At 43.6% G+C, this 129,947-nt stretch overlaps 1 protein-coding gene and 1 non-coding gene across 2 annotated transcripts; both read right to left on the reverse strand.

The window, feature by feature from the left end:
* Positions 1 to 63,849: 63,849 nt before the first annotated feature.
* Positions 63,850 to 115,419, reverse strand: ABHD5 (abhydrolase domain containing 5, lysophosphatidic acid acyltransferase). Its single transcript, XM_040246146.1, has 7 exons — positions 115,305 to 115,419; positions 86,814 to 86,899; positions 83,927 to 84,299; positions 77,055 to 77,209; positions 72,566 to 72,677; positions 69,453 to 69,639; positions 63,850 to 68,884 (listed from the first exon to the last, which is right to left on the reverse strand). Exons 1-7 carry the CDS (start codon positions 115,349 to 115,351, stop codon positions 68,795 to 68,797), a joined length of 1,050 nt encoding a protein of 349 aa, XP_040102080.1. The 5' UTR covers positions 115,352 to 115,419; the 3' UTR covers positions 63,850 to 68,794.
* LOC120868489 lies at positions 108,192 to 108,299 on the reverse strand. The gene has a single exon (XR_005722233.1). It is a non-coding gene; the product is annotated as a U6 spliceosomal RNA (small nuclear RNA).
* Positions 115,420 to 129,947: the final 14,528 nt, after the last annotated feature.

Genomic DNA, 129,947 nt, shown 5'->3' on the forward strand with positions numbered 1-129,947 from the left:
ATCAATTGACCATAAATGCAAGGACTTATTTCTCAATTCTCAATTCGATTCTGTCGATCTGCACGTCTATCCTTATGTCAGTGTTACGTTGTCTGGATTACTGCAACAATGCAGGATGTTTTGAAACTGAGAATTTTGTTCTTTTTCAAGGTTGCGTTGGCCATTTTGAGTCCTATGCATTTCCATGTGAATTTTAAGACCAGCTTGTCAATTTCTGCAAATAAAACACCATGAATTTTGATGAGGACTGTATTGAGTCTACATATCCACTAGGGCATTATTACCAGCCTTATTAAGTCTTCTGATCCATAACACGAGATCTTATCATTCATAGCATTTTTCTTTCATTATTTGCAACAGTGTCTTGCAGTTTTTTTTAGTGTACAAGTCTTGTACTTCTGTTGTTAAATTTATTCCCAAGTATTTATTCTTGTTAATACTCATGTAAATTTATTAAATTAATTTTATTTTTCGATTGTTCATTGCCAGTCCATTAGAAGCACAATTGTTATATATTGTTTTTGTATCTTGAAACCTTGAGGAACTCATGTTCTAGTACTTTTTTTTTTATTCTCTAGGATTTTCTACATATAAGATCATAACATCTGCATATAGAGACAACTTTACTTCTTCCTTTCAATCTGCACGCCTTTTAATTATTTTGCTTGCCTAACTGCCTTGGCTAGAATCTCCAGTATAGTGTCAAATAGAAGTGGTGAGAACAGACGTCTTGTCTTGTTCCTGATCTTAGGGAGAAAGCTTTCCATCTTTCACCTTTAAACATGATACTATCTGTGGGTGCCAGACAAACTTAACCAAAAGGGTTTAGTTTCTCGCCTTTCTGTCTAGTTAGAAGAGACTCCTGGGATTTCCCTGGTAGTCCAGTGGTTAAGAATCCACCTTGCAATGCAGGGGACACAGGTTAGATCCCTGGTTAGGGCACTAGATCCTACATGCTGCAGGGAGAACTAAGCCGAACTGAAAGATCCTACATGAAGCAGTGAAGATCCCGCATGCCACAGTTAGGACCTGATGCAGCCAAAATAAGGAAATTAATATATTAAAAAAAAAAAAAACAGACTCCTCACAGTTAAAGATATAGTCACCTAAATTTTTCTCTAGGATTTTTGTAATTTTATTTTTATTTCACTTAGTAGTTTTCACTTCTATAATCCCCTTTTAGCTCTTCTTCAATAACTTTTTCCTTTCCTGAGATTTTCTACTTTTTAAATTTGCTTCACGAGAATGTTTCAATACTTGTTGATGTGTTTTCATGATGGCTGCTTTAACCTCTTTATCAGATAATTTCAACATCTGAACATCTGATTTATCTCAGTGTCTGGACTGCAAGGAGATCCAACCAGTCCATCCTAAAGGAAATCAGTCCTGAATATTCATTGGAAGGACTGATGTTGAAGCTGAAACTCCAATACTTTGGCCATCTGATGCGAAGAGCTGACTCATTTGAAAAGGCCCTGATGGAAAGATTGAAGGGGGGAGGAGAAGGGGATGACAGAGGATGAGATGGTTGGATGGCATCACCAACTTAATGGGTATGAGTCTGAGTAAACTCTGGGAGTTGGTGATGTGTCCGTCAGGGAGGCCTGGCGTGCTGCAGTCTTTGGGATCGCAAAGAGTTGGACACGACTGAGTGACTGAACTGAAATGTTGTCATTTCTCATTCAAGCTGTCAATTTCCTGGTTCTTGATGTGATGAGTGACAGTTCTATTGTGTTCTGGACATTCTGGATATTATATTATGAGGCTCTGGACTGTATTTGATCTTGTTTTTCAGCAGGCAGACCTGATGTGGAGGTGTGGCACACACCTATATCTCCCCTCTGGGCTCCAGGGACACGACCCCAGCCAAACACTGATTCTTACTGCCTCATTGCAGACAGATGCGGTAAAGGTTCAGCTGCCTCCTGGCCCCATGGAGGGCTTCCTAGTTAGAAATGGGGGACTGACCTGCACCACCTCTTTGCCAATGAATGTGCAAGTTCAGCTCCCCGCTGAGCCCTGCGAGGGCAGGGGTGGGGTTTGGCAGGCAGAGTGTCAATAATTCCCACCTCCCACTCTGTTCACTCCGTTTCATAATGCCGGGTGGGTGTGGTGGTCCAGCCCTCCTTTGGGCCTGCAGACACCCAGAGCAGAGGGTGAAGGTGGAGGGACAAGCCTGGCACCACCTCGTGAAGCCTTGTACTGTGGGGTGGGGCTAGAGGATCAGGCACCACAGGCACCCCGGACGGACGGCCCTGATATTGCCAAGGCAGAGGACTGGAGCACTGCCTCCCTCTACTGGTGGGGGATGGTAGATCAGCTCCCTACCGGCTCCCAGCAGTGCTATCCCCGCAAGGGAAACGAAACACGTTAACTCCTGCTTCCACACAGTATGGGAAGAAAAATTACTTCCCTGTTGGCCCCAGTCTCCGACACCACCAGAGCACGTGAAGGTGGAATCAGAGCTCAGAGGTTCTTAGGTAGCCTTTCTTTTTTCCACCTTTCAGAGTCTTCCTACACAAATGTGTTGTGATTTTTAGTTGTAAAAGGAAATGGGAGAAACTGGGTTATGCCATCTTGGTGGGAAATGGAAGGTTCACAATTTTATTTTTTATGCTGAAGTCTTTAATACATCTGGAATTTATATTTGTGTGAAGTGTAACATAAGAATCCAACTTTATTTCCTACTGATGGATAATCAGTGATGTCACTCTAATTTATCAAATAAAATATCATGATCTCGCTTCATGTAAATACCAGCTATTCTGGGTGTTGTTGTTTTTACTTTTTTCTTTGTTTGTTTTGGCCTCACCTCATGGCATGTGGGATGCTGAAACTTAGTTCCCTGACCAGGGATCAAACCCATGCCCCCTGCAGTGGAAACGCAGAGCCCTAACCACTAGACTACTAGGGAATTCCAGGGTAACAATTGTTTTATACATTAAAATACAAAAGTACTAGGATGTGGGCTTCCCAGGGGGTGGTAGTGGTAAAGAACCTGGTTGTCAATGCAGGAGACTTGAGACACAGGTTTGGTCCCTGAGATGGGAAGATCCCTTGGAGGAGGGCATGGCATCCCACTCCAGTACTCTTGCATGGAGAATCCCATGGACGGAGGAGCCTGGCGGGCTACAGTCCACGGGGTCACAAGAGTCAGACATGACTGAGGTGACCTAGCACACACGCACGCACACAGGATAGGTTTTTCACTTCTTGATTCTGTTCCACCGACTTCCTTGCTATTACCATACAGTTCAGACAACAGGAGTCATATTTTATCATCAAGGGAGGCAAGTACATACACCGTTACCGTCCTTCATTTCCAAGTGATTCCTGGTTATCCTTGGGTATATATCCTCCTGTACACACTTTAAGGCCATTGTGTTATGAAGGTTGACTTCAGCTGGAGACGGCTTGAGCTGTTTTACTGAAATAAGAGTAGAGTCTTCACAGCACTGACATGAGTAAAGGTGTGAGATGTCCTGATTAATAATGTTCTATAACCGTGGCTCACAGATGTTCCTCCTGCTCCTGCTTCACAGATCAAACCTCTGGTCATGTCTAAGGTCAGAAGGGCTATGGGATACTGGTGAAGATTAATACATCTGTTGTCTGCTTGGACTGCCATAACAAGATGCTACAGACTGGGTAGCTTAAACAACAGACATTTTTTCTCATATTTCTGAAGGTTAGATGTCTAAGACTGATTTGCTAGGCTTGGTTTCTGGTGAGACTTCCCGTCCTGGCTGGCAGTCAGCTACCTTCTCTCTGGGTCCTCAAAACATGGCCTTTCCTCTGTGCTCTTGTGGAGACAGAAAGGCATGGGTGTGGCTGTGAGGTTTGCTACATCCACAAACTAATGAGGCCTTGAAGCTAAAGCAAAACAGAGGAAAAAGAAAAGAAAAACAAAAAATACCAGGGGCCTGAGAAGCAGAACATTACACCCCTAACATAGACTGTCATTCCCTATTTTTGCTTCAGATGATTCCACTTTATTTCTGGGCTTCCCTGGTGGCTCAGACAGTAAAGAATCCGCCTGCAATACAGGAGACCTGGGTTCAGTTCCCAGGTTGGGAAGATCCCCTTGAGGAGGGCCTGGCAATCCACACCAGTAATCTTGCCTGGAGAATCCGCATGGACAGAGGAGCCTGGTGGGCTACAGTCCATTGGGTTGCAAAGACCAGGACACGGCTGAGCGACTAAACATAGCATAGCACAGGCACCCAGAATGTGTCCTGTGTCTCTGACTCTAGAGGCAGAATCATGCTCTGCTCATCTGATAAATATCCCCGCTTAGACCTGACCTTTCTTTCTTTTAGTTTACAGAGGATTTGGGTCTTTCTTGTGTCAAAGGAAAGAAAAAACAGAAAAAACCCACAAATAAATGGAATACTTATTCCAGCATTAGAGGTTACTGTTGTGAGATATTACACCATATCTTTTTATTCTGGTGAATTATTAATAAAGCCTGCTTTTGTTTAATGCCTGCTAATAATTTCTAAAAACAGATCTACAACTTCAGCTGTAAATTCAGTTCCATGAATCACTCTGCAGAAAACCCAATTGTATGGTTAGCAAAAACCTCTGACAAACAACTTCATCTTTTCAGCCTCCCTCTCAGGAATCTCTGCAGAATGGAAGACAAACCAAAGCAAGATCGAGGAAGGCAAGAGGGCAAAGTCGAAATAAAGCTTCCTGAGTGGGTCTTCAGCAACCTTGTTCAAGGAATAACAAACAGGATGAAAAGGCATTGAAACAAGTGACTTTCTGACTGTGAGTCAGGAAGGGAAGGGCAGTCAGTCTCACATGGCTTCTGTCCACCATCAGACACTAGCATTTCCCCAGATCTCCCTAAGATATAGATCTTCTGATCCTTAATTAACAAAGTAGAAAACTGAGACTCAAAGAGGCCTGTTCATCCACGACCCTAGAGACTATTATACAGACCGAAGGAAGTCAGAAAAACAAATATATTAACGCATATCTACAGAATCTAGAAAGATAGTACTGATGAACCTATTTGCAGGGAAACAATGGAGACCCAGACCTAGAGGACAGACTTAGGGACATGGGAGCGGGGTGGGGAGGATGTAGAGGGCGGGATGAATGGAGGGAGTAGCATGGAAACATACACACTAACATGTGTAAAACAGGTAACTAATGGGAATTTGCTGTATGACTCAAGGAACTCAAAGCGGGGCTCTGTAACAATCTAGAGGGGTGGGAAGGGGTGGAAGCTTCAAGAGGGAGGGGACATATATGTACCTATGACTGATTCATGTTAATGTATGGCAGAAACCAATGCAATATTGTAAAGCAATTATCCTTCAATTAAAAACAAAAAACAGGCCTGTGCAATGGCAAAGCTAAAATTTGAACCCAGGGTGGTATGATGCCAGACCCTCTGTCATCTAAGGACTCTTTACTGCCAACCAAATAGCCATAAAATTCATATAACTCATCTTCTTGTGAGAGAAAGGAATAAAATATTCACACATCACCCTTTTCCCCTGGAGAAGGAATCTTAAGGATGGAGATAAAACCATTGACAAGGTTCGCTTTGGAAATCCTCTCAAGGAGATTCTGTTCCCATCAAGAATCACTGCTTTTGTGCTTAGTGAACTGACCCAATCCCAATGCTACTGGGTTAGATATTCAATGGATATTGATTTAGTGTCCACAGTGGGCCAAACACTGAGCTGGGCATGGGGGAGACCCAGTGGGGATCCAAATCAGACACAGCCTCTGCTCCCAGTCTAAGTCCCAGGAGTAAGCAGAAATCAGATAGAAAATCACCTCTAGAGACTTCCCTGGTGGTTCAGTGGCTGACTCCACACTCCCAAAGCAGGGGCCCCATGTTCAATCCTTGGTCGGGGAACCAGATCGCACATGCCACAACTAAAGATCCCATATGCTGCACCTAAGACCTCACACAGTCAAATAAATAAGTATTTTAGAAAGAAAGAAAGAAAATTACTTCCACAAGACCAGGAGAGTTCACCTCAGGGAAACAGGATCCTGCAAGCCACACGGCACAGCTAATAGTTAATAAAGAAAATTAAAGAACAAATGTGGGATGGAATCAGTCTGCCCTGTGGGGGAAGTTTCTGTGGTAGCTCTCAGCTTGCAGCAAGGAAAGAGGAAGTGGGTAGCTGGGCTTACCCAGAGAGGACCACAGAATGGGGATAATGGCAGAAAGAAGCATCAACACTGTGAACCTGGCCTGGATTAGGAGGCGAGAGAAGAAAGAAGAGAAATGTGGGATTAAGACATTAGGATAGATCAAGTCCTTCCTGTAAAGGGCCACATAGTGAATATTTCAGGCTTTGTGTGCCATATAGTCTCTGTTATAACTACTGAACTCCACCATGGTAGCCTGAAAGCACCCACAGTAAGTACATGAATGGGGAGGGCTGTGTTCCAATAAAACTTTATTCACAAAAACAATCAGTGGGCCACAGTGTGTTCCATACCCTCAATTAAGACAGGTTTGATTTGGTAGCTTTGGAAGCCATGCAGTCACAGTGAGGATGAGGTCCAGGGTGCAGCTGGGAGGGTGCTGAGAAAAATGAAGGAGACAGTTGCTGAGGAGGTTGAGAGGCTGAGTGGACTGGGAGCCAGAAGCTGACATCTCCTAGGACATAGGCCAGAGGAAGAGAGCAATCCTGCTTGCCCAAGTCTTGGATGAATGAGGGGAAGGTCTGAAAGTTCAGCAGATGGTGGTGGAATGGGGTGACTGAGTGCCATGAGCTCCTCAAAGAAGCAGAGCGGGTAACCAGGGAAAGCTGGAACTGTCTGGAAGTTTCCAGAAGGGTGGAGAAACAGACACAGTGGAGGACATGTTGGCAGCAGGTAAGGTGACTGAGGGACTTGTCCCATTGGCCATCAAAACTGTGTGTTCTATTGTTTGGGATACATTTCCCCCTCAGGGACTCAGGAATGCTGATAATTATCACAAAGGCATTTACCTTCTCTCCGCATTCCCAACCAGATTAGTCTTCGAGAGACAAGTGAACGTGTGAGTGACTGAGTCGCGTCCGACTCTACGCCAACCATGCACTGTAGCCTGCCGGGCTCCTCTGACCGTGGAGTTCTCCAGGTGAGTGTAAACGGAGTGGATAGCCATCCCTTCTCCAGGGCATCTTCTGAGCCAGGGATCAAACCTGGGTCTCCCACATTGCAGGCAGATTCTTTGCCGTCAGAGCCGCTAGTGAAGTCTTTGAGAAGCCTCTTTCTAACTCCGTCTCTCCCCTCCCTCGGGCCACCTATGGCTCACCACTGTCAAGCAACTAGATCCTAAACTTCTGAGCACGACACTGAAATTCACCACGGCTGTCTCTACTCTTCTTTCCACAATGCTTCAGCAAACCAAATATTTGCTACTTCCCATACCCACACCACAAATTCTCACTTCTTCCTGTGCACCGTTAGCAGAAAGGCCCTTTCTCTGCACCTCCAACTGTCAATGCCTGGCCCATTCTTCCTGGTCTGGCTGGAATGAAATGTCCAGGGTGAATCTCTCTCCAGTGACCTTGTTCTCTTTCTGGTGCTGGTAAACAGGAATGGGGAGAGTTTCCAGGCTGCGCAGGCTGAGTGTCCCTTTAAACCTCACATTTTCAAACAATGTGTTCAACACAGGGGGATGTCTTGGAGGGAGCAGAGAAGTGGAGGACAGAGGAAGGGTCAGCCCCTGTTCCCGACTCCACACACCACTTGCCAAGTAGATGCCCTTCAGCGCTGCTCTCTGCGACCTGGGCCACCCTTGGGCATTCTCCAACCCACATGCTCGCCATCTCAGACACTTCCTGTCAACCTTGCAAAATTTCCTAAAAGACATTCTGGTAAATACCATTTTCTCCAGCCCCAAGCTCCCTAGGCTTGGTCCTGGTCAAACCTGACACCCATAGGATGTTCACCGGAAGTTCCGTAGCTGGCAGCCCTCAGAACAATCTGTGGCCCCGTGGCCCCGGCTCCCTCCCAGAGGCCTCCCCTAAAGAGCTGAAAACCACAGGACCCCAGAAGGGGCAGCAGCTCCACTGGAAAGGCAGCCCCTCCCACCAAGCCTCCCAGGCTGCTGGCTGCAGATTTTACCCTGGAGACCCACGACTTTGGTGGGCGTGGTCACAGCTCCGGGCAGGGTCCCCACTCCCTTCCCTGGACCTGGAACAATCCGAGGCACCCACAGGGGCCAGCTCCCCTCATCAATTCTGCATCTTCCTGAAAATGTACTTTTAAGCCCCTTAATTGCATTTCAGAGATAACCCTGCAAGCAAAGTGGCAGGAAGAGAAACCGTAGAGAGAGGTTGGTGGTCAGGCTCTTTGTTTTAAATCAATCAAACATCTGCGACTAATGCAGCTTTGGGCTGCTCCTCAGGAAGCATTATCCCTATTAGTGGGGGCTGGCAGGAACACAAAATAAGATATTTATGGGCTGGGCATGTGTGCATGGCTGCGGGGATCGAGGGGCTGGGGAGAACAGCACAGGTCAGCAAATCTGCTGCCTCACTTCGCGTTGCTTGGGGGTCCATGCCAAAGCTGGGGACGGCAAGCCCAGGACCTCTGCCCTGGTGCCACCCCACCCCCACCCCCCGCCCCGACATGCATACACACACACACACACACACACACACACATTTACACAATGTGAAGAGGATTCTGCCTTCCAGGCCCTGATCTGATCACAGCTGGGGTCTCGGCAAGTCACCCCTTCTCCTTGAGCCCTGGGCCTTGGTTGTACAATGACAGATGTGGGGAGGATGTCCTCCAAAGTCCCTTCTCTGCAGATGTGTGTGGTGGGAGAGGGTGTGCTGCCTAGAGCCACAACTGTCTTCTAAGGAGGGAAGCTCCTGGTTAAACCAAAGACCCCTGGGTATTTGGGGAGCTGCCTTTGGGAGTCAGGAGTGAAGGAACAGCAAGAGAGAGAGAGAGGACTCTGGTGCTCTCCGGAGGAGGAAGACGGGGAGGAGGCAGAGGAGAGCCAAAGCTGACACATGCCTGGTGCCAAGTGGGACCAGGTAGCTGGTGAGCAGCCAAGGGTTAAGGACAGGGCACCTGATCCCTCGATTCTAACTTGTCTGGGAGCATGTTTGACAAGACTCTTCACAATCCACAGATCGTTAATAAAGATTCTGTTAAAAGCGACTGTTTTGTGCTTGTGGTTGCTTAGGGAGTAGAACCAAGAAAGAAGTGTGCTCGGTGATGGATAAAAATAAAAGTGAAGGTTATCAGAAGAGTCACAGAGACAGAGCAGAGAAGACGGAGAAGAAATCCCCAGAATCTTGAACCAGGCCCCAGGGGGCAGCTGTGATCAGAGCAGACTGGGCAGCCCCAGCCGACATTGGGATTTATCTAAGCAAGGTCAGGAAAGGCAGGCCTTGGGCTCTGAGTATCTGCTGGGCCCACAGCAGTGAGGCCAGGCTGGGATACTGTCACACCCCACCCAACACTCCCATACTGCTCCAGCTGGTCCCAGCTCCACCCACACCTGCCTCTCAGGGTTTCTCCCGCCTCCTGGGCTTGGGATTTCATTTTGGGGCTTTCACACCTAATCCTCCCTCTCCCCTCAAAGCCTCTGCCTTCCCTTGGCCAACGGCCAATGTTTCTTCCTCTAGGTCTGAGCACAAAGGTCCCATCCTCAGAGAGCTCTCCCCTGTCGCCCACCCCTTGGAGCTGAAACTGATGGCCTGGAATCCTCTCCTGAAGTATTTGGGCTTTTCCTCTGTGGTGCAGAGAGATCTTAGCCTGCCGTGGAGGTGGATGGGCGTGTGGGTGTGTGTGTGCGCGCATGTGTGTGCTAAGGTTGTTTCCACATCTTGCTCCCAGTTCCCTCAGGGAGAGTGGGCATTGCCTCTACGAAGTTCCTTCCTCTACCCAAGCATTTAGAGGGTGCTGGAAATCCAGCTGGCACTTCATACATGTTTGACCAGTCAGTTAACAGATATACATGGAGCTGGAGTACTAATCATCTTGCCATTCATACCCTTGATGACAGCCCAGAAGCGGTAAGGAGAGAACAGGATAAGATGAGGGGCAGGGTGGGACTTCCCTGGTGGTCCAGTGGCTAAGACTCCACACTCCCAATGCAGGGCTCAGGTTCAATCCCTGGTCAGGGAACGAGATCCCACATGCTGTAACTTAAGATCCCACATGCCACAATTAAGACCCAGCACAGCCAAACAAACAAATAAATAAAAGATGGGGGTCACGGGGACTGCAGTGGGGGCAGAGGCTGAGAATGCCCAGCACGGTGGTCTCGGCCGCCAGCCTCTAGCTACAGCCTCGAGGTATTTGACATGTTCCATTCCAGGTGGAAAGACTAGATGCATGTCCGGGTGTGGGGTGGATCTTATTCTTCAGCAAGACTTGAAGTCTACTGTGAAGTCTTACTGGTCTAGAGGATCTGAGGGGCCAAATCCCCCCACAAGCAGCGAGGAAGGAGGTTGCTGCCATTCCCATCTGCTCAGACTGTAGGCTGCGGGCTCCTGTGGAGTTCATGCATAAAGAAAAGCATCATGTTCCATGGCAATATCGTGTGATGCTTATGGCGCTCACCTTTCTGGAGGACCTGCCGGGACCCATCTACCCCAGTGAACTGAGACTGTTGCTGTTCAATGTCATCTCAGATTTGCTGGGCAACAGGAGGCAAGGTCCTTGGCCCCTCTGGGCCACAGTTCCATCTGAGTACAAGAAGAAATAAAAGGTTGTTGTGAAATGTTGGCTGCATTTGAACTAAGAGAATATTTCTCTCAGAGGGATTTCTTTTCTCCTGGAAGGAGAGAACCATAAAAGGACCACCCCCCACCTCCCCACTCCCGCCCCGGTCTGGCCAACTATCTGAGCAAAAGAAACAACTAGTAATCCATCTACAACACGAAATTAATCACCCTAGAGCAAATTTCAACACTGTCATTTTGCTGCTCAAATAATTTCTGGGACTTCCAAGACCTGTTGTATTCATCCCAGATTCCCCACCAGGGGTCCTGTTCACATCTGCCACATGCTCTCTCCAAACCCTTGGCCAGGTCTGATTCTCTTGCCAGGGACCAAGCTTGACTTGCACTTCTGAGTATGTGTTCCTGGAGTCCTCAAATCTCACCTCCTACCCTTCCTCCTCCTTCAGGAAGCCTCCTCAGATTATCTCCATCATTCCAACCAGACCAGAGCTCTCTTTCCTCTGATGCCTCTGTTTGCACTCCCATTTAGCCTAGGAAGGCAGCTGCTCCTCTGCGGGGCGCCCCCAGGTCAGTCGAGTTCTTGACTCCTGCTCCTCTTGCAGAGCCCAGCACAGCACACAGCCTCCTCCACTTGACAGTGTGTCCCACACTTTCCAGTAAAACATCTCTAACAGCAGAGGACAATGTTGAAGTCCCCGAGTCCTCTCAGGAAGCAGCGCCATGCAGCCTCGACTTCCCATCTCTCCACAAGGACATTTCTTTGCTCTTTTTTTAACATGAAAATTCATGAACATCTACATTCCACACGATCATGTGTATTTGTTTTAACAGAAAAGTAATGATCTCCGCCATCCCAGTCTTCTAGCCCACTTGATACTCTGAGAAGGTGTGCCACTTCCTGTTAACCCAAAAGAGAAGGCTAAGGCTGAGATGCCAATTGTTGAGGAAATGAAATAGGGCTGGACAGACAGTGCCCAGAGAAGGCCAGCACCCCACACAGCCAGCTGAGCTTCGGATGGTTGTGATGAAGGATTTGGGTTTTAATCATGTACTTCATTTTTGGCAAAGCCCTAGACAGCTTGTAAAATACCTTCACAACATGAACACCATCATATTGAGGTCACAGTGAAATGGAAGGGCAGGGAGGGCAGGAGGTAACCCCCCCATGTGACAGAGAGGTTTTGGGCTACCTGAAGCTCAGCAGCTAGAAAAGGGTACAGGCAGAGCAAAAACAAAACAAATCCTTTCTTATTTTTCCAATACATGAAGCGTCCTGTTCTCATGATAACTGGTCAACCAGCACTACCCAAAGCATCTACCTCTCACTGAGGACACATGAGGTCACCTGGAGCCCTCACGAGGGGGACCTATCTGACCCCCACACACAGCACACGCACCGTACGCAACCCTCAGGCTTGCCAACTTGCACTTGACGACCACAGTCTTCAGTGCTAGGTGTATATCTAAAACCCACAAAACACTATTTCAAAAAGAGATGTGCTCCCCAATGCTCATAGCAGCATTATTCACAACTGCCAAGATATAGAAGCTGTAAGGAGAATGCAGAGAAAAAGAAAGTGAGCCGGGCAGTCAGGCAAGAAAAGGGAATTGTATTAGAGGGAAAAGAGAGGGTGACTGGCCCTTAAGGAGAACCAGCATTCTCCTTTTCTGACAGAGTTCTTCTCATACCCCCCCAATGAAAAATTCTCTGAGGGGGTGGTCACATAGCCAGAGGTCTGGAATCTGGTGGTCTCGAAGTTTGAGAAGATAGGCAAGATAGGTGAGATAGGTGAGATAACAGGATGAGATAATACGTGAGATAACAAGATAGGTGGGAAAACAGGACGCCATTTGGGCAATTTGGTCAGTGTCAAGGATCACGGTGATTTACTGTTTGTGAGGTCGACATAACGCGCCATCTTATTAATGAGACCCCATGTGGGCCCCATCAGAAGCAACCCAAGTGCCCATCAACGGATGAATGGATAAAAAAAGATGTGATACACATACACAATGCCGTGCTACTCAACCATATAAAAAGAATGAAATCTTTCCATTTGCAGCAACATGGATGGAACCAGAGGGTATTATGCTAAATGAAATAAGTCAGACAGAGGAAGACAAATACTGTCTGATATCACTTATATGTGGAATCTAAAAAATAGGACCAACTAATGAATATAACAGAAAAGAAGCTGACTCAGAGCTGACTCAGACTAGGGCTGAAGAGAGGGAAGGAGGGAGGGGCAGTAAAAGATGAAGAGGTGCAAACAATTAGGTAGAAAACAAGGTTCAGGGATGATAAATGGAGTATAAGCTTAACTGACTGTGAATCACTATAGTGTATACCTGAAACTTTCATAAAACTGTACATCAACTATATTGCAACAAAAATAATAAAAATTTTAAAAATTAAAAAAGAAAGATCACAGTCTTCGGGAGTTCTTCCGAGACACCCTTTCAAAGCTGTCATCCATGTCAGCCCAGAGCCTCCACACACACCCAGAGCTGCAGGGCCTCCTTCTGGCCATGGGACACCGAGGATGGCCCTGAATAAACTGGAAAGGGAGCTGGAGAAAGAAAGCAGCTTTTTCTCACAGTCCTTCACTCTCGTCTACCTACTCTGTCTTCCTGGCCCCCTTCCCAATCCTGTAGAGGGAGCAGCTCCTGGATGGTGGCCTTGAGATGGAAATGAGGGTGAGTGTAACTGACTCCCTCTCTGGCTGAGTCCCTATCCAGCGCTCTGAACCTGGAGTGCTGAGGGATCTGAATGTGGAGGCTGAGCCGGGCATGGGCTGACTGAGCTGCTGGCCCCCAGGTTTCGGGGGCAGCCACCTGCACGGGAACCCTCTGGAAGGGCGCTCTGGGGGCCAGGTGTGCCTGTGCTGTGGCAGCTCCCTGGTCACTGCCCCTCCACCGCCCGATTCCCTGCCGGCAGGAGCTGCGGGGGGCCATTCCCATGGGGGATGGTGCTCCAGAAGGTGGCTGTGCCTGAAGGATCTTCCTGTGTGTCTGTGGGCTGTGTCACCCTGGGAGACCATTCTGAGACCTGGTTTCTTCATCTCCAAAACAAGATAAATCACTGGATCCACTCAGCCTTCCTTGAGTCACAGAAGAGGGGAATCATGTCTCAGTTTGTGTCTCCAAAGAAGATCAAATCCTCTGAGCTCATGCAGGAGGGAGATTTAAATCAATGCCCATAAATGATTGCAATCCTTGTGGTGTAAACAGATCACTTCAACACAGGGTGGGAAGGGCCATGATGGCCTCAGGCTGGGACGCTGGAGGCAGAGGAGGCACCCCTCCCTGGGGAGGTGGTCCAGGAGGCAGAAAGCCACCCACTTGCCATCCACCTCTGCAAGTGCGAGCTGAGTGCTCGTGAACTCAGTGGCCCTGGACAGCCAGATATATACATGGTGTGTGGAAAATGGGAGAAGTAGGGACCGCGGTCCCTGGAGATGACACACTCTCTCCAAGACCGTGCAGGGACTTGGCGCAGAGGGCCAGAGCTTCTCGCTTTCAAGACAAGCAGGAAGACTGGTCTTATATGTGAAATTTCCTAATTTTTAGAGGTTTGCAACTAGCTTCATTAAAACAGTGAAATCTATCCAGCCATCGCTTCATGGACCCAACCAAATGCATCCTCTCTAAGTGCTTGTGCCTGCAGGAGAGTGAACCCTCTGGGTGGGAACAGAACGTCTGTGCGTCTGTGCGTGTGATGGAGAAAGTCAGCCTGTGGTTCAGACTGCACTGAAACCTTGCAGGGAGTTCTACGTGGAAACAAAAACGGATGAGATGCTCCCCTCCTCCCGCCCCCCGCAGCCCTGCAATTGCGCAGGATGACTTGCAGGTTTTGCTGGCAAAGCACTCTCCCTCCTGCCTGGGGCACAGAGCAGCTCCTCCAGCCGCTGTCCGTCTGCCTGAGGCTGCTGGACCTGAAGGCAGGACTGTGAAGCAGGGGTGACATCTGCCGCTTGCTCATCCCGGCCCTCCATGCCCCCATCTGCAAAGCCCAGTGTGGCCCAGCCGGTCCAGATCTCCCGGTTTGGATTCATCTTCCCTTCCCTGCCAGATGGATCTCCTTTCAGGCTGTGCTTCCCCAGCCATTCCCACACCGAGATGCGGTCCTCCTCAGTCGATGGATACTGGCTAATTGACTGGGGTTTTGTTGCTTCTGCTCCAAAGGCATGTGGGAAAGTCCCCAGCCATCTCTTTGGAGAGAAAAGATGACTCAAGTGTTATAGTTTCTAGTTCTCCCAGATCATGCTCTCATGAAACCAGAAGGAGCTTTCTAATGCACCCTTCACCCCTGCTTTCACCCAGGGGTCCCATGAAAACATAGACAAGTGGGAATTAACCAGATTCCCCCAGTCTCGGGAGAAGGACCCTCTCCCTGTTCCCCTCCTCTAAGGGGAGGGGCCAGATCATCCTCACGGGCGGTCTCTGCCCTTGTACACCATGAAGATAGCTCCCCTCTTCTTTCACTTAACAGAAATGTTTTCCTCCCTCTGAAAAGCAGGATTAAAAAAGCCATTTCGCAGCTAGAAAACAGACTTGCAAGCACAGGATCAGTCCGCTCTTAAGAAGGCTTTGTTGATTCTCCAAAATACTCCAAAGTGTTGATGTAAATAATGGCTGCTAAATTAGATGCTGCAAAAATAAACGATTCAAGGACACGTTCCTTCCTGGAGCCATTCTGATTTTGCAAACTTTAGACTTCACCCTGAAGTTTACCCTGCAAGTTTTTAACAAATTCTCCTTAAGACACTTCAACAGAACTCTCATCCCCCACATAAAGAGTTTTAATCCAGAAGAGTGCATGATTTACAGCGTTTAACTTCCTTCTCATGTAACCACTTGTGGTAATGAAGTTAGTAAGATAAAAGCATTGCTGTTTTCCATTAAATTGCATCGCTCTCCAAAGAAATCAAAATCAAAACTTTAAATATAAAAATCCATTCCAAGACAAACAAAACTATGCCATCTGTAGAGACGTGGATGGACCCGGAGCCTGTAATACAGAGTGAAGTAAGTTAGAAAGAGAAAAACAAATATCGTATATTAATGCATATATGTGGGATCTAGAAAAATGGTATAGATGAACCTATTTGCAAAGCAGAAATAGACACACGCATAGAGAACAAATGTATGGACACCAAGGGTAGAAGCGGGAGGTGGGGGATGGAATGAATTGGGATTGACATACAGCAATCCTACGGACGGTAGCCTGGTAGGCTCCTCTGTCCATGGAATTCTCCAGGCAGGAATACTGGAGTGGGTAGCCATTCCCTTTCATTCCCTTCTTCAGATCTTGGGCTTGAACCTGGGTCTCTTGCATTGCAGGCAGATTCTTTACCGTCTGAGGCCCCAGGGAAGCCTATATATATTACTATGTATAAAATAAAGAACTAATGAGAACCTACTATACAGCACAGGGAACTCTATTCAATGCTCTGTGGTGACGAAGAGGATATATGTATTCATATAGCTGATTCACTTTGCTGTGTAGCAGAAACTAATGCAACATTGTAAAGCAACAAGACTCCAATAATCTTTTTTTTTTTTAAGAGAAATGTAGGCTGGAATGCCGCCCCCACTGCTCAGTACCTGAGCAGACTTGGGGATGTGACCTAACTTCCCTAAACTCCAGTTTTCTTTGGGCGAAATGAGGTTAAAATTGTAGCCCTTATGACTATTCAATGGGCTTGTACACTTACAATATGCACAGCTGTCTGTATGATATGCTTTAATAAGACCTTCCGTGTGTGTGTGTGTGTGTGTGTGTGTGTGTGTGTGTGTGTGTGTCTGTGTGTAGTGGTCCTTGTTCTGGCCTTTCTCCCAGGAGTGGGAGGAGACTCAAAGAAGGTGATGTCTATGGCAATGACCAGTGGCTGCCAGACCACCCTGGAGGACACCCGTCATCACAGAGCAGGCGGGCTTGTGTATGGGACAGGAGGCAGATGGACACAACAGTCTTTGTTTCGCAGGTTAAATGCCAACGGGGGTATTAACTCTGCAAATACCACTGCCCACACCTCTCTTCTCCTCTCCCCACCCTCTCCGACGACCTGTCCACAGAAGTAGATCCCCTCCCCCCCGCCACCCGCCGCCGTGATTTCCTTCCTTGCCTCTCAGTGGCCACCGCAGTCTGCCCAGCCCCCCACCCCTGCCTGCTCATCCTGTGTGAGGCCATCTTGAGGGCCAGATGCCGGAGGAGGTCAGGGACTGACCTAGCAGAGCCTGTTCTGCATCCCGATTCCCGGCCTTCTCAGGCTCTCATCTGCCCTTCCCTCTTCACCAGTCACTCTCCCACCCTTTTCCTGAAGGGGCTTCTTCACCCCTCCCCAGGCCCAGTATCCTTGTGTGAAAAATACACGCAAAAGACCTAGCAGGCTGAAGGCAGCAGATTCTGAGTCAAAGAACGGATGCAGGCCACCAGGCGGAGGTGAAAGCCTTCACTGTTGGGAGCACTTTTTCTGACGCCCAGCAGTGAAGCGATGCGCCGGGGTCACAGAGACAGAAAGTGGCAGCCAGCTGGGACATGAGCAGGACTGCGGCAGCCTGACGCCCAGGCCTCACCCCACTCACAGAGCAGCTGAAGGTGGTCTGCGTGGCAGGGGCTGGACTTCTACATCCCCATCTTCCCCTCAACATTGATCCTCAGATAATCAGAGGGCTTGCATATGACCCAGCTGACAAGCTCTGCATGGGCAAGTGTGCCCAGAGGCCACCAAGACTGCCTCCTTCCCACACTTGGTGCAGAGACAGGACAGGGAGGGTGGAGCTGACACCCGACTATCAGGACCTGCTTCCTGGGTCCCGGTATATAGGTCACCGTCACATCCCTGGTGTGGTGACTCACCGCTCCCCTCTGTCACAGCCTGATAAAGAACTCAAGCCATTAAGACACGGAACAAATGACTAAATGGGAGGCGTAAGAGGAACCCAGGATTAAATTAGTTCATTATTCATGCATCAGAAATGACTCTCCCTCTCACCAGTTTGTCTCTTATCTCCGTCTGTCAGACTACAACAGCTTCTGCCAGGCAGGAGGGCTGGGGCTTGGAGGGCCCCTTCCTCCTGAGTAGGGACCCCACCCAGGGGTAGCAGCCGCCTTCAGGCTGGGGCCCGAGAGCTGAGCTGAGCCAGGCCTCTGCTGCGGGCTGTCTGTCGGCTGCTCTCTGGACTGTGATCTTGGAACGGAGGAGCAGGGCTTGTGGGGCGGGCACTGCGGGGCAGGCTGGGTCGCAGAGGCAGTTCTGACGCCCGAAGTGGCGGGGTGTGCTGAGCCCCACGGGCTGTGTCTCCTCTGTGGGGTGAGAGGCATGTCACCTCTTCAGAGCATATTACATCTTCAGGGTGTGTGTCAGCCCTGGTCTCAGACAGCCCTCAGAGGGCTGTCTCATCTCTGATGGGGCTGTCTCATGACTGAGGGTCCCTTAAGGCCTTTCTGTCCCCGCTGGAGACAGGACCCGCCTGGGTCTCTCCCAGGGCTTGTCCTATGTGGAATGAACTGGGAAGGAGAGAAAGCAGTTAACCCACTGCCAAGAATGCCAGGGCATCTGTTCCCCAGCCTGGGGGGCAGAGGTGGGGTAGATCTCAGCTCAGCTCTCAGCCGCGGCCCCTCCCTGCAGCCTACCAGACACAGGAAGAAGGAGCCAGGGTCCCATCTCAGAGGGCTGGGAGACGGGAAGCTGAGACTGGGAGGGAGTCAGATCTGACTGGGAGGCAGGGAACCCTACCCAGAGGACTGTGCACATGGACACGAGAGAGGTGCCGCCCCCTGCTGGTCACAACTGGGAAAGGCATGGCAATACACTGGGCCCAGGACAGGGTGTCAGGCAGGAGAAACTGCGTCGGTTCTGGGCAGACATCTGCTTGTGGCTTCCAGTATCACCCCACCTGGAACACTATTCTGATAAAGCCTGGCTCCTACGCTCTGGGTCAGGTGTTCTCAAGTAAGCAGCAGTATCTGGAACTATTTGTGAGCATGTTTTCCCCCTCACCAGAGCTCACTGGAATCATTCAGTTAGAACTACTCCCCAAGTCATCCTCACATCTTTTCTGCCATTAAACAGCCGGCTGTGTTTTAATGGTGATCGAGGGCTGGATGGGAGGAGCAGAAAAGTGAAAGGGGGATCAGACACTCATCAGGGTGCTGAGTCCTCCAGCAAGAAGCGAACTCAGGTTCTTGCCTAATGGCAGTGAGTGCCGTTTGCTGCAGGCTGGCCAGGTGCCAGCAGCTCCCAAGCTTCCTAGACCCATAGTGACCCCGTGCTCATTTCAGGGATGGACATACTGGGGACCAGTCAGTGACTTGTTCAAGCAAGGGGCTGAGCCAGGATTCTGACCCATGCTCCCAAGCCCCTGCTGCTTTCACATCACTAAGCACCTTCTGAATCTGGGCCCCTGAGGGAGACCATGGGATTTTCCAGGCAAGAGTACTGGAGTGGGGTGCCATTGCCACTGAGTGACTTCACTTTCACTTTTCACTTTCACGCACTGGAGAAGGAAATGGCAACCCGCTCCAGTGTTCTTGCCTGGAGAATCCCAGGGACGGGGGAGCCTGGTGAGCTGCCATCTATGGGGTCGCACAGAGTCGGACACAACTGAAGCGACTTAGCAGCAGCAGCAGCAGCAGGGAGACCAATGTGGCCTTGTTCCTCTGCATGCAAAGCAGGTATCAGCAGCACCCCTTCGGTCTTGCCACACTGTCCTGGCTGTGCTGATATTTTAACTGGGAGGAAGGTCAGGTTTTTCCACTTTCCCACTATCCCAATTCATCTTGTTCACTTGGATTTGATCACTTCCCATACCGCATCCCTCTTGCTTAACCGTTCTCTGGGTGAAATTCCCGTCTTAGCCAAAAGGGCACTGTTCCTACTGAAGCCAGAAGTCAGAACCTCCTCCTTGCAGTATGCCCCAGATCCTCTGCGGCCAGCTCTCAGGATCCGCCTGCTGCTGACACCCACAGACAGGGCCCAAGCCTGTCACTAAAGCTCACTGGGACCCTGCAAGCCATTGACTTGACACTGATTTTTTACAGCTTTGCAAAGAGTTGCCTTAGTTCCCTTTCTCTGAATGCATTAGAAAGTTAAAGAGAGAAAAAGAAATCTTTTAAAAATTCCCCAGCTATCTTAATTAACATGCAGAATGCTTTTCTGGCAGCACACAGACTGTGATAAAATGGGAAGCTGCTTCACACAACATATATTTAATCTGTGGCATTCGCTTCCACATGAAATTCAATCAGACATTTTAAGGGAGTTAACAAGGGCTCTCATCGAACTGTGAATAAATGCAGGTGTGATAAATACACTCCAGCTCCTGAGACGTTTCATTAAATGATGAAAGTGTACGGGAGGGTGGGGCTGAAGGACAAACCTTAATTCTAATTCTGTACATTGTCAAAGAGGGTAAGAGAATTTATTGGACAATGCTGGTGCAATCTAATGACCCATTGCCTCTGAAAAATCAATTACGCTTGCTCATTTGTTCTGTTTTTCTGAGAACTCTAATTCAGGTCTGCTGAGTGTCAGGCACAGTGGAGGCAGTGACTGGCAAGTGATGCAGTTCTGGCCTCTGCCTGCTTGGAACTCACACTGTGATAGGGAGAGCCAGACAATAAACAGGTAAGCAAGTGAAAGTGGGAATTTCCAATTGGGTTAAACAGCAGAGCAGATGAGCTGGTATTCAGGTAAGACATCTGTGAGCTGTTATTTGACATAAGGTCTAAAGCATGAGGAAAGACCCTTTGTGCAAAAAGGGAGCAGCCCAGGCAAAGAAGGTTCGTTTTGAGAGACTCTCAGCAAGGCAGAACACTGAGATGCCAAGGTTTGCAGCAAAGAGATAGTTTATTCCCAAAGTAGCCAACTGAGGAGCTGGGAAAAAAATCTCAGATCCCCCTCCCTAAAACCAAGCGGTTGGGGGTATTTATGGGATAATGAATGAAGACACAGGGTGGTCTGAGGCGTAGGAAGCCTGGGGAAGGTGGGGAATATAGGGACAGGTGATTGGAGAAAGGTGTGGCCATCCTTCTGCACAGGCATAACTAAGCTATAGGTCACTGCGTGTTCAAAGGGTCATCGAGGACACTCGTGCATGCTCAGTTAGAGGGTCGACGGTCCCATCCAGTCTTAACCAGTTCAAACTACACACAAGAGACTCCAAGGAAAACAACTCCGGCCAACATCTTATTGTTTAGCGTACAGCCACTCAGAGGACATGCAAGTTTTAAAATGATCTTGATTCCTGAAGGTAAGTGAAATGGATTTGACTGATAATTACACACAGTTTCAAAGGAACAGTCCATGCAAAGCTTGTCCAGTGTTTACTGAGGCCAGAGGCCCTGAGTATGAACAGGGGAACAGAAAGAGGCCATTAGGCCTGGACATGGTGAACAGGCTAAGCGCTGAGGACCAGTATTTGGTTGGAGAGGAAGCCTTTCAGCTTCTCCTTTCTTCTTTCCAAGAAAGGTGAGTGAGGAAAGGATGGATGGTTTGGCTATGTGCATGAGGAGAATAGTTCATCACAGAGAGAAAGATAAAGCTACATCCCACATCATACACAAAAGGAAATACCTGAATGTCCAAGGCTACACTCAGTGTGAAAGCTTGCAGAAATAAGGAGTTATTAGGAAAGAAAGGAGCAGAATATCTTTGCGTTGTTGAGATGACAAGGATGGGTCTTTTAACATAATCCCCAAAGCACAACCTTCAGATGAAAACGGGAAGCATTAGACGACATCAAAATTAAGGATTTTGTTCAAAGAAAGAAAGAGAACATTTCAGACAAAGCTAACAGCTGGGTGAAAACTTGGAGATTTTGCATTGTCTAAAATGAAGGGATTAATCACGGAAATGCAAATCAGAACCACAATGATACATTTCTTCACACATGCTACAATGGCTCTTCTCAAAAACACAATAACAAGTGTTGGTGAGGATGCAGAAAAAAGGGAATCCTTGTGCACTGTTTGTAGGAATGTAAATTGGTGCAGCCAGTATGGAAAACAGTATGGAGGTTCCTAAAAATACTTAAAAAGAGCTACCAAGTGTGTACGTGCTCAGTCACGTTTGACTCTGCGAACCTATGGACTGCAGTCTGCCAGGCTCCTCTATCCATGGGATTTTCCCAGAAAGTATACTGGAGTGGGTTGCCATTTTCTCCTCCAGGGAATCTTCCCAGCCCAGGGATCAAACCTACATCTCCTGCATTACAGGTGGATTCTTTACTGCTGAGCTACTGAGAAAGAACTACCCTATGATCCAGCAATTCCATTTCTGGGTATTTATCTAAAGAAAATGAAAACATTAATTCAAAAAAAGTATAGGCACTTCTATGTTCACTGCAGTATTATTTATAATAGCCAAGATATGGAAGCAACTTAAATGTCCATTGAAAATGAATGGATTGAGAAGACGTGTATATATATATATATACACACTCACACACAATGGAATATTACTCAATCATAAAAAATAAAATCTTGCCATTTACAAAACACAGACAGACTTAGAATATATTATGCCAAGTGAATATGTCAGACAGAGAAATAAAAATACTGCACGTTTCATATGCAGAATCTAAAAACCAAAACAAGTGAACAAACAAAACAGAAGCTGACTCACATACAGAAGGACTGGGGCTGTGAGTTGGGTAAAACAGGTGAAGGAGATTAAGTACAAACATTCAAAATGGCTTAAAAACTTTAATACATGACACCATAAAACTCCTAGAGGAAAACACAGGCAAAACATTCTCTGACATAAATCATACCAGTGTTTTCTTAGGTCAGTCTCCCAAGGCAATAGAAATAAACACAAAAATAAACAAATGGGACCTAATCAAACTTAGAAGGTTTTCTACAGCAAAGGAAACCATCAACAAGATGAAAAGACAATCTATAAACTCAGAGAAAATATCTGCAAATGATATGACTGACAAGGGCTTAACTTCCAAAATATACAAAGAGCTGATACAACTTAATAAACAACAAACAAACAGTCAGAAAATGAGAAGTTCTAAATAGACATTTCTCTCCAAAGAAAACATACAGATGGCAGATAGGCACATGAAAAGATGCTCACCATTGCTAATTATTAGAGAAATGCAAATCAAAACTACAATGAGGTACCACCTCATACTGTTCAGAATGTCTATTATCAAAAACTCTACAAATAACAAATGTGGGAGAGGGCCTGGAGAAAAGGGAACCCTCCTGTAATGTTGGTGGGAGTGTAAATTTCTAACAGCCATTATGGAGAACAGTATGGAGGTTCCTTAAAAAACGAAAAAATACAACTACCATATGATCCGGCAATCCCATTCCTGGGAATACATCCCCAGAGAAGCATAATTCAAAAAGACACATGCATCCCAACATTCACTGCATCCCTATTTATGATAGCCAAGACATGGAAGCAACCTAAGTGTCCATCGACAAGTGAATGGATAAAGATGTGGTATACATACCGAATGGAATACTATTCAGCCATAAGAAGAATGAAATAATGCCACTCGCAGCAACATAGATGGAACTGGAGATGATCATACCAAGTGAAGTAAGTCAGACAAAGACAAATATATGATATCCCTTGTATGTGGAATCTAAAATATGATACTCACAGACATAGATAACAAGCTTATGGTCACCAAAGAGGGAAGGGGACAGGAAAGGGATAAATTAGTAGTTTAGCATGAGCGAAATCAAACTATTACATACAAAATAGAGAAACAAGGTCTGGCTGTAGAGCACAGGGAATTATATTCAATATATGTTGCCTGTTTTTGTAAATAAGCTTTTATTGGAACACAGCTATGCCTGTTTTTTCTGTGGCTGCTCTGTGCTCTATCTTCAGAGTTGAGCAGTTGTGACAGACTGTGCAGCCCACAAAATCTGACATATTTCATATCCAGCCCTTTACAGAAAAAGGTTGTTGACCCTGATCTAGGATATGTAGAGAAAGGGCAAGAAATATACCAGGAAAATTGATAAATAGGTGATTTACTGGGGAAGAAATGAACTGTCTGCCCATACATGATAAAATGAGCATTCTCTCCAGAGTTCAAGAGAGTGAAAATTAAAGTAATGAGATTAGAAAGGGAGGTAATACTAAGTATTGGTGAATATGTCAAAAGATGAGAACCCTCCAGCTATTCATTTAGAATGTAAACTTGTATAACCATTCACAGAGCATCTAACTGTTGTATTACATTGAGCAATATAAAATTGCTGATATTGAACCTGAGAAGTTCCCAGGAAAGCCTCCTGAGCCCTGTCCCCATCCCAGCCACTGGATAGTAATATCGTGTGTGAACATTACTGTCTGTCCACCCTGCATGAAGTCCCCACTCCCTCATTTCTCAGGAAGGGGGGAGCACATAATAATTCATGTGTTATTCATGAACTCTCCTTTTATAAACAGCCTGAGTTGGGAGGGAAGCAGATCCCATCCTCAGCTCCAGGGCTGGGTTTGATGGGTTCAGAAAGGGGCACATGGCCAAATTCAGGCCACTGAGATTCCAAGCAAAGTTTGCCAGCAGGTCTGGGGGGAAGTTTCCCTCACTCTGCTGAAAAGCCTTCCTGAATTGGTTCTGTATCACTCTCTTCCCTTGAATGTGAGCCGCAGATGGGCTTCCTGGGCTTCACCTGTCCTTAAACAGAAGATGATGCCAATATCTGGAAGAGAGTGAAGCAAAAAGCAACTCCTAGGCATCAGAGTTGGGACTCAGACTAAGTTAACCCTAAAGCCCACCCATCCCCTGGGCTTCTAGATGAGCCATCCAGAAATCATTTAAGCTGGTTTGTGTTAGGTTTTCTTACTTGTGTCTCAAGGCATCCTAGCCAGTGGAAATGATCTGAGAGTTGTAGGGACTGGAGAGGCAAGGGAATGTGAAGAGCATCTTCGGGATGCTAATGAATGACTGGTGACTAGGGGACTCTAGAAAGCTTCAGAATGGGGGTTAGTGGCCAGAAAGATTAAGCCATCGTTAGAGGGTTGGAATGTTTAACCCCACTCCCTGACCACCAGAGAGGAGAGAAGAGCTTGAAATTAAATTTAAACGGCCAATGACTGACCAACGGCCAGTGACTGACTCCATCGTGCCATGTTACCTCTACAAAGCCCCCTAAGTGATGGGGTGCAGAGCTTCCAGGTGGGTGAACAGTGGTCCTAAGAGGGTGGTGGCCCAGAGAGGGCATGGCAACTGCATTCTCCTTCACTTCCTTCTCCCCCATTCCTTGCCCTTTGCATCTTTTCTATTCAGCTATTCCTGAGTTGTAGCCTTTACAATAAAGCAGGAATAGCACTGTCCTGTGAATGATTTTAACACACTGTCAACCTGAGGGGATCATGGCATCCCCTCTATTTGTAGGAGGCCAGGCAGAAGTGTGGGTGGCCCAGACACCCCATTTGAACCTGGCCTCTGAAGTAAGGGCAATCTTGTAGAATTGAACCTTTAAGCCTGGAGTCTGACTCTGGGGAGTTAGTGTCATTATTGAATGCATTGCTGGACAACCAGTTGTTGATGGTAAATTGCTCAATTGGTGTTGGAGAAAACAGTGTATTTGATGTCAGGAAAAAGAACATTACACCATCTTCAAGCAAGGGAGTGGGCTTTGCACACTCATCAATCAGTCGTGCTTGTGGGCTGCCCTGAAACGGAAAACCTAACTGTCCCCTCCCCAGGTGAGGTGTTTCCCATCAGCCAAGGACAATTCTGGAGGAGGTGACTCTGAAGTCTCAGCTTCCAGTGCTAAGCACCTGGGGATGAATGCACAGCCCCAGAGAAAAGGTTCTGAAGGGGCACTGGAACCGAGCAGGACCCTGTGGGTCTCCTGAGCGCAGAGGCCTCTCCATGTCCCCCATTTCTTGTTTGCAGGGAACAGACCACAGTCTCCGTGATGGTCCTTGAGTTCCAAAGGCCAAAATTCAAACGGCTGCTAATCAGGGAAGAGAGAGGACACGGAGACAAGGAAGGGGCAGCCAAGAAGCAACAGTGCAGGCTTTGGGCAGGGTCCCGGTCCCACCTCAAGGGATACACAATACAGTAGCTTCGAGCTCTTTACGGAACCAAAATCCCCACAAACAGAAGATGTCAGCATCCTTCATTTCAGAGAAGACGACCTGAGGCCAGACTAAAGGAACCAGAGCGGCCCATCAAGGTGTTGCCTGAGGGGATTCCCTGGTCCTGTGGCTGAGACTTCACTCTCCCACTGCAGGGGGCCCGGCTTCAACCCCTGGTTGGGGAGCTGGATCCCACATGCTGCAACTCAAGATCCCGCATGCCGCAATGAAGATCCTCTGTGCTGCCACGAAGACCTGGGGCAGCTAAATAAAGAAATATTTAAAGAGAGAGAGAAAGAGGAGAGAGATTTCCTGAGTCCAGATTAAAGGCCTGCACACACCCTAATCCTTATTAGCAACCCTACCCTTAAACCATTGTATAAAATTTCCTCACTAAATCCTCCCAGGTAGAGACACAGTTTTTGAGGCAGGAGCGTGCTTTGCCCCCTTTCCTGGCAAAGAAATAAAGGTATTCTTTTCTACTTCACCTCAGACTCTGCCTGCAAGATTCGATTCCACATTGGTGCAGAGGCCGAGTTTTCCATCTCAGCACCAGCAGCATCCAGTATAGTCAGTGTTGCCAGTTCCCCCTCTGAAAAGGCACTGAAGGAAGTGACAAGAGAAACTCAGCAAAGCCTGTGGCAGAGGCAAGGAGAACACAGCAGCAGATCAGGGGAGAGGGCTGCCCGCCAAGAGGGACGAGGACGTCTCGGCAGCAGCCAGGATTAAGAGGCACAAACTATTATGTATAAAATAAATAAGCTACAAAAATATATTGTACAACAGGGATTATAGCCAATATTTTATAATAACTGTAAATGGAGTATAAATTTAAAAATTGTGAGGGACTATGCTGTAGAACGTCAGTGTGCGTTGTTGTATCTGGAGTTTGTCATCCAGGGATGCTGGGGTGGACGCATGACAATGGGAACTAGATGGCCCCCTTACCCCCGCCAAGTCACCCTGGGACTCTCCCCCGGGGACAGGGGGAAGGGAAAAAGCCCTGAATTGACTAAAAATGTCTCACCACCTGAATGGGACTGCAGGGTAGAAACCAGAAACAGTTAAAGAAAGCTACACTGGTTTGCCCACTGGCAGATCTGCCATCACCAAATGTGCTCCTGCTAAAACATGAACGAATGTCATTAAGGGGACAATGCTATTAGCTAGTTCGTTAATCATGGTCATTTTCACACTTCCATGGTCAACTACAATCCTGGTGGTTTGAATAGAGGCCTCCCTACTTAATTATAGTGTTTATTAATTAACAGTTCATCCCTTTCCCTGGGCTTATCCTGTCTTTCAGTGAAAGATAAAGTGCTTGTATTTCACAAGTGTTCTTTGTAGGGCTCCTCCTCTGGGCAAAGCGCCACATTCAGTGTTACCAGGGCAATCGTGTGTTGCTGAGTGAAGAAGACCATTTTCAGTGATGCTGCTAATGGCTTGGCCTTGTCTATGAATCCAAAGTGATAATGAACATTGGGGATTTCCATGTCCTTCACAAGGCAGCTGGGTGGCCCTAGAAAACGACTTCCCTTCACCTCAGTTTTCTCATCTGTACAATGGGGATAATAATGAAAACTTCCTCAAAAACTGAAACGACAAAATACACAAAGTGGCTAGGAAAGGGCCTAGCATGTAGCATTCAATTAATACTAGGTATTAAGATAACTTAGTATTATTTTTTTGTTTTTTTTTAGAAATATAGCTGCTATACAATATTATATGTTATAGGTCTACAGCATAGCCCCTCACAATTTTTAAATTTATACTCCATTTACAGTTATTATAAAATATTGGCTATAATCCCTGTTGTACAATATATTTTTGTAGCTTATTTATTTTATACATAATAGTTTGTGCCTCTTAATCCTCTACCCCCTTCTCTGCTCACAGGTAACCACTAGCTTGTTCTTTGTAACTGTTGAGTCTGTTTCATTTTTATTAGATTCATTAGTTTATTCTCTATATCTGTTTGTTTCCTTTTTATTATATTCACTAGTTTGTTGTATTTTTTAGATTCCACTTATAGCTGATACCAAACAGTATCTGCTTTTCTCTGCCTGACTTATTTTACTTAGTGTAATGCCCTCCAAGTTCATTGAACTGTTCAGTTCAGTCGCTCAGTCGTGTCTGACTCTTTGCGACCCCATGGACTGCAGCACGCCAGGCTTCCCTGACCATCACTAGCTCCCAGAGCTTGCTCAAACTCCTGTTCATCAAGGCAGTGATACCATCCAGCCATCTCATCCTCTGTTGTCCCCTTCTCCTCCTTCCTTCAGTCTTTCCCACATCAGGGTCTTTTCCAGTGAGTCAGTTCTTCGCATCAGGTGGCCAAGGTGTTGGAGCTTCAACATCAGTCCTTCCAATGAATATTCAGAACTGATTTCATAAGTTAAATATTTCTGAAACTTTTACTGATGCACCCTTATAGAGAAGCACACATATCATAAATGTATGATTTGATGAATCTCCCCAAACAGGACACACCCATGTAACCAGTACCCAGATGACTGAGGGACCATTTCCAGGTCTGAGAAGCCCCTTCGGGCATCCCTTCTGTTAGCACAGCCAAGCACAAAGGACTTCTCACAATGTAGACTGGGTCTTGCCAGGTTTTTATGTATGTGAATGGACCCGCGCTGTGTGCATCTTGCGTGCCCGGCTTCCTTCACTCCGCGTCATGTGCCGTTCATTCGCGTTCTGTACAGCTAGCTGCACTTCATTCCTGTTTATTGTTCTACGCTGTCCCACTGGGTCAATCTACCTCGGTCTGGTTACCTGCACTTTGGTTTTATGTGCTTTGAGGTGGTTTTAAGTTGAAGGTGATGATGAATAAGGCTGCTCTGGATATTCTTGCCTGAGTTTTGTTTTGTTTTTAACTTTTTGAGATCATTGTATATCCACATGCAGTTGTATGAAATTATACAGAGACCTGAGGTGTGTTTTAGCCAGGGTCCCTCATGGGAACATCTCACAAAACCACACTGCATTGTCACAACCAAGACACTGGTGTTGATATAACCCATGTGGACCTGGTTCAGTCTTCCCCAGTTTTATTTGTACAAGTGTGTGTGTGTGTGTGTGTGTGTGTGCACGTGCACATGTGTGCACGCACATGTGTATTGAGTTCTACTCACTTTTTTTTGGCCGTGCCCCATGACTTTTGGAATCTTAGTTCCCGGACCAGGGATTGAACCCAGGACCACTGCAGTGAGAGTACCAAATCCTAATGATTGTACCACCAGGAAATTCCCAAGTTCTGCACACTTTTATCATGCATGTAGGTGTAGACACTGAACAGTTCCATCACCAATAGCCCATGAGGAACTCATGAGCAAACTTGACCATGAATCACACGTTGACAGCAATTTTGTAAGAGACCCTGAGCCAGAACCACCCAGCAGGCCACCCTGGATTTCCGACCCTCAGAAACTGAGGGAGATAATGTTTTGTTGTTTTCAGCTAAGTATTGAGCTCATTTGTTTTCCAAAAATAGATAACTAATACAAATACCTACATCAGACCCTTGTTAAAAATGCAGATCTCTGAGCCTCACCCCAGGCTTAGAACCTGCCTTTTATAAACTCCTCAGGCAATACTCTTTTTGAATCACTGCTCTGCCACTTAACTCCACGCTGCTTACTTCACCCTTGGCCTTTTAAAAAACGTCTATCATCATGCCTGCTTATGAGAGTTTCTGTTTGGGTTTTGTCTGATGTTTGGGTTGGGGATGCTATGACACAGCAGGGTGGCAGGTCCTCTTGGTGCCCTGTCTATATACCCTCACCATTCAGGGCACACTTGGCAGGAGGTAGGGGATTCCAAGTCCCTGCACTGCTTTGCAGGAGACCTTTCTCTTGCTGCTAGAGCTCATCTGACTGCCTCGGCAGCAAGCCTGAAGTGCTGGGGACTTCACACCCTCCCCCGCCCTCCACAATTAACAACTTACTGGTGTATAAACACCTGGCTCCCTCGCCTCTCCAGGAGGATGGCGCTAAGCCCCTGATGTCTCCTGCAGGATGAAGCCCCCCTCACGTGACATGGTAACTTGCTGGATGACACACTGTTTACTGGCTGCCTCCCCTTTCCCCAGATCACACCCCTAAAGTGCTGTCTTCACAGCCCAAATGAACTACCACCCACCTCTCAGTCTTGAGGTCTGCTCCAAGGAGAGGGAAACTAGGACAAGTGCCTCGCACAGGGTTGGCACATAGTACATGTTCAGTTAACACTCTGACTAAACAGTTGCATGTCTAGTTGGTTAAAGGACAGGAGAGAACATTTCCACACCATGACAAACTGAGAAGGTATCTGCAGTGTCGAAAATCCAAAGACATGTATCCAGACTCACAAATATATCTTCTTCGGTTACAAATCGACAACTCTAATGCCACCAATTTCAGGAGGAAACAAAGCAGTCATCAAGCAACAAACAGGTGGGGAGACCAAATGGCCAATGAATTTGTGAAGAGTGGCTCTAGGGCAGCAGTGATCGGAGGAATTCAAATTCAAGCAAGAGGTCTGCTCACACCCACTCGAAAGGCAAAGCTAGAAATGTGGGGATGTGGAACCCTGCACAGCTGGGAAGGCAAAGTTACGACCACCTCTCTGGACAGCTTTCAGGCAGCGGTGAGCAAAATCTCCATCACCCAGCAAGCCCTCTCCTGTGTACGCAAGTCCTGTGGAAATTCTCACCAAATACCAGGTGGTTTACGATGGTGTGGAGGCAGGTGGTAAACTGTGACCCCAGGAAATGGATAAATGACTAGGGCCCTTACTCCCACTGGGACACTGACCTCAGAGCTCCCAGGGAATGGAGCCAAGTGAGAGCCTTCCCTCTGTGGGATGTTACCTGATGCTGCATATTCCGTCCCTTCCCAGCTCCCTCCTCACAGGGTCCCACTTCCCCAGTCTCTCCTGGGCTTTCCTGGGAGTATTTACCAGTTAAACACTGCATGTAAAGCCTCTGCTTCTGAAGAACCAAACTCGGGACATCCGTTAGTTGTAAGAGACAGAGTCTGAGTTCAAATTCAGGTACAACTATTCACTGTGTAAACTGTCCCAAACAAGGTGCCACCCCAGCAGAAACAATGACAACAACATAACAGCAAACCCCCAGACTGATGGGAGATCTAAACTAGAATTCTCACCAACACTGGCTGCCACAGCCTCTGCCTGGGGGCGACGTGGAGTTTTAACACCGCTCCCAGGGTCCTGCAGACAGACACTGGTGTGTCCTCTGACAGTATTTCTCGCATCATTACAGTGGAGAAAAGTTGCTAGAGTTTTTGGAAGCTGGGGTGGCTTTCCTTAGCCTGGAGATTTTTTTTTCTTTCAAATCTTTTGCAAAGAGTTAACCGATTAGCCTGAAGCTCTGTGCTAGCTTCCATTGCTCTCTCTTTGGCAGCCAAAGGAAAGTGTGCACTTTTGATGTGTGTGAATTAACATCTTCTGCAGCTCCTCCCACTCACAGACAGAAGGAAAATGATATCCGCCAGGCACTTACAGTTCACACCTTCTTATACCAAAGTGGTGTTGAAGCAAAGGCCAGAATGGAGAGAGGGCTTTTTCCCTGTCTCACCATTGTGGGGAAATTATACCAGAATAGGGAAAACAAGATAGCATCCTTGTTAATATGTCCTTATGTAGAAAGAAAAGAAATGTGTCTGGTGACTGTCACCATGGACTTGAAAATCCACCCACCCAGCCTTCCTTAGAAATGCTGGATCTGAAACAACTGACAAAGGATTAATTTCCAAAATATACAAGTAGCTCATACAACTCAATACCAGAAAAGCAAACAACCCAATCAAAAAATGGGCAGAAGACCTAAACAGACACTTCTCCAAAGAAGACATACAGATGGACAACACACATGAAAAGATGCTCAACATCGCTCATTATTAGAGAAATGCAAATCAAAACTACAATGAGGCGTCACCACACACAGGTCAGTATGGCCATCACTAAAAAATCTACAAACCATAAATGCTGGAGAGGATATGGAGAAAATAGAACCATCTTGCATTGTTGGTGGGAATGTAAACTGAAACAGCCACTGCGGAGGACTGTATGGACACTCCTTTAAAAACGAGGAATAGAACGACCATATGACCTAACAATCCCACTTCTGGGCATATACCATGAGAAAACCGTAACTGAAAGAGAACGTGTACCCCAGTGTTCACTGCAGCACTTTTCACAATAGCTAGGACATGGAAGCAACCTCTGTTTGACAGATGAATAATATAGAAACTGTGGCATATATACACACAATTAATGTATATGGAATATTACTCAGCTATAAAAAAGAATGCCATCAAGGCAGTCCTAACGAGATGAATGAACCTAGAGCCTATTAAACAAAGTGAAGTAAGTCAGAAAGAGAAAGACAAATACTGTTTATTAACGTATATGTGTAGAATCTAGAAAGATAGTACTGACGAACCTATTTGCAGGGCAGCAATGGAGATGCAGACATGGAGAATAGGCTTGTGGACCATATGTAAAATAGGTAGTGAGAATTTGCTGTGTAAAAGAGGGAGCTCAGCCCAATGTTCTGTAACAACCTAGAGGGCTGGGGTGGGAGAAAGATGGGAGGGAGGCTCAGGAGAGAGGGGACACATGTATACCTGTGGCTGATTTGTGGTGATGTGTGGCAGAGGCTAACACAATTTTTTGTAAAGCAACTGTCCTCCAATAAATAATCTTATTCTATACTTCTCAAAAAAAAAAAAAGAACAATTCTGTTGAATGAACATTTAAAACAATTAAAAAATGGGAAAAAAAGAAAGAAATCCTGGATCTGTGATTCTCAGAAACAGCCCGCACTTCATGGCGCCCTGCTCCCAGCAACCCAGCCCACACCCCTCCGCACTGCACTCCTCAGGCTCAGCCAGCTAACTCTGTGTGGAGAGTATCTGAAGGTGGTTCCTGAGTGAGATGATGCAGGGATTCTGTGAGGGAAGGGCACCTGAGACACTGGGTGAAGCAAAGAACTCAGAACATTCTTTATTTGTGGGAAATTCTACTGTGCAGTGCTAAAGCCAGGCTCTAGGTTCCTCTTTGCTTGACCCCCTCAGAAGCAAGCATCTCTCAGAGAGACAGGGCCTCCTGCAAGAGCAGGTACTAGCACAGATACTGGCACTGTTTCACGGGTGGAGGCTGCTTCACAAGTGATAAGCGAACTTCGACCAGACACACCCCTGATGTCACCTTGCTGCTCATGTCCACGGAAACCTTCTCTACAGCTGCAGAGACATATTTGCACTTTAATAGAACCAAGGGGCAAGTGCTCAACCTCACGGAGCCAGAAAATCCCACTGACGGATGGACTTGGGAACCATGTTTCCACTGAAGGCCCCCAAGGCCAATCGCTCAGGGGTGACCACCTGGAGAGGAGAGGGGCCTCAGGGCTGCCTCAATCTGATATCAGCAAGACCAAAAATCTGGATTTCAGGCCCACCCACCAGTCCCATTCCTGGAGGTGGAGGTGCAGGTGGCGTTGTGAAGTGTGGAGAAATCATCCCCCTTGCACACAATTCATTTCTCTGAGTCCTAGGGAGGAGGCAATTAGCAGCTGTGATTTCTCACAAACATTGGGCTCCTGCCCTGTGGAGAACCAGGCAATTTATAGATCTCACTGAAGGCTTTGGAAAGATTTAGGCCAGTTACAAACCAGCCATAAACCCTAAGAAATCTAATTCTCTGTATAATAAATATCTAAGTTTCCCTGGAGACCCTCTGTACTGCCTTTTGCTGTAGCCAGGAATTATAAAGTTTCTCTATGAAACCCCCACTTATGTAAGATACACAGATAGATAAAACTGAAAATAAACATGTTGACCACCATTTACAGAATTTGTTTGTGTGTTAAAATATCTACACACATTTCCTCATACATAACTCAAAACTTCTAAGCACTTCTCATAACTTCTCACAATAGGAAGGGCTGGCTCCTCCCACCCACACACCAACACCAATGCTCAGTGTGACCCCTGCCACGTCCAGGTGTACGAGACAGTCACACACACCCATTCATTCTTCCATTTCTTCACTGCACACTGAGTTCTTACTCTGTGATGAGCATTTTCCAGATGTTGGAGGAAACCACTATGAACAAGAACAACAGAAAAACTAGCCCCATGGATCTTCAACCCCTTGCATGAACAGAAAAAAATAAAGAATCTCAGAGTGGATGAGGGTTATAAAGGAAACAAGGAGGGCAGGAGAAGCTGTGGAGGGAGCAGGGGGAAGAGTCTCTTGACCTTGAAGTGTATCTCTTCAAGATGCTGTCTCCTTCCCTCATTCCCTGAAGCAAGAAGACTTCTGGAGCATAAACCCTATGCTGGACATTTGGCCCTGGGGCTACACGATAAATAAAAGAGACCAGAATAACTGACCTTGTGGTACTTGCATTCTGGTAGGAGAGGCAGGAAAATGAGTAAAATAACAACTCTGTGGTGACTGCAACCATGGAATTACAAGATGTTTGCTCTTTGGAAAAAGGAGCTGTCTATGACAAATCTAGACAACATGTTAAAAAGCAGAGACATCACTTTGCCAACAAAGGTCCATTTAGTCAAAGATATAGAAGCAGAAGATATTAAGAAGAGGTGGCAAGAACACACAGAAGAACTATACAAAGAAGATCTTCACAACCCGGATAATTGTGACGGTGTGATCACTCACCTAGAACCAGACATCCTGGAATACTAAGTCAAGTGGGCCTTAGGAAGCATCATTATGAACAAAGCTAGTGGAGGTGATGGAATTCCAGTTGAACTACTTTAAATCCTAAAAGATGATGCTGTGAAAGTCCTGCACTCAATATGCCAGTAAATCGGGAAAACTCAGCAGTAACCACAGGACTGGAAAAGGTCAGTTTTCATTCCAAATCCAAAGAAAGGCAACACCAAAGAAAGCTCAAGCTACCCCACAACTGCATTCATCTCACATACTAGCAAAATAATGCTCAAAATTCTCCAAGCCAGGCTTCAATAGTATATGAATTTCCAGATGTTCAAGCTGGATTTAGAAAAGGCAGAGGAACCAGAGATCAAATTGCCAACATCCGTTGGATCATCAAAAAAGAAAGAGTTCCAGAAAAACATCTAATTCTGTTTTATTGACTATGCCAAAGCCTTTGACTGTGTGGATCACAACAAACTGCGGAAAATTCTTCAAGAGATGGCAATACCAGATCACCTGACCTGCCTCCTGAGAAATCTGTATGCAGGTCAAGAAGCAACAGTTAGAACTGGACATGGAACAACAGACTGGTTCCAAATCGGGAAAGGAGTACATCAAGGCTGTATATTGTCACTCTGTTTATTTAACTTATATGCAGAGTACATCATGAGAAACACTGGACTGGCTGAAGCACAGCTGGAATCAAGACTGCTGGGAGAAATATCAATAACCTCAGATATGCAGATGACACCACCCTTATGACAGAAAGCGAAGAAGAACTATAGAGCCACTTGATGAAAGTGAAAGAGGAGAGTAAAAAGTTGGTTTAAAGCTCAACATTCAGAAAACAAAGATCATGGCATTAGGTCCCATCACTTCGTGGCAAATAGATGGGGAAACAGTGACAGACTTTATTTTCTTGGGCTCCAAAATCACTGCAATGGTGACTGTAGCCATGAAATTAAAAGACACTTTCTCCTTGGAAGAAAAGTTACGGCCAACCTAGACAGCATATTAAAAAGCAGAGACATTAATTTGACAACAAAGGTCCATCTAGTCAAAGCTATGGCTTTCCCAGTAGTCATGTACAGATGTGCAAGTTGAACTATAAAGAAGGTTGAGCGCCAAAGAACTGATGCTTTTGAACTGTGGTGTTGAAGAAGACTCTTGAGAGTCCTTGGACAGCAAGGAGATCCAACCAGTCAATCCTAAAAGAAATCAGTCCTGAATATTCACTGGAAGGACTGATGCTGAAGCTGAAACTCCAAAATTTTAGTCACCTGATGTGAAGAACTGACTCATCTGAAGAGACCCTCATGCTGGGAAAGATTGAAGCAAGGAGGAGAAGGGGATGAGAGAGGATGAGATGGTTGGATGGCATCACTGACTGAATGGACATGAGTTTGAGTAAACTATGGGAGTTGGTGATGGACAGGGAGGCCTGGCGTGCTGCGGTCCATGGGGTCACAAAGAGTCGGACATGACTGAGCGACTGAACTGAACTGAATGGCTTTTCAGTAGTCATATATGGATGTGAGTTTGGATCGTAAAGATGGCTAAGCACCAAACAACTGATGCTGTAGAAGTGTGGTGCTGGCGAAGACTCTTGAGAGGAGATCAAAACAGTCAATCCTAAAGGAAATCAACCCTGAACATCCATTGGAAGGACTGACACTGAAGCTGAAGCTCCAATACTTTGGCCACCTGATGCAAAGAGCCAACTCACTGGAAAAGATCCTGATGCTGGGAAAGATCGAGGGCAGGAGGAGAAGGGGACAACAGCGAATGAGACAGTTGGATGGCATCATTGATTCAACAGACATAAGTCTGGGAAAACTCAGTGAAGGACAGGGAAGTCTGGCATGCTGCAGTCCATGTGGTCACAAAGAGTCACACACAATTCACTGATTGAACAATAACAAATTTGTGGGATAGGATAAGTGTTGTGAAGGACAATGCAGAAGGGAACGGGAGATGTGCTGGGCCTGGCCAGAGACTTCACCAGGTAACAACTGAACAAAGTGTCCACTGGTGGATGAACAGATAAAAGAAAACGTGGTACCTACATACAACAGAATATTAATTATTCAGCCTTATAAGAAAGGAAATCCTGCCACTGGCAACAACATGCTGAATTTAGCAGATAGTGTGCTAATTCTAGTAAGCCAGAAAGAGAAAGGCAAATACTACATGGTACCACTTATATGCTGAATCTAAGAAAAAAAAGGAAGAAAGGAAGGTGAGTCATAGAAACCAAGAGTAGAAAAGTGGTTGCTGGGGGCTGGGGGTGGGGGAATTAGGGACAGGCTGGTAAAAGTTAAAAAGGTATAGAGAATGAATGAGATGAATAAAGTTTGAGGATCTAATGTAAACCATGGTGACTCTAGTTAACAGCACTGTATAGTATAACTGAAATTTGCTAAGAGTAGAGCTCAAATGTTCTCCCACACACACAGAAAACTCAAACATGTGAGGTGATGGATGTGGTAATTAACTCACTGGGGGAATTATTTCACAACATGGATGTATATCAAATCAGTACATTATATGCTTTAAATATGATTTTATTTACCAATTAGACATCAATCAGGGCTAGAGGCAGGGCGGGGGAACAGCAAGGCAGGAAGAAAAGGGGATGACAGAGGATGAGATGGTTGGATGGCATCACTGACTCGATGAAGAACAGCCAAACAGGAAGAGGGAGCACAGGTGAGTGAGAGAGAGGCCTTCCAGACAGAGTCCAAAGGTGCTCTAGGTAGAGGCCTACAGGGTTTTGAGATAAGATCTAAGGGATAAGGAATCAGTCTTGCAAAGAGCTAGGGCAGAGGGAACAAGGTGAGATGTATTCAAGAAACTGAGAGGGTCTGAGCAGGAGAGCAGAGTTGGCAGTTCTTGTGGGACCCTCCTCTATGGCATGCATGGCTGGCAGGCTAAGTACATCATATCTTGGGGCCTTGGCAGATGCTGTTCCATCTGTAGGAAAGCCTTTGCCACCTTCTTCCAAAAAAAAAAGACTGCTCATTTTTAAGGCCCATTCCTGAGACTGTCTGTCCCCTCCCCTTGGGCAGAAAGACAATCTCCCTCTTCAGAGAGTGTCATCACTGAATGAGTTCCAGCCATGTCAGTCTAGTAGGAAAGACGGTATAGACAAACCTATGGTTTTTCCAGTGGTTGTGTATGAATGCAAGAGTTGGACCATAAAGAAGGCTGAGCACTGAAAAATAGATGCTTTCAAACAGTGGTGCTGGATAAGACTCTTGAGAGTCCCCTGGACTGCAAGGAGATTAGACCAGTCAATCCTAAAGGAAATCAACTCTGAATATCCATTGGAAGGATTGATGCTGAAGCTGAAGCTTCAATACTTTGGCCACTTGATGTGAAGAGCTGACTCATTAGAAAACACCCTGATTTCTGGGAAAGGCTGAAGGCAGGAAGAAAAGGGGATGACAGAGGATGAGATGGTTGGATGGCATCACTGACTCGATGGACATGAGTTTGAGCAAGCTCCAGGAAATGGTGAAGGACAAGGAAGCCTGGTGTGCTGTAGTCCATAGGGTCACAAAGAGTCGGACACAACTGAGCAACTGAACAACAAGGAAAGACTGTATTTTAATATCCTCAGCAACCTCCCAGGGTCCACAGCTTAGTAGGTGCTTAGTAAATAAGATGAATGTTTGTTGACTGATTGAGCAGTGGCTGGCAGGCAACTTTCATCTGACTGCAGACGGCATAAGAGGAATGTTTTCCGGTTCTAGCTTCACTCTCTGCTCTAGGTAACTTCCCTTCTGAGACCCTATTTCCACGACAGGGAAGTCCCCTCCTGGCGTGCTGCAGTCCATGGAGTCGCAGAGTCGGACGCGACGTGGTGACGAAACACCAGAGAGCAGCCCAGCACGCTCCTCACTTTGAGCATCCCGCGCAGGGCGAGCTGCCGGAGGAAGGGCAGCAGGCGCACGCATTCCCTGGGCCAAGACTGTTCCAGGGCTCTCTGCCTTCTCTGGTTCTACTGTCCCTCCAACCTCGGGCTCGAGTCCCTTCCCTGCTCTGACCAGTTCCTTACTGCCCGGGGGAGGCAGAGGCCATTGAGGGAAACTCCGCGGCCCCTCCCCAACCCCTCCTCTGCGCTCTGCCTCAGTCCCCGTCCCTCTGGTACTAGAGCGGGACATACTGACTGGGTCCAACTTTCCTCTCTCAGTACTCAACACACCAGTAACTAACTATCCCCTCTCCATTCCTTTCGCCATCATACAAACACCATCTTACTTCTGTCTTTAAAAAACAATAACCCTCTCAGCCCCCTTTCCCTCCCAAGTGTTGTCCAATTTCTCCTTCCCTTAAGCAGACCAGTCCTTGAAAAGTGGCGTGTAATTCTGTCAGGGTACCACTGACGGAAATCCTCCCACCTTGGCCACACAGGAGGATAACCACTTGCCTGCGTTTTCTCACAGCAGGAGGTCCTGGAAAGGAATGTGGGGCTGCCGCCTGGTCCACCTCTCAGTCAAGATGGATTCCAGCGCAAAGGGTTCTGGGAGGTTGGTCGACTCCGCCCTCTTTTGGCCCCTCCCAGAAGTCCTCCGGCTGGAATCCACCTTAGATGAGAGACGCAGGGGCATCCTGGAAGGACCCTGAGTCCAAATGATTGGCCAGAGACAACTCGAAAACTAACCCTACTACTATAAACCGTGAGACCAGAGCCACGTGGCAGAGCAGTTCTCCTGTGTTCCTTTACCCTGCTGCTCCCCGCCCGAGCACCCCTTCCCAAGTCTTTTGCTTTGTCACCGCGTGTCTCCGGGACAATTCATTTCTGCGTGTTAGGAGCCCACTCCAGGGCCCTAAAAGTACACCCTCCTTCTTGCAACAGTTCCTGTCTCCTGCTTGCCTCCCACCTGTCTGCTGTGAGCTGGTGCCAATCAGCCTCTCACTCCACCCACCACAGGTCACCAGAGCACCCCTGCCCTTGCTGGTGTCAGAACAGCTCTGGGCTGAGCCTGACGGATTTGCCTCTCTCTTGCCCGATACACTTGCCTTCCAGGATCACACATTCTCTTGGCTTCCCCCTGCCTCCCCAGGTCCTGCTCCTCCCTCTAACATCTACACACTGGTGAGCCCCCACGGCTCAGTCTTTGGACTTCTTTTCTTTTCTATTCATGCTCATTTCCTTGGCAGCCTTGTCTAATCCCAGATATTTCAGTGCCACCTGCGTGGAGCCCAATAGTATTCCCTTATGCAGTTACCTACCTGGCAGCTCCATCTGGAGGTTTGTCAGTCAGGATAAACTAGATTACAGTGCAGATCAACAGGCTACTCCTGTGGCTCAACGGTAAAGAATCCGCCTGCTATCCCGGAGACCCAGATCTTAGGGTCCTTAGATCTTTGATCCTTAGGTCGGGAAGATCCCCTGGAGGAGGGCATGGCAACCCACTCCAGTATTCTTGCCTGGAGAATCTCACGGACAGAGGAGCCTGGCGGGCTACAGCCCATAGGGTTGCAAAGAGTCAGACACGACTGAAACGACTGAGTACGCGCGCACTCAATGCAGATCAAACACCTCCAATATCTTAGTGGCTTAAAACTACAGAGGTTTATTTCTTGCCTGTGGCATCTGTTTACCACAGATCAGCTGTGGTTTCTATGCTTATCCATCAGGGACCTTGGTGCTGATGGAGCTCCCACTCTCATTAACAGCCATCATAACACAAAGCCTCGGGTATGGCCCGACAGAGAAGAGAGCACGAAAAATCATGCATTTTCTTAGCTGCCAACTTCTGGCATGTCTAACTAATGTCCTCTCTGCTGTTACCTTAAGCAGTTTCAGTATGGATATAGGTACTTAGATGTACAAATAAATGCCCACATCATCTTCAAACACAACAATCCACACTCTCCAGTAATGGAGTTAACATTTCCACCTAAGAGGGGGTTATCATAAGGTATTGTGGGCAGCAAAGATTGGGCCTCCAGCTAAGGAGGGCTTTCCCCAGTGGGGTCTCACCAGTGTTGAACTAGTCAGTATTCAACAACCAGCCCTCTCTGAAACCAAAAAGCGGGGATTTCCTGCTCATCCAGTGACTAAGACTCTGCCTCCCAGTGTAGGGGGCACGGATTCAATCCCTGGTTAAGGAATTAAAACCCACATGCAGCAACTAAGAGTTTGCATGCCGCAACTGAAAAGATCCTGCATGCCTCAACTAAGACACAGGGCAGCTAAATAAATAAATATATATTTTTAAAAGCCCTGATTTGTACATTTCACCAGTTATCATGGTGTAAATGCTCCCACCATGAATGATTTCAGGTTACCAAGATTATAAAATCAAGCTCACATTGGCTCTTGTGAGTTGACATGAGCCAGCTCTATCACATACTGGTTTCACCCCAAACTGCTTCATCATACTCCATGACCTGTTCTCTCTCAAAGAATGAGTAGGGACCATCTTAGTCACTGGGACAATATTTTGTCCACACTATTTAATTTCAAGCTGATATTAGTCGTATTTGGCTCCACTATTTTAACAAAGACCCCAAATAATTTGTACACTAATGTTCATAGCAGCATTATTCAGTATAGCTAAAAGGTGGAAACAATTCAAACGTCTATCAACAGGTGAATAAACAAAATATAGTATATATCTACAATGAAATGCTATTCAGCCTTAGAAAGGAACAAAACTCTGATGTGTGCTGCAATACAAATGAACCTTGAAAACCTTATTCCAAAGTGAAATAAATGAAATAGAAAAGGCCAAGTTTAATATGATTTTACTTACATGAGGCACCTTGAATAGTCAAATTCAAATGGCAGAAAGTAGATTAGGGAATACTTCGGAGTGAAGGAGAGGGAAATTGAGAGTTATTGTTTAAGGGGTCAAGTTTCTGTTTGGGATGATGAAAAAGTTCTGGCAATCAATAGTGGTAATAGTTGTACAACATTGTGAATGTTCTTAATGCCATTGATTCATACACTTAAAATGATATATTTTATGTTATTTATATTTTACCACAATAAAAAAAAGGTTTTAAAGAATATCTCAAAATAATAGAGGCTTAAATGCCATTCCTGTCACTCTTAAAAGGCTAAATAGGTGATCCAAGGCTGGTAAGGTGAACCCACAATTGCCAGGTGATACCAGGCTCCCTCTACCTGAGTACTCTGTCACTCTTAACACAAGGTCTCCCCCTCATGGTCTGGATGGCCGCTTCTGCCCACACCATCACATCAGCATTCCAGCCAGCAAGAAGCTAGAACATGGGAAAGGGAGGTATGCTTCTTCCCTTTAGGAGTACAGCCTGGATATCACACACATCACTTCCACCTTTATCCCACCAATCAGAACATATTCATCTAGGTGCAGTAGACGCTGGGAGATGTAATTTTTCATCCAGACAGGTATATGTCTGGCTAAAAAATCGGTAATTCTGTAAAAGAGGAGAATGGATTATAGTTAGTAACCCCTATCAAAGCCATAATAACCTTGTGAAATAATCACTATGATCCGAATTTTAGAGGAGCAGAGACTGGGGCACAAAGTGTTAACTAGCTCAGCCAAAGTCACACCACAATGAGTGCGGAACTGAACAATCCTGCTGTTTCTGACTCCAAAGCCTGGGCTCTCTCCACTATATGATGCTCTTCCCCTCCAAGAAGTGAAGTTCATCTGTCATCTCCAGATATTGCAAAAGAGAGCACAGGCTGAGGGTGGGGAAAGGGGGGGCACACAGATCATCTGGTGCTGTATTTGAACCCATAGACTTAAGCCTAGTGGCATCTGGGATGAGGGCTCTGGAGTGGCTCTGAGTTGCTAAACGGCCACACATGTGGCACTGTGCTGCAGCCTGCTCTCCCCTGGTCCACGAGAACAGGTTGGTAAATGTTCAGGAATTTTGTGAGCGGGTTGTCAAACACAACCATTATAAAATTAAGTGATGTAACTTTACAATTAAATGATATTAAAAACAAAGGTAATATTCAAAATCAACACTTCCCAATTATTCCGCTGTTTCTCTATTCTCTGTGCTTTGAGGATATTTCTGTTTATTGTGTCTGAGTGGTGGCAATGCTATAAAACAGCGAGCTGCTGCCATTCTCCTGTGTGCAGTCATGTCACCTTGGTAGCTTGACATCAGCCGTGAGTGGAATGTTTACAACATGGAAATCAGCAAAGGTTACAGATCAGAGCTGTGGTTTTTCTAAAATGGGGGAGAAACGGAACATGAGTGTGTTTTGACAGAGGTGGGAGTGTGATACACACTTATCCCTCAGAATCATACATGGGCTTTTTCCCTTTAAGTGGCGACGGATGGTGTGCATTCTGTCTTGCCTGACTCTTTGAGACCCCATGGATTGTAGCCCACCAGGCTCCTCTGTCCATGGAATTTCCAGGAAAAATACTGGAGTGGGTTGCCATTTCCTGCTCCAGGGGATCTTCCTGACCCAAGAATTAAAGCTGCATCTCTTGCATCCCCTGCATCAGCAGGCGATTCTTTACCACTGGCGCCACTTGAAGCAGTGGAAGTGTGTTAGTCACTCAGTCCTGGCTGACTCTTTGCGCCCCATGGACTGTAGCCTGCCAGGCTCCTCTGTTCATGGGATTCTCCAGGCAAGAATACTGGAGTGGGTTGCCATTACCTTCTCCAGGGGATCTTCCTGACTCAGGGATCGAACCCGGGTCTCCTGCATTGCAGGCAGATTCTTTACCATTAGAGCCACCAGGGAAGTGATGAAAGGAAGAGTTAAAACTATTTCCAGATGACACGATCCTCTATGACACAGAACCTCCAGATAAAAACTATTAGAACTAATAAATGAATTCAGCAAGATAGCAGGATATAAGATTAATATACAGAAATCTGTTGCATTTCTTTGCACTAATAAAATCATCCTATTCATCCCTCCCTCCCTTGTTTCATTGCTGCCACTCATCACACTTATATATAAGCATTAAAAGCATATATATGTACATAAGACAGTTATACATCAGCAAATACATGGTTGCTTTATTTTGAGCAAATTTATCTGTGAGATTAAGAAAAAGAAAATAAAAGTTCTTAATTTTACCTTTATTCTTTCTTTGATGCTTTGCCTTACTATATGTTGATCCAAGTTTCTGACCTCTATTATTTTTCCTTCTTAGAAAAAAATGTCTCTTAGCATTTTCTTACAAGGCAGATCTACTGACAACACCTTCGATTTTTGTTTGTCTGAGAAAGTCTTTATTTCTCCTTTACTTTTGAAAAAGAACTTCACAACGTATAGAATTCTAGGTTGGTGACTTCTTTCTCTCAGCACTTTAAATACTTCACTGTCTTCTCGCTTGCAAGCTGTTTCAGAAGTTGGATATATTTTTTACCCTTGTTCTTCCATAGGTAAAGTTCTTTTTTCTCCTTTGGCTTCTTTCAGGTTTTTTTTAATCTTTCTCTTTGTACTTTAAAAATGACATGCCTAGATATAACTTTTTTTTTTTTAAAGGGTGGGTGGATTTACTCTTGTTATTCTACAAGCTTCCTGGATCTGTGGTTTGATGTCTGAGATTATTTTGGAAAATTCCCAGCCATCATTTCTTCAAGTATTTTTTGTTCTTTTCTCTTTCTCCCCCTGGCATTCCTATTACCATATTACAATTTTGTAGTTGTGTCACAGTCCTCAGATACTGTTCTGTTTTTATTCCTTTCACTTTTTTGGTTATTGAGATAACCTCTAGTTCTTTCTTTATCCATGTCCAATCTAATAAAAAGCCCATCAAAGGCATTCTTTACTTCTGTTTATTTTTTAGCCCTAGCACTTCGCTTATGGTCCTTTCTTAGGCTTTCTCTCTCTGCTTCCATTGCTCATCTGCTCTTAGATGCAGTCTACTTCACCCATTGGAGCCCTTACCATATCAATCCTAGTTGTTTTAAACTTTTGCATCCCTCCCATATCTGATGCTGTTCTTTCTCTTCAAATTGTGTTGTCATTCAGTATGCCTTGTACCTTTTGTTTCATAACCAGACACGATGTACTGGGTAAAAGGAATTGCTATATGCATTTTTTTTAAAGAAAAAAAAATTTAAAAAGAACTGCTATAAATAGGCCTTTAGCAATGTGGTGCTGTGGGAGGGAGGGATGGTGTTCTATAGTCCTGCAATTAGGTCTCAATCCTTTAGTGCTCCTGGTCTGTGGACTTCCCAAGAGTTTATTCTTTTCCCCTTAGGTGGGACAGGATGGCTTGAGTGGACTGGAGCTGGGTATTTCTCTTCCCCTAGAATACTCAGGCTCTGATAACACCCCAGCAGGTTTAGGCTCTGGTTAACTAGTTTCTCCTGGGGGCAGCCTTTTGAAGCATTGCAAAGTGATTTTTTCCCCTCTCTACCTGCCAGCCTCCTGAGTAGATTTTTCTCAGATATTTACTGTGGGAATCTGATAGAGCTCCAAGAGGTAAATCTCAGTGTTGTGGGGACAACCCTGGAGTCTTCAGGTCCCCCTGGAGTTTTGAACTCTGAGTTGTCCACACTGAGCTCCAGTGATTTATCAATTATGTTGAGATTTTCCTACCCTGGCACTGGTTCCCATGCTGGCTTCCACTCCTGAGTCTCTGCTCAAGTGAGTAAGTACCTGTTATATTCATGGTCTGCCTCTACAGTCTTGGGGGGCAGTGGTTTGACAGTGTCCTCCCCACTTACAGATCCAGGAGTTTTTAGACTATTCAGCTTTTTGTGTATTGTTAGGATGAAATGGACACACTCCAGTGTTCTTGCCTGGAGAATCCCAGGGACAGGGGAGACTGGTGGGCTGCCGTCTATGGGGTCGCACAGAGTCGGACACGACTGAAGCGACTTAGCAGCAGCAGCAGGATGGAACGGTGACTTCGAAACTCCTTACATATGAAACTGACACCCTAAAATTCCTGCATATTTAGAGAGAGAATTTCTGATAAACATAGTGTTCAGGGGTTTGCCTACAAAAATGATTTGCTGGTATCTGAATCCCTATTGTTCCCTAGCCCCTGTAGTTTGCTGAGTCTTTACTCATGGCTGCCTGAGCCCTGCCTCTTCTGCTTCGTCCTCACTGGCAGCTACCCGGCTGGTGTGCCTCCTTTTCCCCTAGAAGTGGAGGCAGGATCTCGGAGGAAGGTGTGATGAGTGGGGACAAATGTCTACCCCTGTCCTTTGAATGGGTAAGGTCAGCTTCCCTCTCAGACTGTGAATCGGGTGACAATGTGCTGCCCCTACCCAGTGCTGAATTCATTCTGTTGCCTGCAGGCGGTTAGGGGCAGCAGGGACAGGAAGATGAGATGTACAGCCAGGCAGGCGCCTGAGCACGACTGAGCCAGCTCTCCCTTATCAAGACGCATGTGCAAGCCCCCACACCTCACTTTCAAAAACCAAGACAATCATTAAAGATGAGAAGGCTCCGACTGCATCGTGCTGTGCTAAAAAACAAAAGCAGCCTGGCAATATTACCTGAAATGCAAAGCTGGCATCCCCCAACCCCCAGATGTGGCCTCCGTCTCTCCAAGGACTGTCTTTGCTGTCCAAAGACTTGTTTTGTCTTGCAAAGGGCTCCACAACAAAGAATGCCTGGCAGCGTCCACGTGTGGCCCAAATGGCCAGGCTTTTATGCCCCTGGCTGGCTCAGGTGCTGCATGTGCTGGGGTCCCACCTGGGGTAAGGCAGACGTGAAGATGCTCACAGCTTACACCACAGCTGGACAAGCTCTATCCCAACAAGCCTCCAGACAGCTCAGCTCCTAGAGAGGGAGGGGGGAGGGCTGAAGCTCTCAGCAGGGCTTTGCCTTCCCAAGCTGACAAGGGTGTGAACATTCCCTTCACCACTTCCAGCTGTGTGGCCCGAGCACAATGACACAGCAGCAAATACACTGTCAGTATTATGCTGAGCAAATTCAGCTGTTAGATCAATTAAGAAAATTTCAAGCTTTTCTTTTAACCTCTACTTATTCTTTGATGCTATTCCTTTATGTCAATCTGAGTCTCTGATCTGTATTATTTTCCTTCTTAGAGAAGAAACGTCTTTTAGCTTTTTCTTGCGAGGCAGATCTGACAACAAACACCCTCCATTTTCATTTGTCTGAGAAAGTCTTGATTTCTCTTTCACTTTTGAAAGATAAGTTTCACAAAGCACAGAATTTTAGGTTAGTGGGTTCTTTCTCTCAATACTTTAAATACTTCACTCCACTCCAGGTCTTCCTGCTTCTGTGGTTTTTGAGAAGCTGGATGTAAATTCTTACTTCTGTTCTTCCATAGGTCAAGTGCTTTATCCCTCACTCTAAGCCTCTGGATTCCTTTTTCATAAAACCAAGTGTCCAGTTTCCCAAATCCCAGGATCAAGGCCTTTTAAGAGAACAATTGATCGAGTGCCCTCCCTCAGTGGCTCCCTAGTGCCCAAATTAACCCTTGATGACATCCTAGAACTTCTAAGTGTGTTAGTTTCCTGTTGCTGCTGTGTCAGTTCAGTACAGTTCAGTCGCTCAGTCATGTCCGACTCTTTGCGACCCCATGAATCGCAGCACACCAGGCCTCCCTGTCCATCACCAACTCCTGGAGTTCACTCAGACTCATGTCCATCGAGTCAGTGATGCCATCCAGCCGTCTCATCCTCGGTCGTCCCCTTCTCTTCCTGCCCCCAATCCCTCCCAGCATCAGAGTCTTTTCCAATGAGTCAACTCTTCGCATGAGGTGGCCAAAGTACTGGAGTTTCAGCTTTAGCATCATTCCTTCCAAAGAAATCCCAGGGCTGATCTCCTTCAGAATGGACTGGGTGGATCTCCTTGCAGTCCAAGGGACTCTCAAGAGTCTTCTCCAACACCACAGTTCAAAAGCATCAATTCTTCGGTGCTCAGCTTTCTTCACAGTCCAGCTCTCACATCCATACATGACCACTGGAAAAACCACAGCCTTGACTAGACGGACCTTTGTTGGCAAAGTAGTGTCTCTGCTTTTGAATATGCTATCTAGGTTGGTCATAACTTTTCTTCCAAGGAGTAAGCGTCTTTTCATTTCATGGCTGCAGTCACCATCTGCAGTGATTTTGAAGCCCAAAAAAATAGTCTGACACTGTGTCCACTGTTTCCCCATCTGTTTCCCATGAAGTGATGGGACCAGATGCCATGATCTTCGTTTTCTCAATGTTGAGCTTTAAGCCAACTTCTTCACTCTCCTCTTTCACTTTCATCAAGAGGCTTTTTAGTTCCTCTTCACTTTCTGCCATAAGGGTGGTGTCATCTGCATATCTGAGGTTATTGATATTTCTCCCAGCAAACTTGATTCCAGCTTGTGCTTCTTCCAGCCCAGCATTTCTCATGATGTACTCTGCATAGAAGTTAAATAAACAGGGTGACAATATACAGCCTTGATGTACTCCTTTTCCTATTTGGAACCAGTCTGTTGTTCCATGTCCGGTTCTAACTGTTGCTTCCTGACCTGCAGATAGGTTTCTCAAGAGGCAGGTCAGGTGGTCTGGTATTCCTATCTCTTTCAGAATTTTCCACAGTTTATTGTGATCCACACAGTCAAAGGCTTTGGCATAGTCAATAAAGCAGAAATAGATGTTTTTCTGGAACTCTCTTGCTTTTTCGATGATCCAGCTGTGTGGATGACCACAAAGTGGCTTGAAACAACACACAAATTCACTATCTTCTAGGTTTGGAGTTCTGAAGTTCAAAACAAATCTCTCTGGATCAAGATCAAGGTTTCCATAAGGCCAAGCTCCTTCCTGGAGGTTCAAGGGGAGGATTCATTTCCTCGCCTTTCCAGCGTCTTGGAGCTGCTGCTCTCCTTGGCTCGTGCCCCATCCTCCACCTTCAAAGTGAGCAACGCTCAGTTGAGACTCCCTTATGTCACTGTGATGCAGACTTGCTTGCCTCCCTCTTCCACATTTAAAGACCTCAGTAATGACATTGGGCCCACCTGGCTCATCCAGGCGACTTTCCCTCTGTTAAGGTCTGCTGATTAGCAATTTAATTCCATCTGCCACTCAATTCCCCCAACTTTATAACAGTTCCTGCACAGATCCCATAAATGATGACACAGCCTTTTTAATAATGACTTTTTAAAAATTTATTTTATTGAAGTATAGTTGACTTTCAATGTGGTGTTAATTTCTGCTATTGCAAAGTGACTCAAGTATTCATATACATACATTCTTTCAATTTTTTATTTTATTTTGGAGTATAGTTGATTAATAATGTTGTGATAGTTTCAGGTGTAAAACAATGTGGTTCAGTTATACATGTATCTATTCTTTTTCAAATTAGTTCCCCATTTAGGTTGTTACAGAATACCCCTTGTTGGTTAACCGTTTTAAAATAGCACTGTGTACAAATCGATCCCAAACTCCCTAACTATCCCTCCTTCCCACCCTTCCCCATTGGTAACCATAAGTTCCTTCTCTAAGTCTGTGAATCTGATTCTGCTTTGTCTTTCTCTGAGACGTGACCATCTTCAGGGGAGTCACTGCTCTCTATCACACAGGCCAAGGTCAGAATGCCTTTCCCAGGGTCATCTCCACATGATGCATCCAGAGGAGACTTTCAAAAATAAGTCAGTTTGCATGCGTGCATGCTCAGTCACTTCAATCATGTCGACTCTTTGCAACCCTATGGACCATAGCCCGCCAGGCTCCTCTGTTCATGAAATTCTCCAGGCAAGAATATTGGAGCAGGTTGCCATGCCCTCCTCCGGGGATCTTCCCTACCCAGGGATCGAAACAAAATCTCTTATGTCTCCTGCCTTGGCAGGAGGGTTCTTTACCATGAGTGGCACCTAAGGTGCTAGTAAGTAAAGCACCCAGCAGACACACAATAACACCCCCAGCTCCTCACTATCCTCCCCATGTCTACCTCCTCAACCACTGCAGTTCCCAAAAGATGAAATGTGGGGAAACACTTCTCAGTCAGCATGGGAAAGATGAAAAAGGAAGGCTAGAAAAACAGGCTGTGATGGGAGGAGGGGTCTAGAGATGCTGCCCAGCCTCCTACTCTTCAGCCCGAAGGGACCACAGCTCACAGCCTGGATGCCTCTGGTACCAAGATAGAGGCTGTTCTGCAGGGAAGGCTTTTTCAGGTCACACAGCCCATGGGGCTTAGAGAGAGAGCATCCAGGGGCCCTGAGTGGGTGGAGTGCCCTTTGAGGGACATAGTCCCAGGGTCACGGCAGGGACGCACCAGGCAGGCAGAGGCTGCCTACAAAGGCTTAGGGCAGGGGCAGTCCTGAGCCCCCTGCTGTACCGGATGCACAAATAAGTGAAGTTCATAGCTAGGATTTTGACAGTTGCTTCTCTCACATGACAGAGAAGCAGCAAACCAACAGACGTGAGTGTGGCAGGAGTGGGGTGCGGCAGAGAGAATAAACTGGAGGGGGTGGAAGCATAAGGAGGGAGTTCAAATGTGTCCATCATATTTATTTCCTTAGAAACAGAAGAATCTGAATGGGGCAAAATGCTAACATGTGTTGAATCTCAGAGTGGGTTATATTATTCTGTCATTCTTTCTGTGTTTAGAATATTTTTCAAGGGATAGAAAAATGGAGAAAGAATGGCTGATGTGAATTCATAAAGGAATCACATAAGCCCTCCACCACACACACACACTAGCTTCAGCATACGCTAATAGTCCTTTCCTCGCCCCCTTTCCGCCCATCATTAAAATAATTTTCCCTGTATGTACAATTTATATAATCACGGTAAGTAGTCATAGGGCTTTTAAAAAATTCAATGGGTTTTCTTATCAATTTAATTATTTCAGCACATTGTTCAAGTTAATTAACTTTCACTGAGTTGATTGACTGTTATACTCCAAAAAGGTTTTTAGGCTCAACAAAAAAAGATTTGTAGAAGTTCACATAAAATAGCTTGTTTATTACTAAAATTGGACTCTTTGGAATATTTATCTGTATTTTCCAATCTCCTTACCAACTACTACCCAGAAATAACATTTTTTTAATGTGGACCATTTTAAAAAATCTTTATTGAACTCATTATAATAAAATTCATTGCTTGTTTTATGTTTTGGTTTTTTGACCATGAGACATGTGGGATCTTTGCTCTCCAACCAGGGATTGAACCCACACCCTCTGTATGGGAAGGCGGAGTCTTAACCACTGGACTGTTAGGGAAGCCTCTTCTAAAATTTTGTGTTTCCTTTTGACCGCTGTTTATTTAAGTGCAGGTGAAAATATGTGAATTACACAAATTTGTGTTCTTTGCTCCCCTTAAGACTGCATCATATTGAAAGAGAAACCAACACAGTATTATAAGGCAATTATCCTTCAATTAAAAATTAAATTTTTAAAAAGACTGCACAATAAGCATTTTATCCTATGAGCAAAAACTCAAAGTGTAATTTTAGTGGATCCTCCACATTCTTTTTTAAATTTTTTGGCCACACAGCACGAGCGGGATCTTATTTCCCTGAATAGGGATCAAACCCTTGTCTTAGAGTCTTAGACACTGGACTGTCAGGGAAGTCCTCCACATTCATTTTAATGGATACCATGAGTTGTTTAAACAACCATTCCTTGCTAGCATTTTGCATATTCTGGCACTCCCCTATCACTAGAGTGTGAGACAAACATGTTTGGGTATAAGCCTTTGACCCCAACTGGACGTACCCGGTGAAAGGGGTTTAACGCTCTTGACATCAGCTGCCAAACTGCTTTCCACAAAGGATGTGACAGTGTGATGTGGTCACCAGAGAGAGTCTTTGCTGCAGCCAGCTCGGCAAGAATTTAGGAAACCTATCTCAGGGGCTTACTCTGCTTTTCTTTCAAATTGTTAGTGAACTTGAAAATCTTTCAACAACTGTTTTGAGCATTTTTATGTCTCCTCTTGTCTATCTACAGTCTTCGTCTGGAGTTCTGAGGTCTGCATGGTCTCCCCATCATTGGTGCTAGTCCTTTATCTGCTAAAGACAGCACGCCTGTGTGCGTGCTCAGTCGCTCAGTCCTATCGGACTCTTTGCGACTCCATGGACTGTAGCCCCCCAGGCTCCTCTGTCCATGAGATTTTCCAGGCAAGAATACTGGGGTGAGTTGCCAGGTCCTCCTCCAGGGGCCACAAGAGACAGCATCCCTTTGTCTAACTTTGAAGACCATCTGCCCCAGTTCACCATTTGCTTCTGCCCCAGGTAAGCAGATCTCGGCTGTGAGTCTTAGATTTGTCTGTCTCTCCAGGTTTTGAAATGGCTTCTTGCCCTGTGACCTCAGTCCTGTGATAAGTCCAAGAAAAGTCCTTGACTTACAATTTTTTTCAGCTTTTTCTTAAGAATGAGAGTAACAACAACAAAAAAAACAGAATGAGAGTAACGACTTCTAAGTTCTTTATGTGTCAGAGCTGAAACCAGAAGAGATTTTTCTGGAGCTTTTACATTCTGAATTCAATTACTCTAGTGGTTCAAGGACTATTCAATCATTAAAGAAGTTGAATTTGTAATTTAAAAGCTCCTCCAAAAGCCAAAAGATCTCCAAGCCTCTGGGTTTCACTGGAGGAGTCCACCAAAACTGAAGAGTCCTACAACTTTAACAGAATGTTCTGCCCGGATGACTTTCTAGATTGAATCCTCTTTCCATTAGCACAAATTTTCATCTTTAACTTATAATGTATTTCTAGTTTGTGTGTCTAGTTACATATTTATGTCTTCAGTATTGAACACTAGACTATGGGCAGTTATTCTGACTTTGTATACTTACTACCCATATTCACTCTGCATATTTTAGCATATTTTCTTATTCTTCCATCAGAAGCTTTAAGTCCCTTTCTTTTCTCTGTAGACACATGACTTTACCGATGGAATCTCAAACATGTTCAAATGGAAGTGAACAATCCCTGGTACCAACTGTCTTTATAGTGGCCTGACGTGGCTCCTTTGGATATTCCCCAGCATCAATTAAAAACAAAAGCAAACCATCACTACCACCACCACTACCACCAAAGTAGCAGGATAACTCTCTTTTTTTGACAGGCAAGTAGGATTTATTGGTGGGCACGAGTGAGGAGTGGACAGAACCAAGGCTGCCCAGGCGGCCATGATTAGGGATGTATTTGACCCCACAGCCATTTGAGATGAGCTGCTTTTCTGTCACCGTGTTTCCAAATTCATCCGCATTAAACTTAGTAAATCCTCACTTGGAGAGGTGGATCTTCTGGCGGGCAGGGAACTTGAACTTGGCCCTGTGGAGGGCCTCAATCACATGCTCCTTGTTCTGCAGCTTGGTGTAGATGGACATTACAACTTGGCCAATGTGGACTCTGGCCGCTGCCCTGGGGCTTTCTAAGGGCACCGCACATACCTGTCTGGAGTGTAGACAGAGGACAGCATGCCAGTCATGAGTGTCCAGTGGAAAGGGCTGTCTCCAGCGTCCCTTAGGGCAACCTGTACGGGTGACAGGCTGCTGTTTGCACACTGAGCGCATAACTCTTAATTAGTTTCCTGCTTGCCATACTTATGCCATTCAAGGGCTGGTTTCCCTAACTTCCTGTCTGAGGCTGTGGAGGAGAATGTAGCTGGTGAGGGTGAGGGTGAAGTCGCTCAGTCGTGTCCGACTCTTTGCGACCCCATGGGTAGCCTACCAGCCTTCTCTGTCCATGGGATTCTCCAGGCAAGAATACTGGAGTGGGTTACCATTTCCTTCTCCAGGGGATCTTCCCGACCCAGGGATCGAACCCGGGTCTCCAGCATTGGAGGCAGATGCTTTAACCTCTGAGCCACCAGGGAAGCCCCAATGTAGCTGGTACCAGGATTTAAACATTGCACTGGGGGCTCTTAGAAGCAGGAACCATGTCCTGACCAGGAGCTCCTGGTCTCCATCTTCTGGACGGTGGCACGGGCAGGCAAAAGAGCAGGAGTGGGCGGGGAATGTGGGAAGTTTGGGGCAGTCATTTCAGCTCTGTTCTCAGGCCAGGAAGACTCTCTGGAGGTCGCCTAGGCCAGGTTTCCCAAACCAGGCTGGATGTCTAAAGAACCCAGGAAGCTTGTCAAATATGGGTTTTTGGCCTCCATGCCCAGAGGACCTGATTCACTAGGCAGGGCCTTAGAATTTCTAACAAGACCCCAAGATTGTTCTGCTATACTACCAGTACTGGAACCCTTCAATCCAGTGTTTGTCTGCCTCCAGGAAGCAGCTCCGGAGAAGGCGATGGCACCCCACTCCGGTACTTTTGCCTGGAAAGTCCCATGGACAGAGGAGCCTGGAAGGCTGCAGTCCATGGGGTCGCCAAGAGTCGGACACAACTGAGGGACTTCACTGACTTTTCACTTTCATGCATTAGAGAAGGAAATGGCAACCCACTCCAGCGTTCTTGCCTGGAGAATCCCAGGGATGGGGGAGCCTGGTGGGCTGCCGTCTATGGGGTCACACAGAGTCGGACACGACTGAAGCGACTTAGCAGCAGCAGGAAGCAGCTCACCTGTGTGAGTCTCAGAACCTGTGTGAGGGCTTTTCTCTCTGGAGATATTTTTTCAGAAAACGAATTTCAATCACCCCTTCCTGGTGTTAGTCATACTTTTCCTGAGCAACCCATTCACTCCCCACGTAAATAATCAGCTCTGAAGCAGGACACTCATGGGGACTTGAGTCAAACCATGAGAAGTTTCTGTTGAATCGCTGGGTGGGTCTTGTGAAGGCTGTTGTCACAAAATATATTCCCAGCTCCACAGCTGAGACAAGAATTTTTAAAAGCAGCTGGTGGAGATGCTGCTGTTTTCACCAGAGTGAGGACTGTGTGTGTCTCTGGTAGGTGATACCCACGGTCCTGCCAAGAAGGCAAGACCCTCAAAAAGCAGTGGCCTGCCCTGTCTCCTACCAGGATGTCCCTTGCTCTAACGTCTCCCTTTCTGGCTCCAACTTCATTTCTCCAGCTTTGACTCATTTAGCTTCCAACTCCCGAGCATAACACCCACGTCCCAGCATTTGCTGGGCAAACTCCCCTGTCCAGAGCAGAACTCCCGGTGACTGTCTTTGCCAACAGCTCAGAGCTTGTCAGACAAATGAGTTTTCCATCTTTCTTATCCAGCCCTGATCAAACTTGCTCAAAGCGGCACCTGCTTCAGTCTCTCTCTTGCACTTTGTCCTGCTCTTGATCTGCTGGAGCAGCTGCTGCCAAGTGTGCCTAAAGGTAACCTCAGCTTTACTGCACAACTGTGTGCCCAGCTGTCCCAGGAGGCCAGGGATGAAGTTCCAGGAAAGTGAGAAGAACTATGACCTTCTTGGTCCTTGGTCCTTTCTGAGATGTGTGATTCTGCCTCAGGAGGGTTGTGTGGCTGCCCCTGTTTCCATGGTGTGGCACAGCTAGACAGGCCCCAAGAAGCAGGGAGGCCACATTCCATGAGACCAGCTCACTGGGTGGGTCTGACTTCCTCATCCTCTGGGAAGTAAGACATTGCGTGATGCTGAGAACCTGATATTTTTCAAAGTGCATTACCTTTTGACAAGAGAGTATATTCTTCTATCCCCACTTTCCTCTCCAAGGAAGAGGAAATCTGTCACTCCCACTTGACTAAGGAATAGGGCTGTCTAGGGCCCTAGCACTCAGACATTCTCAGGGTACGACAGTCTAGATTGGAAGGTTTGCTTTTTAAACAATCTTACCCTCAAGTCTATCGTGTACAGTTGTGCAGTCTGTGCACTGCACAACTTCATGGGATGCTCTTTACACAATCTGAGGTGAATGAGGCAATGAATGCCCTGCTAACCCTAATCCTTACATCTATCTCGCCCTGACCCTTCCTGATCTATGCCATGTGCTTCTAAATCAGGGGTTAGCAAACTATGGCCTCTGCTTATAAGTTTTACTAGGACGGTATTTTGGTGTTTTAGTTTGTTTCCTCACTCTTTGTTTTGGCCACACCACACAGCTTGCAGGATCTTAGTTCCCTAACCAGGGCCACAACCTGGGGAATGCTCCAAGTCCTAACCACTGGACCACCAGGGAAATCCCCTCTCAACTCTTTTTTTAAATTAATTTTTCATTTTTCCAGAAAGAGCTCATAGATGGTAAGTTTTTTCTGTGTCCAGGGAATCATCATGATCTTGCAAACCCAGGTAGTCACCTGGGACTCTGCATTCAGAAGAGCCCACCACTTGGTTTAATGGTCTGCTGCTGTCATCTTCAAAGTCTTCATATTTTTTAATAAGGGGCCCCACGTTTTCATTTTGCTCTGAGTCCCACAAATTATACATCCAGTCCAGTCTGGAGTTTTACATGTTCAAGAAGACTGTTATTTTGTTCTCACATTTACTTTGTTCTCAGTAAACTGGGCATAGAATTTTAGGTTCAGCATCAATTTCCTTCTGAATTGTGCAGACAGTTCCCATTTTCAAGATGAGCAATCAGATGATAGTCTGTTTGTTGAAACTTCACGTGTTATGTCTCCTCGAGGAAACGTGTAGGATTTTCTCTTTATACTTAGCCAAGGACCCCTGGCATCTGTAAGAGGATGAAATTTCACTAGGTGATGGCCATGTGTGTCTCTTCCCCCATTACTGCTTCTTGCCACCTGAGGGCACCTCAAACCAATTTACTTTTAAAAAAACAGAAAAAAAAAAAAAAAAAAAAAAACCAGCTATTTTCTATTCTCTATTTTTAAAAACTTTAAAGCTCCTCTTTCTGAAATGTTTATTAGACGGAAGATGAAAGTGAAAGTGTTAGTCGCTCAGTTGAGTCCAACTCTTTGTGACCCCATGGACTGCAGCCCACCAGGCTCCTCTGTCCATGGGATTCTCCAGGCAAGAACACTGGGGTGGGTTGCCATTTCCTTCTTCAGGGGATCTTCCCCATTCAGGGATTGAACCTGGGTCTCCCACATTGTAGGCAACTTTACCAACTGAGCCACCAAGGAAGCTTAGATGGCAGACAGACCTGGGAAATCCAATACTCATAGCCCTCATCACTTATTTTCCCCTATTTTCTATCTCTTTGTCAGATTTCCTTAACTTTGACTTCTAGATTACATCTCCAGGCAAGGGTTTTCCCATCAGCCAACAGTGGTCCTCAGAAGAAAGGTCAAGGTGAACCAGTTGATAGCCAAAGCCAGTAGAAGCTGACCCTCCAAAAGCCATGTGTGCACGGCACCAGGCATGTCTGCTTTAACAAGTTAAATGTCTCAAAGCTCCTAGCACATTATTAGTGTTCCATAAATGCTAGTTCTCATGAAGGATGAATAGTATTTAAACACCAGCTTCTTAGCACCAACTTCTGTTTTTTTGTGGGTTTTTTTTTTCTACTTAATTTTATTTTGCATACCTCCTTCTTATGCCACCTTCTGCTTCAGCTTTCCTGACCCCCCCAGGCCAGATGCAGTCTCTCTCTCTTTGGAACAATGCAACATGTTTACTGTAAAGTATAGTTAACAAAAGAACACAAATAATGATAAGCAGAAACAGACTCCCAAAGAGCTTATGACCTAGTAGGCGAGAGTGTACACCTTGCTCAATTTCCTGACTGGAGTCTCTGTTAGCATCGAATTTGGCCTGAACTGTTACAACATTTGTTGGCGCACCTTCCAACACAGAGAAATTTGTAATCATTCTGAAAATATCTCTGTACTTCTGGCTCATGGGAGAAGGAAGTTTCGTGAGATTTAGATCAAAACTTAGCTAGATGACCAAATTACCTTTGTGGTGTCTGTACTTTTCTGTAAAGATCCTGCTCACTCAAACACACAGCAGGACAAATCCACACATTATTTGTAATAGGTGGCAACAATATGCAGAAGGAAGTCCAAATTTAAAGAAAACAAAAGCTCTAAAGGGAATGAGACTATTTTGCTTCCAATGTCCTGGCTGACCACTCTTGAGCTATATAATCTTGGGCAAGTCCCTTAACTTCTCAGAGCTTCATTTTACTCCTTGGTAAAGTGGGGATGGTTTATGGAGACACCTTTCAGATGTACCTGGTTCCATCCTCCACATTCTCCATATATACTTCCACATCCACCTGTTGTCCATAGGGGGAAATCCAAAATTTTGTGAGGTACCCAGAATTGATAGTTAGGATGAGATAAGGTATTTTTGATGACCATCTTTCCATTCCTCAAACCCACCAGATTCCCAATTGTATATTCTCTGCCAAGCTCATCACAGGGTCGCCGCCGTTGAACATTCTTTTAATTGCTGGTTTACAGGGAGAGGACCTACTGCTTTTCCATAAGAGTGGATCTCTTGGGAGCTCCGTCCAAGTCCATGATGGTTTGAGTTGCAATAAAAAGATAAAAAGCTCATGTTTAAAATGAAGCTATTCTTTGCTGCTCCTTGCTGCTCAGTCTCTCTTCCAGCAAACAGATTAGGAATCAGGAAACCCTGGCTTTTACAAGGAATTCTGAGCCACACATCAGATTATAAAGAGCAGGGTGGAAGTGTGCTAAGAATGCCAGTTGCTTGAATGCTGAGGATGGGTTTATCTTTGGACACCCAGGGCTTTACGTGCAAGTCTTGATGATATCCGTTTTGAGCCCTCAGGCCTCATTCCTCTTCCTTGTGTCTCGTATCTCTGACAGTGGTGGCTGCTCAATAGCTGTGTGTGTGACACCTGCGCTAATGGCTGGCTCCTGTCCCCACAGGCCAAAGAAGGGTCAGCTGGACGTCAGCTCCAATTCACAGGTCACAGGACTGTGAGTCACAGAATTCCATGTTATATTAATTTAAAAATTCCATTGTAATAGTAAACAAACTCCTCAGTAGAGCCAGCTTATTGTTTTCAGATTCCTTCTTTATCAGCATTAGGGACTGGAGCTATGGAGGGAATGTATCAAGAGCATCACTTCCTAGAGTTGTTATGGGTTAGGTTTAGGGAGTTGTGAATCGTGTTCATCAGCCATGCAGAAGTTTAAAAGCATTCATCCCTCAAGATTTGTGCTTTCAGACTAAAAAGATGTCACTAATCTTATTCTACAGTTGGTGCCATGGGGTTTTGAGCAATGCAGAATACTGGGGTACTTTACCATCTGAAGTTGTCAGAACCTTCCTGATTTCTGAGAATTTGGCATTTCTCAAAAATACAAGCATTTTGGTTTTTCTGGCTTGGTAGAAATGTATAGCCCTGTGGCTATTAGATGACAAGGAGTCAGCATGGCTCCAACCATAAGAATGAGAAATGTGATTCTAGGGAGGGCCAAGGCTGCAAGCTCTGGAGCCACTGGTGGGCATGGTAAGCAAGGTGTGTGAGGCCCACAAAAGCTAAAGATAGAAAGGTTTAAAAGGAAGCTGCTTTAGGGAGATGACATAGAAATGACAATTTCCAGATGGGATACTGACTGCAAACTATATTTGGTTTTCATCTCAGCTAGGTTTGGGGCCAAATTCTCTAAAAGCAGTGTAAATCCCACACCACTTTTCTTGCACTGGCTAATTCTTGTTGACCTTTCTGCAGTAAAGTGAACTCTCCATAGACTAACTACAGAAATAAGATGCAAGTGTGTCTTGCAGTGATGGAAGCCTCTCCCTAGCCAGGTCCCACGCTGTACAAAAGGAATGCTAGACAACAATGATCTCAAAGTCTGATCCAAGAGCTCTGTTTCTAGGACAGCTGAGGAAGATCCGACTGGAGACCAATGCACCCATCTGTAACCACTATAAACTGAACAAGGCCAAGAAACAGCTCCCTGAAGGCACCAGAGAAGAAACACAGGCAGGCAGAGTCAGGAAGGGACTTGATACTTGGAATGGAGAGAACAGCATGTTCACAATTCTTAGCCTGAGGAACTCTGAAACAACCCAGGACTCTGGTAGACAACCAGCAGTCTTTCTGGCTTCAAGAGCCAGAGAGCAGAGTATAGGGCAAACATGGTTGTTGCTCAGTCACTAAGTCGTGTCTGACTCTGTGACCCCATGGACTGCAGCACGCCAGGCTTCCCTGACCTTCACCAACTCCTGGAGTTTGCTCAAACTCATGTCCATTGAGTCAGTGATGCCATCCAACCAACTCATCCTCTGTCGTACCCTTCTCCTCCTGCCTCCAATCTTTCCCAGCATCAGGGTCCTTTTTAATGAATTGGCTCTTCCCATCAGGTGGCCAAAGTATTGGAGCTTCAGCTTCAGCATCAGTTCTTGCAATGAATATTCAGAGTTGATTTCCTTTAGGATGGACTGGTTTGATCCTCTTGCAGTCAAGGGACTTTCAGGAGTCTTCTCTAACACCACGGTTTGAAAGCATCAATTCTTCAGCGCTCAGCCTTCTTTATGGTCCAATTCTCACATCTGTATATGACTACTTGAAAAACCATAGCTTTGACTATACAAACCTTTGTTGGAAACCATGGTCACTGCAAAATGATGGGGAATTCTGTAAAGGGGAGAGCCAGAGAAGGGAGCCTTAAAGTCTGTATATAATCTCTGTCCAAACTTCCAGCTGGTTGCCAGGTCCAGATTATAGCTAAGGATGTAACAACTGAACTGAGATTTCAGCTGTCACCAGGAGAGAATGTTTGTAGTGGTCTGAATCCAATCAAACAATAAACCAAACAAAAAAATCAACCCTCCTATGTCAGACGTGGTGGGGGTGGGGTGTTAAAATGTAGATTCCCAGGCCCACCCACAGATCAACAGCATCAGAATCTCCTGGGCGGAGAGCCTCAACTCCGTGCTTGTAACAAGCATCCTCAATGATTCAAGCATAGAGGTTCAGCCTCGCTGTTTCTAGAGCTGACGCAGTCTGCACCCCATGCTCAGGTATTTGCTGAAAAGACTGCACCTGAAGATGCAATATCTGTCTGCCAAGAGAAATGTGTCAGCTACCTACATTTTTGGTGCTGGCTACGTGAAGATGCGAGGTCATGGGGAGACACAGAGGAGATGCTTCCCTCCTTCAGATCATCGCTGAAGACCTTCATGGTCTGTCCCATCACACAGGGACAGGACACCTGCCCCTCAGCAGTCTCCCACAGGTCAGCACGAGGCCTCCTGCCTCCGCCAGCTTTTCCTCTTTGATCCCACCCACCCCATGGAAAGCAGCATGTTCAAGACTTGAATAGATGTAAGTTAAAGATGTGTTGGGGTTTCCATAGCTCAGCAGAAATATAGCAAGATGGTTGGCACAGGAAGGTGAAATACCAGTCATTCGCGTCTGTCGTCTTGGTCACAATATTTAATCGCTTCCACTGCTGTAACTTGCAGCAATAAAAACATTCACAGGTAAAAACCAGGCTATAGCTCATAAGGAACACAACAAACACAGAAGTGATGTTTGTAATGCACCTATCCCCTTCTCCTGGTCATTGTGACTAATACATCTAATTTTACCGAGGAGGACATGGGCCAGTCATTCAGCTTTTCAAACCCGTCTCCACAAGTGTCCCAAGTCATACAATGCAACAAACCTGATTTAGAACTCTCAGCTCTCACATCTGCCAGCTAAGCAACACTTCTCTCAAAATGGATGCACTGTTCAATAAGGAAAAAGGCCTAGGTTAATTTAGATTTTCAGACAATTAACTGGCACGTCATGAAAACTGTCTATGCCTTAAGTGAGTATATAGAAATTTATTTTAAGGATTAAAATAGTTGGTGGAATAAAATTCTTTACCCATTTATTTAGTAAACTACTTTGATAAGAATGTTTTTCAGGGATTTCCCTGATGGTTCTGTGGCTAAAACTGTGTGCTCCCCATGCAAGGGGACCAAGTTCAATCCCTTGTCAGGGAACTAGGTCACACACACCACAACTAAAGCCTGAAGATCCTGATTGCCATAACTAAGAACCAGAGCAGCCAAAATAAATAAATAAATGAATTTATTTTGGAGTGTTTTTCAATTTTAAATCTGGGGGCTCATCAAGTAATCCTAAAAGCCAGACTCTAGCCAAAAAAGACATTCTAACCAGTTCTAAGTATAATATTAAACATTTTTTCCTAGAGAGTTTTTAGAGGAAGTAACAGGAGAAATAGGGGGTGCATGTGAGATGCGGAAGAGACAGAAATAGAGGGAGAGCTTTATATACAGGGAGACAGATATTCTAATTGAAGTCCCCCTTTCAACATGTTTATGCAAAAGACAGCTAAGAGGGCAGTTTCATGTTGGGGCTATGTTTCTATTAATACCTAAAGGCAAACAAAGGCCTGTTACAACTTCATAGTCGAATTTTCAACAATTAAATGACTGAGACTTACAGCTTTTCATACTCTGAACACCTGGCCCTCTCCCTACACTCTGGGTCTCACATCCACACAGAACACTGAGCCAGTAGGCCCCTTCAGTTATTTTCCTACCTGCTTTGTGTGTAAACAAGATGCCTTTCTATATTTTACAAGCTTTTTATTAAAACATAAGGAAGGCACAAGGATTCAAAACTTACAAAAACATGTATGACAAGGAATTGTCCTCTTCAAAGCTAACTATTATTAACAAACTCATCAAAAAGTCTATATATATATGAGTACATGGTAAGTATATTCTGTATATATGTATTTATGAATGTATATGTACACTGGGGCTTCCCAGGTGGAGATAGTGGTAAAGAACCCTACCAAGGCAAGAGATGCAGGAGAGGAGTTCAATCCCTGCATTGGGAAGATCCCCTGGAGGAGGGCGTGGAAACCCACTCCAGTATTCTTGCCTGGAAAATTCCATGGATAAAGGAACCTGGCAGACGATAGTCCATATGATCACAAAGAGTTGGACACGATTGGAGCAACTTAGCATGCACGCATATGCATATGTATAAATAAATAAATAAATATATATATGAAATGCTATTCTGAATTTTGGGGGGTTTTCCTTTGGGTTTTTTCATTAAAGATATTTTAGAAATTTTTCATATTGTCACTTTATAGATAGATCTACCTCATATATTTCATTTATTCCAACTTATAGAACATGAGTAAGTTATTGCAAATTATAGAACATGAGTAAGTTTTGATACATGTTATGTATTGAGATCTACCTCATTTTTAAGACTATATAAATACCCCAGTGTGGAACTAAAACAGTCATATATTCAGTTCCAGATTTTTCACACTACAAAGTTGCAATGAACAGCTGATAGCTGTCTCTGCACACTGGTGTTGGTGTATTTGTGGGACTAGACACTGGAAACAAAACTGCTTCATCAAGTGGTATGGGGCATATATCATTTTATGGTATATTTGGTTGGCCAAAAAAATTGTTCGGGGTTTTCTATGCCATCCTACAGAAAAACTGAATGAACTTTTTTGGCCAACCCAATATTGTAAGTTATTTTTCAAAGGGGTGATTACCTATTACAGTCTCCCCAATAGTATGTGAGAGTCCCTAACTGCCCTGAGCTTTGCTAATACATCACTCTAACCATCCTTTTCTGCATCATCATATCCCTCCTCTGTAGAGTTAATCATAAGGTTTCCTCCTCCGGATATTACTCCTTTTTTTCTGCTCTTTCTTTACTCCTAAAAACAAAGTTGTCTATACTGGCAACTTCCAATCTACTCCATTCTTCCATTCTCTTTTGTTCTGTAAATTTCTATTATGGAAATTGTCAACTATGCATAAAAGTAAAGGAAATAGAATAATAAACTCTGAAATACATAAGCCCTTATGTATCTGTCACTCAGCTTCAACATAACATGCTGCTGATTTTCTCTACTTCCTGCTCCTTGCCTTTTTCTTTCTGGAATATTTTCAGGTAAATTCCAGTTATAAATTTAACCACAAATACTTAATATGTACCTCTAACAAATAACAGCTTAAAAAAATACAACAGCACATAGTCACTATACCTATTTCACCCCATGAAATGTCATCTGATATCCAACTGTCCTAAATTTTTCTTTGATTCCCAAAATGTCTTAAGTTGGTTCTGTGCAAATCAGGATCCAAACAAGTCCTTCAAGTTTCTCCAAACTTTTAAGTTCTACCACCACCATCTTTGTTTTATGCCTTCAGTGTGCTGAAGAAAGTGGATTATTTCCACATTCTGGATTAAGCCTGTTGTTTAACATGGTCCTCAGTATCCCGTGCTTTCACAAATTGATCCTCAGATGTAAAAGGCTTGCTCAGACTGCGGTTCAACTTTGTTTTGGACAATTCCTCATGCCTGGTGTTGGGTTCTTCCTATTGCAATAGGTCAGAGGCATGCAACTTCTGGCTGTTCCTTTTTAGTAACACTAAATGTTGATCACTGGGTTCAGATGTTATCAACCTGAGCCATCTTTATTGGCGTTCCCCATAAATTTTTTTACCAAATACTTTCAGCAGCATAAATTCATTATTTCACTACAGGTGACAAAAGGGTGATTTCCTAATCCTGTCAAATCTCTGGCATTTCGTTATGATCCTTCAGTGAAAAACTTTCTCTTATCAAGTTAATCTGATACACAACAAAGTCAGGATAAATACTTCATTTTTCCAGTCAACAATTTTGAAAATACTAAGTTGGTGCACTAGTAGTCTTGAGATGACTAATGCATTATTATGACCTCACGGACTTTTATAGATTCATGTCAACTGTTATTTATTTATTTATTTTTTTGATGTTCAAATTGTTCCACTTTTGGCCAATGGAAGCTCCTTATAGCTGGCTCCTGGGTCCTTTTGACATCACCTTACTCTTACTGCTTCCTTGCTTTCAGACACAAGATAGTCCAACCTCATCTTGAATCTTCCCTGCCCCTTTTAATGGGACAGTTTGGGTGCTAGGGTATGCCTTGCTCCTGGATTCTGATTGCTACCAGACCTTTTCAACGGGTAAAGCTATGCAATATGCATTTCTTAGGAAGATAAAAATAGATCACTGTTTTTTGCTGGTATTTTCAGTGAAAAATACAATTCCGGGTTTTTACTTGATTTTATTCTTGTATCTTTTCCTTGTACAAAAAACCTTGGCTCTTAATTCCTTCGACATAATATTTGCTTTATCACATGTAAATACACAGTTTTAGAATAACAATACCAATATCATTGCTGAAAATAAAAAATACTAAATGCAGTTCTGTAGTTCTTCAGTTTATAGGATATATTCCATTAGAAAAGTGCAAACAAAATGCTGGGCTTTGTAATTGCTTGAACTAATTCTTCTATGTGTGGTTACACAACCAACTTCATAGATAGTTAAGTTTTAGCTGGTTTTTTTTTTTTTTTTTTGGTCTCCACGAGGCTTGTGGGTCTTCATTCTCTGACCAGGGATCAAACCCGGGTCCACAGCAGTGAAAGCACCAGGTCCTAACCACTGGACTGTCAGGAAATTCCCTAAGTTCATTTTAAGAGTTGATTTTTTTAAATGACAGAAAACACTGACTGGGTTCCAAAGTAAAAAGTATAAAACAAGATACAGATCTAGGTGCCACCTCTGGCCGGCTCCCTACCCCTTGCCACCACATCCCCACAAGGCCCCCACACACCCCACCAAGAGAAATGATTTCTTAGTTACTAGTGTAACTAATCCTACCACTGCCTTTTTTTAAAAAAATAGAAGCAAATACATGTTTATTTTTTCATTTGTCTCCTTTCTTACACAATCAGGTAACACAATCTCCTGCTCTTCATTTTCACTTCCTCTTCTCTGAAGATGACTCCAGGATAGCATTTTTTGGGGGGAGGGAAGGGGCAGAAGTTCAAGACTGTATTTTCAGAGCCTGCAACAATTGGTTAGCAATGCTAGCAAAGTCGGTACAACCTGAAGGCCAACTCACCACCCTTTTCAGGCATTCAACAGCAGAATCCTTAAAAATAAGACTAGAGACCAACTGAGATGAGTCTCCATTGGGGGTGGGGGGGAAGGGTGGGTGGTTCTGAAGCTTTCTCCCTCTTCCTCCTAAAGATGCTCCTCATTTTTTTAAAGAACAGCTGTGCAGTATTCCACTGTGTGAATCTGCCATGTTTCTTCCATCGATCCCCTCCAGATACCACTCTTCAGCTGTTATACATAGCACTGTCATGAAGAGCTTTACTTGTATACCGACTCATATTTTTACCAGTACACCTCAGACAGATACTTAGAAGTGAGACTGTAAGGTTGAAGGATAAACTTATATTTAATTTTGAGAGTTTTTAACAAATTCCACCCACAGGAATTGGTACTGTTTGGAGTGCCTGTTTCCTCACTGTCTCACTAACAGAGTGCACTGTATAACTTGCACTTTTTGCAATTCAACAGGGAAGAAAGGTTATCTTGGTGGTTTTAATTTGCATTTTTCTTTTTATGTGTATCTTCATGTGTTTAAGAGCTATTTATTTGCATTTTATTTTCTGTGAACTGTCCATATATTTTTGCCCATTCTTTCTGGTTCTTTTCAAAGTTTAGAAATTCTTTATGTATTAGGGTTAGATCAGCCCTTTGTGATAAATGCTGCAAATATTTGTTGCCACTTTATTATTTACTTTTAACTTTGCTTTTTTTGACCATCCAAAACTCTTTCATTAAAGATATAAATTCCTCCTTCTATTGTTCCTGGATTTTCAGTCACAGGAATGTTTTCCCCACTTTCAGGTCACAAAGGAATTCAGGTACGTTTTATTCCAGTTATTTAGAAGGTTTCATTTTTACAACTGGGTCTCTAATCCATTCGGATTTTATCCTTCTGTACAGTATGAGAAATAGATTCAATTTTATTATCTTCCATATGGTTAACGACATTTGTCTCAACATCGCTTTTTAAAGTCTTTTTCTCCACCAATATGATTCCTTTATCATACACTAAATTCCTGGACTTTTCCTCCATTGTTTATAGTGTGATATAATATCTAGTAGAGTTATCCCTCCTTCTGCACTGTTCTTTTTTTGAGTTCTTCTGGCTATTATTATTTATTCTTTACAATATCTTTATGTAGGAAAAAACTTGTTTAACTGGAATCTAGTATGCCCTTTAAATATAAATACACGATGTATATGAATGGACAAATTTCAAAAGTACTTCTAGATAATATTCTAAAACCAACTCCAGATAAACTAGAGTTTGTTTGTTTTAAAATTAGTTTTAGAAGAAAATAGAAATCATACTAGTGGACACATGGATACAGGTAAAGCCAGGGGTGGAACAGCGTTCCCTTAGAATCCAGACACTAGTGAAGTGAAAGTCACTTAGTTATGTCTGACTCTTTGCAAGCCAGAATACTAGAGTGGGCATCCGTTCCCTTCTCCAGGGCATTTTCCCAACCCAGGGGTCAAACCCAGGTTTCTGGCATCGCAGGTGGATTCTTTACCAGCTGAGCCACAAGGGAAGGCCCACAAGGGAAGAATGTAGACAAGTGTTCCTCAACACTCACTGCATCCATGGTCCTATGATAACTAGTATAAACCAACAGGACCATACCAAAGATAAGAAAACACACACTGGTCCTACTGTAACTATCACAGTCACATTTTTTTCTGTAAAATAAGGTACCTTGTACATGATGTAGCAAAGGTCAAATGCAGAAATAGATTCTTTTAAGAAAAGAAAACATTTAGGACCCACTGAATTTTCAGGAACTCAAGGACTGGGAACTTTTGTGCTAGCTCAATCTTCACAAAATTACACAACAGCCCAAGGTAAAATTCACCTTTAAAAAAAGAATTATGACAATAATTTTCAAAGAAAGCAAAATCAGTCAGTAGGAAGATAAGTTACACTTGACATTTGGGTACATCTTTTCCCTAAATCACTTGGAATATCAGTGGCCAGAAGCCTCATTTAAGTGAACCTGGTAACTTCCCTCTAAGGGTTAAGACCACATTTCCTGTGCAGAAACCTTCTTGGACAACTGAAAACTGCCATTCGCCCAGCAAAGGAAAATGAACAGAGACTGTAGAGTATGTCAAATAAAAATACCAAAATAACCCACATTATTTGCACCATTAATAGTTCTGAATCTAAAAAGTAAACACTACTTTTATTCTCCAGGCTAGGGTTAGCTCTCCTGTTACCTTCTGTCCTAACCTGCTGCTGCTGCTGCTAAGTCGCTTCAGTCGTGTCCGACTCTGTGCGACCCCACAGATGGCAGCCCACCAAGCTCCGCCGTCCCTGGGATTCTCCAGGCAAGAACACTGGAGTGGGTTGCCATTTCCTTCTCCTAGTCCATCCCAAAACAGAGACACAAACTGCTCACTGGGAAGCTATCTGTTGTGCTTCAGTAAAATTTGCTGGTTTTTTTTTTTTTTGTATGGGAAGATAATGTTGAAAACAGAATAATTGGTCTTCCTCACAGTTCATCAACAGTGATAACAACCTTTCATTTCCTAACAGCTAAAACTTTACTAATTGATCATTTTTCAAATGCAATAATCAAAACCATGAAGTCATTGTTTGCTCTAGTTCACCATTTTTATTTACATAACCATCTTTTTCCTAGACCAGCAACGTGAAGCAAAACAGAAGGCAAAGATGCCTTGCTGGTGACCAACCTCTGCCATTTTCTTTTGCAGAGGGTCTTCTCAGTAGTAGCCAGGTACCACGTGGAGCTTTTTCACAGTTTCAGAGAAGCATCCCTTGTAGTAACATAGCAAGAAAGTGCTACACTTGATGGTAGTTACTGGTGCATAGTTCAATCAACCTTACAGAACTTTTGTCATATAACTTCAAGTATATAAGTTATTTAATCAACACAAAACTCTTCCAAAAAAAAAAACACCCAATATTAGCTGACTTCTGGTGCCATGAGACATAATGGCACCAATTTTTATATTTTAGTGGTAAAAATATAACCCAGTTTTAGCACCTGTCTGTAAGAGTTAGATGAAAATATATGATTGGCTTACTGGAAGGTAATAGTCTTAATGTCCCCTCAGTGAGGGAATCTGTTCCTTCTGCTGAATCCTGGCTCACAGAAAAGAATAACAGTATTAATGGGGAAAAAAAGGAGAGACTTTTAGTTAAGGTTTTTCAGTACATGAAATACTCAGAGAAATCAATACTAGAAATCAGTTCCCATCTTCCTAACCAAAACCCTGTCTCACCACTCCATTTCAAAAACGAAGTGAAGTATTCTAAGAAAATAACAAATTTTTACATAGAAACAGTGAATTTTGAGTAACTCTATCAGTTACTGGACATGGTATATATAAGCAAGGAAAATAAAGTGCACCTTTGCAGTATATAAAATAATAAACTCAGAATATCACTTGTTAAAATCGGCAATATAGATGGCAATATAAAAAGTACCGGACCTAGCAAAGTTAGATAGAAATAAAAATTTCAGTTGAAAAATTACAGTTTTTCAGTATGGCAGAGGGACAAATAACCTTTTATTACAGTTACTGGATTTGGAGACTCTTGTATATTTTGATTTTGTGTAGGAGAAAGGAAAGTCATTCCTCTAGAAGGCACTAACTGGTTTAAATGTGTGAGCAGCTTCATAAAGAAAACATGTGCAAAGTACAGTCAGGAAGACTGCCTGGTTCTCACATCAGCTTCCTTACTCTGCGTCACAGATGGTGAATTACTGCTGAGGAGCATGTCGGCTATGTGGCTTTCCCACATCATCTGCAGAGTGCTCAGTCCACGGTGTCACAGATCTCCTTCACTTTCTGGTTGAAGTCTTCTGGCTGATCTGCATACACATAATGGCCTGCTCCAAGAATGGCCTAGGAAACCAAAAGCGGTCAGGTGGTCAGCAAGTGAAAGCATTTAAGAATGCTTTTACACACTTAAAGACACTGAGCAATGAAACTGACAACGGCTATACATGAATGAAACAGGGAAGAAAAAGCAGTACTAATCCTCAGTGACTAGTATTAAAGGATCTGAGAATAAAGAGAAAATCCAGTGAATCTTACTGAAGTTTTAAGATGCAAAAATAACATTCTAGGTTGATCTCTAACAGTAGGGCCAACGGAAACACTAGCCAAGGTGAGAATGTGCAGCCTTGGGAGGTGGTAGAGATGCTACTGGACCTGTCTGTCCCTTGTTTGGTCTCTCCCACCTTAGAGATGCTGTGGCTCCAGGACTGACAAGGCCCCAAGAATGGCGATTTGCTGTCTGGACACGAAGATTTGTTTGGATCAAACCCTGACCCCATTACACATGACTACAGGTCTCTGACCAAGACTGCAGGTATAGCTTCGATGTGAAGGCACAGGGATGAGGGGAGAGCTCAATGAAAGCAAAGGTAATAGAACAGACTTCACATGCAACTGAGCACCACACACTTACTATTGTCTTCACGTATGACTGTGGTCGTAGTGACTGGATGCTGGTGCCAGAATTGCCATCTATGCAGGATCGGGCACCGAAGATCACGGAAACTGGAATGTCAGGGTGCATTTTACCAATCCGCTGGAGCATTGGCCTTTTTGCCCATCCATAAGGGATAGTCATGTTTTTGAATGCAGTCTCACCACTTAAAGAGAGAAAAATCTCATGCATGATTCTGGGGGATAAGTGTACATCACACTCTCACCTCTATTAAAACATGCTCATATTCAGATTCTCCCCCATTTAAGAAAGACTGCAGCTTGCACAGAAAATAATTTACTAGGAAGAGTAAGGAACAAGCCTCACAGAAGATATACTTTTTTGTTAGATAAAGAAGGATGTTTTAACCTCTAAAAAAAACTCTTACAAAAAATGATCCTCCTCCAAATCAAAACAAGTGACCCTAAGTCCCTAATCATACAATTATCAAATTTCCTTTGGGGAGTGTGGAAGTATGTTTTTTTTTTCCACTCTAACTTATTCACAAGGCAGCTTTTCCACAGGTTCATGACACCAGCTTTTTACCTTCAATGGCAACATCAACACCAAGATAAGAACAAATTCAGATTAAGTATTCTTTGTGAATTGTTACATATTTTTAATTTTCTGCATATTATGATATTTGACACATTTGAAAACCTTTTTTAAAAAAACAAACATATATTTATTTATTTGGATGCACTGGGTCTTTGTTGCAGCATGTGGGGTCTTCAGTCTTTGCTGCAGCATTTGGTATCTTTAGTTGTGGCAAGTGGGATCTAGCTCACTGACCCAGGATCGAACCTGAGCCCCCAGTATTGGGATTGTGCAGTCTTCGTCAACGGACTACCAGGGAAGTCCTCCTAAAAATTGTTCTGGCTGGGAAGAGACTGCCTCTTGGGGTTCACTTATTTTTAGAGATACCAAAGGACTCAGCTGGGACCACCCCTTTATATGCGAACTAACATGGAGCCACATCTCTTCTGTCTGGCCTTCACATCCCAGGAGGTGATGTTCCTCTGCCTTAGTCATCCCAGGGCCAAGTGCCAAATAACTAGAAACCACCTGGATATTTTAGAGCCTGCTGAAATAATTTAGGCAGTCCCTCCTAAGCTGCCCACCCTGAGCTGCCTGCCTCTCCCCCAGAACCCAGAACCCAGTAAAGGTTCCCTCCTGGGGTTCCCCTCATGCATGTCTTCTGCCAGCTGATCAGAACCTGCGGCATGGTCTGTGGGCCTTCCTCAGCGACCCTGCTCCAGGACCTGTGAGTATACTAAACTTTATTCTCTGAGCCTCTCCTATGTCTTCTCGCGTGGGCCACACCTGACTGACCATCACATAAAAGAATACAGAACATCTGGCAAACTCCTCAGACAGATCCATTCTGCGGTCACTTCTCTGGTCTCTTTGTGGCACTAGGCATACTTATGAATGGCCATTTGTGAATTCAAGTTCCACCACAGGATAGGCCACAAACTAGGCCTACATGGGCACACGTGATTGTGAAATGTGAGTAGGTGAAGAACAAAACACTGAGACCATGCAGGACGACAGATGAGTTCCCTGGAACAGGCCACTAACAATTGCTGGGACAAGTCAGTGAAGTATTCAGAGCTAATCCACCCAAGTCAAGAGCCTGGTGAGTCACAAAACATCAATCACTTGCAGACTCCAAACCTCTCCAGCCGCCCTCCCCCCACCTTTGTCAGACAACCTATAACCTACTTTATCAAAAAGATGGAAGCTACAGCTATACCTCCAGTGCTCTCATGGCCTCAATCTTTTTAATAAAGTAGGTGTACGTATTCTTTGAGAGAAGTGGTGTTAGTTGCTCAGTCGTGTCTGACTCTTCGCAACCCCATGGAAGGTAGCCTACCAGGCTCCTCTGCCCATGGGACTTCCCAGGCAAGAACACTGAGGGGGTTCTCACTTCTTTCTCCAGGGGACCCTCCTGACCCAGGGATTGAACCCAGGTCTCCTGCATTGGCGGCAAATCCTCTACCATCTGAGCCACCAGGGAAGCCCCGAGAGAAGTGAGAGAGGCAAAGAAAAAGAGTGAAGGGGCTACTTCTGCACCTCACCTCTCAGCCTTTCACCCGAGTCTGGATGTTAGAAAGGGTGAGAAACCATTTTCACATTTTTAAGTATAGTCTATGGCCCACCTCGACTGGACTCACCAGAAGTGTTTGGTAAAGATGCAGCCCAGAACCGCTGAAGCAGTCTCAGAGACAGGGTTCAGACACCACATTTCTGATAAACTACTTCAACAATTCTGGTACAGAAAGAAGAATGGAAACCACAGCTCTCACCATCACACTCCGTTCTTGATCCTCTCCATACCGACTCTAGGCTCTGGTTTTGGGGCTCCTCCCAGCTCCTCAAGACTTTCAAGCTCCATTCTCTCCACTGGTACCTTGTATCTGACATCTAGAAGTCTTTTTTTTTAATAAGCTATACCTTTGCTTGGCTCTCTTGCTTCCTCTAGCTACTATGCTCTCTCTCCTAATCACTGTCAAAATTAATATAGACTCCCCATCCCCTCTCCCCTCTCAGGGTTTCTCAGGCTGATGCACAGTACTGGAGGAGCTGTGTACAGAAGTGTGCCATCAGCAAATGAACCTGAAAAGGCTGCCCTGTCTCTACCACACGCCTGGGAGATTTAAAACCCTTTGGCATAATAAATGGTTTTAAGAAGATCTATGGTATAGACGACCATTTACTTTTGTTTACACCAGAGCTCCTTTTTTGTACAACATTCATACTCAGTTTGAGAACACTGTTTCATTTGAAATTCTTTATGATCTCTCAACTCTGGTCACCTTAACAAGATGCCCGAGACCAAGACTTCCCTCAACTTGTCCATGGGCCCCTTAAGGGAAGAAAGTACATCTGACTTTTTAATTTCTCATCAGAATCCAGTACAGTGTTTTACATCACAGGTTCTCCATGAATAGATGAGTAAATTAACAACTACTTGTCCTTTTAAATTGAGTCATTTACATACTGATAAATATCTCCTGGACTGTTCACACATTTTCAAAAAAGAAAAGTCTAAAACACAAATACAAGAAATTTAGAATCGAGACCTTTACCTCGGAGTCTGGACATTACAGTGGTAGATATATTCTGTCACTGTATCATCTTCAAACATTGAAGAATACTTCCGTTTGAAATCAGGCCTTAAACGCTGTACTAGACTTAAACCTATGTAATAGAAAACAAACATTTTAAGTTGTAATTAATTAATATAATAGTAGAGAAGATTTCGGGGCTTCCCTGGTGGCTCAGTGGTAAAGAATCCTCCTGCCAGTACAAGAGATGCAGATTCAGTCCCTGGGTCAGGAAGATCCCCTGGAGAAGGAAATGGCAACCCATTCCAGTATTTTTGCCTGGGAAACCCCAAGGACAGAGAAGCCTGGCTGGCTATAGTTCATGGGGGTGCAAAGAGTTGGACACGATTGAGTCACTAAACGATATTAAACAAGAGATTTCAGTGTTTGCTTCTACAATAAATATTAAATGCTACATTAGGCATATGTTCAAATACACATATTAGGTTCAAAAAAGCACAGATCTAGAAATTGCTCTCAAGTTCCCTAAGGAAAGATTACAATAAGAATGAAACACTGTCATATACTGACTTACAGATATGCTTCAGGAGGTCAAAAACAGTTGCCTAAGGCTTGTATTTGTAGGAAAATAACTTCTATTAAACAAGGCAGGTGAATACAACAAGGTATACCATAAAATTAACTTAATAATTTGTATCTTTTCCACATTTACAACACATTAGCATCTAAATGAAGTAAAGTGAGGTGAAAGTCACTCAGTCGTGTCCGACTTTGTGATCTCATGGACTGTGACCCTCCAGGCTCCTCTGTCCATGGAGTTCTCCAGGCGAGAATACTGGAGTGGGTTGCCATTTCCTTTTCCAGGAGATCTTCCTGACCCAGGGATTGAACCCGGGCCTCTTGCATTTCAGGCAGATTCTTTACCATCTGAGCCACAGGGAAGTCAAGTGAAGTGAAGTGGGATATAAATATTTCTTGGGAAAATGCATTCAGACTTTCTGCTTGGAACACTAGCAGTGCTGCCCACTACGGTCATCCACAGTGTCTCCCACAGCCCCACCCCTGAGGTGAGAGGCAGGGGCAGGGCCCCAGAGGAAACAGAGAGAGTAGGAATCTTTTCTCAAGTCGCTGTTTTCCCTTCTAGGGCCCAAGGACTGGCTGGCTTCCCTCTCTGCTATGACTGCCCATTATAGCAAGGTCTTCCTTCCTTCACCTGCCTCCCTGATTCTCTGAGGGAACCACACAGCTCCACCAAGGATGCCCATGATGCAGGAGACATTTTATACTGCCCCCACCCCGCGTGAGCACCAACGGGAGGCAGAGGGCATGAGAGGCCCCTCCTCGGCCTTCTCCCGCCCCCGCAGTTTTCTCCTGACTTCCTCTCATCCTTTACTTGCCCCATTACTGCTACCTGTAGAGCCACGATCCAGCAAAACCCATGTGCATTTCAGGCCTCTAAAGCTCTTAGGCAGCTCATCAAAGGAGGGCCTGACAGCGAAGCTGGAGAGCCCTACTGGGGTGAGGGGTGCTGGCGGTTCATCATTACGTGAACCGTGAACTCCCTGATGTTCAAGCTGGATTTAGAAAAGGCAGAGGAACCAGAGATCAAATTGCCAACGTCCGCTGGATCATCAAAAAAGCAAGAGTTCCAGAAAAACATCTACTTCTGCTTTACTGAGTACGCCAAAGCCTTTGACTGTGTGGATCACAATAAACTGTGGAAAGTTCTTCAAGAGATGGGAATACCAGACCACCTGACCTGCCTCTTGAGAAATCTGTATGCAGGTCAGGAAGTAACAGTTAGAACTGGACACGGAACAACAGACTGGTTCCAAATCAGGAAAGGAGTACGTAAAGGTTGTATATTGTCACCCTGCTTATTTAATTTATATGCAGAGTACATCATGTGAAATGCCAGGCTGGAAGAAAGACAGCTGGAATCAAGATTGCCGAGAGAAATATCATTAACCTCAGATTTGCAGATGACACCACCCTTATGGTAGAAAGTGAAGAACTAAAGAGCCTCTTGATGAAAGTGAAAGAGGAGAATGAAAAAGTTGGCTTAAAACTCAACATTCAGAAAACGAAGATCATGGCATCTGGTCCCATCACTTCATGGCAAACAGACTGGGAAATAATGGAAACAGTGACCAACTTTATTTTGGGGGGCTCCAAAATCACTACAGGTGGTGACTGCAGCCATGAAATCAAAAGACGCTTGCTCCTTGGAAGAAAAGGTATGACTAACCTAGACATCATATTAAGAAGCAGAGACATTACTTTGCCAACAAAGGTCCATATAGTCAAAGCTATTGTTTTTCCAGTAGTTATGTATGGATGTGAGAGTTGGACTATAAAGAAAGCTGAGTACCAAAGAATTGATGCTTTTGAACTGTGGTGTTGGAGAAGACTCTTGAGAGTCCCTTGGACTGCAAGGAGATCCAACCAGTCCATCCTGAAGATCAGCCCTGGGATTTCTTTGGAAGGAATGATGCCAAAGCTGAAGCTCCAATACTTTGGCCACCTGATGTGAAGAACCGAGTCACTAGAAAAGACCCTGCTGCTAGGAAAGATTGAGGGCAGGAGGAAAAGGGGACGACAGAGGATGAGATGGTTGGGTGGCATCACTGACACAATGGACATGAGTTTGAGTAGGCTCCGGGAGTTGGTGATGGACAGGGAAGCCTGGTTTGTGCAGTCCATGGGGTCGCAAAGAGTTGGACATGACTGCGCAACTGAACTGAACTGGACCGGTGAAGAGAGGTTATCTACATCAATACTGAGGGCATGTGGTGTGGTCACCAAATCATTCTCTATGCCCTCTTCTCATTCCTGCATCCCGCTGCTCTCCACACCCCTAAGGGATGGCACTCGGACAAGGAGGGGCTGGGCCTGGGCAGAGGGTGGCAGAGTCTACAGCCACCTACACAGAAGTTACTGCCACACCCTCATCCACCCTCCACGGCAATCTTTTCCTGCTAAGCGAACTTGACTTCTGTGTGTCAGTTAGGCAGCAAAATGCCCAGGAAAGCAGGTCCCTCACTCGAACCCCTGGAAATAAATGAAGGATGACTGATCAGTCACAGAAAAGTTTCTTGGTTGATGGAAGAACATCAGGGGTGGGCAGAGACACATAGGGAAGCCTGCTGGGGCTCCCAGGGGAGACCTTCTTCCCTGACATAGAGCCTTATGTTTTCTCTTCCTCTTGTTCATAGTGCTGCTTGAAGAGCTGACACTTCTTGTAATAGCAACCACTGAACTGTGAGGTAAAAGGTCAAGAGAATCATATACGCAGACCCAGACGCTTTCACCAAGGAGCCAGCTTCTAGAAAAAAATGCTAAAACCATCTGCCTCCAGACTGCTTGCTAAGAAAACAATAAAAGGCCTTCTGCTTTAGGCTGCTGAGGTCTTCTTTTACTTCCGCCTAAACCCCTTTTCACTGACACAAGCCGTAAGAGGGAAAGGCAGAGGTGCAGACTGTCACCATCCGTGACAACAAGGTGAGTGAGGCTGAGACAGAAGAGTCAAGAGTGAAATGAACTCAAATCAGAGACTTCCCCCAAATCTTTGTAGGAAAGAATGACTTTATCTTCTTAACACTAACATTATGGGGCAAGAAAGGAATCTGAGTGATGGTTATCCCAGGTCATCGATTAGGTCTGGCTTTGTGACCTGTCAGCTGGATATCATCAGCTGGTTAATCGCTCCCCAACAGATCACTTCCTCCCATGCCCCAGGCTAGTAGATACACTCACTACCTGTGACATTGCTGGCTTGGCCTTTTTCAGAATGTTCAAGGTTGCCTAACCTCATCCTTAGTTTAAGATGCTTACTCCTTGGAAGGAAAGTTATGACCAACCTAGACAGCATATTCAAAAGCAGAGACATTACTTTGCCAACAAAGGTCCGTCTAGTCAAGGCTATGGTTTTTCCAGGGGTCATGTATGGATGTGAGAGTTGGACTGTGAAGAAAGCTGAGCACCAGAGAATTGATGCTTTTGAACTGTGGTGTTGGAGAAGACTCTTGAGAACTGAACTGAACTGCCTGCTTATTATCTGTAATGTTTACCATATAAAGATTCCTCTTTAAGGAGAAGAGCCTGGTTTCATTTATCTTTATGCATTGACTGGTACTTTTTATAGGAGGTGGAGAAAAAGTAAGGTTTGTTTTTGTTTTCAAGATTTTAACTGACAATGGTCATCAGCAAATACACCTCTGTTGTTCTCTATAAACATTTTGCTTTCCCGGGATACAGATATGTGGCATTCCAGGTGGCACAGTGGTAAAGAATCTGCCTGCCAGTGCAGAAGATGCAAGAGATATGGTTTGATCCCTGGGTTGGGAAGATCCCCTGGGGAAAGAAATGGCAACCCACTCCAGTATTCTTGCCTGGAGAATTCCATGGACAGAGGAGCGTGGTGGGCTACAGTCCTCGGGATCACAAAGTGGGACACAACTGAGTGACTGAGCACAAACGCACACACAGGATACAGATATAAAGCACTCACCAAAGGGCCCTGCAATCCTGAGGCCAGCTAAAGGGTTAAAGGGAGTCAACGCTGCTCCCAAGGCTCTGATCCAAACTGGAATTGGTCTCTCTTGATCAGCAAGGTCTGGTCGTTCAGGAAAACCCCAAGGCTCCACTAAAATGAGATGACTAACCCTGTACAGGAAAGAACAGACTAAAGATCATTTGTCAAATTCACCCTAGGACTATAAAGAACTTACATGATTTATAAAGGTAGAATGAACCTCCTTCAAACACCTGGTACTGAAGCGAAAACAGGACTGAACAGTTTACATCTCACTCTTATTATATGTGAACTGATGAGATTCGGTAGGATTTGAGAGGTGTCTGGTAGGAGGAGGGCTTCATATTTAATCTATCTAAATGCAGATAATAACGGATGTGTGAAAGGGTATATGATAACTGTAGCTATTCTTGAGAATCAAGAAAAGATAGCATTTGTTGTTTAAGCTACACTCTGGCAAATGATACGGTTCCATATACCTCAAGGTTGACACTGCAGAAATGACTAGAGATTAATAATACACTCATAAAAAAACTTCAGGCACCAACAATAGTTATTTCCTATGAGCCAAATCATTCTACAAGTTTAAGAAGCATTAGGACTTTGAGGGGATTCAAAAGGACTTTGAATGAACTTTTCACAAACACGAAAATAATGTAACACTATGAGCCGAAAATACACCCCCTAGTTTGGGATTTCAGTTTGATGAACAGGAACACATGTACCCTACCCATAACATCATGACATCCTGGCATGAGATTCTGTTCCTAATTCTTTCCTAATTTTATTCTTTACTGATTAAAGAGATAGAATAGCTTCAGTTCAAACCCATATCAAATTGCTTCACAGCACCAAGAGTTTTAATTTTTCCATCTAATGAAGCATCTTTTCAATGAGGGAAAACCAGACCATGTCCTCCTGATTGCATCACAGCACCACACATCATCAAGATCCTCAACAATATTCAGCTGTAGCCAAAACAGCCAATGGATGCCAGCAAAGATCTCCCAAGGATGAACGGACACTGATTCTGAAGTCCCTTTCCTAAGTGACAACTGAAATAGAAAGGTAAAGAAACCAGAATGTGGGAACAGATAGCTATTTTTCCCAGTGCAAAAAGTTTTATTATTTTTGGACTTCCCCAGTGGTCCAGTGCTCAACAATTCACCTGTCAATGCAGGGGACATGGGTTCGATCCCTGGTCTGGGAAGATTCCACATGCCATGGAGCAACAAAGCCCGTGCGCCGCAACTACTGAGCCCATGTACCCGGAGCCTGTGCTCTGTAAGAAGAGAAGCCACTGCAATGAGAAGCCCAAGCACCCCAACCAGAGAGCACCTCCTGCTCGCTGCAGCTACAGAGAAGCCTGCACAGCGGCCCAGGTCCAGAAAAGCCAGAATAAATGAATGAATAATAAAAAGTTTTAATTTTTGTCAGCACAGATTAGTTAGTAATGAGTACTTTGCTATGACAGCATTTTCTCAGACAGAAAGCTTCAGAGAATGGACCCAGAGCATAGAGCTCCATGGAGCCTTGGAGAATACTCAGCCCCATCTCTCATCTCGTGACATGAGAAGAAAGCTGAGATGTACTGTGTGACTCATTTGACAGGAATCATTTACTTTTAAGTATGTGTGTGTGTGAGTGCTCAGTCACTTAGTCGCATCCGACTCTGCAACACCATGAACTATAGCCCGGCCAGCTCTTCTGTCCATGGGATTCTCTAGGCAAGAAGACTGGAGTGGGTTGCCATTTCCACCTGCAGGGGAGCTCCTCCTGTGTCTCCTGCACTGGCAAGTAGATTCTTTACCATTGCTCTACCTGGGATCCAAACTCTACAGTAATCCAGAACCCACCTTCTAATATCCCAGAGAAGACAGCTTGATGGGACTGTCAGCTCACATCTAGGCTTAAAGAATGGGTCTAGCCAGACAGCATGTGAGTCAGCTTATCAGACATCTTCATCGAGATTCAGAGACTAATGCAAACTACAAGAAAAACGAAGAACCAGCAAAGCAGGAACAAGAGAACAGTTCATCAGTTTCAAAACATAAAGAGGCATTCTTCTCCAGCTTAGTCATTACAGTAGGTCTTGAGTCTGAAGATGATGACCAGATTACAGCTTCCAGGCCTAAGAAGTAGATAACACCTGCTCCAACATGCTCATGGGACAGCTGAGCCTAAATGCCAACAAGGCTATACAAACCAGACATTCATGTGACATAAAGTCAGCCACCAGCCAGCAATAATACAACTAAGCAGCCAGACACAGAACCAAAATGTACAAAGGAGTTTACAGGACCTACTAGGGAACAAGGAAAAGGACAAGAAAGAAGTCAGTGCACAAATGAGACATTCTCAAGATGAAGTTAGCCCCAGGTATTTCCCATTAGTTACAAGCTACTGAGGGGAGGGTGGAGCATAGAACAATGAAGTTAAATAGTCTAACTGGGTCAAGTAGAACAGTCAGTCTTTCATCTCAAGAGGAACCAATAAGAAATGCTCAGCCCAGTTCCACACGGTCAGGAGATAGCCAGGCAAGATCAAAAGCAAGATGATCTGAAAACCTTTGAGTGAAAAAGACCAGATGTAACCTATTCTGTTGTGACTTAGAATGATCTCTTTGCTAAACACTTTCTAAGTTTTAATAAAAGTTTTCATAGTGTCCTTTTCCTTAGTTTATAACAAATACCTATAAAAAACAGACTATCTTTGTACAGGATCCTGACTTGTTGTTGTTTAGTTGCTAAGTCATTTTGCAACCCCGTGGACTGTAGCCTGCCATGCTCCTCTACCCATGGGGTTTTCCAAGCAAAAATGGATCAGGTTGCTGTTTCTTCCTCCAGTAGATCTTCCTGACCCAGGGATCAAACCTACGTCTCCTGGATCTCTGCTACTTGGCAGGTGAATTCTTTACCACTGAGCTGCCGAGAAGCCCATGGGATCCTGAGTGGCAGGAGCCAGAAGTAAAAGAAAATTAAAAAGGAACGCACAGATGTAGGAAAGGAGATGGTATCTCCGGCTGTTTTTGCTGGTTTGCTCTGCTCTCCCTCTGTTGCACCTTACGGTGATCAGATGCTGCCTGAGGAAGACTTTGTAGTGCAGCACAGCAGCCCAGGACACCTCACACGGTGGTTCCTGCTTGTCGTGCAGCACACCAATCTACAAGCAAAATCACAGGCAGCCTGCCCAATTATCACACATCACGGTACGAGAACTCAGGTGAACTAAGGTCATTTTGGGGAAAGGAACATGAGGTTTGTGCCTCCATATGGAATAATCTATTAATCAGTTCGTAACTTCTGGGCCCATCCACCGCACTGCTTTTCCAGAATGGCCCAGGGCCTTTGCGATTTCTGTCCCTACTGCCTAGAGTGCTCTCCTGCTACTTTCCTTTGAGACCTCCATGTCAGCTCCAGTTGTACTTCTTTAGAGTACCATAATGGACCCTGAGACAGGGCCAGGTATTCATCAAGAGATCTCACAGCTGGCATGCTACTCATGTTGTTATTTCTGTCTCTTCCCCCAATGCACTGTAAGCCTTACAGGCACACAAAGTCACTCAACATTATTTAAACACACACAACCTGCTGGATTATAATGTTAGAGTGTTTCATTCAACACTGGTATTTCAGTAGAGGATTTAGCCAGGTACTCTTACATCAAGTATCACAATTGCTGAATCATTGATTACTGATTCTTGATAATCAGTATCAAGAATCTGGGAACTATATGGGGTCACTGCCACAAGGTAGGACAACTTTTACGGACAGAGGCACTCTGCTGCTCATAGAGATCAAGCACACAGGCTGACCTAATGTACAAAAACTGGAAAAAATCAGTTTTTACTTGTTCTCTATTATTGGAATCCTTCCTAAACAAGTACTTTAAACTAGGAATTTTCACTCTTCTCCCCAAACCATCCTATAAAAATAAACCAAGAATGAAAGAACGGGGCTGCCCATAAAAGACAGGGTTAATACGTATAGATTGGGACTTAAGTCCCAGTAAGTAAAAAAAAAATGCTGCTTTTGTGGCTTCTTTCTCCATGCATAGAAACAACAGACGTTAAAGAGCTGTGGTTCTCTTAGGAGAAAAATGATGAAAACTGTCTCTGTCATACCTGAGGCGGCAAAGCAGAAAGTGGTATTCTCAAAGTCCACTCAAAAAAAAAAGACAAGATGCACAGTGAGTGAAGGAAATTAACTGAATTTCACTTGGTCTCTATTAGACCATTTTCCCCTTCTTCTCACACTCCCACTAAAGTCTTTGTGAAATGCAAAGATTTATTTTAAACTCATGACAGCATAATAAAAATGGTCCTCGTAGGGGACGCTGTGCACATGTAGGAACAGGGATTACATAAGGCATCTCTGTACCTCTCTCTCAAAATAATTAAACAAAAGTTTTTAAAAAGGTACTTGGCTCAAGTTAAAGTTGGATAAGTGACATTTAGAGTAGGTAGTTCCTTACAATACAAAACAGACTACTGCACCGGAGGAAATACATATATGCCTACCAGCAGCTTTTCTGGCTCAGGTGAAACCTCTCAGATCCCACAGACGGTGACCCTGACGACCACCCATGTGTTTAGTATGAGTGCAACTTGAAGAAACACCTAATGCTAAACCTCACTGACTGTGCGCTTGCTATAATTATGAACACATGTAGGTGGCCGTCACTTGTGTTTAACTATGTCTGGATCTGTGAATCTGCTGAATTGTTCAGTTAGCCATAACATCAGATCTTCTACGTATATTGGAACTAATTTGCTTTGTCAGGATGGAGGAGGAAAAATTTCTGTAAGGTAAGAAATTAACACAAGTGGGGACCATTAATAGTAATAAGAAAAAAACACACTGGCCTTCACTCATGACTTGGGATCTCTGAAAACCCAAAGAACCTTGTTATTGTGAAATCAACTTGTGTTTCAAGATTCAATTTTTATGCGGCAAAAAATATAGGCCTTTATATCCACCATATTCTGTAGAATTTCACTCTATTTAGCAGCAATCAGCCAATTTAAACATGCTAATTATTTCAAGCATTCTCTCATTCATCCATTGCTAATACTTAGTGGTTCTTGGTCCTCACACAGTAGTTCAGATTTATTAGGCACAAACATTCAAGAATCATTTTCTAAAATGTAGTCAATTCAATGCAGGGATCACTGGCTTTATTTTACATATTTCTTCTGCTCCCTTATTCTCTTTTATAGATGGTTTTCAAGTGGTTATTCCCTTCTAAATTACTGAAGCATCTCATTTCTTTAGAGCATTTTCCAACTGCAAATGAAAATCTCACCAAGTGACCTAAATGGCAGATAGCCATGAAGGGTCAGGAACTTGTGATGTACGGTTTCATGACCAGAGCCTGGCGCACTGAATGCCACGTCCCACCTCCAGGGAATAAATACCACAAGACTGACAAGAAGAATGGACTTGTGGACACAGAGGGAAAGGGGAGGGTGGGGTGAACCGAGAGAGCAGCACTGCCATACACACGCGACCGTGTGAAACAGACAGCGAGTGGGGCGCCGCCGCGCAGCACAGGCCACCCAGCTCAGGGCTCCGTGATGACCAGGCGGCTGGGCAGCGGGGTGCGGGGGAAGGGAGACTCAGAGGGAGGAGGTATATGCGTACACAGAGCCGATTCACACTGCTGCACAGCAGAAACTACCACAACACTGTAAAGTCGTTACACTCCAATAAAAGCAAAATAAATACCTGACCAGAAGCAGGGGAAGCCCAGCCTCCACAGACAGCCATGTTGCCTCACACCAGAAGAGCAATCACTCTTTCCCCACAAACACAGGCAGTTGTTTATCACTGAGAGTAGGACTTGAAAAAGACAGTAATCCCAAAAAGCCAACTAGAAGAAGGAAATCTGGATTTCTTTTGAAAGCACAGACCTGCTGGTTGGCAAGACTGTTTCACCCTCCAGCACAGAGTGGACTGTGCTGTGTGAACAGCACCTGGAAGGATGCGGCGGGACGGCCTGGCAGGCGCACCCACACTCTGCAAGTGGCCATCATCCCATTCACAGACGCCAGCCTCAAAGTCAGTCACGACTCCGGATTAGTCCATGACTCCAGTGGAAAAACACACTAGCAGCACAAAAATGCTCACCATTTTTTGTTTTCTTTCCAAAAAGATGAACAAAACAAAAACAAGCTTTACTTCTATTTTCTGAGCATGCCAATGTGACCTCCTCTCAGATCAGCAACATAAATAATAGGAAACAGCATAAGAAAATACAGTAAAGGAAGGAGGAGATGCTACAAAGACTCTGAAGTAAACAATCATTAATTTAATGACTCTGAAAAAAAAATTCTATAGCAATAAAGGTTAGGGCACAGTAGAATAAAAATGCTACAAGATATAATGTGGGTATATTTTCTGTAGCTTAGAGATGACGAAACTAAAATTTAGAGTTAAGTGATTTTCTCTAAGACATAAGGACAGCACAAGAGCCTATGTGTTCTAATTTCTCTGGTTTCTTACTGCTGCTTCCTGAAACCTAGAAAAGACTAGGAAGCCTGCTGGATCCATAGGTCTAATGATGATAGTAACTGTAAATCATAACAACACAACAGTTTTTACTTGTGGCTTAAATTGTGTACATTCTAATAAATAAAAAGTCCTTTCACAAGCCTCCTATGTAGCAGATATAAAAGGAAAACCTGACAATATTATTTCTGCTACTAAACTGGCCGTCAGCTGTGGCTGTTCGATCTACAGGGTCCTTTAAGAGAATGTCTGTTTTTGAAGGATCAGACACCAACCACCACCAAAGAGGGGAACTGGAAATGGATGCTTGGATGCCTCTCTTCTGACACCCGCACTCACCTGGATGGGTACTTCAGTGAGTAAGCAGCAGCCAGGAACCCACCTAGGTTGTGTCCAAGCAAGATCATTTTGTCCAGTCCAAGGGCACATCGCCACTCTTCAATGGATTCCACAAACTGATTCTCCACTTCTTCTGCATCACTGTCAAATCTGGGTCGACTACTTCGTCCAAAGCCCAGCAGGTCAAAAGCATAGACAGGTCTATTGGTGCAAAGATCGCCAAAATTCAGTGCCCAGAGTCCAAGACCTCCTCCAAACCCATGGAGGAGGACAAGTGGAGTCTTATTTGACATATTATGAGAGAGCCTCAGCGTCCATATTTTATTTCCATTAGATATACGAACAGGTCCTTTTTTGTATGTGCAGGGGACACCTAACGGAAACATAAAAAGAGAAATTCTGTTTAGCCTCACGACTTCTGAGAAGGGGAGCAGTCTCAGAGCAACTGGAAATTAATCATCTAGGAACCACCTAGTATGCATTTACATGATTTTAGCCTTTACTATGTCAGCCCTTAAAAAAAAAGTATGCATTTTATTGAACCAAGTAATTCTTAATGACCACATCTCACACCTTAGTAGGAAGAGCTATCTCAGACAAGTCTCAAGTACCCGTGTCCTGGGTTTCCTGGCAAGTCATATTAGCTCTCTGGACTTCCTTCCACATCCATCAGCGGAGGGTGCTAGAGAGGGACACAGTGGTCACTGAATCCATTATTTTAAGGTCTCTGGCTTTACCGACAATAACAAAGTAATAGTACCTTGTATGTGTAGAACACTTGAAGGTTAAGCATTAAAGACTGAAGTCAGACTCAAAAGAAATACTTTTTCCTAGAAAGTCATCATGAATTTAGGGAAGGATTGACAGGATGTGTATTGAACACGTGTTGAAATCTTAAGGTTTAGTAGGAAAAGATCACAGGGTATGGCAGGAACTCTCCAATGGGAGTACCAGGTAGTCTGAGTTCAGATCCACAAAATAAATACTCCAGAGAAAATAAATAATCACAGCTGTGTAGATAAAACATCTTTCTTATCCTCAGTGCTACAGGACTAAATACTTTACACTCCCCCCAAACTGACTAAAGATGGAACTAATTTGAAACCCTTTTACCTCACATTATCTACACTTTAGATATATCCCTTAAGCATTTGCGCATACATGTCTGCAGTGGACAAACACCGGAGAACCGCTGGTTTCTTTCCTTTAACCTGAGAAATCATTTTCGGTTTTGTCCCCACATGGTGGCCAAAAGGGAAACCCAGCATTTGTTGAGAATATTAACGAAGTCCATGTTACCTGAGTGAGGGGAAATGACAGCAGTCTGGAGAGGGAGGTGAGCTGGTGTTAGTGCCAAGCCCAACCACACTGGCATTTTGAACACAGATATCGTGTGAGTATTCCTATAAAAACTACCTGAGACCTCTATGAGAGCTCATCTCACTGTATTAGTTGGTGCTCCTGTGTCTGACATTGGAGCAGGGGCCAATTCTTCTATTTGCATCCCTAGAACCTAGCAGGAGGAAATCATTATGTTCATTAGATATATGAAATGAGTTCCTAGTGCTCCTGCCCTTAAAAAAAAAAAAAAATATATATATATATATCCTGACAAGAATTTTTTCATTTAGTAAACCACAATGACAACCTTCCCAGCTTTGGAGAGAACAAGATTACCCAATGGAGTTTCATGTTAAAAATACATGTAAAAAGGCTAACTGTCCCCTTCCAGAGATATATCCAGTTATGGTCACTTATTCCTGAATCATTCAAATTTACAACGAAATTCATTTGTGGCAGAGAGGATGAAAAACAGGTGGAAGTATCTGCACAAACATACACAATAATCACAGATGTACACCACTTAACCCCCTCCTCTAAACAAAACTGCACAGTAAACAACATTACTTGAAAGTATATCCACAGATACCTAGGTATACTCTGAGAGTACACGTGTGGGTACACTTCAGCACTCACAAGAAACAACAAAAACGAAAAAGTTTCCATACTACTACGATGTCAACATCAAGAATCCTACAATCCTAGAACCAGGAAGAATTCTAAGGGTCACCACACCCACTTCCTCTTACAGGCAAAAGCTAGGAGACTGAGAGAAGGGGCTTGCCCAAGATCCTGTGAGCCCCGGCTGCACCCTGGGCCTAGACCAGGTTACAGGGCTGTCCTCCACTATCTATTCCGAAGACAAAGCTGCTCGTGCTGCAGCACCTGCAGGCCACTCTCAAAGCACAGGCTGGGGACCTCTGGTGAGCTGGGGACCCTTTCAGGAGGACTTCCCAGGTCAAAACTATTTTCAAAACAGTCTCAGACTTTACCTGTTCTTTCCACTCTCATTCTCTGATGGGTATACAGTGGAGCCTTCCAGAGAACACATGGTAATTGATGACCAACAGTCTAAATGCAGAAGCACATATAGGCATCCAGGGGTCTTACCTTAAGCCAGACATTAAACAGAGCTGTACACTTGTAAACAATGTTACTTGTCTCCATACATTTGTTCAGAAAGTAGCTATTTTTAGAAAACATTATTTAAGCTGTGATGCATTTATTGCTAGGGTTTTTAAGTAAATTAATAAGTCACCATAGTTTAAATTATACAGTTTTAATTTTTAACACAGTAATTACTGATAGCTATAACCACGAAACAAACACCCCTGGGGTACTTCTTAACTGAAGAGTATAAAAGGACTTCAAGACCAGAAGGTTTGAGAACCCTTGCCTTCTTTCCACACTTACACACACTTACTGATGACATTCTTTTGCCAACAACTAACACACAACAGAATCTTATCTTCAGTTTCAAGGCAATGCAATATATTGGACCTATTTTAGTAAACAGTTCAGTTCATTTATAAGGAGAAAACCTTACATTTTAAAATTTTCTCTTCAGCTTCTTTAAGGTGTGAGGTTGATGTAGGGCACCATGTGGGAAGCCAACCAGTTAGCCATCCTGACCTAGAGCATCAAAACAAAATACAAAGAGGTGAGTTCATGCTCTTCTCAACTCCCAACTGTTACACAGGGAGAAGAAAAGCAGAATAGGAAGTTCACTGTCTGTGTGATAAGGGAGCTGTCTGCAGGTGACAAATTCACCAAACAGGCACAAAGCATTGTGATAAAGAACTGAGACACAGACACCTTCAACCTGAGAGCCTCCATGTAGATCGCGAAGTCCATCTTACCTTCATGGACAGTCACACTCCATGCAGTCAAGTAGACTAAAAATGGACAGAACAAGAAAAGAGAAAAAAGGCACCCCCGCCCCAACCCACTGCAAGACAGTTTCTCATCAGGGCAGAAGAACAAAAAGTCAAAGACCATGAGTTTGATCATTTCAATGGCAAGTTCACAGCAAATATAAAACACTTTCTATGAGGGCAGAGAGAAGAGAAATCTTATTGAAGAATGAGATTAAAAAAAAAAAAAGGCTTCAAATCTTATGGTTAAGAGTAGAACACATTCCTAAAACAAACGCAGAGGTTGGGCCCATGTTCAATCTACCATAGCATGACCGGGTTAAGTATTAAAAGCTTTGGATTCCAGCAAACAGCAAATGAAGAGAATGTCCCAGGCATCTATCTGGTGGAAGATAGCTAGACAGAGAACAAGCAAGCAGGCCTTGGGCAAGAGGTGAGGAAAGGTACAGTGAGGCTCGTAGCAAACCCAAAAGAGGGGGCGCCTTCAGATCCTGACTCAGCAGCAGAACACAGACACATCCTGGCGTGACGCGGGACATCAGCAGCCACCTGACAGCTCCCAAGAGCTCAGCACTTGACCAGTATCACTTAAAGTTTGACCCTTCTCATGAGAGAAAATGAATTCGAGAAGACGAAGCAGATTCCGGAGGTGACGCAACAGCCAGAATGAAGGCTCAGGCAACAGGGATGGGGACAAGAAGATGAGGAATAATGAAAAATTAAACCAGGTGAGGGTAAGAACTTACAACTAGAAGACTGAATAAGTTCTGGAGACTGAATGCATGGCATAGTGATTACAGTACTGTACTGTAGACTTCGTAACTAAGAGACTAGATCTTAAATGTTCTCACCACACACACAAAAGAGAATTATGAGATATGGTAGAGCTGATAGCCAAGCTATGGTGGGAATCATGCTGCAATATATAAATGAATAAATCAACATGCTGTATATCTTGAACTTAACAATGTTACATGTTAATTATATCTCAATTTTAAAAATAAAAAAAAGCAAAAAAAAATCTAATGGAAGAAAGAGGAGACACAACAATTCTAATACATGATAGAATGAACTCACTCTACAGTTACTTATTAAGCACACAATATCTTTACAGAACTATTCTATTCACTTGGGGCGTATCAGCTACCAAACAGAGCTAACAATGATTTATTCTCCCTAAAGGGATCAGGAAGTTGCTTTTGGACTGGATCTTCACAAATAGGGTATTTCTTTCTTTTTAAAAAAAAAAAAATTTTATTGAAGTATAGTGGACTTACAATGTTTCAGGTGCACAGCAAGGTAATTCAGTTATACAAATACACATATATTAGTTTTGAATTTATTTTCCATCATAGGTTATTACAAGATATTGACTACAGTTCCCTATGTTATACAGTTAACCTTTGTTGCTTGTTGCATATCTATTTTTTAATTAGAAATCTAGCATTCTATTCATACTAAGTCGAACAAATAAAATCAAAATGTCATAATTTTTCCAATTAAGCAAAAATTCATGTTTATAAAATCCATATATCATACATATATATATATGTATACAAAAGCTTTTCTACTACACTTGACAAAGGCTTGAGAAAGAACATCTCCCCCCAGAGAAAGAGATGGAAAAACTGGAGAACATAAAACTAAACAAAATGGGAGCACTGAATATGAAATAGAAAAAATGAAACAAACTAGATAAAAGATCATCATATAGTCCAGTTGTTTTTAAACATGACTGCTCATTAGAAACATATCTGGAGCTCTGGAGAAAAAAAAGCAATACCTGAGCATTTGTACTTTTCAAAAAATTTCAAGATAATTCTGATATGCATCTGGATTTTAAAAAGTGATGACAGGTTCTTCTATCAAATCCTAGTTTTGGTGATACAGAGTTCTATTATTTTTCTGTTGATCAATCATGATACAATAATATTAAATGAGTAACACTCTAGTCATAGTTATGTAATCACAACAGTAAAAGATATTTATCAGTTTTCACAATCAATAGACATAGAAAATAAAAGATAATCACAACGGCAAGCCATAATTGGAACATGATTAACAATATAAAGTAATTACATACAACTTAGGGAGGGTCAAGCAGAGTGATGTGGTGAGTGGAAGGGCATACATACACACGTTTTCATCCACTCAGCCAGTCTATGTCTTTCGGTTGGTGCATTTAATCTATTTACATTTAAGGTATTTATTGATATGTATGATCCTAGTACCATTTTCTTAATTGTTTTGGGTTTATTTCCTGTAGATCTTTCCCTTCTACTGTTTCCTGCCTAGAGAAGTTCCTTTAGCATTTGTTGTAATGCTGGTTTGGTTGTGCTGAATTCTCTTAACTTTCGCTTGTCTGAAAAGCTTTTGATTTCTCCATCAAATCTGAAAGAGTCTTGCTGAGTAGAGTATTCTTGGTTGTAGGTTCTTCCCTTTCATCACTTTAAATCTATCATGCCATTCCCTTCTGGGTTGTAGAGTTTCTGCTGAGAAATCAGCTGATAGCCTGATGGGAATTCCCATGTATGTTATTTGTCATTTTTTTCCTTTTCGGTTTTAATATTTTATCTCTGTCTTTAAATTTTGTCAGTTTGATTACTAGGTGTCTCAGTGTGTTCCTCCTTGGGTTTATCCTTCCTGGGACTCTCTATGCTGCCAGAACTTGGTTGACCATTTCCTTTCCCATGTTTGGGAAGTTCCCAGCTATTATCTCTTCAAATATTTTCTCAGGTCCTTTCTCTCTTCTCCTGGGACACTTACAGTGTGAATTTTGGTGTGTTTAACGTTGTACCAGAGGTCTCTTAGGCTGTCTTCATTTCTTTTCATTCTATTTTCTATATTCTCCTCTGTGGCAGTGATTTCCACCATTCTGTCCTCCAGGTCATTTATCCATTCTTCTGCCTGTTATTCTGCTATTGGTTCCTTCTAGTGTATTCTTCATCTCTGTTTGCTTGTTCTTTAATTCTTCTAAGTCCTTGGTAAACATTTCTTGTATCTTCTCAATCTTTGCCTCCATTCTTTTCCCAAGATCCTGGATCTTCTTCACTATCATTATTATGAATTCTTTTTCTGAAAGGTTACCTATCTCCACTTCATTTAGTTGTTTTTCTGGGGTTTTATCTTGTCCCTTCATCTGGGACATAACTTTCTGCTTTTTCATCGCAGTTAACTTTCTGTAATACAGTTTTTGTTTTAGCCGCTGCGAAACTGTGCTTCCATCTATCCTCTGATGGATGAGGCTAAGAGGCCTGTGTAAGCTTCCTGATGGGAAGGACTGGCAGGGGAAAAACTGGGTCTTGCTCTGGCAGGCAGGGCCTTGCTCAGTAAAGCTTTAATCCAATTATCTGCTGATAGGAAGGGTTGCACGCCCTCCCTGGTAGTTGTTTGGCCTGGGGCAACCCAGCCCTGGGGTCTACGGATTAATGGTGAACTCCAAGAGGGTTTAGCCAAGGGAGACCTTCCAGTGCCCCCATTCCTGCAGTGAGCCCCTGCCAACCCACGCCTCCACAGGAGGCCCTCCAACACTAGTTTTGGTTCAGTCTCCAGTGGGGTTACTGCTGCTCTCCTCTGGGTCTTCGTGTGTTCAAAATTTTGTTTGTACCCTCAAAGACTGGAGTCTCTGTTTTCCCTCAGAACTCTGGAAAGGCTATAATAGAATCCCGCTGGCCCATAAGGCCAGATTCCCTGGGGATTCCCAGTCCCTTTGTCAGATCCCCAGGCTGGGAAGCCTCATGTAGGGTTCAGAACCTTCACAAAAGGGCGAGAACTTCATTGGCATTATTGCTCTCCAGTCTGTGCATCACCCACCTGGTGGGTTTGGGATTTTCATTTTATCATGATCGCTCCCCTCCTATCGTCTTGCTGCGACTTCTTCTTTGTCTTTGGACGTGGGGTATCTTTCTTTTGGTGGGTTCCAGCATCCTCCAGTCGATGGCTGCTCACCAGCTAGTTGCAATTTTGGTGCTCTCACGGGAGGAGATGAGCACACAGGCTTCTACTCCACCATCTTGAACTGAAACCAGAGGATATTTCGAAAGCTGCAGTGGTGGTTCAGGCAGTCTCCGCGCAGGAAAGGCGTGAGCACACGTACACAGCGAAGTATGCCATGCATGGGGCGAGGTGACAAGAGCGCTGTTTCCAATGGCTGCTCTAACAAACTACCACATGCTGCAAGCCACAGAAATTCAGTCTGTCACCGCTCTGGAGATGCGAAGCCTGATTTCAGTGTCACTGGGCTGAAACCTACCTGCTGGCAAGGCCACCCTCCCAATGTAGGCTCTAAGGGAAAAACTCTTTTCTAGTCTCTTCACGGTTCTGGTGGCTGCTGGTATTCCTCACCCCAGAGCAGCGTCCCTCCAGTTACCTGTGCCCCTACTACCTGCCTTCCCATTGCCGCATGCCTCCCGAAGCAGGAAGTATGTTCCAAGGTAGAGTAAACACACTCAATAAATAGTAGTTGATATTATACTGACAACAATAGCTATGATTCATTAACATTGATGAGGCATAAAATAAGAGTTTTATATAAGGTTCAGAGGGAGTGCAAAGATAAACTGACAGAGAATTGTCATTTTACATTAACTGCTTGTCTCAAAGGTAAGGCTACTTCTAGTTGACCTGCACTGGGAACTGCGGCCTTTCTCCAGCCTTTCACTTGAAGCTTTAATGTTATTTTTGGCATTTCTTATTCTCTGTCCTCTAGACATATAACATTCCCTGTCCTCTTGCTTCCTGGACCTGAATATCCTTGGAATATACCTCTCCCCTTCTTCCCATGATTCATTAGACTCTTATCAACCTCAGATTAGATTCCATTTCTCCCACATACCCAAAGAGGATTAGATCAAGGTAGCAGGATGGACTTCTGTAATCAAGCTCTATTTTCTTAATTCTCAAGTTGTGTCCTCAAGCTCACATTTACTCATCAGTATCCTCACCTAACTGAAAGATCTCTGAAGGTAAGGACTCACTGCATGGTCAGTTTCTATCCTAATACCTAACATATTAATATACATTCATGACATGAAGTTTTTTGCTTCACCTTAAGTGTACTGGTTGCAATGAATTAGAAGTGGATGACTATGAAGCTCTCCATCTTAATATATAGTTGGATTACACAGATGTATGCATGTATGTCAAAATGCAGCAAATGAACACATAAAAACTTAAGCATTTCATCATAATAAAATTTTACACCAAAAAAAAAAAAAGGTAAACAGTCTGAATTTGATAATTGGTTACAAAGAAGGGATAACAGAGGATTCCTAGGTTTCTGTCTGAGATGCTACCAATAACAATCGAGAATACATGAATAAGAATAGCTGTGAGGGACTTCCATAGTGGTCCAGTGGTTATGACTTCACCTTCTAATGCCAGGGGTGTGGGTTCAATCCCTGGTTGGGGAGCTCAGACCCCACATGCCTTGTGGCTAAAAAAATGACAACAAAAAACAGAAGCAATAATGTGACAAATTCAATAAAGTCTTTCATGATGGCTCACAACAACAACAAAAATCTTTAAAAAAGAAAAGAACAGCATTGAATAGAAAAACATGCTAAGTTCTGAAGAGGTTGATACAGTACCTACCACATTTTTCTAGGGTTTGTAGGCTCATCCTACTGCATTTCCCTTCCCTGTAAAATTTCTCTAGGCATTATGTATAACAGGTGCTCAATAAATAATGTTTGCTGAATGATTAAGTCACTCACAATCCAAGATACTCTCAGTTCAGGCTACACCCATTTCACAGATGTGAACACTGAAGTTTAGAAATGTCAAGCAAAAAGCCCAAGAGTATACCGCTAGTAAGTTCAGTTCAGTTCAATCGTACAGTCGTGTCTGACTCTTTGCTATCCCATGAACCGCAGCACGCCAGGCCTCCCTGTCCATCACCAGCTCCCAAAGTCCACCCAAACCCATGTCCATTGAGTTGGTGATACCATCCATAAGGAAATGACATAAATAGAGGTGTGACTTGAACTGAGTGACTTCAAAACTCTTTTTTCTCAGGTGACCACCTTCCTTAAAACGTCTGAAGAGTTGTCATTACCTACAGAACAAAGTCATATTCCTCAGACCCACACAGAAAATGCTTCACATTCCATCCATAGATTAACCTCTCCCCATCTTAAGTCTTTTCATGCTGTACTTTTTCAGTACCTCATAACTCCCCAAATTCCATAATATTTTATGCCTCTGTGGCTCTCCCTCTGTCCAGAATACTTTGTCTTTTCTGAGATACTTACTGTCCCTGATCCTGATGCCAAGAGTCATTAGTCACTCCTCTGACCCTTGTCACAGACACAGTATTATTGCTCTGGTTACTTGTTTACGTTATTTATCTGCTCTATTGCACTCTGAGCATAATGAATGCTAAACCCACATTTAACATCATTCTTATATTGCCAGTGCCAGAAACAGTAACTGGCTCATGGCCATGTGAGTGCTTCCTAACTGTGTGTGTGAAATGAAGGCCTTGGTCATAAGAAATAAAAGACGTGGATGAAGGAAGGCAAACGAGGATCGTTTCTATAGGCAGAGAACACCTCCAGTACCACCGGTTCTCATTAGAAGAGAGGACGTGGGCAAGTTACAGGCCTGAACCTCCCAAAACAAAACAAAAAACAAACAAACGTCAGTGCAAAAAGGTCAATCAAGAAAAGGGTAATCAACAGAATGAACAATTTAGGAAGGTGATCAGAAGCAAGGTACTTCACACTTTTTTCTTCACATACATAAAATTTTCCTTTTTATCTGCTAGTCAAATTTCTTCTTGTCTTTTTATCTTTAGATATAAAGACTTCATAGTAAGTTTCGTAACTATGTATGTATGTATGCATATGAACACACATACACACAGAGGATTACAGGACAGGACTATAAGCAGATGTGGGCTCCCAGGCGGCTCAGGGGGTAAAGAATCCACCTGCCAGTCCAGGAGATGCAAGAGACTCAGGTTCGATCCCTGGTTCAGGAAGATCCCCTGGAGCAGGAAATGGCAACCCATTCCAGTATCCTCCCCTGGGAAATCCCATGGACAGAGGAGTCTAGCGGGCTACAGTCCATGGGGCCACAAAAGAGTCAGACATGACTGCGTAACTGAAAAACAACATAAGCAAATGTACTTGGTCAGGTTTTCATGGCAGGTGGGTTATACTGTGGAGACAATACGTGAAAAGAAGAATGCTGGGGTTCCAGTTCTAGATGGAAGATCCTGCTCTCATCTCCTCCACGCACACACTGAATCCACAGCTACAGATGGAACAATCTCCTCTGACAATAACCTAAACGCTGGCTGAGCAAGGCCTTCATAAAAGGGGCAAACCAGAGAGAAACCACTTCAAAGCAGGTGGGAAAGGCTGAGACACAATCTCACCGTAAATGCTACTATATAGCGCAGCTACCCACAATCAGGAGGTAATGCAAAACCCAGAGCTTCTCCCTGAGGAGCAAACAGCTCATAACCCACATAGGGCTCCCTGACTTTGAAGCCTGGCACCTGAAAAATGAGCCCCCAAAATGTCTGGTTTTAAGGCTCAAGGCCATGACACACAGGGGGTGTGGCACGCCAAGGAACGGTTCTCAAAGGGCTTGTGTGAGCCTCACGGGCACCAGGGCCCAGAAGCAGTCCTCTGAAAGCAACCCAGGTTCATGTGAGAGACTCACTTCCTAGTCTTAAAGTGATGGCAGAAGGGGCAGGGGCCTGCTGGGATGCTCCCCAGGGACGGAGACTGGTGGACATCATCTTCCTGCTCTCTGCCATCTTCTGTTTAGTGACCCAGTTTTTAGGTTTGCTATCCATAGTCAAGGCTATGGTTTTTCCAGTGGTCATGTATGGATGTGAGAGTTGGACTGTGAAGAAAGCTGAGCGCTGAAGAATTGATGCTTTAGAACTGTGGTGTTGGAGAAGACTCTTGACAGTTCCTTGGACTGCAAGGAGATCCAACCAGTCCATCCTAAAGGAGATCAGTCCTGGGTGTTCATTGGAAGGACTGAAGCTGAAGCTGAAACTCCAGTACTTTGGCTACCTCATGCGAAGAGTTGACTCACTGGAAAAGACCCTGATGCTGGAAGGGATTGGGGGCAGGAGGAGAAGGGGACAATAGAGGATGAGATGGCTGGATGGCATCACCGACTCGATAGACATGAGTTTGGGTAAACTCTAGGAGTTGGTGATGGACAGGGAGGCCTGGCATGCTGTGATTCACGGGGTCGCAAAGAGTCGGACCCGACTGAGCGACTGAAGTGAACTGATCCAGAGGACACCTCTTCTTTCCCCTGGCTCTGGCAGTCAGAGGGGCTTGCGTTCCCGGATGCCATGGGGCTGTAACAATCACAGAGACATTTCTTGAAGACTACCACCCCCAGGACACCACACAGACGAAATACATCCCTCGTCTCTTTCAGAAGAGGCCTGTTTATTTGTCCAGGAGTTTTGGCCTTAGAAGGAGGTTTCTGGTGTGGCACACATGAGCAACTACAGAGATGCGTTCATGGAGCACAGGCTGGGGGATGCCTTTTTACACTCACCCTCTGCCTGGCTATAGCTCACCAGCATCTTCCAGAAGGGAGCTCGTCCAATCCTCCGGAGCCCTGATTTGTGTGACCGCTGCCCATGGGACACCTCTAGATCCGGGGACCAGTGGGGAGGCTTAGGACTGTGGTCCCATAGCATTTAACTCTATTTCGGTAGGGTTTTTTCCCCCTCTGAGGTTTCATCATGTTTTTTCGTTTGAAACATATTCCTTTGTTTCCTCATTTTGCTTGATTCTCTGTGTTAGTTTCTATGCATTAGATTACAAACAATCACTTCTCCCAATGGTAAAGAGTTGGTTGTAGGAGATGAATCTTATTGTTCAGCCCTGCCCTAGCTCCTGGTTGTCTTTCAATCCTTTGTGATTGTCCAAGAAGCTAATTTTATTTTTACTAGTTCCCAGTAGTTGAGGGTATGCCAACACAGTGTCCCAAAGAGGAGGATCTCAGTCAGCACCTAGATTTAGGCTGACTGGAAGCCAAACACTCAGGTATCAGTTTTTAAAAAACATAACAAAAACAAAAATAAACAACTGCAACTACATTAAAGTAAAAAGCTTCTGTGCAGCAAAGGAAACCCTCAACAAAATGAAAAGGCAACCTACAAAATGGGAGAAAACATCTGAAAATCATAAATTTGATAAGAGGTTAATATCCAAAATACATAAAGAACTCATGCAACTCAACAGCAAAAAAAAAAAAAAAGTCCAGTTAAAAAACGGGCAGAGGATCTGAATACACTTTTTGCCAAAGAAAACATACAGATGGCAAACAGACAGATGAAAAGATGCTCAGATCACTAACACTGGAAAAATGTAAATCAAAACCATAATGAGATATCCTCTCACACTTGTTAGAATGGCTATTATCAAAAAGGTAAGAAAGAAAAAATGTTAGAGATAATATGGAGAAAAAGGAACCCTTGCACACTGTTGGTGGAAAACAGTATGAAGTTTCCTCAAAAAATAAAACTACCCTAGGATCCAGCAGTTCCACTTCTGGATATTTATCTGAAGGCTTGAAAAGATATATGCACCCCAGGGTTCACTGAAGCATTATCTATAATACAATGGCCAAGATATGGAAAAAAAACCTTAGTGTTCATCAACAAACTGACAGAGAAAGAGTGTACGTTACACAAAACATATGCATAATGGAATATTATTCAACCATTAAAAAGAATTAAATATTAACATTCGTACAACATGGGTGAACCTAGGGGTATCATGCTACATGAAATTAAGTCAGACAGAGGCGGTCCTAAGATGGCGGAGGAATAGGAAGGGAAGACCACTTTCTCCCTCACAAATTCCTCAAAAGATCATTTCAACGCGGAGCAAACTCCACAAAACAACCTCTGAATGCAGGCTGAGGACATCAGGCAACCAGAAAAGCAGATCATTGTCTTCAAAAACAGGTAGGAAAAAATATAAAAGTCGAGAAAAGAGACAAAGGAGGTGGGGAGGGAGCTCTGTCCCGGGAAGGGAAGCCCGTCCCGGGAAGGGAATTCTAAGAAGAGAGGTTTCCAAACACAAGGAAACACTACCTGCCGAGTCTAAGGCGAGCCTTGGAAACACAGAGGGCAACATAACAGGAAGGAAAAACGAATAAATAATTAAAACCAACAGATTACAAGCCCAACTGTAACTCCCCCAGCGGAAAAGCCGCGCAGACGCCTGCAGCCGCCGCTAGCAAGTGGGGGCAGGGCAGGGAAGCGCGGGAGCCGCGGGCTGCCGCGCTCGGTAAGAAGCGGGCAGAAACGCCCCACGCGTAACCAGAGCGAACGAACTTGGGCGAGCAAACCAGACTGGGGGATAGCTACCACGCGAAAAGCTGGAACAGAAGACCCTGCCAGGACCGCGCACAGAACAAAGGACTGAACGGAAATAGCCGGCTGCAGTCCATCCCCCGCCGGGGACAGGCAGCCAGAGCTGTAAGGGCTGGAAAGGGGCAATCACAGCCCCGGAGAGACTACCTAAAAAGCGGCAGGCAGGCTTCTTAGCTGAGACTTCAGGGGATGCAGGACGGTCACCATCCGCCTCACAAGGAGCGCCAGCAGTACACCCAGAAAACTGAGCAGTAGAAACAGAGAAGGGGACAAGTCCCGGCGACCGCGCTCGCCAAGCTCCTGAGCTGCTCGGACCCAGGAGGGGCGCAGAGCGTAGTCCCGAACAAGTTTGTGCCTCTGAGGGTTACCTGGGCGCCAAAACCGAGCGGCTTGGACCGGGGAGGTGCACGAAGCCTGGGGCCGGCCTCGGATAGTTCCTGGCTGAGCTCCGTGGAGCCGGAGCGGTTTGTGCGTCGTGGGGGGAGACAGGTCCAGCGGGGTTGAGACGCTGTGTGCCCACGACAGTGCTATTTGTTTGCAGCATCCCCCCCTCCCCACAGCGCGACTGAACTAGTGAGCCTAAAAAAAAAAAAAAAAGTGTCCACCACCACCCCCATGTGTCAGGACGGAATTCAGACCCTGAAGAGACCAGCAAACAGAAGTTAAACAGAGGGAAACGCCTTGGAAGTGACCAACACGGCCCACAACATCAGAGAAGGGCCAGATACATCTTCACAATTTTTACAATCATTTCTTTTTTTTTTTTTTTTGCTTTCTTTTTTTTTAATTTCTTTTTTTTCTCAAACTTTTTTTTTAACTGTTAAGTCTTCTATTTCTCTACTTTATATTTCTATAACTATTACTTTTCAAAAAAAAAAAAGACTACTTTTTTAAAGCAAACACCATATATAGTCTTTGCGTGGTTGTTGTTGGTATTTCTTTTTTAATCTTGGTTTTGTTTTTTTTTTCTTATATATTTTTTTCCTTATTTCTTTTTCTTAATATTATTATTTTTTTTTATCTTTTCTCTTTTTTTCTTTCTTCCTTCTGCTTCGTCTCTTTAACATTGTATTTTTGAAAATCTAACCTCTACTCTAGGTTTTTAATCTTTGCTTTTCGGTTTTTGTTGTCAATCTTGTACATTTCATAACCCAATCTTACCTGACAGCGAGATTACTGGCGTGACCACTCTCTCCTCCTTTTGGACTCTCCTTTTTCTCCACCAGGTGGCCTCTGTCTCTCCCCCACCTCCCCCCATCTCTCCTATATCCAACTCAGTGATTCTCTGTGTGTTCTAGATGGTGGAGAGAACCTAAGGAACTGATTACTGGCTGGACCTGTCTCTCTCCTTTTCATTCCTCTCTCTTACCCTCCTGGCCACCTCTGTCTACTTCCTCTCTCTCCTCTTCCCTGTATAACTCCGTGAATACCTCTGAGAGGTCCAGACTATGGAGCGCACATAAGGAAGTGACTATTGACTAGCTTGCTCTCTCCTCTTTTGATCTCACCACATCTCATCCCAGTCACCTCTAACTACCCCCTCCCTCTTCTCTTCTCCATGTAACCCAGTGAACCTCTCTGGGTGCCCCTCAATGTGGAGAAACCTTTCATCTTTAGCCTAGATGCTGTATCATTGGTGCTGTATAGATGGAGAAGTCTAGAGACCACCGTAAAAATAAAACCGAAAACCAGAAGCAGGAGGCTTAAGTCCAAAGCTTGAGAACATCAGAGAACTCCTGAATTCAGGGAACATTAAGAAATAGGAGCTCATCAAATGCCTCCAAACCTACACTGAAACAAAGATCCACCCAAGGGCCAACAAGTTCCAGAGCAAGACATATCACACAAATTCTCCAGCAACACAGGAACACACCCCTGAGCTTCAATATACAGGCAGTTCAAAGTTACTCCAAAACTTTAGACGTCTCATAACCCATTACTGGTCACTCCACTGCACTCCAGAGAGAAGAAACCCAGCTCCACCCACCAGACCTCCAACACAAGCTTCCCTAACCAGGAAACCTGGACAAGCCACTGATCAACCCCACCCACAGTGAGGAAGCTCCACAATAAAGAGAACTCCACAAATTACCAGAATATAAAAAGGCCATTCCAAACGCAGCAATATAACCAAGATGAAGAGACAGAGGAATACCCAACAGGTAAAGGAGCAGGAGAAATGCCCACCAAACCAGACAAAAGAGGAAGAGATAGGGAATCTACCTGAGAAAGAATTCCGAATATTGATAGTGAAAATGATCCAAAATCTTGAAGTCAAAATGGAATCACAGATAAATACCCTAGAGACAAGGATTGAGAAGATGCAAGAAATGTTCAACAAGGACCTAGAAGAAATAAAAAAGAGTCAATATACAATGAATAATGCAATAAATGAGATCAGAAACACTCTGGAGGCAACAAATAATAGAATAACGGAGGCAGAAGATAGGATTAGTGAAATAGAAGACAGAATGGTAGAAATAAATGAATCAGAGAGGAAAAAAGAAAAACGAATTAAAAGAAATGAGGACAATCTCAGAGACCTCCAGGACAATATGAAACGCTCCAACATTCGAATTATAGGAGTCCCAGAAGAAGAAGACAAAAAGAAAGACCATGAGAAAATCCTTGAGATAATAGTTGAAAACTTCCCTAAAATGGGGAAGGAAATAATCACCCAAGTCCAAGAAACCCAGAGAGTCCCAAATAGGATAAACCCATGGCGAAACACCCCAAGACACATATTAATCAAATTAACAAAGATCAAACACAAAGAACAATTATTAAAAGCAGCAAGGGAAAAACAACAAATAACACACAAGGGGATTCCCATAAGGATAACAGCTGATCTCTCAATAGAAACTCTTCAGGCCAGGAGGGAATGGCAAGACATACTTAAAGTGATGAATGAAAATAACCTACAGCCCAGATTACTATACCCAGCAAGGATCTCATTCAAATACGAAGGAGAAATTAAAAGCTTTACAGACAAGCAAAAGCTGAGAGAATTCAGCACCACCAAACCAGCTCTCCAACAAATTCTAAAGGATATTCTCTAGACAGGAAACACAAAAAGGGAGTATAAACCCGAACCCAAAATAATAAAACAAATGGCAACGGGATCATACTTATCAATAATTACCTTAAACGTAAATGGATTGAATGCCCCAACCAAAAGGCAAAGACTGGCTGATTGGATACAAAAACAAGAACCCTCTATATGCTGCTTACAAGAGACCCACCTCAAAACAAGGGACACATACAGACTGAAAGTGAAGGGTTGGAAAAAGATATTCCATGCAAATAGAGACCAAAAGAAAGCAGGAGTGGCAATACTCATATCCGATAAAATAGACTTTAAAACAAAGGCTGTGAAAAGAGACAAAGAAGGCCACTACATAATGATCAAAGGATCAATCCAAGAAGAAGATATAACAATTATAAATATATATGCACCCAATATAGGAGCACCGCAATATGCAGGACAAATGCTAACAAGTATGAAAGAGGAAATTAACAACAACACAATAATAGTGGGAGACTTTAATACCCCACTCACACATATGGACAGATCAACTAAACAGAAAATTAACAAAGAAACGCAAACTTTAAATGATACATTAGACCAGTTAGACCTAATTGATATCTATAGGACATTTCACCCCAAAACAATGAATTTCACCTTTTTCTCAAGTGCTCATGGAACCTTCTCGAGGATAGATCACATCCTGGGCCATAAATATAACCTTGATAAATTCAAAAAAATCGAAATCATTCCAAGCATCTTTTCTGACCATAATGCACTAAGATTAGATCTCAATTACAGGAGGAAACCTATTAAAAATTCCAACATATGGAGGCTGAACAACACGCTTCTGAATAACCAACAAATCACAGAAGAAATCAAAAAAGAAATCAAAATATGCATAGAAACTAATGAAAATGAAAACACAACAACCCAAAACCTGTGGGACACTATAAAAGCAGTGCTAAGAGGAAAGTTCATAGCAATACAGGCATACCTCAAGAAACAAGAAAAAAGTCAAATAAATAACCTAACTCTACACCTAAAGCAACTAGAAAAGGAAGAATTAGAGAACCCCAGAGTTAGCAGAAGGAAAGAAATCTTAAAAATTAGGGCAGAAATAAATGCAAAGGAAACAAAAGAGACTATAGCAAAAATCAACAAAGCCAAAAGCTGGTTCTTTGAAAGGATAAATAAAATTGACAGACCATTAGCCAGACTCATCAAGAAGCAAAGAGAGAAAAATCAAATCAATAAAATTAGAAATGAAAATGGAGAGATCACAACAGACAACACAGAAATACAAAGGATCATAAGAGACTACTATCAGCAATTATATGCCAATAAAATGGACAACCTGGAAGAAATGGACAAATTCTTAGAAAAATACAATTTTCCAAAACTAAACCAGGAAGAAATAGACAATCTTAACAGACCCATCACAAGCATGGAAATTGAAACTGTAATCAGAAATCTTCCAGCAAACAAAAGCCCAGGTCCAGACGGCTTCACAGCTGAATTCTACCAAAAATTTCGAGAAGAGTTAACACCTATCCTACTCAAACTCTTCCAGAAAATTGCAGAGGAAGGTAAACTTCCAAACTCATTCTATGAGGCCACCATCACCCTAATACCAAAACCTGACAAAGATACTACAAAAAAGGAAAACTACAGGCCAATATCACTGATGAACATAGATGCAAAAATCCTCAACAAAATTCTAGCAATCAGAATCCAACAACACATTAAAAAGATCGTACACCATGACCAAGTGGGCTTTATCCCAGGGATGCAAGGATTCTTCAACATCCGCAAATCAATCAATGTAATTCACCACATTAACAAATTGAAAAATAAAAACCATATGATTATCTCAATAGATGCAGAGAAGGCCTTTGACAAAATTCAACATCCATTTATGATAAAAACTCTCCAGAAAGCAGGAATAGAAGGAACATACCTCAATATAATAAAAGCTATATATGACAAACCCACAGCAAACATTATCCTCGATGGTGAAAAATTGAAAGCATTTCCCCTTAAGTCAGGAACAAGACAAGGGTGCCCACTTTCACCACTACTATTCAACATAGTTCTGGAAGTTTTAGCCACAGCAATCAGAGCAGAAAAAGAAATAAAAGGAATCCAAACTGGAAAAGAAGAAGTAAAACTCTCACTGTTTGCAGATGACATGATCCTCTACATAGAAAACACTAAAGACTCTACCAGAAAATTACTAGAGCTAATTAATGAATATAGTAAAGTTGCAGGATATAAAATCAACACACAGAAATCCCTTGCATTCCTATACACTAATAATGAGAAAGTAGAAGAAGAAATTAAGGAAACAATTCCATTCACCATTGCAACAAAAAGAATAAAATACTTAGGAATATATCTACCTAAAGAAACTAAAGACCTATATACAGAAAACTATAAAACACTGATGAAAGAAATCAAAGAGGACACTAATAGATGGAGAAATATACCATGCTCATGGATCAGAAGAATCAATATAGTGAAAATGAGTATATTACCCAAAGCAATTTACAAATTCAATGCAATCCCTATCAAGATACCGGCGATATTTTTCACAGAACTAGAACAAATAATTTCAAGATTTGTATGGAAATACAAAAAACCACGAATAGCCAAAGCAATCTTGAGAAAGAAGAATGGAACTGGAGGAATCAATTTGCCTGACTTCAGGCTCTACTACAAAGCCACAGTCATCAAGACAGTATGGTATTGGCACAAAGACAGACATATAGATCAATGGAACAAAATAGAAAGCCCAGAGATAAATCCACATACATATGGACACCTTATCTTTGACAAAGGAGGCAAGAATATACAATGGAGTAAAGACAATCTCTTTAACAAGTGGTGCTGGGAAAACTGGTCAGCCACTTGTAAAAGAATGAAACTCGATCACTTTCTAACACCGCACACAAAGATAAACTCAAAATGGATTAAAGATCTAAATGTAAGACCAGAAACTATAAAACTCTTAGAGGAGAACATAGGCAAAACACTCTCCGACATAAACCACAGCAGGATCCTCTATGATCCACCTCCCAGAATTCTGGAAATAAAAGCAAAAATAAACAAATGGGATCTAATTAAAATTAAAAGCTTCTGCACAACAAAGGAAAACATATGCAAAGTGAAAAGACAGCCTTCCGAATGGGAGAAAATAATAGCAAATGAAGCAACTGACAAACAACTAATCTCAAAAATATACAAGCAACTCCTGCAGCTCAATTCCAGAAAAATAAACGACCCAATCAAAAAATGGGCCAAAGAACTAAATAGACATTTCTCCAAAGAAGACATATGGATGGCCAACAAACACATGAAAAGATGCTCAACATCACTCATTATTAGAGAAATGCAAATCAAAACCACAATGAGGTACCACTTCACACCAGTCAGAATGTCTGCGATCCAAAAATCTGCAAGCAATAAATGCTGGAGAGGATGTGGAGAGAAGGGAACCCTCCTACACTGTTGGTGGGAATGCAAACTAGTACAGCCACTATGGAGAACAGTGTGGAGATTCCTTAAAAAATTGCAAATAGAAATGCCTTATGACCCAGCAATCCCACTGTTGGGCATACACACAGAGGAAACCAGAATTGAAAGAGACACATGTACCCCAATGTTCATTGCAGCACTGTTTATAATAGCCAGGACATGGAAACAACCTAGATGTCCATCAGTAGATGAATGGATAAGAAAGCTGTGGTACATATACACAATGGAGTATTACTCAGCCATTAAAAAGAATACATTTGAATCAGTTCTGCTGAGATGGATGAAACTGGAGCCGATTATACAGAGTGAAGTGAGCCAGAAAGAAAAACACCAATACAGTATACTAACATATATATATGGAATTTAGGAAGATGGCAATGATGACCCTGTATGCAGGACAGCAAAAAAGACACAGATGTGTATAGCGGACTTTTGGACTCAGAGGGAGAGGGAGAGGGTGTGATGATTTGGGAGAATGGCATGGAAACATGTATAATATCATGTAAGAATCGAAATGCCAGTCTATGTCTGATGCAGGATATGACACGCTTGGGGCTGACGTGCGGGGATGACTCAGAGAGATGTTGTGGGGAGGGGGGTGGGAGGGGGGCTCATGTTTGGGAACGCATGTACACCTGTGGTGGATTCATGTCAATCTATGCCAAAACCAATACAGAATTGTAAAGTAAAAATTAAAAATAAATAAATTAATTTAAAAAAAAAAAGAAATTAAGTCAGACAGAGAAAGACAAATTCATATGATCCCACTTACATGTGGAATCTTTCAAAACAACTATAACAACAATAAGCTCACAGGTAAACTGGTGGTTGACAGAGGAGGAGAGTGGGAAAAATGGGTGAAGGGAAAGTATAAATAAGCTATACAATGAGTAAGTCATGGGGATGCAATGCATAGCATGGCAGTTATAGTTACTGATACTGTACTGCATATCTGAAAGCTAAGAGAGCAAATCTAAAAAAGTTGTCATCACAAGAAAAAAATTTTGTAACTTTGCATGGTTAACTAGACTGACTGTGATGATCATTTCACAATATATAAAAATACCAAATCATTATGTTATACCCCTGAAACAAATACAAAGATATATGTCAATTATGCCTCAGTAATAAAAAAAAAGAAGGATAGAACAGAAGATCCATAATAGCCTATATTAAAATGAGGCTCCAATCTAACATTCTCTGCAACCGGTTTCAAATCTTCTGAATTAACAGGAGGTAAGACCTCTAGGCATCTCTGACAAATGCTACCTATAACTTATTATCAAGGTATCAAGATAACAGAAAGCATTACTACTATCAGATTATTTGTAAATATGTAAACTACTGACAAATTATAAAGGAAAAACAACTCAAGTCTTCAGCAATGAAATTTTCAATTTATTCAACTGCCTGCTAAGCTGCAACTAAAACTACTGTTTTTTAGTTGCAGCTTAACAGGCAACTAAAAGAATCTCATGCTCTTCAGAGCTTAAAATTAAAAAAAAAAAAGTTCTTGACAAGATGGTCATCAACATCTATGTCTGGCCACAAGTACATGAATTAGTACCAATAGGAAGTTACTCACAACTCAATTTCATTAATTTTTTTCAGCAAATATCCCTCAATAACAGCACAGTTCTTGGCCAAAGAGAATCAGGCCAGTGGTGGCTCAGATGGTAAAGCGTCTGTCTACAATGTGGGAGACCTGGGTTTGATCCCTGGGTCAGAAAGTTCCCTGGAGAAGGAAATGGCAACCCACTCCATACTCTTGCCTAGAAAATCCCATAGACGGAAGAGCCTGGTGTCCATGGGATCATAAAGAGTCAGACACGACTGAGTGACTTCACTTTCTTTCTTTCTTTCTACAACAAAAACAACAAATACAAGTAAAATGAACTATTATCTACTATTGTTCCCCCTCACATCATAGACACATTGGGGCAGAGGAAACACAAATTCAATCTTTGTTTCAGTATTCAAATTATATATAAAAAATTTCAGTTTCTTTATGCCTACTATGCACAAGGCACTCGAGTTTAAAATGTGATGTGGCAGCCGTTAATATAGGAATCATGCCTACCTTCACCTATTCATCACTCATCACAAAACCAATTTTTAAGGGATAGGATTGTCTTGTCTCTGCATTTTGCTTCCCAGTGATTGCCTTAACTCAAAGAGAAGGGGCAAAATAATGTTTTTATGTTTGCAAAGCTTTTTATTGGATTACATTAAAAACAAGGGCTCTTCAACCACAAGAGGGGCCAATAATAACTCTCTAGGTTTTTTACAGCAGCTTTTTCAACAAAGTAGATACTTTTTTTTAAGTGGAGTTTTTCTAAAGTATATTTAAACTGAAAAATAGATATTTAACAAAATACATTAAAAGTTCATCTTCACTGTTAATGGAACTGTAAAGACACCTCTCTTCCCTTGGGCCTCGTGTTTCTGTCTCATCAGTTTTTGCCTTAACTAGATGACAATGTTTTATATAAATTGCCATAATTTTTTTCTTATTCTACAGGATTGAGTGTTAGCGCATAATAGGCTCAAAAGCACATTTTTAAAGAGTGACAGCAAGGTCTACCTTTTCCTCCCTTCAGTTTGTAAGCTTTTGCTCATGAGTTCCCACATCTTAGCTGGCAACCTCAATGATTCAACTCTCTAAAACACCCATCCAACCTCACTTCCTATCTTTGGGGTAAATTGACCTTATCTTCAAAGAAACCCTTTGCCTCTTCCACAAAATCTCCTATGCTATTCAGAGTTGTTTTTGCATTTCTCGGCTTACTGTGTACAAGACTGAGATTGGAAATAAGCACACAGTTGGAAGTTTGTCAGATGTCCAGCCATACTTCTGAGGGCACAAAGTCCAAAAGAAAAATTCAATTTACCATGGCCATGATACAGTGAACAAGATACAGGGCTGCCTCCTCAGAACTTTGGGAAATACACAGAAATGCAAAAATTAACTTCTCTAATAAGCAGATAAACAGTAAACACCATCATACCTTGCTGAGGCCCTGACTTCAGAAGAGATGAAAAGTGTCAGCTGTAAGATAAAGATAAGACATTCACGATAGGGACTCTATCTATGGCATCAGGAAGATTTTATCATACACTGACTTATCTATTGAGAACGAACCTCATTAGGAAGGCTGAGGACTCAAGCCCCAAAGCATCTAAATAAACTTGCTTTGCAACCTGTAACATGTAAGCAATACTTTTAGTGAGCAGACTTCTGAGTAAGAAAAGCTTTAAAACACTATACCAAAGGTGGCAACTCTAAGGAAAGCCAATAAGATGTGCTCAGCATATGAACAGTTTGTTAACTCAAGAATCTGATTTTAAGTATCCCGAGTTCTACAAAAAAAACTGAAACTTTTCCCCTGAATTTTCTATGTACTCTTTTTCTCTCTCTCTTTTTAAAAAATAGCATTAACACTGTACTTGTATCCTAGGCTATCAACATTTAAATTTCCTAGCAATTCCTGTTTTCTTCTCTAAGGCATTTGACTATCCATAGTATTACTAAATCTGAATTGCACAAACTGTAAATATTGTGAAACAGTGAAAGAGGTTTCGAAGTATTCTGAAGAAAATATACAGAAGTCTGGTCAGTTTCCACATAGTTTTTGGCTACTTAAATAACATTTCTAATTAGGTTACAAGTAAAGAGAATTTCATTATATTACAGGTTTGTTTAAAATGGCCTATACTGACTGGTACTATCAAGAAAGAAAAACTTATGTTTATTACTGCTCTCTATAAGCTACTCTAAGCAAGTATTCTATCTATCTCATTTAGAGAAACTATGAGGTTTTCATTTTTATTATAAATATCCAAACTGATTAGAGTTATAAATATATGTATTCCTTTGAAATAATTCCTTAACCAGTGAATGACTGAAAACTTCCAGAGTGAAAATGATAACCCTTGGGCAAATAAAGACCTTTTTTTCCCTGGAAAATGACTTCTTAAATCCTACCCAGGAAAAGAAGAAGAAGAAGAAAAAAGAGTATGTGTCACACAAGTCATAATTTAAATGATTAACATGCCATTTTTTGTTGTTATTTTTATAGTTTTATTTTTGTGTACAGATTTGCTTAATAATCAGTCAATTTCTAAAATATGGAACGCTTCACGAATTTGCGTGTCATCCTTGCGCAGGGGCCATGCTAATCTTCTCTGTTATCATTCCCATTTTAGTATATGTGCTGCCGAAGCGAGCACTGAACGTCTATTATAAATAATATAGACTTTAAGGACTCATTCAGAGGCACATTTTATTGTGAAATGTGTTAATCAGTGTTGTTTTTACTAAGTGTACCATCCATGGGACTTTAAAATCTTATGTTAGGTTCTTTGTCACAGGAATGACATCTGCATTTGCTGGTCTGTAACTGGCATTTTGGAGAACAGGCGAAACAGTGAAGCATGGTTCCCTGTTGGTTCATCCAAGGTCAAGGAGAAGAACCATATTCACAATTCTCTGATATAATTTACGTTTATGATTCTAACTGCTCAAACTCATCCTAGTCAAATTTAAACTTTGAATTTCTTATAACAGTATCTATTGACGTACTTTGATATTTTGGAATAAAAAAATTTAAGTCAACTGCAAAATGAATAATCAAGTACTAGGATTTTTTTATCATAATGTTTGTGTCAGCATAAATTTAAAACAGTTGAAATGTTTAATTCTTAAAATTTTATTGAAACTTTCTATTTACAAAGCCCCTTTGGGCTCAACCAGACATTTGAGTAACACAAAAGCTCTGTCTTCAATGATCTGACAAAACAAGTACAGAAAAACGATACTACAGGACATGATGGAGGCGCCATAAAGAAAGTGTAGGAAAACACCATAGATCTTAAAAGAAGAGAGATCACCATCTGTTTGGGGTCAGAGAAATCAACTTGAACCAAGTCATGGAAAAATGGGAGGTAAAAGGCACATGTGTAGAAAACAATGAAAGACACAGCTTGGCTTGAGCCCAGAGCACAGGAAGGAAATAAGACTCCAAAGTTAGCAGCCTCACCGCCTGCCAAGGGCTTGGAAGTCAGGCTGAGGACATATAATACCACCACACTGTGTGTGCGACTGACTGCATGATTGCTCATAGTGTCTTGTCTGACTCTTTGCCACCCCATGGACTGCAGCCCCCAGGCTCCTCTGTCCAAGGAATTTTCCAGGCAAGAATACTGGAGTGAGTTGCCATTTCCTTCTCCAGGGGATCTTCCTGATCCAGGAACCGAGCCCGCATTTCCTGCATCTTCTGCACTGGCAGGCGGATTCTTTACCACTGAGCCACCTGGGAAGCCCTCTACTGTGGGTGGCTGTGCTACATATTAGACTGTGCCTCTTGGGGGTGTAAAAGTAACTAACTTTCCATAAGTTATGTGGAAAGCATAAGCACAGAACATGTACCTAAAACCTTCAATAACTTAGAAAAGGGAGTAATGAGAGTCTGAACCAAGTGGCCCCCAGGTGACAATGGGGCTGGAAAGGTGATGCTGCACTTAGAAGCTACTGGACGTGGTAACAGATTCTGTGTTTGGATCAATGGAGGTGGGGGAGGGAGAGTGAAAAGACAGTACCACATTTCTTAATCTGGAGGACCAGAAGAACCAAAAACCTAAGTTCAATTCAGTTCAGTCGCTCAGTCATGTCCAACTCTTTGGGACCCCATGGACCGCAGCACACAAGGCCTCCCTGTCCATCACCAACTCCTGGAGTTTACACAAATTCATGTCCATTGAGTCGGTGATGCCATCCAACCATCTCATCCTCTGTCATCCCCTTCTCCTCCTGCCTTCTATCTTTCCCAGCATCAGGGTCTTTTCAAATGAGTCAGCTCTACGCATCAGGTGGCCAAAGTATTGGAGTTTTAGCTTCAACATCAGTTCTTCCATTGAACACTCAGGACTGATCTCCTTTAGGATGGACTGGTTGGATCTCCTTGGAGTCCAAGGGACTCTCAAGAGTCTTCTCCAACACTACAGTTCAAAAGCATCAATTCTTCAGTGCTCAGCTTTCTTTATAGTCCAACTGTCACATCCATACATGACCACTGGAAAAGCCATAGCTTTGACTAGATGGACCTGTGTTAGCAAAGTCATGTCTCTGCTTTTTAATATGCTGTCTAGGTTGGTCATAACTTTCCTTCCAAGGAGCAAGCGTCTTTTAATTTCATGGCTGCAGTCACCATCTGTAGTGATTTTGGAGCCCCCCAAAATAAAGTCAGCCACTCTTTCCACTGTTTCCCCATCTATTTGCCATGAAGTGATGGGACCAGATGCCATGATCTTGAGCTTTGATCAAGCTTGATGCCATGAATGTTGAGCTTTAAGCCAATTTTTTCACTCTCCTCTTTCACTTTCATCAAGAGGCTCTTTAGTTCTTCTCACTTTCTGCCATAAGGGTGGTGTCATCTGCCTATCTGAGGTTATTGATATTTCTCCTGGCAATCTTGATTCCAGCTTCTGCTTCATCCAGTCTGACATTTTGCATGATGTACTCTGCATAGAAGTTAAATAAGCAGTGTGACAATATACAACCTTTACGTACTCCTTTTCCTACTTGGAACCAGTCTGTTGTGTCATGTCCAGTTCTAACTGTTGCTTCCTGACCTACATACAGATTTCTCAAGAGGCAGGTCAGGTAGCTGGTATTTCTATCTCTTGAAGAATAAAGCAGAAATGGATGTTTTTCTGGAACTCTCTTGCTTTTTCCATGATCCAGAGGATGTTGGCAATTTGATCTCTGGTTCCTCTGCCTTTTCTAAATCCAGCTTGAACATCTGGAATTTCACAGTTCATGTATTGCTGAAGCCTGGCTTGGAGAATTTTGAGCATTACTTTGCTAGTGTGTGAGATGAGTGCAATTGTGTGGTAGTTTGAGCATTCTTTGGCATTGCCTTTCTTTGGATTGGAATGAAAACTGACCTTTTCCAGTCCTGTGGCCACTGCTGAGTTTTCCAAATATGCTGGCATACTGAATGCAGCACTTTCACAGCATTATCTTTTAGGATTTGAAATAGCTCAACTGGAATTCCATCACCTCCACTAGTTTTGTTCATAGTGATGCTTCCCAAGGCCTACCTGACTTCACATTCCAGGATGTCTGGCTCTAGGTGAGTGATCACACCATCATGATTATTTGGGTGATACCTAAGTACCTAAATACCCTAACAAAAACAGGAAGTCGAGGAGGTGCACTGAGCTTTTTGTATGGTTTAGTTCAACAGAAGGAGGTGCAAATGAGATCCCAGTTGGGACTTGTTACATTTGAGAAACCAGTTGCAAACATTTGGTACGCAATTAGAAACATCACTAGAGTACTGAAGAAGGCTTCATCCTAAGGAGTTCTGAGCCCTCCCTACAGACAGGATAGCTCAAGCAGTTGTGAGTAAAAAACACAATGAAAACAGATGGAGAGAGAAAAACAGAATTAACTACTGGTCTCAGGTAGACAAGAAGCAAAATGTCATAAGAGTTAGAATGTCTGATGAAAGTCTCCAAAGGGAGTGGCTATCTTTAGTGTCAAACACTAAAAAGGACCCAAGAAAGGTAAGTATTAAGAAAAATAGAAGTCCACTGGAATGTGACACTGAGGAGTTCTGGGATTTTTAAGAAGTCAAGAGGTAAGGATTTGGAAAGGGGAGATGGCAACAGAGAGGGGGCACTGATCTGAGAAGTCTTTTAAGAGATAGGAGAGTGGATTTCTCTATCTTATCTCCAAGGCAAAAAACCACAATCAAACTCTAATGAAAATCCAGTAGGGTAAACCCACTGGAGAGGAAGGGGGGAAAATCCCTTATTTATACTATTTGATGATTTCCATGATGTAAGTACAACCACCATGACTGATTTCAAGTTGCCAACTGCTGGCAAAATTCCTGAAATTTTAGCAATAACTCTAGACCACCACTGCAAATTGGCTAGTCTATGGTCTACTCTGCAACCAGGCAATTCCATGACAGCTTTCCTCTAAACCCAACTGATAATTAAACATTCTCTGGGACAAACCTTACAGTATTAACAGAAGTCTACCTAACTCTTGTTACATATTGCTTTCTCAACAGTACTGCAACTGAAAAGGATTAGATGTTGAAAACCAAATGGCTCCAAGGCATGCCCGTCTACACTAGGAATGAAAGGCTAAGAATCATATGATCCAAAAAGCCTTTGAGGCTTCTCAGCGTGGCTCAGTGGTAAAGAATCCGTCTGCAAACCAGGATATGTGGGTTTGATCCCTGAGTCTGGAAGACCCCCTGGAGAAGGAAATGGCAACTCACTCTGGTATTCTTGCCTGGGAAATCCCATGGACAGAGGAACCTGGGGGGGCTACAGTTAAAAGGATTGCAAAGAGTTGGACATGATTTAGCAAGTGAAGAACAAAGAGCCTTCAAATGACCTTTGACCATTTCATAATTGTTTCCTTTGTTAATACCATTGCCCCATGTAAACCTGAAATGTCTTAAAAATAAGGAATTAGATTCAAAGACTTCAGTTTTCTCACAATCCACTTTGCTCTCGGGACAGTTTGACTGCTGATTAACCAACAACAACAACAAAAAAATTAAAGTGAGCTCTGTATCAATGCAGGACTAAATAACAAAGTATCAGTGAAGCAAAGGAAATAAGAACTAAACATCCTAGTAAACCCAATCCCAGTGGGAAGCAAGCCGAGATGTGGGAAAGCTCCTTAGACTAAATCCAGATAGCGAGGGAGTTCCAATCTACTCCCACTACTCACTGGTGGAGTGCCAGCTGCAGTCCCAGCTGCAGCTGCACCTGAAAAACGGGTACAGTAATACCTAGCACATAGGCTACACCTTAAGGTTTAATATGAATACATTAGGGAGCATCCAGCATAAGCAGGTACTTGCTTAAAAGAGTTCACAAGGCAACACCAGCTTATATACTGGACACTGCTCAAGTGTATCATCAAGAGCACCAAAGAGGCCCACCTCTAACAAGGGCCTATGACTGGTCAGCTGCTAAGGATAGTTTATAGTCTATCTACAGGGAGCTCCTGCTGTCAACCAAAACCACAAATTCCTTTCCGGGGTGTGCCCTGGACTTGCAAGCCTCCCAACAACATGGCGGTGAAAGAGACCCCATAAAAGTAGTCTCAGAGCCAAAAATGTTGTGACGAACTAGATGGTCATAAGCTAACAGGTTCCTACTTGTGATCACATGACATTAGGCATCTTATCTCAACAAGTAAGTTCATCAACAAACCAAAACAACAGACTTGTGAAGTGAAGTGAGTGACTCACAAAAACAAAGTCAAGGGAAGAACCTAGTTTCTAGTATTTCACAACTTTTCCCTTCTATCATCTTTCCAAACACCCCATCTATCATAGGACTTTATATTACCCTCTGTCATTTAGGTTATGTTTCATAACGCAAATTTCTCCCAGCATCTGAAGTAGAACTGTTGTCAAAATATTAAACACAGGGGGATTAGCATATAAGTTTATTTACTTTCCAATCTGAATGACTGGCCTTGAGAAATAAGACAACAATGTTCACAGCAATGTAATTTTTCCACTAATTAACTGCTCTTCATCTACTGCCAAGTGCATGAAACTACAGATAGAAAACAATAAAATAAACAATATTTTTGTATATCAAAAAGTTTCTCATTAGAACCCTCCTAACTGTTGATGGGAATGTAAACTGGTGCAGCCACTATGGAAAACTGCATGGAGGTTCCTTAAAAAGAACATATGATCCAGCAATCCCACTCCTGGGGATATATTTAGAAAAGATGAAAACTCTAATTTCAAAAGATGTATGCACCCCAATATTCACAGTAGCCCTATTTATAAGTCCTGGAAGACAGGAAAGTAACCTCAATGTCCATCAACAGATGAATGAATAAAGAAAATGTGGTGTATATATATACACACATACACACAAGGGAACACTGACCTTAAAAAAAGAATGAAAAATCGTCATTTGCAGCAACAGGGATGGACCTAGAGATTTACTAACGGAACAAAATCAGAGAAAGACAGGTATCACAGGATATCCCCTACATGTGGAATAAAAAAAATGATAAAAATGAACTTATTTACAAAACAGAAACAGACTCAAATACAGAATACAAATTTATGAATTCCAAAAGGGAAAGGGGGGAGGGATAAATTAGGAGTTTAGGATTAACAGATACACATCACTATAAATAAAACAGATAAACAAGAACCTACTGTATGGCACAGGGAACTATTTTCAATACCCTGTAATGACCTATAATGGAAAAGAATCTGAAAAGAATATATATATATTTTTTTCCTGCACTGAATCACTTTAATGTACACCTGAACACAATATAGCAAATCACTTGTACTTTAATAAGTACATTTTTTTTAAAAAAAAAAGCTTCCCACTAGACACCTTTCTCGCACTTTCATAAAAGTTTCTACATATGTGTCTTCTGAAGACCAAACACACATTTCTTCAGTAACACCAGAACATTTGGAAGCAAAGGAAGATCTCTGTTTGAGAGATCATTGAGTGAACTTGCTATCCATATCGTGTTAACTTTCTTTCTGTAAACTATCGGGTAAATTACACATTTTCTGAAAACTAAAGCCTTAGACTCACTCCACCAGCCCCTTTCCCCCACTCTGCGTTCCGCCTCCCCCCGACAGCCCCTTCCGACCCGCGGCTTCTGGGGTGAACCTGGACTCTCGGTCCACCACTGCCGGAGCGCCGCCCCTTCCTCAGGCTCCGGGGACACCCGGCCGGACAGCACTTTCGCCCTCGCTCCCGGCTGCACCGAGCGCAGCGCTTAACTGAGGTCGGAAGCCGCGCTCGGAAGCGGACAGAGTGACTCGGCCGTTTCCCGTGACTCGAGTCAAGTGCAGCGACGCCGCTCAGCGCCCGTGGGTGCAGCTGGGGCAGGGCTGGGGTCCGCAGCCGTCTCTGCCGCAAAACTGCCCTCAGCAGGGCTGGGTGCCCAGCCACTCCCGCGGCCGCCCGGCGGAGCCGCTCACACGACCCCGCGGGACCCGTCGGCCTGGGGGTCAAGCGGCCTCCTGGCGCAGCCGGGGTCACACGCAGACCCCAAGGGCGCCCGCTGAGGGCAGAGCGGGGCCAGAGGCTTCTCTTCCGCGCGCCGAGCGGATTCGCGCCGGGGCGGGACAACCGAACGACCGGGCAGGTTAGAGCCCTTAGCACTGCCCGCGCGCCCGAGCCAGACGCAGCTCCCGTTGCACTGACCTCTCACTCGGGTCCGCCGAGTCCACCTCCTCCTCCTCTGCCGCCATGGCTGCCGCGCCACTGTCAGACACTGCCTCCTAGCCGGCTGACAGGCCGACTGGGACACTCGGGGCCGCGGCCGCCTTAAGGCCGCCGCCCGCGCATGCGTCGCCCGCCCACTCGCAGGACAGGATGGCGCGGCAGTGCGCGTGCGCGTGCCGGGCCATGACGCCCCACCCACCAGCCACGCCGGCGTCATCCTGTCTGACGCGCTCTGCTCTGAGCGCTAGGCGGGACCGTCCACCTGCAGGAAACCGGTGAGACTCGCCCAGCAGCGTTAGGTGGTAACCAGCTTCAATAATGACCGTATTAATGCATCATCCGCTGATATTGAGTGTCAGGTGCTGGGCACTGGACTAGTACCTACCAGTACCTTGGGGACTGAGGCGCGACTTGCTCAGAAAGAGCCCGGCTAGCATTCAGTAAATGTTGCATTCTCGAATGGAAATGCTTTGGTGGAGGAGCTGAGTGGCCTTCGGACGGCCCTTCCCCGCAGGTGGGTGGCCAGAGGGAGAGGGCGACTGACCTTTTAGTCACTCGGTATTCACTGATAATGCGGGACACTACTCCAGACCCTGGAGTTAGAGCAGTGACCAATACCAGCAGCCCCTGTCCATCCCCGCTCTCTGTACACAAGGGAGGGGTGAGAAGAGTCAGCGCTTAGATACCTAAGAGTTCTTGAGGGGACATCACTAATGTAAATATCAAAATTTCTTGACCTGTTTTCAAGTCTTTTAGCTATCAGATGCCGCCTGCTTTGAATTGCTATCGCTGCCTACTGTTCATTCTTTCCTATTTACCATTGGCCCACTATGTGCCCACTCTATGCTTTGTTGTTCAGTCACTCAGTGGTGTCTCAGCCTTTGGGACCCCATGGACTGCAGCGCTCCAGGCTTCCCTGTCCCTACCTATCTCCGGGAGTTTGCTCAGACTCATGTCCATTGAGTCCATGATGCCATCCAACCACTCTCTTCTAGGCACTAAGAAACAATGGATTGAAATAAGACTCCCGCTTTATGGAACCTACTCTAATATAGTGGGCTTCCCAGGTGGCAGGTGGCAGGTGGTAAAGAACCCACCTGCCAATGCGGGAGACCCAGGAGACACAGGTTTGATCCCTGGGTCAGGAGGATCCTCTGGTGGAGGAGATGCCAACCCACCCCACTATTCTTGCATGGAGAATCCCATGGACAGGGGAGCCTGGCGGGCTTCAGTCCATAGGATGACAGAGAGCTGGACCTGACTGAAGCAACTTAGCATGCATCGTGCACACACTGTAATATATTACCCTTTATTTTAGATGCAGTTCCTCCCTTTCCTTCCCTGATTCTACTCTCTCTCTGTAGCCTCTTTCTCTCTTCTCTGAGCTGCCCAACCCAGAGAGTTTCTGGCACTCATCTGGTACTCAGATTCTCAGCCTTGTCTAGTTGTTGTGGCTTTTTAATGGACATTATTGAATATTCTTCCAACTACACTGGGAGTTCCTTGAGGATAGGGATGGTGTCCTCTGTGATTGAGGGGAGAAAAGGCAACTTACTATCTTTTCAGTTCAGTTCAGTTCAGTTGCTCAGTCATGTCCGACTCTTTGTGACCCCATGAATTGCAGCACGCCAGGCCTCCCTGTCCATCACCAACTCCCGGAATTCACTCAAACTCACGTCCATCGAGTCGGTGATGCCATCCAGCCATCTCATCCTCTGTTGTCCCCTTCTCCTCCTGCCCCCAATCCCTCCCAGCATCAGAGTCTTTTCAAATGAGTCAACTCTTCGCATGAGGTGGCCAAAGTATTAGAGTTTCAGCTTTAGCATCATTCCTTCCAAAGAACACCCAGGACCAATCTCCTTTAGAATGTACTAACTTTTGGGGCATATCAATAACTGATAAGTATTTTTATTATATCTGATCCAATTCATAACTACGTTAGGGAAGAGAAGAACATATAAAAGCCCTGTCCCAGGAATTCAGCGTTTTACTAGAGACTTGCAGTGTGTTTGCAGAAACTGACTCTCTAACATCTGCATCTATCAGACCATATCTATACTGAGGACATCTCTTTCTGTAAGGGGCAGACTGGTTATTGGGGACTCTACTGCATGGAGTACAGTCCCAGTCCCGTGGTACTGAGTTCAGTATCAAAACCTAGTAATATGAAAGTCCTGCAGCACCTTCAGAAAGTTGAACTGGCGAGTATGCACACACAAGACTTTATGGACCTGAAGCCTGCTCTCATAGATGCCTATGGCTGCCACACAGTAAAAAAAAAATTAAATCACCATTGATCCAATACTTAAATCTATTCAGCAACTGATACAGCAGTGCATAGAGCTGTGGGATTTCATGATCTTTCCCTACTCTGGGGGTAGCTCCACCCAGGCTTCACCTTGCTCCCGCTGGTGGTGGAGCAGTCCGTGACCATGGCAACACATACAAGCTGGAATTAGCCATCTACCGGGCCTCTGGGTGCTGCTTGCAGTGGAGGAAACCTGCTGCTCCATTTTTAATTCCACACCACCCCGGAGTTCCTGGACTATGTCTTCTTGGGAGGCACAAAATCTGTTGATGCAATCTATAGCTGGACAGTCCTTCCTACACCAACCTCAGTCACTGCTTGGGCCAGAACTTCTCCATCATTGCCTCCCTGTACTTTGGTGGTGATCTGAGAGCACACCCCACAAGAGTTCCAGGCCAACCTGTTGCCCTATTTCCAAATCCACTTCTTTCTGGTGACCTTCTCACCAGTTACATTGACTAAGCAGGTATTATGTTGGGAGAGCCCTTCATGGATCATAGCCTTGTCATGGCGAAGGAGCTTCCGTAACTCAATGAGACTATGAGCCATGCCACGCAGGGCCACCAAAGATAAACAAGTCACAGTGAAGAGTTCTGATGAAGCGTGGTCCACTGGAGGAGGGAATGGCAAACCATTCCAGTTTTCTTTCTACAAGAACCCCATGAACAGTATGAAAAGGCAAAAAGATACGACACCAGAACATGAGCACCCCCCACCTCAGGTCAGAAGTTTCCAATATGTTACTGGGGAAGAGCAGTGGGCAATTACTAATAGCTCCAGAAAGAATGAGGAGTCTGGGCCAAAGCAGAAATGATGCTTAGTTGTGGATATTTGTGGTGGTGAAAGTAAAGTCCGATGCTGTAGGAAAAATATTGCATAGGAACCTGGATTGTTAGGTCCATGAATTGAGGTAAATTGGATGTGGTTAAGCTGGAGATGGAGAAGGCAATGGTACCCCACTCCAGTACTCTTGCCTGGAAAATCCCATGGCGGGAGGAGCCTGGTAGGCTGCAGTCCATGGAGTCGCTAAGAGTCGGACACGACTGAACAACTTCACTTTCACTTTTCACTTTCCACTTTCATGCATTGGAGAAGGAAATGGCAACCCACTCCAGTGTTCTTGCCTGGAGAATCCCAGGGACGGGGGAACCTGGTGGGCTGCCGTCTATGGGGCTGCACAGAGTCGGACACAACTGAAGCAGCTTAGCAGCAGTAGCAGCAAGCTGGAGATGGCAAGAGTGAACATCAACATTTTAGGAATCAGTGAACTAAAATGGACGAGACTATGCAAATTTAATTCAGATGACCATTGTCTACTGCTGTGGGCAAAAATCCCTTAGAAGAAATGGCGTAGCCCTCACAGTAAACAAGAGTCTGAAATGCAATACTTAGGTGCAATCTCAAAAACAACAGAATGACCTTGATTTGCTTCCAAGGCAAATCATTCAACATCACAGTAATCCAAGTCTATGCCACTAATGCTGAAGAAGCTGAAGTTGACCAGTTCTATGACGACTTACAAGACCTTCTAGAACTGACACCAAAAAAAAAAAAGATGTCCTTTTCATCTTAGAAGATTGGAATGCAAAAGTAGGAAGTGAGGAGATACCTGGAGTAACAGGCAAGTTTGGCCTTAGAGTACAAAATGAAGCGTGCAGAGGTTACCAGAGATTTGTCAAGAGAACATACTGGTCATAGCAAACACCCTCTTCCAACAACACTAGAGACAACTCCACACATCGACCTCACCAGATGGTCAATACCAAAATCAGATTGTTTATATTCTTTGCTACTGAAGATGAAGAAACTCTATAGAGTCAGCAAAAACAAGACTTGGAGCTGACGGTAGTTCAGATCATGAGCTCCTTATTGCAAAATTCAGACTTATATTGAAGAAAGTGGGGAAAAGTGCTCGGCCATTCAGAGATGACCTAAATCAAATCCCTTGTGATTATACAGTGAAAATGATGGATAGATTTAAGGGATTAGATCTGGCTTCCCTGGTAGCTCAGGAGCTTCCCTGGTAGCTGAGCTGGTAAAGAATCTGCCTGCAATGCAGGAGACCCCAGTTTGATTCCTGGATTGGGAATATCTGCTAGAGAAGGGATAGGCTACCCACTCCAGTATCTGGGGCTTCCCTGGTGGTTCAGATGGTAAAGAATCTGTCTGCAATGCAGGAGACCTGGGTTCAATCCCTGAGTTGGGAAGATCCCCTGGAGAAGGGAATGGTTACCCACCCCAGTATTCTGGCCTGGAGAATTCCATGGACAGGAGGAGGAGCCAGGCAGGCTCCTGGGGGTCACAAAGAGTTGGACATGACTGAGCAACTTTCACTTTCACACTTTCAGATCTGTTAGATAGAGTACCTGAAGAACTATAAATAGAGGTTTGTAACATTGTACAGGAGGTGGTGACCAAAACCATCCCAAAGGAAAAAAAAAAAAAAAAAAGGAAGACAGCAAAGTGCTTATCTGAGGAGGCTATACAAATAGCTGAGAAAAGAAGAGAAGTGAAAGGCAAGGTAGAAAGGGAAAGATATACCTAACTGAATGCAGAGTTCTAAAAAATAGCAAGGAGGGATGAGAAAGCTTTCTTAAGTGAACAATGCAAAGAAAAATAGAGGAAAACAATAGAATAGGAAAGACTAGAAATCCCTTCAAGAAAATTGAAGCTATTGAGGGGACATTTAATAAAAGGATGGGCACAATAAAGGACAGAAATGGCAGGGACCTAACAGAAGCAGAAGAGATTAAAAAAAGGTCAGGAATATACAGAAGAACTATACAAAAAAGTCTTAATAACCTGGATTAACCAAGATGGTGTGGTCACTCACCTAGAGCCTGACATCCTGGAGTGTGGAGTCAAGTGGGCCTTAGGAAGTATTACTACAAACAAAGCTAGTGGAGATTATAGAATTCCAGCTGAGCCATTTCATATCCTAAAAGATGATGCTGTTAAAGTACTGTGCTCAGTATGTCAGCAAATTTATAAAACTCAGCAGTGGCTACAGGATTGGGAAAAGATCAATTTTCATTCCAGTCTTTAAGAAGGGCAGTGCTAAAGAACGTTCTAACTGCTGCACAATCACACTCATTTCTCATGCTAGCAAGATTATGCTCAGTATCCTTCAAACTAGGCTTTAGCAGTACATGGACTGAGCAGAACAAGCTGGGTTTAGAAAAGTCAGAGGAACCAGAGATGAAATTGCCAATATTCATCGGATCATAAAGAAAACAAGGGAATTCCAGGAAAACATCTGCTTCATTGACTACGCTAAAGCCCCTGACTGTGTGGATCACTACAAAGAGATGAGAATACCAGACCACCTTACCTGTCTCTTGAGAAACCTGTATGCAGGTCAAGAAGCAGCAGTTAGAACCAGACATGGAACAACGGACTGGTTCAAAATTGGGAAAGGAGTATGTCAAGGCTGTATATTGTCACCCTGCTTATTTAACTTATATGCAGAGTACATCATGCAAAATACCAGGCATTTCAAATGAGTCACAAGCTGGAATCAAGATTGCCCGGAGAAATATCAACAACCCAAGATATGCAGATGACCCCATTCTAAAGCAGAAAGCAAAGAGAAACTAAAAAACTTCTTCATGAGAGTGAAAGAAGAAAGTGAAAAAAGCTGGCTTAAAACTCAACATTCAAAAAACTAAGTTCATGGCATCTGGTCCCATCACTTCATGGCAAAAAGTTGAGGAAAAGTGGAAGCAGTGACAGATTTTTATTTTCTTGGGTTCCAAAATCGCTGTGGATGGTAACTGCAGCCATGAAATTAAAAGACCTTTGCTCCTTGGAAGGAAAGGCTATGACAAACCTTGACAGCATATTTAAAAGCAGAAATATCACACTATCAACAAAAGTCCGTATAGTCAAAGCTATGGTTCTTCCAGTAGTCATGTGCACATGTGAGCGTTAGACCATAAAGAAGGCTGAGCCCTGAAAAATTAATGCTTTTGAATTGTGATGCTGGAGAAGACTTTTGAAATTCCCTTGGACTGCAAGGAGATCAGACCAGCTGATCCTAAAGCAGATCAATCCTGAATATTCATTAGAAGGACTGATGTTGAAGCTCCAATACTTTGGCTACCTGATCGAAGAGCCGACTCACTGGAAAAGACCCTGATTCTGGGAAAGACTGAGGGAAGGAGAATTGGGCAACAGAGGATGAGATGGTTGGATAGCATCATCAACTCAATGGATATGAGTTTGAGCGAATGCTGGGAGATAGTGAAGGACAGGGAAGCCTGGTGTGTTGCAGTCCTTGGGGTCACAAACACAGATTTTTATTTTCTGACTTAGCGACTGAACAACAACAAAGAACATGCCTGCCAATGCAGGAGTTATAAGAGATGCAGGTTTGATCCCTGAGTCAGGAAGATCCCCTGTTGGAGGGCATGGCAACCCACTGCAGTATTCTTGCCTGAAGAATCCCATGGACAGAGGAGCCTGGCAGGCTATACAGTCCATAGGGTTGCAAAGAGTTAGACACGCCTGAAGTGACCACACACACACAAACACACGCATGTACACATGAGAAAGGCCAGACTCACCCACCCCCAATTATATAAATGGAATCATACCATGTGTAACCTTTTGAGGTTGACTTTTTTTCTCTCAGAATAACTCCCTGGACAATTCTTATGATAATTCATAATTGTCATTGAATGAATATAATAGTTCACTCCTTTTTATAGCTGAGTAGTTTTCCATGGTTGGATGCACCACAGTTTGTTTAATCAGCCACGTATTGAAAGACATCTGGGTTGTTTTCTCTCTCTCTTTTTTTTTTTTTTTTGATATTATTATACAAATAAAGCTGCCATAAACATTTGTGTGCAGATGTTTGCGGAAACCTAAGTTTTCATTTTTGTGGAATAAATGCCCAGGAGTGTAATCGCTGGTCACATGATAGTTGCATATTTCTTTTTTCTTTTTTTTTTTAAGAAACTGCCAACTGTTTTCCAGATTAGATGTACCATTTTCTTTTCCCAGCAGCAAAATGTAATTGTTTTAATTTCTCCCTATCCTCACCAATATTTGGTGTTCTATTTTTTTGGTTTTAGCTATCCTGGTAGACCAGTAGTGATGTCCCATTGTGGTTTTCACTTGCATTTCCTTGATAACTAGTGATTTTGAGCATCTTTTCACATGCTTATTTATACACATATGTATATTCTTTTTAATGAGATGTCTATTCATTTGTATCTTTTGCCCATTTTAACTTAACTTTTGAGAATTTCTAATATTCTCTGGCTGTTAATCCATTGTCAGCTGCGTGGTTTGCAAATATTTTCTTCTGCATGCAGCTTGTCTTCTATCCTTTTCACATGGGCTTTTGTAGAGAAAACATTTTTTTAATTTAATGAAATCCAATGTATTGATTTGTTTTATGGCTTATCCTTTTGGTGTTATGTAAATATTATTTGCCTAACCTATGGTCTTTAAGATTTTCTCCCTTGTCTTTTTCTAAAAGTCATATGGTTTAATCATGTTTCATTTAAGTCCATGATCCATTTTGAGTTAATATTTGTATAAAGTGAGAAGTTTGGGTGAATTGTTTTTGCGTTTGTTGCCTATGGATATCCATTTGTCCCAGCACCACTTGTTGAAATCACCAATGGTTTTTAATGTATTACTTGGTAGTCTCTTTTTTTTCCTTTAACTATTTTTTTCTTTTTTAAATTGAAGTATAGTTACAATGTTGTGTTAGTTTCTGGTGAACAGAATATATATTCTTTTTCATATTCTTTTCCATATTGTTTATTACAGGATATTGAATATAGTTCCCTGTGCTCTACAGCTAGACCTTGTTGGTTATCTATTTTTTATATATAGTAGTTTCTTTTTGTTGATCCCAGCTCCTAATTTGTTCCTTATGCACCCCTTCCCCTGTTAGTAACCATAAATTTGTTTTCTTTGTGAGTCTGTTTCTGATTTGTAAATAAGTTCACTTTAGATTCCACATATAAGTGAACTAGTTGCTAATACTACCTACTTATACTAGGTAGCCTGTCATGCTCTTTATAAAGGCTATCTGCTGTGTGAATGATGATAGGTATTTTTCAGGGTTAAGAGATTTGAGTGGTGCCCATGGAGATGTGGTGCTCAAACCCCTCTTCACGGAGGGACTTCCTACCCCAGCTGCTGTGAGAGTTTCAGTGGACCAGCTCCCAGCTTACCATCCTTTCAGGGAGTGCATCAGCTACAGTGAGCCGCCTCATTAAAGGCGTGTCCTTCTCAGGAAGACTCACAGCTAATGAAGACTGGAGGTAGAGATATTAAAGGAAACAACCATTTGCACCCAAAGTGGAACAATTCTGCTGAGTCATTTCTGCTCCAGAACTCCCTGTGGCTGAGGCTGTCAAGCTTGTGTCACGGCTCAAACTTTTCCCTCCACCCAATCCTGCTTTCTCCCCTCCTTCCCACCAGTGTGATCTTAAGGGCACACACTGAACATTAAACTCTGTCTCAGACTGCTTCCTGCAGATTCCAAACTGTGACACTCGTTTTCATTCTTATTTACTGATAAGCACGGCATTTGGCTTAGGTCCTGAGAATGGCAAAAAGGTCCTAACTTGATGGTCTTCACACCACTGTTACAGGAATCCATCCCAACAGGAAAATTTTAATCAGAAAGTCTACTCTCACAACACACCGCTGCCAAAGAGGAAGTGAGCTGAGCAGTAGGGAAAGGACAGGTGTGAGGGGTAAGAGTAGCCCAGGCACGCACAAAGAGAAAGATCACAAGCGAGACACAGTGATAGTTGTGCGATCCTGTCCACTCCTCTGTCACCGTGGCTTGTAATGGTTCCAACGCCAGAAAGACAGATGTGTGGATGAATATCCAGACATACAGCAAGGCCAGTTCTCCCCCAAAAACATGTGATCCAGAGTCAGAGAGCTGCAACCATTGAAATAATCCCATGCTTGTACCAGCTCCTCTTCTAAGGTCTTTCTAATAATTGCATGACTTCTTAGGAAACCCAAACTTGGATAGAGAAGGAAGTCATAGAGGTGATGGTCTAATTTCAATCTCAAATGCCATTGCAGTTGGAGGCAGGAAAGAGAGGAAAGAAGAAGCCAGAGGGGCTAGCATTGTTTACAGTCATTTCTCTTGGCCCCAAAAGATTTGAGGTCAGAATGATTCAGGGAGAGAATTTTCATCATATCCCTTTTCTCCACCTTCTTCTTCATTTAATTACAATAGAGGAGTCCTAGATTTTCCTTTTCAGTAGAATCAGTGTTTTTAAAAAGGATTTTTCTCACCCTGTTTCACTTCTTTTACCTTTTATTCTGGCTGGGTTTTTTTCTGGTCAATTCATGCTGAAATAATAGGCATTCTCATAAACCGGGAAAAATGTTGCCCTCCAAATTGTTGACATTGAAAATGTCAGTTGCCTTTCTGTCTTTGAACTTCCAAGAGCAAAACTCATCTATGTAGTCATTATGCCACTGAACATTTGTAACAGGGGCTGGTTTATACAGTAGCAGAAAGAAGGTGTTCATACCCATAATTCCCTCTGACATTTATGTTGCCTGTTCATTTACCGCCCTTACCATTTTGAAAATGCATCCTTCAGTTTAACACAGTTTATTGAATATCCATTCCGTTTAGTCTGCACTTGTGGCAGAAAACAAACAGCAATTGGTGTCTTGGCTCTATTACATTTTCTGACAAGTGGGAAATATCTGTTTGTGATGCAATAAATACTTGGTTCTAAGTAATTCAGGAAATTGGCTTATTTAGCTTTCACTCTGCAGGGATGCACGGAGGGAGCAATTTTCACCCATCATTGATTCCACACTAAAATATGTTATGATTGTGTATGCCCACAGCTGGAGGAACTTAGTGGTGATGTGAGTGAGCTAGCAGTTCATGAAAATGCTGTTCCAAGTCAGTGCAAAACTAGCAATGATCTTACTGCTCACCTTTGTAGCTGGAGCTGGTTCTTGTTGGTTCATGAGTGTCTACTATTCAAATATTCAAGAATTTTGTGAGATGGATGTTAAACCTTGTGAGACTTTGAAATTGAGAGTATTTACACCCCAGAAATTGGGGATCACTTCATATCAGGGCTCTTTTTTTTTTTTTACGAGTTTCTCACTGTCTATGCTGTCTTAGTGGAGGAGAATTACAAAGCAGATGGCAAGCCAGAAAATTAAGGTTTCACATGGAAGACAGAAAAGAGCACAAGTCAACTAGAAATTTTCAAAGCAGTGGATGACAAGAGTATTTACAATTTTCTGTAAAGGTACACAGGCATAGCTTAGCACATTTAAGCATTGAAAAGACAGAGACCTGGCTATTAGATAAATCAAGTACAGTGATGATTTATGAAAGTGTCTCAAATAAGGCTTGTTTTATTTTAAGTTGAATTACACAGCAGATTGCAATGATGATCCCAAAGTGAACACAGCTACATAAGCACAATACAGATTATTAAGCAAATTTTCTAGGAGAAAATGGGACACTCTGATAGAGATTAATGGAGTGGGCAATCCAGAAAGGCGCATAGCAGTAGAGGTGGCTTGCAGCTTCACAACACATTGAACAAGAATTTAACCTAGACGTTACAACCTGCTCCAGGCTTTTATTTTAAAAGATGCTGCAAATCAGTTTAGGAAGGCTTTTTTTTTTTTTTTTTTTTTTTAGCTGTGCTGATGAATATACGTTTAAAAGCTAAATTTAGGGCTTTTCTCCTTTGAAGTTTGAAAGTGTTGCTTTGCTACTTTCCGCTGTTTTTTTGTGTCGTCTCTAATTTGATATAATTTCTTCAGCTGCAGATGAGGAAAATGGGCTGTTATTAATCTTCCAAGTTCAATAGCACATGCAATGTGTATATTGCCATTTGCTACTTCATTATTTATTTATTTGGCTGTGCTGGGTCTTAGTTGCATCATATGGGTTTTTTCTTTTTTTTTTTTGGTTACGCCATGCAAATTCAGTTGCAGCATGTGGAATCAGTTCCCTGACCATGGATCAAACCTGGGCCCCCTGCATTGGGAGTATTAGCCACTGGACCTCCAGGGAAGTCCCTGTCTACTACGTATTTATTAATAGCATTATTAATGAGTCAGTCTCCCCAAACTGTACATTTAAACTATCATTTATGTACATTTGTGCCTTATTTTCTTGAGAGGAGGTTGTGTGTAAATAAAATGGATCATTTTAGTGATGACACATGTCTATATGAGATTGAATCTGGCATTTTTTTGTGATCAAAATTTGTTTTCTCAGTGTAATCAAAATTTGTTTGTTCACTGTAATCAAGCCTTTCAGACAAAATTACACAGCAGCATGAGATTATGCTAAAGGATTTCCCAAAATAATTAAACTCTCAACAGTAAATCCATTTTATAAACCTAGTTTTCCTTCCTTGACTCTAGCAGACCTTCCTGCTCATCACCTCTGAAACTGGTCATGGAGCCGTTGGAGGAACATCAGAGTCCTAGCTAGTGGCTGCAGTTAGTTGTATTTTCATTAGTTTGCTTACCATTGTTCACTGGGGTTGGTCCTATCTCACCTGAACTATGACAATTCCTTGAGAATAGAAATTTGTCTTCTACTTCATTTATAAATCCCAGAAATACTTAGAACTCTATTGTAGTCTGTATACTATGGGAACCAAATAAACCCTTTTAGTTGACTGAGTTACAGCCAGGTTTAAGTAACACTTGCAAGGAATTAAAAATGCTGCCTGGTTAAGCTAATTAATCTTTCCATCATTCTTTTCATTTTTTGTAAATTTATTTATTTGGCTGCATTGGGTCTTAGTTGTGGCATGCAGGATCTTCATTGAGTCATGAGGGGTCTTTCCTTGCAGTTCATGGATTCTCTAGTCACGGTGTGCAGGCTCGGTAGTTAGAGCGCATAGGCTTAGTTGCTCCGAGACATGTGGAATCTTAGTTCCTCGACCAGGGATCAAACCCATGTCCCCTGCATTGAAAGATGGATTCTTAACCACTAGACCACCAGGGAAGTCCCCTCCATCACTCTTCACAGCTCATATAATTTCCATCATACAAAAGGGAAATCAAGGAATAGAAAAGTTCCGTTGCTTACCAACAAGTATACAGAGAGATGGTAAAAGTGTTAGTTGCTCAGTCATATCTTTCTCCCTGTGACTCCATGGACTGTAGTCCGCCAGGCTCCTCTGTCCAGAATAAAAAGGAGTTTTCTCTGTCTCCTTGTATCATATATACCCTAGCATAGTGGTGGCTGTCCCAAGAGGAAGATAAAAGGCTATCCCACCCCCTTCCCAGCCTCCACTGCTAAGGCACGCTTTTGGAGTTCTGTTTCCAGCAGTGTAACAGATCTGCATCTATTAAAGGGCAACTGAAAGGTGCTAGCAATGGCGGCTTTATCTATGAACCTGACAAGACTAGTTTTGTTGGCCTTCTTAGTGGGAAGCAGTAACCACTGGGATACCAGCCAAGGATACACTCTAGAGCCATAATGCAGCTGTCACCAGTCAGAGTACTCTGTTCTTATTGCCAATCGGTCCATCCAAGTAATGGTGTAACTAGTCAATTAGAACAGCTGAGACTCAGCTGTCAATTACATTTGTAAATCAGTTATACGCTTGGGTCATTTAATTATAAGAATGGCGAATCCACTGTTTTTGCCCAGTTTCACTTCTGAGAATTGGAACAGATGGATTATTTTTCACCCTAATTGGAAACTTGGAAATCAAGTTGATCCGGTCATATAAATATTATGTAAAAAATACCAGCAGAATCTGCTCAAAATGTTAGGCTCTTACCCATAAGTGTCCCAACCTATTAGAAGATTAGGAATGATCTCCAGATTTAGGCCATAGCATTTCATTTAAAGGACTTCCCTGGTGGTCCAGTGGTTAAAAGTCTGCCTACCAGTGAAGGAGACATGGTTCGATCCCTGGTGTGGGAAGATTCCACATGCCATGGGGCAACTAAGCCCATGAACTGCAACTACTGAGGCCTGCTTGTGCTCTAGAGCCTGTGCTCCACAACGAGAGAAGCCGCTGCGATGAGAAGCCCGCACACCACAATTAGAGAGTAGCCCCTGCTCACCACAGCTAGAGAAAGCCCACACACAGCATCCAAGACCCAGTGTGAAGGGAAGGGAAGTGAAAGTCGCTCAGTCATGTCCGACGCTGTGCGACCCCATGGACTATACAGTCCATGGAATTCTCCAGGCCAGAATACTGGAGTGGGTAGCCTTTCCCTTCTCCAGGGGATCTTCCCAACTCAGGGATTGAACCCAGGTCTCCCGCATTGCAGGCAAATTCTTTCCCAGCTGAGCCACAGACCCAGCATAGTCAAAAATAAATAAATAAATAATTTTCAAAAAACTTTTAAAAACTAAAAACTTGCTTAATGATAAAGGATAAGATTGATATCTATGATAGATAAAGATGTATATAAATATAGGCACTGTTTTTTTTTTTCTCCTCATGAGTGTCTTGTCAGCATAACATTATCTCTTTTTTTGGTTGAAAATGAAAGAAGAGAGCAATTATCTCTAGACAAAATATATAGAATCCTGGTTGCATTCCAACAGAAGATAGAATTTTGGTCTCTTATATTCATTTTTAACCATTTTAACAACTTACAGAAAAAGAGATTGCCAAATTAACAATTCAGTCCTCCAAATCCAGGATGAGTTGTTTCATTCTTTTAACTGCAATTCCCAATCTTTTCTTAAGTTTTTAACTGTCACTACAATTAAGGCTGTATTCAAGTGGAAGACTTCTATTTCTCTTGGGAGAAAGAAAACAGAGACATTAAGTACTTCTTTTTGTATTATCCTTAGCACTCAAAATACAGGTTTGATTCCTCAGCTGATGTTTGCACTTTGAAGAGCATACAAATCAGAAATTGAAATAAAAACCCTGAAGCTATGATAGAAAGATAGTACTATTATAAATGAACATGTTCTTTAACATGTAAATGACTCAGATTATGTTAAGTGATATTTTGGTCATCTATGCATGATCTTGCTTCTTTGGAGTTATTATTAAGAGATTAAAACTGTTCTGAAAACAAAACCAAAACTCAGTAAATAACACTGAAAGTGCATGCTAGAAAGTCTTTATCAATGTATCATTAAACATCCTCAAGTTGGGAAATGTAAAAGTTAATGAATGTTTCAGATAGCAGTCCACTCTCTATTTTGCTTACAATGAGCACATTTCCCACCTTTACTCATAGTGATTTGAATAGTGTAATCATCCATAAACCAGTTGCTTCAATTCTCATGGGGATAATTCTCAGATATATATATATATATATATATATATATATATATATATATATAT

Source organism: Oryx dammah, unplaced genomic scaffold, assembly GCF_014754425.2.
Source record: "Oryx dammah isolate SB20612 unplaced genomic scaffold, SCBI_Odam_1.1 HiC_scaffold_9, whole genome shotgun sequence".
NCBI classification, from domain to species: domain Eukaryota; kingdom Metazoa; phylum Chordata; class Mammalia; order Artiodactyla; family Bovidae; genus Oryx; species Oryx dammah.

What these genes read in the sequence shown, in the direction of transcription:
- ABHD5 (XM_040246146.1), bottom strand. Translation starts at nt 115,351, where the DNA reads ATGGCGGCAGAGGAGGAGGAGGTGGACTCGGCGGACCCGAGTGAGAG. An exon ending in CAGGATTGCAGGGCCCTTTG is followed by an intron (nt 72,678 to 77,054) that starts GTGAGTGCTTTA and finishes TCTATTACATAG; the next exon opens with GTTTAAGTCTAGTACAGCGT. An exon ending in AGTCATACGTGAAGACAATA is followed by an intron (nt 68,885 to 69,452) that starts GTAAGTGTGTGG and finishes TTGGTTTCCTAG; the next exon opens with GCCATTCTTGGAGCAGGCCA.